At 46.2% G+C, this 144,179-nt stretch overlaps 1 protein-coding gene across 1 annotated transcript; it reads right to left on the reverse strand.

Moving 5' to 3' along the window:
- Positions 1–73,222: 73,222 nt before the first annotated feature.
- On the reverse strand, positions 73,223–114,818 carry ECM1 (extracellular matrix protein 1). The gene is made up of 7 exons (XM_086947464.1): positions 114,539–114,818; positions 95,706–95,897; positions 93,238–93,575; positions 90,600–91,100; positions 87,290–87,510; positions 79,919–80,006; positions 73,223–74,565 (listed from the first exon to the last, which is right to left on the reverse strand). The coding sequence occupies exons 1-7, from the start codon at positions 114,606–114,608 to the stop codon at positions 74,410–74,412; spliced, it is 1,566 nt and encodes a 521-aa protein (XP_086803590.1). The 5' UTR covers positions 114,609–114,818; the 3' UTR covers positions 73,223–74,409.
- Between the last annotated feature and the right edge of the window lie 29,361 nt (positions 114,819–144,179).

Consider the following 144,179-nt stretch of genomic DNA (forward strand, 5'->3'; position numbering starts at 1 on the left):
TGAATGCAGGGGTGTCTTTTGAGGTCAGATTGCACCTTACCGGGCCACTCGATGTTGGGGGGCTCTCCTTGCAGAGGCTGCAGGCGACGTCGGGGAGTCCTGGAGGGCTAAACCCACGGTGGACTTTGACTCTGGAGCACTGGGGGACCTCACTGGGACCGGTGGGCCACTCGAACTCGGGCCGTAGGCGACGGGTGCAGTGATGGTTCCAGGCGTGGGGTTTCTTTGTCCTCCGCAGGCTCCGAGTCTTACTTTGGCGATTCATTTGAACAGAGCTGTTGTTCACATGAGATCTAGTCTTTGATGAAGGTAGTCAGTCCTCCCAGGGTTCAGGAGATTGCTGACAGCAGGACAGGGAGACTTCTGACGCAGGATCGCTGCAGACGGGCCGGTAGGGCTGGGGCCAAGTCAGTTGTCCTCTGCAGTCTCCTCTGCTGGGTGTCTTCCTTTGTCCTTCTTCTTCGTAGGTTGCGGGAATCAGTTTTCTTGGTTCAGGGCTGCCCCTAAATACTGTAGTTAGGGGGCGTTTTAGGGGTCTCGAGGTCAGTAGCCAATGGGCCAATGGGCTACTGACCTTAGGGTGACTACACCCTTGGTGTGCTCACCCCACGTGGGGGAGTGGGCAAAATTCCTCATCCTGATTGGGGAGTGCCTGCCATCTGCAAGATGGCAGGCACTGAAAATTGGGCTTCACTTCGCCCCCCCCACCTGATGGGTGGGGTTGGCAAAGGTGGGCACACCTTCTAGGCTGGCTAATTTTTCCCACCTGTCTTTCCGCCAAAAAAGGGGGAAACAGGAAGGGGGCCTGCTCCTGATAGCACGAGAGGCTGGGGGTCGCATTACAAAGCCTGCAAGGCCTTTGAAGCTCCTCTGCCACAGATGGTTCTTCCTGGCCTGGGGGAGGTGTGAACACCTCTGCCCAGGAAGGGCTTTGTTTCTGGGCTCAGGGAGCGAAGGCTCCCACCCCAGGGGTACAGAAACATGTCTCATGGTGGTAGGCTGGTATGTTCCTGTCAGGGAACCCACCAGAGTCTGATCTTTTTTCAGGAGGCATCTCTAAGATGCCCTCTCAGTGCATTTTTCATTAAATCCAACACTGGCATCAGTGTGGGTTTAATGTGCTGAGAAGTTTGATACAAAACTTCCCAGTTTTCAGCAAAGCCATGTCTTCCCAGGACCGGAAACAAGCTTCCGAGGACCGTTTTCTGGCATTCCAACCGTCTTCAGCCCGGCTTGCTTGAATCCAGTGGCAAAGTGCTCATCCGGTCCAGGGAAGACATGGCTTGGTAGTTCGGGCTGGACTGTTCCCATGAGGCACAGGGTCAGACTGATTTGCATATAGCCATGTCTGAACTAGGGTGGCAGAGTGGGCTAAAGAACGGTGATGGATTAAGCCCAGATCTTTTGACTGGGTGTGAGTGTTTGATTGATTCAGAAGCTCCGTCCATCACCACCCCCTTTTGTACCGCTTTTGGCCGCCATAAGTGTGGCAGGGTATGCTCAGACGTGAGTCCCTTGCTCACTTTGCCACTAGATTCAAGCAAGCCGGGCTGAAGACGGCTGGAATGCCAGAAACCGGTCCTCGGAAGCTTGTTTCCGGTCCAGGGAAGACATGGCTTGGCAGTTCGGGCTGGACTGTTCCCATGAGGAACAGGGTCAGACTGATTTGCATATAGCCATGTCTGAACTGGGGTGGCGGAGTGAGCTAAAGAACGGTGATGGATTAAACCCAGATCTTTTGACTGGGTGTGAGTGTTTGATTGATTCAGATGCTCCGTCCATCACCACCCCCTTTTGTAAGGGCAGTGGGTTGTAGGCACGACACACAGGGTTTTGTGCCATGTCGACTCTTCACTTTGTTCTGCACCAAAACACACAGCCTGCAATGGCAGTGTGTGTGTGTATAGGTACAGGGCCTCTAAGGGTGGCACAATAAGTGTTTCAGCCCTTAGAGGCCTTCCCTGGCCACAGTGCCCTTGGTACCCATGGTACCTTTTACAAGGGATTGACGTGGCCAGAGAGGTGCCAATTGAGGGTACAAGGTACAGTTTTGGGAAGGAACACAGTCCCTGGGAAACTGATTGGCAGGGACCCAGGGCACATCAAGTCAAAGTGCATCAGGAATCTGGCAAAAGGTGGTGGTGGGGGGTTACTGCAACTGAAACCCAGCTTCCTAAAGAGTTGGAACAGGTTTTTGTGTAGGATATCAAGAATTTGTTGTAGTGAGATCATTTTAAACATCGTGGCCCATGATTGAGAGCGGACGCCATGAGGCCAACTTTCTCTGCAACTCGTCTAAGAGCAGAACAATGTTTAATTCTCAACTTCGCTGAAGATTCCCCGAAATTACCAAGTATTTGAAGTGAGAGCCTGCGATCCGGAGAGGTGTTGAGGCGAGGAGCGAGGAGTGAGATACGACTTGCACCAATGTGCTCATCAGCAGATTCCCCTCAATTTACATGGAACCCTTGCCATATATTTAGAGTACTTAAATGAGATGAGGAACACGAGGTGGGATATATTGTCCTCCCCTCGGCTCGCCCATGAGATTCCCTTTATCTGAGTGTCCACACGGATCAATGTCACAAGGGGTTTGACTACTAGCCTAAACAACAGAGGGGAGAAAGGGCACCCTTGTGGTGTGCCTCGCCCAACCCTGAAGAGGGTTGACATAGCTCCATTCACTCTGGCCTGTGCCCGTGGCTCCGTCTAAAGGACTTCAACAAACCTACCAAAGCGCCTTCCAAAGTTGGTGTGAAGACTTTGGCCCTAGTTTATTATACCGACGGCCATTTTGCAGCCTGCACTGTAGCGCTTAATTGACCAGAGCTGCAGCGGATGGTGGCAAAATCCCTGTGGGAAGGGAAGCGCGGCATGGGACTGCGGCACCCTCCAGTAAAAAGCAAAAAAACTGCAGGCACCGTGGGGCAAACACCACCGTCCAGAGGTGGGCAGGGTTTCTCCAATAGCTAAATATCCCTAAAATCTCCAAAGTACAAGTCTCATTGGGGCATATTACCAACAACTAGCGATAATTATCGCTAGGTTGGCTTAGCGGCAATATTTTTATCGCCGAGTTGCGGCGATTTGTATCGCTTAGGAGCCTTGATATTATCAAGGTTTATCTCCTAAGCGATAAAAATCGGCCGAAATGCATGAATATCGCTGAAAATTCAGCGATATTCATGCATTACCAAGCAAATGCTCTTAGCCATGTTATCCACCTCCCATTGGATAACATGGCTAAGAACTGCTCAGGGCAGGTGTTAGCTTTTGGAGATAGCGATGTTAGCGACTGTTTCCAGTCGCTAACATCTTGGCACGCCCACTTTGCATGTCATTAGTAATAAATATCACTGACATGCAAAGTGGGGCCCAAGATGGTCGCTATCTCCTACTAGCTGTCACTAACTGGTGTTAGCGACAGCTAGGTAATAGGGAGATAATTTTATCTCCGCTTTCTTGGCTTTTAAAGCCAAAAAAGCGGAGATAAACCCCCTTGATTATATGCCCCATTGTTCTTAACTATATACTTATGGACACTCTATGATTAGGACCCTTGCCGCTTGGGTGGAAACATCAACATAATAACACAAACCTGCCTTTAACTATGACATATAAATAGCAGAAATTGCAGTTTATGTTTTGCTGCTAAATTACTGGAGACTAGTGTTGTCACTTATTGGATTTATATTATTTGTATTTATCTTTTGCGTGTGTCACATGGCAATGTCCGCAGCACGATTTCCATAATTGTTCAGCGTCAAATAAATATTTTAATATGAATATCCAACAAGAGCCCATATAAGAAAATTGGGTCCCCACTAGATCATTTTCATGACGTTGAAGATACATTTATATTTATTTATTTAGAGTCTGAAGATGCATTCTCTTGATGCTTTTGCTCATGAACAAATCCTACTGAACCTTTGCATTTGTATTCAATTGCAACTACAGCGCTAATTTGCTACAACTCCAAGGGGCAGTTGTACGACCCTTCCGGTTTGCGAGTCGCAAATTGCATTGTTTTGTGACTCGCAATTTGCGACTCGCAAAATGGAATTTACAACAGTGTCTCAGACACTGTTTGTGATTCACAGTGGAGTCGCAAATGACCTGCCTCATTAATATTCTTGAGGCGGGTAGCAATATGCGACCCCATTAGGAATGGCCAGCACTCACAGGGATGGTGTCCTACTGGGGTCTGCATACCACAATGCCAGTAACTGCTTTTTAAATAAAGACTTTTTTTTTTTAAATGCAGCCCGTTTTCTTTAAAGAAAAACAGGATGCTTTTAAAAAAGAAAAGTTAAATGTTTCCCTTTCAATTTTTGAACCACTGCCTGCACTTAAAAAATATTTTTGCTACCAGTCACAAAGGGGAAGGGGTCCCCTGGGGACACCTTCCAATTTGCGAGTGGCTTACCACCTTTTTTAAATGGGTGGTAAACTGAGTTTTTATTTTGTGACCGCAATTGCCGCAGCCAAACAATTGTACATTGTTGTGCGACTCGCTATTAGGAAGGGACGCCCTTGGCACACGCCTTCCTCATAACGAGTCTCAAACCCTATTCTGCGAGTTGTTAATAGGTTACCAACTCCCAAAATAGGTTTTGTACATAGGGCAGACCTATTTTTGCGGTCGCAAACGGGCCAGTTTCCTGTTTGCGACCCCAAACAACGGTCATACACCTGGCCCCAAGATATTCACTGGCCTCTTAGAAGAACAGCAGCTTTGGCTTTTAAAACCTTGTCTGGTTCTCCTGTTCCCATCTGAAGTGCCCACTGTCAGATGGAATTGCATGCAAGCTTCTGACCTTTTATTAGATGGGGTTTCAACGAATACTTTATAGGTCTGATTCACAGTGCACTTCTCGACAACTCCTAGTACCCATTTTTTCAAAACTACACACAATGTATTTTGGCCAACCTATAGGATACACTTTTCTATTACCTCTTTCTACTGGCTGGTTGGTGTATCATTCCCCCTCATAAAGAGTGCCTGTTTTGCAATTCAAGAGCGATCATTTTACGTCTCAAACGTACACCGAATCCCCCCACATTACATTGAAAAACTCTCACATGTATTGTTTGTTTTGTTTTTCGCTTAAAATTGTTTTTTGTGCTTTTACGGGACTGCCAATGCTGCTTCATCGTGAAAGCACCGCAGCCCTGAGTCTTGTCAAATATATCAAAACAACACTAATAGGAAACAGAAGGATGAAAACAAACCACTTATGAGATGCTAATAAAAAGAAGCTGTTTATTTAGCACTCGATACTGCACTGCTGTAAGTAAAAGAGGTTACTTTGACCTTATTTAGTTTTAAGCATACAACCTTGAAAGTCTATTTTTTTAAAATAAATTAGTAAATTCCGAGAGTGTGATCCAGGTTTCAGAACCTAGGTTATGCCAAGTCTTGCCACCACAACCCCAACGCTGAAGTCCAATCCCTCTATAGGTCTGCTTCCATCCCAGCTTTTCCTCCCTGGTGGTCCTTGAGTGAAGATTGTCTGAGTGATCTGCCCTCTTGGACAGAAATACTGTTCCCACCAGCTCAAGAGAGATAGGGCCAGTTGTCTTTGTTGTGTCCTCGTTGGGGTGAGGGGAAGGCATCATGGGAAAGTGCTCTCCGCACAGCTGTCCATTCCTGCCTTTCCTTTGTGTTGATTGGCTGGGGAACAGAACATCTGCTGTGACAATGTTACTTTACAACATGCCACAGTGTATTGTGTCAAGCCTCATCTGTGTCTGCATCTGTTTCTGGCACTCTGGAGTCATGCCCCAAGAGGCAGAAGATGCACCAGTGAGATAGGAACGTAAGGAGGAGAGAGGGGCCAAGAGAAACAAGCAGTGGCAAAGCAAACATTCTGGAGTTGGCTGCCAGCCTTTCCACTTAGTTGTTTTCATTTGTCATGTTTTTGTAAGGCTTTAATGCTGAAGTGCTGCCAGGGCCTAGCCACTATAATTTCTTTTTACAAATAATGTCTAGAAGCACTTTTTGTTTAGGTCTCAAAAGAGTGCACATTGCCTTTGCAGTCCCTGCCACTGAAAGGCACTACTTTGTTTGCGGAAGTGCTCTTGGTGAAAGAGTCGAAGGCCAACACTCACAGCGAGCCTAGCCAATGGCTGAAGTGGGCATCAGAATCATAGAGTTAGGTAAGTAGAGAAGTTGCCCACACAGGGAGGATGGTCAAAAGAGGTGTTCAGAACAGGCCCTGGTCAGTTTCAAGTCCGGAACTCCCAGCAGGTTGAACAGAAACACAGCATCCAGGGTCCCCTCAGGAGAAACCTTGGCTTGAGGCCAGCACTGCTTCTTTAGGCTGGTATCAACATGTCCACCAGGCATGAAGAGTTAGGACAGAGAAGCTCTGGTTACTGTGGTGTATCTGTTTGTTAGCATAAAAATAATCTTGAGAGATGATAGCAGAGGGCAGGCCTCAGTGGGACTGATGGACTAACTCTCTTCAGCTGGTGCAGCTCGTGTGTACAGAAAAAGGAGGCACCTGGCCCACCTTTGCGCGATCCCTGCTAAGGTCCAATGTTTGTGCCCCTGACTATCCCTACCGTAAAGGAGTATGGTATCGTAGAAAGCAAGCATCGTGTTTTGGATTGGTTAAGACAGTTTTAAAGTACTTACTCTATTTAGAGGCTCGCCCACACGAAAGATACCTTCAAAAACTCAAATGTAAAAGTATCTGCAAACATGGTGACGGAACCAAGAGAGTCCACCAACATGTTTGCTGACCAATGGTGCAGCTGTCGAAATGTATACAATAGTTCTTGGTGTCAAATGCTTCAGACAGATCCAACAGCCCCCCTAAGGCACTTCCTACTTGGCCCAGAAGTGATGAAAGGCTATTCTCCAGGATGATGAGGGGACACGCCGGAGCCACCATACGTTTATTGCATATTTCGGACTCTGCTTCACAGGGATGCGTTACATTAATGGACAACACCAACGCTTCTCAAGATGGCTGCCGTCAGTGGCGTAGCAAGGTCAGGTGGTACCCGGTTAGAAACATTTCTTGTCACCGCCCTGCGTCGACTTCAGCCGCGTTTCGTTGCGTTTGTTGACTGAACTTAAAAGTTTCAATACGTACATACTTTCGCCATTTTGTCACCCCCTCAGTGATGGCACGCACCGCACTGCAACCCCCTTCCTACGCCGCTGGCTGCCATACTTTTAATAGAGCATCAAAGTGCTTTTTAGCAGAACAAAAATACCCATAGAGGCTTTCAGTCACCTTGAATTCGATATCAAACCATTCCAGCAATTATAGCTGAAATCACTTTGAATGTTGATATCTATAATCCTCCATGGATATTGCCGCAAAAGCTTTACATTACCAGTATGTGAATTGATGTGAATGAAAAAGCCTGGATTTGCTCAACGCCTCGAACAGGACAAAGGAACATTAAAGAGCCCAAGAAAAGCAACAATATCTCAGGCGTGGTACTGTACCTTAAACAGTCTGACAAGGGTGTTTATAAGGGAAGGGTGCTATTCTTTACATGTTAGCCATTTGGCTGGTATCTTAGTTGACACCTGTTGTAAATAGAGTTAAGTAGGCAGCAAGACACATCTTCAGGTATTAAGATACATTTATTAAGTTACAAGATAAGATAAGACAGCAGAGCAGTAAAACCCCACAGCTGACCAGACCAACTGCCAGGGCTGGAATCCTCAACACCACAGATAGAACACACATAGGTAACATGGGAGATAGAGAAGGTAGGAACACTAAGAAAGGACTAGAGACACCAGGTAGTCATTTTGATGTAAGTATAAATATACAACAACACCATACATTAGTTCAGATGCAAACCGGACATGTGCAATCCTTTCTCCCTCCTACACCTTTATCCCACCCCCTTTCCCTTCCAAGCTCCATTTATTTTGTCTTCGGACGCTCTTGAAATGTTTTCTTGTAACTGATGTAGCTTGTAACTGATGTAATTTTGTGTAACCTTATGTAAAGCGCTCTGATACCTCCGGGTCTAACCAGCACTATATAAAACTCAAATGAATAAATGAATGAAATTACACAGTACTGGCAGGGATCTTCTATTATAAATGTGATAGTCTGTCCATATCAATTTAATTCTGTCTTAGTTAATTTATGCTGATCAAATGTGTTTTTATTCCTTTCATCCTTAATGTACAGTCATCTTTTTTCGACATGCTGCTTTTATTCTTTGTACTGCTTTTATGATATATGCATATCGAAATAAAGCAATCAACCAACCAAATGTGATAGTATAAGTCCTTACTTAGTAGGGCTTCTGTACATTGAATGACCCAGTGTTTCTATTACTTACATGATTGCTATACATTCACATTGAAAGTACTGGAAATGTTCAGCAGGTCTGCAATTTAGTTTAAAAGGCAATGACTCGTTTTAGGTGGAATCAAGGTAGTGTAGGAGTGAATAACTGTCTTTATATTGCCATTTGGAGCACTGGCTGACGTCACTCATCATTTGCAAATATAGCAAACATTCAAATGTTTAACTGGGATGGCACGTTGACAGAACACTGCAAGTACACACAGGTGCCAAATTCTTGACAAGACCATGCTGTGTGTATGTCTGAATCACTCACGCCACTCCCTAAACCTTGTAAATGATATTAAAAAAAACATATTATGCAGTGACTCACACCACGTCATTCCTCCATCAACCAGGCCTCTAAATGGCACCTCAGCGGGGACGGTTCCATGTTACAGCTTAAGAAGGGGGGGTTCTTTACTCTGCCTGGTGCTTTGTGGCAGGCTCACACCACAGACATGCACTGCTGGACTCAACCACCAGCATGAAGCACACCGAGGGGGGGCGGAGCCGGGAGGTCATTGAAATAATTGGAAATGGTTGGGTCCTCCTGTAGAATGTGATGAGGGGCCCCTGAGTCTCCCATATCTCACAGATATTGATTAGCAGTGGGCTGAAAGGGGGTGGCTGAAGTATTGGGGGTGGTTTGAGGCCTGTGTTATTTCCCTGCATGGGATTATAGACATACACCAGACCAGACCACCCGACCACTGAGCACGGATGGGGACCGCCCTCTCACATAGCCTCACCCCAGGGAACCAACATAGTCCGCCCGCTCTGGGAATCCGCGTCTGGTGCTCCTCTGGCCGTCCATCAATTCTCTAAACAACTCTGGGCTCTCAGGATAGATGTATAGGTTAGTGAGGAGGCAGGAAGGCGTGCCTGTACCTGCAGGTAAATGTATCCAATAGGGTAAAGGAGCTGCAAGGCGCTAGGGCAACCTACGTTCCTAGGTACTGCCGTACAGTGTCCAATTAGTGCTTAATTTGTATAATAATAAGTGCTGGTGCCCAAAATGTTCCCAGACGCCATCACTCAATGCAGCGGAATGCTGGGGTTGCCAATACCAAGGCTGTGTAGTCTTGATTCCATCTCATGTCTCTTTCCTCCAACACCATAGACTCCCTGGCCCTTTTTTCTCCCTTGCTAGTGTTTCTCCATCCCTGCATTCTCCCTTTTTCATTGTTTTTCATTGTTCAGTTTGCTCTCCCAAATTCCTGTTTTTCTAGGTCAAAGTAAGTGCCGGCAGGGCCAGACTGGCCGTAGTAGGCACCAGGCATTTCCCCGGTGGGCCGCCAGGGTGCAGGCCTGTTTTGGGCCCCTGGGGGGCCCTTTTTGATACCAGGGGCCTGCAAATATCGGCCCCTGGTAATAAAATCGGCCAAAAACGGCCCTGTCAAACAGCTTGTGCGCACCCCCATTAATTGGCATCCTAGGCCTAGAGAGGTTCTGCAACTTATGGCAGCCTAAAAGCCTATGGTAGTCCTTTCCTAGACAGGTTCACCATCCAAGGGCGCAGTACCCTAAGTAGGTTTGCATCCTGAAGCAGGTACTGATCCTCTGACAGGCCCCAGTTCTAGGGAACCCTAGCAGGGAAAAGGTTCTGTATCCTAAGGCAGCCTAGACACGGAGAAAGTCTGCATCTAAGGGCACCCTACCCTAGAGAGGGTCTGCATCCCTTGGCACCCTACTCCTGGAGAGGGTCTGCATCCAGGGGAGCCCTACCCCTAGTGTGGGGCGGCGTTCCTTGGCACCCTACCCTAGAGAGGGTCTGTATCCCTTGGCACCCTACCCTAGAGAGGGTCTGCGTCCCTTGGCTCCCTACCCCTATAGAGGGTCTGCATCCGTTGGCACCCTACCCTAGAGAGGGTCTGCATCCAAGGGCACCCTCCCCTAGAGAGGGTCTGCATCCAAGGGCACCCTACCCTAGAGAAGGTCTGCATCCCTCGGCACCTTACCCTAGAGAGGATCTGCGTCCCCTGGCTCCCTACCCCTATAGAGGGTCTGCATCCCTTGGCAGCCTACCCTAGAGAGGGTCTCCGTCCCTCGGCACCCTCCCCTAGAGAGGGTCTGCGTCCCTTGGCTCCCTACCCTAGAGAGGGTCTGCATCTGCATCCCTTGGCACCCTACCCTAGAGAGGGTCTGCGTCCCTTGGCACCCTCACCTAGAGAGGGTCTGCATCCCTTGGCACCCTCCCCTAGAGAGGGTCTGCGTCCCTTGGCACCCTCCCCTAGAGAGAGGGTCTGCATCCCTCGGCACCCTCCCCTAGAGAGGGTCTGCGTCCCTTGGCTCCCTACCCTAGAGAGGGTCTGCATCTGCATCCCTTGGCACCCTCCCCTAGAGAGGGTCTGCGTCCCTTGGCACCCTCCCCTAGAGAGGGTCTGCATCCCTCGGCACCCTCCCCTAGAGAGGGTCTGCGTCCCTTGGCACCCTCCCCTAGAGAGGGTCTGCATCCCTCTGCACCCTCCCCTAGAGAGGGTCTGCGTCCCTTGGCACCCTACCTTATAGAGGGTCTCCGTCCCTTGGCACCCTCCCCTAGAGAGGGTCTCCGTCCCTTGGTTCCCTCCCCTAGAGAGGGTCTGCATCCCTCGGGACCCTCCCCTAGAGAGGGTCTCCGTCCCTTGGCTCCCTCCCCTAGAGAGGGTCTGCATCCCTCGGCACCCTACCCTAGAGAGGGTCTGCGTCCCTTGGCTCCCTACCCCTATAGAGGGTCTGCATCCCTCGGCACCCTACCCTGGAGAGGGTCTGCATCCCTTGGCTCCCTCCCCTAGAGAGGGTCTGCATCCCTTGGTATCCTACCCCAGAGAGGGTCTGCGTCCAGGTGAGCCCTACCCCTCGTGTGGGGCGGTGTTCCTTGGCACCCTACCCTAGAGAGGGTCTGCATCCAAGGGCACCCTACCCTACAGAGGGTCTGCATCCCTTGGCACCCTACCCTAGAGAGGGTCTGCATCCAAGGGCACCCTACCCTACAGAGGGTCTGCATCCCTTGGCACCCTACCCTAGAGAGGGTCTGCATCCCTCGGTACCCTACCCTGGAGAGGGTCTGCATCCCTCGGCACCCTACCCTAGAGAGGGTCTGCATCCAGAGACACCCTACCCTGGAGAGAGTCTGCATCCCTCTGCACCCTCCCCTAGAGAGGGTCTGCATCCCTCGGCACCCTCCCCTAGAGAGGGTCTGCGTCCCTTGGCACTCTACCCTAAAGAGGGTCTCCGTCCCTTGGCTCCCTCCCCTAGGGAGGGTCTGCATCCCTCGGCACCCTCCCCTAGAGAGGGTCTCCGTCCCTTGGCACCCTACCCTAGAGAGGGTCTGCATCCCTCGGCACCCTACCCTAGAGAGGGTCTGCATCCCTCGGCACCCTCCCCTAGAGAGGGTCTGCATCCCTCGGCACCCTCCCCTAGAGAGGGTCTCCGTCCCTTGGCTCCCTCCCCTAGAGAGGGTCTGCATCCCTCGGCACCCTACCCCTAGAGAGGGTCTGCGTCCCTTGGCTCCCTACCCCTATAGAGGGTCTGCATCCCTCGGCACCCTACCCTAGAGGGGGTCTGCATCCCTTGGCTCCCTACCCCTATAGAGGGTCTGCATCCCTCGGCACCCTACCCTAGAGAGGGTCTGCATCCCTTGGCACCCTACCCTATAGAGGGTCTGCATCCCATGGCATCCTACCCCAGAGAGGGTCTGTGTCCCTTGGCACCCTACTCCTGGAGAGGGTCTGCATCCCTTGGAACCCTACTCCTAGAGAGGGTCTGCATCCCTTGGCACCCTACTCCTAGAGAAGGTCTGCATCCCTCGGCACCCTCCCCTAGAGAGGGTCTGCGTCCCTCGGCACCCTACCCTTGAGAGGGTCTGCATCCCTTGGCTCCCTACCCCTATAGAGGGTCTGCATCCCTCGGCACCCTACCCTAGAGAGGGTCTCCGTCCCTTGGCTCCCTCCCCTAGAGAGGGTCAGCATCCCTCGGCACCCTCCCCTAGAGAGGGTCTCCGTCCCTTGGCTCCCTCCCCTATAGAGGGTCTGCGTCCCTTGGCTCCCTCCCCTAGAGAGGGTCTGCATCCCTCGGCACCCTACCCTAGAGAGGGTCTACGTCCCTTGGCTCCCTCCCCTAGAGAGGGTCTGCATCCCTCGGCACCCTCCCCTAGAGAGGGTCTCCGTCCCTTGGCTCCCTCCCCTAGAGAGGGTCTGCGTCCCTTGGCACCCTACCCTAAAGAAGGTCTGCATCCCTTGGCACCCTACCCTAGAGAGGGTCTGCATCCCTCGGCACCCTCTCCTAGAGAGGGTCTCCGTCCCTTGGCTCCCTCCCCTAGAGAGAGTCTGCATCCCTTGGCACCCTACCCTATAGAGGGTCTGCATCCCTTGGCACCCTACTCCTGGAGAGGGTCTGCATCCCTCGGCACCCTCCCCTAGAGAGGGTCTACGTCCCTCGGCACCCTACCCTAGAGTGGGTCTCCGTCCCTTGGCTCCCTCCCCTAGAGAGGGTCTGCATCCCTCGGCACCCTCCCCTAGAGAGGGTCTCCGTCCCTTGGCTCCCTTCCCTAGAGAGGGTCTGCATCCCTCGGCACCCTCCCCTAGAGAGGGTCTCCGTCCCTTGGCTCCCTCCCCTAGAGAGGGTCTGCATCCCTCGGCACCCTCCCCTAGAGAGGGTCTCCGTCCCTTGGCTCCCTCCCCTAGAGAGGGTCTGCATCCCTCGGCACCCTACCCTAGAGAGGGTCTGCGTCCCTTGGCACCCTACTCCTGGAGAGGGTCTGCATCCTTTGGCACCCTACCGTAGAGAGGGTCTGCATCCCTCGGCACCCTCCCCTAGAGAGGGTCTGCGTCCCTTGGCTCCCTACCCCTAGAGAGGGTCTGCATCCCTCGGCACCCTCCCCTAGAGAGGGTCTCCGTTCCTTGGCTCCCTCCCCTAGAGAGGGTCTGCATCCCTCGGCACCCTACCCTAGAGAGGGTCTGCATCCCTTGGCACCCTACCCCTGGAGAGGGTCTGCATCCCTCGGCATCCTACCCTAGAGAGGGTCTCCGTCCCTTGGCTCCCTCCCCTAGAGAGGGTCTGCGTCCCTTGGCACCCTACCCTAGAGAGGGTCTGCATCCCTTGGCACCCTACCCTAGAGAGGGTCTGCGTCCCTTGGCTCCCTACCCTAGAGAGGGTCTGCGTCCCTTGGCACCCTACCCCTATAGAGGGTCTGCATCCCTCGGCACCCTACCCTAGAGAGGGTCTGCATCCCTTGGCACCCTACCCTATAGAGGGTCTGCATCCCTTGGCATCCTACCCCAGAGAGGGTCTGCATCCAGGGGCACCCTTCCCCTAGTGTGGGGCGGTGTTCCTTGGCACCCTACCCTAGAGAGGGTCTGCATCCCTTGGCACCCTACCCCTATAGAGGGTCTGCATCCCTCGGCACCCTACCCTAGAGAGGGTCTGCATCCCTTGGCACCCTACCCTATAGAGGGTCTGCATCCCTTGGCATCCTACCCCAGAGAGGGTCTGCGTCCCTTGGCTCCCTACCCTATAGAGGGTCTGCGTCCCTTGGCTCCCTCCCCTATAGAGGGTCTGCATCCCTTGCCACCCTACCCTAGAGAGGGTCTGCGTCCCTTGGCACCCTACCCTAGAGAGGGTCTGCGTCCCTTGGCACCCTACCCCTATAGAGGGTCTGCATCCCTTGGCACCCTACCCTAGAGAGGGTCTCCGTCCCTTGGCTCCCTCCCCTAGAGAGGGTCTGCGTCCCTTGGCACCCTACCCTAGAGAGGGTCTGCATCCCTTGGCACCCTACCCTAGAGATGGTCTGCGTCCCTTGGCACCCTACCCTAGAGAGGGTCTGCGTCCCTTGGCACCCTACCCTAGAGAAGGTCTGCATCCCTTGGCACCCTACCCTAGAGAGAGTCTGCATCCCTTGGCACCCTACCCTAGAGAGGGTCTGCATCCCTTGGCACCCTACCCTAGAGATGGTCTGCATCCCTTGGCACCCTACCCTAGAGAGGGTCTGGATCCCTCTGCACCCTACCCTAGGGAGGGTCTGCATCCCTCGGCACCCTACCCTAGAGAGGGTTTGCATCCCTTGGCACCCTACCCCAGAGAGGGTCTGCGTCCCTTGGCTCCCTACCCTAGAGAGGGTCTGCATCCCTTGGCACCCTACCCTAGAGAGGGTCTACATCCCTTGGCACCCTACCCTAGAGAGGGTCTGCATCCCTTGGCACCCTACCCTAGAGAACGTCTGCGTCCCTTGGCACCCTACCCTAGAGAGGGTCTGCATCCCTTGGCACCCTACCCTAGAGAGGGTCTGCGTCCCTTGGCACCCTACCCTAGAGAGGGTCTGCGTCCCTTGGCACCCTACCCTAGAGAGGGTCTGCGTCCCTTGGCACCCTACCCTAGATAGGGACTGCCTCCCTTGGCACCCTACCCTAGAGAGGGTCTGCATCCCTTGGCACCCTCCCCTAGAGAGGGTCTGCGTCCCTTGGCACCCCACCCTAGAGAGGGTCTGCATCCCTTGGCACCCTCCCCTAGAGAGGGTCTGCGTCCCTTGGCACCCCACCCTAGAGAGGGTCTGCGTCCCTTGGCTCCCTACCCCTATAGAGGGTCTGCATCCCTCGGCACCCTACCCTAGAGAGGGTCTGCATCCCTTGGCACCCTCCCCTAGAGAGGGTCTGCGTCCCTTGGCACCCCACCCTAGAGAGGGTCTGCGTCCCTTGGCTCCCTACCCCTATAGAGGGTCTGCATCCCTCGGCACCCTACCCTAGAGAGGGTCTGCGTCCCTTGGCACCCCACCCTAGAGAGGGTCTGCGTCCCTTGGCTCCCTACCCCTATAGAGGGTCTGCATCCCTTGGCACCCTACCCTAGAGAGGGTCTCCGTCCCTTGGCTCCCTCCCCTAGAGAGGGTCTGCGTCCCTTGGCACCCCACCCTTGAGAGGGTCTGCGTCCCTTGGCTCCCTACCCCTATAGAGGGTCTGCATCCCTCGGCACCCTACCCTAGAGAGGGTCTCCGTCCCTTGGCTCCCTCCCCTAGAGAGGGTCTGCATCCCTTGGCACCCTACCCTAGAGAGGGTCTGCATCCCTCGGCACCCTACCCTAGAGAGGGTCTCCGTCCCTTGGCTCCCTACCCTAGAGAGGGTCTGCATCCCTTGGCACCCTCCCCTAGAGAGGGTCTGCGTCACTTGGCACCCCGCCCTAGAGAGGGTCTGCATCCCTCGGCACCCTACTCCTGGAGAGGGTCTGCATCCCTCTGCACCCTACCCTAGAGAGGGTCTGCATCCCTCTGCACCCTACCCTAGAGAGGGTCTACTCTGCATCGCTTGGCACCCTCCCCTAGAGAGGGTCTGCATCCCTCGGCACCCTACCCTAGAGAGGGTCTCCGTCCCTTGGCTCCCTACCCTAGAGAGGGTCTGCGTCCCTTGGCTCCCTACCCCTATAGAGGGTCTGCATCCCTCGGCACCCTACCCTAGAGAGGGTCTCCGTCCCTTGGCTCCCTCCCCTAGAGAGGGTCTGCATCCCTTGGCACCCTACCCTAGAGAGGGTCTGCATCCCTCGGCACCCTACCCTAGAGAGGGTCTCCGTCCCTTGGCTCCCTACCCTAGAGAGGGTCTGCATCCCTTGGCACCCTCCCCTAGAGAGGGTCTGCGTCACTTGGCACCCCGCCCTAGAGAGGGTCTGCATCCCTCGGCACCCTACTCCTGGAGAGGGTCTGCATCCCTCTGCACCCTACCCTAGAGAGGGTCTGCATCCCTCTGCACCCTACCCTAGAGAGGGTCTACTCTGCATCGCTTGGCACCCTCCCCTAGAGAGGGTCTGCATCCCTCGGCACCCTACCCTAGAGAGGGTCTCCGTCCCTTGGCTCCCTACCCTAGAGAGGGTCTGCATCCCTTGGCACCCTCCCCTAGAGAGGGTCTGCGTCCCTTGGCTCCCTACCCTAGAGAGGGTCTGCATCCCTCGGCACCCTCCCCTAGAGAGGGTCTGCGTCCCTTGGCACCCCACCCTAGAGAGGATCTGCATCCCTCGGCACCCTACTCCTGGAGAGGGTCTGCATCCAGGGGAACCCTACCCTGGAGAGGGTCTGCATCCCTCTGCACCCCACCCTAGAGAGGATCTGCATCCCTCGGCACCCTACTCCTGGAGAGGGTCTGCATCCAGGGGAACCCTACCCTGGAGAGGGTCTGCATCCCTCTGCACCCTACCCTAGAGAGGGTCTGCATCCCTCTGCACCCTACCCTAGAGAGGGTCTACTCGGCATCCCTTGGCACCCTCCCCTAGAGAGGGTCTACTCTGCATCCAGGGACACCTACCCCTAGAGAGGTTCTTTGTCCCTTGGCATGTTACTCCTAGGACGGGTCTGTGTCCCTTAAGGCCGCCTTTCCTTGGTGGAGCTCTCATGGTGTGGCCTGGCTCTCCTAGGTTGTCTGCTTGTAGATACTCTGGTGCCCTTCCTGAGTGGACTCTTTGGGTGTTTACCTCGGCTCGAGGATTCTACCCGCCCACTGAATCCTGAGCACTGAGACAAATCCCTACAAGAAACACAACTCTGTTCAAAAGAAACCTCTCCCCTACCATCCGCTAAATGTTCTTCGGTACCTCATCGGTGCAGGAAGCGCCAGATAATGCCAACACAATGACACAGACACTCACCACAGGAACACTGGCATGCACCAAAGGATCACAGACATGCACTGCATGACACAACCACAGACAACCACACCAAGGGGTCACAAACCTATACCAGACCACAGTCACCTACTCACCACAGCACTGTCCATGCCCTCTCCAAAGACTCATAGACACACACCACAAGAGCTAATGGATACACCACCTCATCACCCAACCCTACAGCTGACACACACCTCATGGTCACAGTCATAGACCGCAAGTACCCGGCATACCTAAGAATTAAGGCAATCACCAGCACAATCACTCACATATACCACATGGCTACTCAAAAATAGCATACAATCACCAGCAGAGAACCACAAATAAAGCAAAAGGCCCCTTACAAACACACCAACACCAACATGTACACCACAGAATTCGAGGCACCCAGAAGGATCACAGTACTGCAACACAGAACACTAGAACAGACGCCACAGGGTTGCCAACACGTATACCACAGATTCATTTACACACCACAGGTTCATTGACATGTCGGACAGAGTCACAGGCACATATCTTAAATTCAATTTTCGAAATGGGCAGGTACTGTCAGGTATTCATTACCTGCACTTTTTTCAATTTGCAAGAAATAGTACTGGCACTTCTGAGCACTGCTGCAAAGGAGTTAATCGCAGAATACCATCACTTCTCAGCACTGGTGCAACCCATTTAATGGGAGAGCACCAGCACTTCTCAGCATTGCTGCAATACATTTAATGGGAGAGTACTGGCACTTCTCAGCATTGCTGCAATACATTTAATGGGAGAGTACCATCACTTCTCAGCACTGCTGCAACAAATTTAATGGCAGAGTACCATCACGTCTCAGCACTGGTGCAACACATTTAATGGGAGAGCACCAGCACTTCTCAGCATTGCTTCAATACATTTTTTTTTTTGTTTTTGTTTTTGGAAAACCTTTATTGTACAGTAGCAGAAAACAAATACGGGCCTACAACCTTCCGGCCGGCCTCGACATCATTTTAAAGCACAGTAGCAGACAATACAGCAACTCGGTAGCGCCCTAAAGTAAAATGCAAGCAAGTTAAGTTACACTGGAAATACGTGCACTACCGAGAAGAAGGAGAATTGAAGGTTTAATTTTACAGTTTTCATAAAGCGTAACAAAATATTAAACGTTAGAAAGGATCAGAGTTCAATCAATCCGTCTAAATACGGACATGGGTGACGTCCTGCAAAGAAAGAGCAAGCAATAATACAGAACCAAAATGGCGGCACCAGGACCTCATATAAGGAGCGATAGTCACAGAGCATGTTACGTGCCAGACGCCACCCATCCCAACTCGACACAGTACATTGACCCAGAGAGAAAGGAAAAGAAAAGGAATCGGAGAAAAAAGAGAAAAATTAAGGCCCATAGAAACTGAAACTGACAAAAAGAAAACCCCCCTACCCCCCACCCAACACGCATGCAGAGGCTACGGCCTACCCCCCCCCTAGCAGTGTGTCTGTCGCCCAAAAAAGAGTACCCGAAATAAAGAAGAAAAGAAAAGGAGGAAAAAGATGTACCTGTGACATGGGAGGAGGGCCAAACTAGTGTGTCCAAGAACAAGCAAACTGTGTATCTGCGGCCACCCCACCCCGACCCCAAGTGAAAACAGACCCAACGCCTGGCTCTCCCGTCTGCCTATCACAGTCCCGGCAAATCAGTCCACTAGAAGTAAACAAAAAAGAAGAAACATCCTCAGCCCTGTCCCTTTCGATCCATCGCGCCAATAAGATATAGGATCAAAGCAGCAGTCAGGCGCAGAGCAGGCATTCTCAAGAACCACCACGGGATAAGGCGCTTACCACCAATGTCCGACCAGACCAATGCCAGGCGATCCAAAAATGTACAGAGAGAAGCAGTGCAATGCAGCGAATCTCTAATGGCGACCCATCGAGGCGTCAGCAACATGCCCAAGCCACAATAGTTAGTGCCACCAGCAGTTCCCAAAGAGAGTCCAGGACATGGCGCCCAGTGGCAACTCTCCAGCCGATATGATATTACAGGAGCCCCATGCCGTTCCACAGTTAATGCAGACGGGGTCGTAGAGGTCCCTAGTTCCAGTACCAATGACACCCCCATGTACCTCCGACTAGGCAGCTCACCACCAACGAGCCCAAGGTGTGGCAAAGCGCCCCGCAGATGGACGCTAGCTCGATCAGCCGGGGGCAGCTCGGGCACAATGGCATCCAGTCGGTCCCCCAGGTCACAGGCTTGGGCACACATATCCGCTCGCAAGGCAGCCAGGGCGCCGAGAATATCTCCGATGCTCTGGGGCAGCTCAGGAGAAGAGAGCGTCACATCTCCATGTACATGGGGCCCACAGTCGTATGGCGATTCTCGAGCCCCTCTGCCGACATCCCTTTCCAGCGGCACATCAATCCTTCGGCGCCTCGACAAGCGCGGCCAGATCTCAGGGACAAGGGCATCACCGTCCATAATGGCCATACACACTGTTGCAGTGCAAGGGTAGCAGTCTCAAGCACCCTCGGCAGAAAGACGGGTCTTCAGCGGCAAGCACGGAGCGCTCGGCTCAAAATGGCCCCCAAGTAATCGGAAAGTGAAAGCTCACGAAAACATCAAGGGGAAGAGATACAAAAGTATCGCTGATGTCCGCGGTCTCAAGGTAACGCGGAGATGAAGGAGAGCAAATGCCACAATGTTGCAGGAAATTCGTTGCAGCAGCCGTTCGCCGCCAGCCAACTCCGACCTGCCGCCTATGGCCGCTGTTAACCCAGCCGGGGCCGGCCTCCCACGAGAACAAAGACCTGGTCGCCGTCCTGAATCGCCGGGAAGAAGACTGGGACGTTTCTCCACTACTGCCGCGTGGAACACGACGGGAAGCACACCGTCGGATGCAGCATCGCTTCCCGAGTCCGAAACCACTAGAGGAACTCAGGAGAGATTGCAGGATAGTTAGCGGCTCGGAAGGAAAGCGGACGGACCAGCGGAGCCGAGGTTTTAGGCGGCCATCATGGTCGCAGGCTAGGCTCCTCCCCGCTTCAATACATTTAATGGGAGAGTATCATCACTTCTCAGCACTGCTGCAACAAATTTAATGGGAGAGTACCATCACGTCTCAGCACTGGTGCAACACATTTAATGGGAGAGCACCAGCACTTCTCAGCATTGCTGCAATACATTTAATGGGAGAGTACCATCACTTCTCAGCACTGGTGCAACACATTTAATGGGAGAGTACCGGCACTTCTCAGCACTGGTGCAACACATTTAATGGGAGAGTACCAGCACTTCTCAGAAGTACTGCAATACATTTAATGAGAGAGTAGCGGCACGTCGCAGCACTGCTGCAATACATTTAATGGGAGAGTACCGGCACTTCTCAGCACTGCTGCAATACATTTAATTGGAGAGTACTGGCACTTCTAAGCACTGCTGCAACACATTTAACGGGAGAGTACTGACATTTCTCAGCACTGCTGCAATATATTTAATGGGAGACTACCAGCACTTCTCAGCACTGCTGCAATACATTTAATGGGAGAGTACCGGCACTGCTCAAAAGTGCTGCAATACATTTAATGAGAGAGTACCGGCACATCGCAGCACTGCTGCAATACATTTAATGGGAGAGTACCGGCACTTCTCAGCACTGCTGCAACACATTTAATTGGAGAGTACTGGCACTTCTCAGCACTGCTGCAACACATTTAATGGGAGAGTATCAGCACTTCTCAGAAGTTCTGCAATACATTTAATGAGAGAGTACCGGCACGTCGCAGCACTGCTGCAATACATTTAATGGGAGAGTACCGGCACTTCTCAGCACTGCTGCAACAAGTTTAATTGGAGAGTACTGGCACTTCTCAGCACTGCTGCAACTCATTTACTGGGAGAGTACCAGCACTTCTCAGAAGTTCTGCAATACATTTAAGGAGAGAGTACCGGCACGTCGCAGCACTGCTGCAATACATGTAACGGGAGAGTACTGGCATTTCTCAGTACTGCTGCAACACATTTAATGAGAGGATACCAGCACTTCTCAGCACTGCTGCAATACATGTAATGAGTGAGCACCGGCACTACTCAGCACTGCTGCAAAACATTTAATGAGAGAATACCGGCACTTCTCGGCAGTGCTGCAATACTTTTAATGGGAGAGTACCGGCCCTTCTCAGCCCTACTGCAAGGCATTTAATGGGATAGTACAAGCACTTCTCAGCACTGCTGCAATCGATTTAATGGGAGAGTACCGGCACTTCTCAGCACTGCTGCAAATGTTTAATGGGAGAGTACTGGCACTTCTCAGCACTGCTGCAATACATTTAATGGGAGAGCACCAGCACTTCTCAGCACTGCCGTCTTAAAGTTAATGGGAGAGTACCAGCACTTCTCAGCACTGCTGCAATACATTTAATAGGAGAGTACCAGCACTTCTCAGCACCACTGCAATACATTTAATGGGAGAGCATCAGCACATCTCAGCATTGCTGCAATACTTTATTGGGAGAGTACTGGCACTTCTCAGCACTTCTGCAATACATTTAATGGAAGAGCACCAGCGCTTCTCAGCATTGCTGCAATACAGTTAATGGGAGAGTACCAGCACTTCTCAGCACTGCTGCAATATATTTAATGGGAGAGTACTGGCACTTCTTGGCACTGCTGCAATACATTTAATGGGAGAGCATCAGCACGTCTCAGCATTGCTGCAACACTTTAATGGGAGAGTACTGGCACTTCTCAGCACTTCTGCAATACATTTAATGAGAGAGTACCAGTACCTCTCAGCCCTGCTACAATGCATTTAATGGGATAGTATATGCACTTCTCAGCACTGCTGCAATCGATTTAATGGGAGAGCACCAGTACTTCCCAGCACTGAGGCAACATATTTAATGGGAGAGTACTGGCACTTCTCCGCACTGCTGCATTACATTTCATGGGAGAGCACCAGCACTACTCAGCACTGCTGCATTACATTTAATGGGAGAGTACTGGCACTTCTCAGCATTGCTGCAATACATTTAATGGGAGAGTACTGGCACTTCTCAGCATTGCTGCAATACATTTAATGGGAGAGTACCATCACTTCTCAGCACTGCTGCAACAAATTTAATGGCAGAGTACCATCACGTCTCAGCACTGGTGCAACACATTTAATGGGAGAGCACCAGCACTTCTCAGCATTGCTTCAATACATTTTTTTTTTTGTTTTTGTTTTTGGAAAACCTTTATTGTACAGTAGCAGAAAACAAATACGGGCCTACAACCTTCCGGCCGGCCTCGACATCATTTTAAAGCACAGTAGCAGACAATACAGCAACTCGGTAGCGCCCTAAAGTAAAATGCAAGCAAGTTAAGTTACACTGGAAATACGTGCACTACCGAGAAGAAGGAGAATTGAAGGTTTAATTTTACAGTTTTCATAAAGCGTAACAAAATATTAAACGTTAGAAAGGATCAGAGTTCAATCAATCCGTCTAAATACGGACATGGGTGACGTCCTGCAAAGAAAGAGCAAGCAATAATACAGAACCAAAATGGCGGCACCAGGACCTCATATAAGGAGCGATAGTCACAGAGCATGTTACGTGCCAGACGCCACCCATCCCAACTCGACACAGTACATTGACCCAGAGAGAAAGGAAAAGAAAAGGAATCGGAGAAAAAAGAGAAAAATTAAGGCCCATAGAAACTGAAACTGACAAAAAGAAAACCCCCCTACCCCCCACCCAACACGCATGCAGAGGCTACGGCCTACCCCCCCCCTAGCAGTGTGTCTGTCGCCCAAAAAAGAGTACCCGAAATAAAGAAGAAAAGAAAAGGAGGAAAAAGATGTACCTGTGACATGGGAGGAGGGCCAAACTAGTGTGTCCAAGAACAAGCAAACTGTGTATCTGCGGCCACCCCACCCCGACCCCAAGTGAAAACAGACCCAACGCCTGGCTCTCCCGTCTGCCTATCACAGTCCCGGCAAATCAGTCCACTAGAAGTAAACAAAAAAGAAGAAACATCCTCAGCCCTGTCCCTTTCGATCCATCGCGCCAATAAGATATAGGATCAAAGCAGCAGTCAGGCGCAGAGCAGGCATTCTCAAGAACCACCACGGGATAAGGCGCTTACCACCAATGTCCGACCAGACCAATGCCAGGCGATCCAAAAATGTACAGAGAGAAGCAGTGCAATGCAGCGAATCTCTAATGGCGACCCATCGAGGCGTCAGCAACATGCCCAAGCCACAATAGTTAGTGCCACCAGCAGTTCCCAAAGAGAGTCCAGGACATGGCGCCCAGTGGCAACTCTCCAGCCGATATGATATTACAGGAGCCCCATGCCGTTCCACAGTTAATGCAGACGGGGTCGTAGAGGTCCCTAGTTCCAGTACCAATGACACCCCCATGTACCTCCGACTAGGCAGCTCACCACCAACGAGCCCAAGGTGTGGCAAAGCGCCCCGCAGATGGACGCTAGCTCGATCAGCCGGGGGCAGCTCGGGCACAATGGCATCCAGTCGGTCCCCCAGGTCACAGGCTTGGGCACACATATCCGCTCGCAAGGCAGCCAGGGCGCCGAGAATATCTCCGATGCTCTGGGGCAGCTCAGGAGAAGAGAGCGTCACATCTCCATGTACATGGGGCCCACAGTCGTATGGCGATTCTCGAGCCCCTCTGCCGACATCCCTTTCCAGCGGCACATCAATCCTTCGGCGCCTCGACAAGCGCGGCCAGATCTCAGGGACAAGGGCATCACCGTCCATAATGGCCATACACACTGTTGCAGTGCAAGGGTAGCAGTCTCAAGCACCCTCGGCAGAAAGACGGGTCTTCAGCGGCAAGCACGGAGCGCTCGGCTCAAAATGGCCCCCAAGTAATCGGAAAGTGAAAGCTCACGAAAACATCAAGGGGAAGAGATACAAAAGTATCGCTGATGTCCGCGGTCTCAAGGTAACGCGGAGATGAAGGAGAGCAAATGCCACAATGTTGCAGGAAATTCGTTGCAGCAGCCGTTCGCCGCCAGCCAACTCCGACCTGCCGCCTATGGCCGCTGTTAACCCAGCCGGGGCCGGCCTCCCACGAGAACAAAGACCTGGTCGCCGTCCTGAATCGCCGGGAAGAAGACTGGGACGTTTCTCCACTACTGCCGCGTGGAACACGACGGGAAGCACACCGTCGGATGCAGCATCGCTTCCCGAGTCCGAAACCACTAGAGGAACTCAGGAGAGATTGCAGGATAGTTAGCGGCTCGGAAGGAAAGCGGACGGACCAGCGGAGCCGAGGGTTTAGGCGGCCATCATGGTCGCAGGCTAGGCTCCTCCCCGCTTCAATACATTTAATGGGAGAGTATCATCACTTCTCAGCACTGCTGCAACAAATTTAATGGGAGAGTACCATCACGTCTCAGCACTGGTGCAACACATTTAATGGGAGAGCACCAGCACTTCTCAGCATTGCTGCAATACATTTAATGGGAGAGTACCATCACTTCTCAGCACTGGTGCAACACATTTAATGGGAGAGTACCGGCACTTCTCAGCACTGGTGCAACACATTTAATGGGAGAGTACCAGCACTTCTCAGAAGTACTGCAATACATTTAATGAGAGAGTAGCGGCACGTCGCAGCACTGCTGCAATACATTTAATGGGAGAGTACCGGCACTTCTCAGCACTGCTGCAATACATTTAATTGGAGAGTACTGGCACTTCTAAGCACTGCTGCAACACATTTAACGGGAGAGTACTGACATTTCTCAGCACTGCTGCAATATATTTAATGGGAGACTACCAGCACTTCTCAGCACTGCTGCAATACATTTAATGGGAGAGTACCGGCACTGCTCAAAAGTGCTGCAATACATTTAATGAGAGAGTACCGGCACATCGCAGCACTGCTGCAATACATTTAATGGGAGAGTACCGGCACTTCTCAGCACTGCTGCAACACATTTAATTGGAGAGTACTGGCACTTCTCAGCACTGCTGCAACACATTTAATGGGAGAGTATCAGCACTTCTCAGAAGTTCTGCAATACATTTAATGAGAGAGTACCGGCACGTCGCAGCACTGCTGCAATACATTTAATGGGAGAGTACCGGCACTTCTCAGCACTGCTGCAACAAGTTTAATTGGAGAGTACTGGCACTTCTCAGCACTGCTGCAACTCATTTACTGGGAGAGTACCAGCACTTCTCAGAAGTTCTGCAATACATTTAAGGAGAGAGTACCGGCACGTCGCAGCACTGCTGCAATACATGTAACGGGAGAGTACTGGCATTTCTCAGTACTGCTGCAACACATTTAATGAGAGGATACCAGCACTTCTCAGCACTGCTGCAATACATGTAATGAGTGAGCACCGGCACTACTCAGCACTGCTGCAAAACATTTAATGAGAGAATACCGGCACTTCTCGGCAGTGCTGCAATACTTTTAATGGGAGAGTACCGGCCCTTCTCAGCCCTACTGCAAGGCATTTAATGGGATAGTACAAGCACTTCTCAGCACTGCTGCAATCGATTTAATGGGAGAGTACCGGCACTTCTCAGCACTGCTGCAAATGTTTAATGGGAGAGTACTGGCACTTCTCAGCACTGCTGCAATACATTTAATGGGAGAGCACCAGCACTTCTCAGCACTGCCGTCTTAAAGTTAATGGGAGAGTACCAGCACTTCTCAGCACTGCTGCAATACATTTAATAGGAGAGTACCAGCACTTCTCAGCACCACTGCAATACATTTAATGGGAGAGCATCAGCACATCTCAGCATTGCTGCAATACTTTATTGGGAGAGTACTGGCACTTCTCAGCACTTCTGCAATACATTTAATGGAAGAGCACCAGCGCTTCTCAGCATTGCTGCAATACAGTTAATGGGAGAGTACCAGCACTTCTCAGCACTGCTGCAATATATTTAATGGGAGAGTACTGGCACTTCTTGGCACTGCTGCAATACATTTAATGGGAGAGCATCAGCACGTCTCAGCATTGCTGCAACACTTTAATGGGAGAGTACTGGCACTTCTCAGCACTTCTGCAATACATTTAATGAGAGAGTACCAGTACCTCTCAGCCCTGCTACAATGCATTTAATGGGATAGTATATGCACTTCTCAGCACTGCTGCAATCGATTTAATGGGAGAGCACCAGCACTTCCCAGCACTGAGGCAACATATTTAATGGGAGAGTACTGGCACTTCTCCGCACTGCTGCATTACATTTCATGGGAGAGCACCAGCACTACTCAGCACTGCTGCATTACATTTAATGGGAGAGCACCAGCACTTCTCAGCACTGCTGCAATACATTTAATGGGAGAGTACCAGCACTTCTCAGCACTGCTGCAATCCATTTAATGGAAGAGTACCAGCACTTCTCAGCACTGCTGCAAATGTTTAATGGGAGAGTACCGGCACTTCTCAGCACTGCTGCAATACATTTAATAGGAGAGCACCGGCACTTCTCAGCATTGCTGCAATACATTTAATGGGACAGTACCAGCACTTCTCAGCATTGCTGCAATACATTTAATGGGAGAGTACCGGCACTTCTCAGCACTGCTGCAATACATTTAATGGGAGAGTACCGGCACTTCTCAGCATTGCTGCAATACATTTAATGGGAAAGTACCTGCACTTCTCAGCACTCCTGCAATACATTTAATGGGAAAGCTTCAGCACTTCTCAGCATTGCTGCAATACATTTAATGGGAGAGTACCAGCACTTCTCAGCATGGCTGCAATACATTTAATGGGAGAGCACCAGCACTTCTCAGCATTGCTGCATTACATTTAATGGGAGAGTACCGGTACTTCTCAGCACTGCTGCAATACTTTTAATGGGAGAGCACCGGCACTTCTCAGCACGGCTGCAATACATTTAATGGGAGAGTAGCAGCGTTTCTCAGCATTGCTACAATACATTTAATGGGAGAGTACCGGCACTTCTCAGCACTGCTGCAATACTTTTAATGGGAGAGCACCGGCACTTCTCAGCACTGCTGCAATACTTTTAATGGGAGAGTACCAGCACTTCTCAGCTCGGCTGCAATACATTTAATGGGAGAGCACCAGCACTTCTCAGCATTGCTGCAATACATTTAATGGGAGAGTACCGGCACTTCTCAGCACTGCTGCAATACTTTTAATAGGAAAGCACCGGCACTTCTCAGCACGGCTGCAATACATTTAATGGGAGAGTAGCAGCGATTCTCAGCATTGCTGCAATACATTTAATGGGAGAGTACCGGCACTTGCGCTAGCAGCAGAGTACAAAGTTCCCCAGAGATGGTGTGAATGCGTGGAGAGAAGGGTAGGTATAGTTAATACCGTGACTGGAAGGGTTCCCTAGTCGTAACTTGGAGAGCCTCATACACCCAGAGTATTAGGTGTGGAACACACCCTTACTGGAGGGTATCCAGTGTCATCATCGACTCACTGCCCCTCGACAGACCGTCGCTGCAATGTCTGCCGGAGTACCCACAGGTACTCTTTTGGCGGGGTTCTTTAGTTCCTTGCCGATGGTGGGCGTGAGTGAGGAAATAGAGGAGTGTAGTCAGTGAAAACGTGAGTGAAAGTAAAAAGGGTAAAACAGTCCACACTGAATTTTATTAACGTGGCTGGTTCCCTGGTTAAAAGGGGTGAGAGGGGAACTAGAGACCGTAAAAGTGTACAGAACTCTAACTCAACTCCCTGGTGTGGTAAACATGTTTCTCGCCAAACGGCGATTCGTCAGGACCTAAGTAAAGTACTACACAGAAAAACACATATGAACTAAATGCTCATTCACTATGTAGAAGGTAAATACAACCTCTCTCTGTCGGAGAAAAAGAGGGCCACGGGGTCCTGCTCTATTTAGGCGACCCTAGAGGAATTGGACAAGGCCTCGCAGCGTACTCCCGTGAGGCCAGCGCTATTAGGTTACTGGAACCTTCATTAAAGCGCTGGAACGGCGGGACACCTACCCCTCACGCTCGCGGCACCTGGTCAGGGTGCCGGCACTTCTCAGCACTGCTGCAATACTTTTAATGGGAGAGCACCGGTACTTCTCAGACGCAAACAGGTATTCTGGGGCTGTGACTACCTGCCCTTCTAGTTTTTTCATTTCTAGCGCTGCTCAAAATCACAGTAATATGCCACTAGATTACAGGCACGCACGATAGGACCACAATTACACCGCAGACACACATTCCACAGGATAAAGAAAACACACACCACAGACTCAAATCACAGGATCGCAGAAAAGCACCACAGAACCATCTACTATAATACTCCACAGGACCACCGACAAGCATCGCCAGATCACTGTCACATGAGCAAGGCTATATCACAGTCTGAAGCAGCAGGGACACAGGAATGCACCACTGAAAACCCGAAGCAAACCACAGAAGCACTAACTGTCCTAGCGCATAATCATAAACACACATTATTAACATAAACCACAAAATCAAAGACACACACTACAAAATCACAAACAGACCGCACCCAATGCAGAAACTCGCCGCAGTACCATTACCTCACAAACACACACTCTCTCTCTCCCCCTCCTTCTCCCTTCCTCCCTCACATATCTCTGACGCACTAGACACCTATAGGCCATGAGAGGGGTAGCAGTGTGTGTTTATATATGTGTGGGCTTAATTTGTAAAATATGAAGTGCCAGGGCTCTGACCAGGAACACTGCAGCTTGCACCACCTTTTGCCCTTGTCATCACTGCCAAAACAACTACTAACCATCTCTCTCGCATGTAAATTCGACAGTTCAGATTATTCCAGGTCCCCAAAGATAAAGGAACGGCTGGGGAGGCAGGTATTAGCAATTTTAATTTATATTGTTTTCCTAAACAACCGTTGTTCTGTTCATCTCTAAATTAGTTGAGCAGCGCCACCTTGTGGTAGACTGTTCTAAGTACGGTGTTGACAATTTGATGCCGGTGTCGAGCACCGGAAGCCAATTAAGTGCCGGTGCTGAGTACCGGAAAGCACCAGCTCAAATTAAGCCCTGTTTGTCTGTGTGGTCTTACGCGGGTCTTGGAGCCTTTGTTCCTGTGGAGTTGTGTCTGTGACCACACGACACCTGAACACAGACGCACATAACAGTGTCCTTGTGTAAAGTAACTAGGGGCTTATGTACAAGCCCCTTGCACCGCTGTTGCGTCACTTTTTACCATGTTAAAAGTGACGTAGGAGTGGCGCAAGGGGCTTGTAAATAAGCCCCCTAGTGCTTATGTAAAGCGCTCCAACACCTCCGGGTCCAGTTTGCGCTGTATAAATCTGCATAAAAAAAAAACAGGACTACATTTACAAACACCACTAGGCCCACCCACATGCATATACAAATGCACACACAAACTGCTGCATATTTCCCACCATTTATCACACATTATATGAAAGCGCTTTCAACTCGCTGCTCTTCACGGTGTACAGTGAACAAGGAGTGAATGCAGGAGCTAACAGCCTGATTCATCATAGACCCGTTTTGCGAGTCTATAATAGCGATTCAATTCAATCTTTATTTCGTTGCATTGCAACATAAAAGATACAATAAAATATACAATACATTATAAGACATACAACTGTAAAATCTTCATCATAAGGGCACCCTAGTGTTACATTAATTCTACAATTCAACAATCTAACACATTGGCAAATATTTCATCAATAGAGCACATAATATATAACTCAGTTTGGCACAGTATCAATAAATATTAAAATAATTTAAAAAGAGTAGAAAAGTTAAAAAAACATTAAATTGAGTTTACACCAAAATTTAAAATGCTATACATTGGCATTATTCATGATTCCGGGGAGTCTAGTTTAAAATGGAAGAGATAGTTTCCTTCTAACAAAGTAGGTGGACAATAGGAATTTACTAATACCGAACACAATTACTTGGCTGGTGTCCATAGTTAGGATTCTGCCCGCTTCCCTATGGGAAGATGTACCAAGATTGCGGCACAGGGGGACTATCCATTTTTTCCTAGCTTTGTCATAACTAGGGCAAAAAAACAATATGTGGAAGATGTCCTCCCTTTGGTTATCGGTGCACAAAGTACAATGCTCTTTATCAGACTTCCCCCATCTTTTCTCAGGTACTTTTAACCTCAATGTTCCATACCTGAATTTTAGATATAGGGTTTTTGCCAATGGGGGTTGGATTTCATCTAGAAATTGTTCGAATAGAACCTCATTTTTTGCCAGTAGAAATTTATCAGTAAGGGGGCCATGGGTTCTCGAATACACAGAATTATAGTTCACATATGACCAGAAGCTTAGTTTAACAATTTTCTTGGAGTTTGGATTTAGCGTTTCCGGCTCGTTCCAAAAATGTGCTAATCCGAGCTTGGTAAGCCAGTTTTTCACGTGCTTAAACCAAAAGATCTTATTATCTCTATCCAACTCTAAAACTTCCTTCAGGCCATTTCTGTAGTCAGATAGTTCTACAGTTGTCCATAATCTGATCCACATCAGCAATGGTCTCAATATAGCATGCTGATCTGTGTGTTTGATGTCAAGATCTAGATATAGGGGTATCAGGGGGGTGTTAGTTGGAATTTTTAATAGTCCCCTGACGAATTTGTTTTCCAATACTTCAAAGGATTTTTTACATATTGGACCCCAGATTTCTGCCCCATACAGGGAGGCGGATTGTACCTTATATCTAAAAAGCTCTATCGCAGGAGTAACTGCTTTGTTTACACTTTTGTTATATCTCTGTGTGATTGGGAAGCAATTTTGTCTGAATACCAATTTAGATTTTTCCAGTTGTGGGCCCCAGCCCATTGCGGAGTCCATCAGTACCCCCAGGTAGGTAAAACTGTGCTCGTAGTCCAGTCTTTGCCCATTCAACATTAGATTCTTTTTAAAGGTTTTGTGCGGGTTCAAAGCCATATATTTTGTTTTTTTTATGTTAATTTCTAATCCTTTATTGATACAGTACTGTTGGAACCTGTCTAAAAGGGTCTGTAGGCCATGAGGCGTTTGCGATATTAGGATTGTATCGTCCGCGAAGAGGAGGGACGCGACGCGTTCCCCTCCCAGTCGAGGAGAATCATTATCGCAATCTTGCATATAGGTTGCAATGTCATTTACATAGAGGGAGAATAGAGTAGGCGCCAGGACGCAGCCCTGCCGCACTCCCCTTTTTATTGGAATTGGGTGTGTGAGCTCCCCATTTGGGCCCCATCTAACCTTAGCGTAATTCTCCCGGTGCAATCCTATTACTAGTTTTAATAAATCGCCAGGCAGCCCTTGCCTATTCAGGGTTTCCCAAAGTAGATCTCGTGGGATGAGATCAAATGCTGCTCGTAAGTCAACAAAGGTCACATACAAGTGACCTTTGCGCATGATGACATACTTCCAATACAAGCAGCATAGCCTGAATACTTGGTCTATAGTACTAGTTTTGCTTCGGAATCCCGCCTGATATTTAGATAAAATTGACTCCTCTTCCAACCATGAATTTATTCTATTAAGAATATGCCTAGCATATATTTTTTGCGTGATATTTAAAAGACTAATGGGGCGGTAATTTGCTGGATCACCACGATCCCCTTTTTTAAAAATGGTGATGATTTCTGCGCCATTCCAAGTATCTGGAATGTGCTCACTGGCTGTAATCATGTTAAATAAATGATTTAGATAGGGTGCCCAGACTTCGATGCTATACAGGTACAGGTCACCAGGGATTCTATCGAGCCCTGGCGCCTTCCCTTTCTTGATTGAAATAATTGCTGCCTCTGTTTCTTGTAAGGTGAACACTACCTGCTGAGTGTTAGCTGGTATTTTAGGGGGCGGTACATCGTTAGCTGCCTCGGTCGAGGTTTTGGCTGCATATAATGACGAAAAGTGCTTAACCCAAGTGTCTTCATCTAAGTAGACCTCCCTGGAACCTTTCTCTCGTTTATTTTCTTTAGCTGCCAATTCCCAAAATTGTTTCTGATCCTTTGTTTTAGCGGCTATTAACATATTGAGCCACACTTCCTCATCCCATGTGGATTTAGCTTTCAATATTATTTTGTTATAGACCTTTCTTTGCTCTCTAACTATTGATGGGCTTTCCCCTTTAACAGCATTAATCAGTGCAGTTTTGGCAAGGCGGCATTCCTTGTTGTACCAAGGTTTGCCTAAGGGTTTTGCACTGGTCCTACCTGCACCTCTTTTTGGTTTCTTGGTAAGCATTTCTAATAATTTGCTGAAAAGGGATTTGTGCAGATCAATAAATTCTTTAGGGGAGCAGCTAAAGGGGCAATATTGGTCCAGGGTATCTGCAAAAGCACTATAAATGTTAGTCAGTAGGTCCTCTTTTTCTAACACAAATGCCCATTTAACCGCCCTGCGATTGTTGCTAAGGACAATATTATCGGTAGTGGTTAAGGTTGCTATACTCTGATCTCCCTCCCTGTTATCAGGCTCCATAACCAAGCTTAGTAGAAAACTCATTTCTAAGGGGTAGTGATCACTTTCGTATCTTTCTTTGACTTTTAGATCCACTGTAAAAGGCCAGAGGTCAAAGGAGACAATAACATAGTCTATTTTACTCCCATAATTACCTCTCTTAAATGTAGGGGCTTTTGGGCTATCTGAAGGCATACGTCCATTACATGCTCTCAGACCGTGTGAGGTCAGGAAGCGTGTGATCTGTAAGGCCAATGCTGTACCAGCAACCATACAACTCTCGCTCAGGGCAGGTATTGCATTGGCAATGTCCTCCTCCTTAAACAGTGCGGCTATCCCTGTGATAGGTTCAAAGTTGCAGTTCAAGTCTCCACATAAAATAACACCAGACTCTGATTTTAGTAAATCCACAAGCGATTCCAACTTCCCTATGCATATGGATTCCTTGTGGGAAGATTGGGGACTGTTGTAAACATTAAATAAATGAAATGTCCTATTATCCGCTGTTCTTATTTCCAGACAGAGAATGTCTGGAGAGTCGGTGTTAATCATATTGATAGTTAGCTTTATGGAAACATTAACCCACACTAGGAGGCCTCCAGAAGCACGACCTCTCGGGGAAGGGACAGCCTCTAGTTGGTAGGTTTTATAGCCAACCCTGTGCAGTTGTGTTGTAGCCCACGTTTCCTGCAACACACAGATGTCGAAAGTATTTATGTATGCGTTCCAGTCGGGATTGTTCAGTTTTGCACGCACCCCCGCAATGTTCCATGAGACCAGTGAGAACAGGGGAATTCCCTTATTCGTGTCATGGAGCATTGCAGGAGCAACTGGTATTGAACTCCTATTCACTTTATCTGGGGCTGTAACAACAACAGAACATGTGTCCTCCATAGGACTACTATCACCTTCTATTCGGTGGTCATGACCCAAGGTACACAGTGCATTTACAACCCCTCCAGCGTCTCTTCTTTCTAAGCTCAAAGCAGACAGAAATGGGCCCTCATTTGTCTCTGGAGACACTATAGGTAATGCAACAGTCGATCTTTTTTTGTTTATATCATCACAAATACCAGTAATGTTTGGGCCAGGCTTCAAGCAACCTAATCCTTTTTCCACAGTACACCCCCGAGTACATAGGACATTTTCAGTACCACTATTATCTTCCTTGCTCTTTAAACATCAATCTCACTCTTCCAAACCACTGAATGCCTCAAACCTATTTGTCAATTCCAAGGGAGTAAATGGGATAAGATTGGACATATTACCATTTCCTCCTATGTTGTGATTAGTTGGTACAGTGTTCCACCCATGGAACACGGGGGTGGGACAAATTGTTGGAAGTGAACAGGGTTCCTAGGTGTTTCTGCATTCAAATATTGCGTGTTAAATGGAATGAGTCTAGATGTGTGTTGAGGAGGGAATACAGTTGCTCTAGGGTAGAAGTAGGTTAATGGGCGTGGCACTACACAGTTGTTTTCATTGCCATATGGCCAATTCAATATATATTGGACCGCCTTCCTGTCCCTAAAATTTACCACTACAATGTCGCCCCCAATATCCTTTGTTCTGCTACCCAGCCAGGACAAACGGCGTACATGAACAATTTCGCCATTTACATGGTTAGCTTTCGGTCTGTACAATGATAACCAATGCATGATCTTGTTTTTTAACTGAAAGTAACCTTCCCGCTTGCCACTTGTCAGCTCGGGAACCCCAGTAAGCACCACTACATATGGTAGTGCTTCCGGTGGGAGTTCCGTAGGTGGTATCCTTCCCTGACCCCCTCTTGCATGACCAACCTCTTTCTCTTCAACACTAGGTAACCAGTTTGAAAAACTGGTTGAATCCCTAGGTTGAGTATTGGCCAGGGTATCCGTAATACTTGGTATTGCGGTAGGTTTACTCTTAACAGATTGTTGAAATTTTAGGTCAGTTTTTTTAGGAGGTTGACTGACAGGGTGAGTACCTTTAGTTGGGTGGTTAGGGGCAGCTGCATTAACTACTACCATGTTGTTATCGTTTGTTGAGTTAGTAGCTTTTACAGCTTCTCTTACGGTAGAGGGGGTGCAGGGGGTGCAGACTGTATGTGTGGCTTTTTGGGGCTGTATTACATTCTGTGGTCTTAGTGGCCTTTCCAATTGCCCAAGAGCTGTCAGATCCAGCTCAATCCTCCCCAACCTTGTTTCCACTCCCTTTAATCTGTCCGATAGAGCTAGCATATAGGTCCGTACAATCATTTCAATATTGTCCAGTAGATCCTTCGGAAAGATTGTCTGGGGACCTTCTTCCATCGGGGTGGGAGTAGTATCAGGCAATATGGTTAATGGTGAGGGTGGTGTTATGGATTTTGACGGGGTTAAGGCAGTTGCCGTTGTTTGCTTGCCAACTGACTTCCCCACTGTCATAGTAGATGCAATGCTGGTCTTCTTGCCAAACTCGGAATGGCTTAGCTTGGACTTGCTTGTGTCAATTTTTGTTCGTCTCCTTTTAGGGGGTGGGGGCCCATTTACTTTATTAGCCAGTGACCTCTGTTGTTTCCCTCTTACTACTTTCCCCGGCCTAATAGTAGGGGAAATCAAAGTTGCTGCGGGGTTGGGTGTACTGGGGAGATCTTGGCCCTCAGTTTGTGAGACAATCCCAGTTTGCGTTGGTGAAATAGCAGGTGCCAAACATTCCTTGAGCAATAGGGGCACACTAGCAGTTGGGGATGGGTTGTCTGTCGAAGTGTTATATGTGTCATTATCCAGGGTTACAGAATAAATGGGCTCGGACAGAGTCCTATTTTTAATACGTTCAATTGAGCGACGTCTGTCTGCCCGCTTTTCTGCAAGTGATAATTCTTTGCTACCCTCTGGAGCAGCCTTGGAAAAATAGTCATCCAGTGTTCTGTTTAGTGCACTCCCGGATTTATCCAGCCCAGTATTGGCAGCGCTTACAGTGGCAGAAGCCATATAGCAAAATAATGAAAATCGTGGATATGTTTTTACTTACTCGGGATTTTGTCCAGGACCTCGGGCCCAGCCCAGCCTCCTCCAGCCTCTGAGGGCCTAAGAGGGCCCGCCCTTTGCCCGGGCTTCGCCCCGGGTGCTCCCGCGCGCGACTCGCGAGGCGAGAGGCACTCCTCCCTCTTAAGGGGCGCTCCGCTGATGATGTTGCGTTGGTCGCGCCACACCCGCCGGGACAGCTGGGAAATGTAGTCCCCGCGGCGGAAGTGGCCTGCTGCGACTTCGATGGCCGTTTCCCTCACGGCGGCGCTGGGACCCCTGGAGCGGCGCTCCCGACGTGGAACGAGTATTCAGTGAGCCGTTCTCCTCACGGCAGCTATTGCACCCTGCAGGTAATGTTGCAGCGTTCTCAGCGCTCGCTCGGCGCTCCTCCCTCTTAAGGGGCGCTCCGCTGATGATGTTGCGTTGGTCGCGCCACACCCGCCGGGACAGCTGGGAAATGTAGTCCCCGCGGCGGAAGTGGCCTGCTGCGACTTCGATGGCCGTTTCCCTCACGGCGGCGCTGGGACCCCTGGAGCGGCGCTCCCGACGTGGAACGAGTATTCAGTGAGCCGTTCTCCTCACGGCAGCTATTGCACCCTGCAGGTAATGTTGCAGCGTTCTCAGCGCTCGCTCGGCGCTCCTCCCTCTTAAGGGGCGCTCCGCTGATGATGTTGCGTTGGTCGCGCCACACCCGCCGGGACAGCTGGGAAATGTAGTCCCCGCGGCGGAAGTGGCCTGCTGCGACTTCGATGGCCGTTTCCCTCACGGCGGCGCTGGGACCCCTGGAGCGGCGCTCCCGACGTGGAACGAGTATTCAGTGAGCCGTTCTCCTCACGGCAGCTATTGCACCCTGCAGGTAATGTTGCAGCGTTCTCAGCGCTCGCTCGGCGCTCCTCCCTCTTAAGGGGCGCTCCGCTGATGATGTTGCGTTGGTCGCGCCACACCCGCCGGGACAGCTGGGAAATGTAGTCCCCGCGGCGGAAGTGGCCTGCTGCGACTTCGATGGCCGTTTCCCTCACGGCGGCGCTGGGACCCCTGGAGCGGCGCTCCCGACGTGGAACGAGTATTCAGTGAGCCGTTCTCCTCACGGCAGCTATTGCACCCTGCAGGTAATGTTGCAGCGTTCTCAGCGCTCGCTCGGCGCTCCTCCCTCTTAAGGGGCGCTCCGCTGATGATGTTGCGTTGGTCGCGCCACACCCGCCGGGACAGCTGGGAAATGTAGTCCCCGCGGCGGAAGTGGCCTGCTGCGACTTCGATGGCCGTTTCCCTCACGGCGGCGCTGGGACCCCTGGAGCGGCGCTCCCGACGTGGAACGAGTATTCAGTGAGCCGTTCTCCTCACGGCAGCTATTGCACCCTGCAGGTAATGTTGCAGCGTTCTCAGCGCTCGCTCGGCGCTCCTCCCTCTTAAGGGGCGCTCCGCTGATGATGTTGCGTTGGTCGCGCCACACCCGCCGGGACAGCTGGGAAATGTAGTCCCCGCGGCGGAAGTGGCCTGCTGCGACTTCGATGGCCGTTTCCCTCACGGCGGCGCTGGGACCCCTGGAGCGGCGCTCCCGACGTGGAACGAGTATTCAGTGAGCCGTTCTCCTCACGGCAGCTATTGCACCCTGCAGGTAATGTTGCAGCGTTCTCAGCGCTCGCTCGGCGCTCCTCCCTCTTAAGGGGCGCTCCGCTGATGATGTTGCGTTGGTCGCGCCACACCTGCCGGGACAGCTGGGAAATGTAGTCCCCGCGGCGGAAGTGGCCTGCTGCGACTTCGATGGCCGTTTCCCTCACGGCGGCGCTGGGACCCCTGGAGCGGCGCTCCCGACGTGGAACGAGTATTCAGTGAGCCGTTCTCCTCACGGCAGCTATTGCACCCTGCAGGTAATGTTGCAGCGTTCTCATAAGGAATCGCTATTACAGACTCGCAAAACGGGATTCATGTAGGATTCGCAAAAAGATTTGCGATTCCTACACAATCCTTATTTGTGATTAGCAAATTGCTAATCGCAAATAAGGAATAACTCCCCATGCATTCCTATGGGCCAAAAGGCCCATAGGAATGAATGGGGAGTATTCCTTATTTGCGATTAGCAATTAGCTAATCGCAAATAAGATAGCGACTTAAAGGGTGCCAGGGGTGTCCAAAGGACACCCTGTAGCACCCCTTAAATGCAAATTGAAACAGATGTTGCGCACACACATGTCCAAAGGACATGTGTGTGCAACATGCAACTTAGAAAAATGCTTTTAAAAGCATTTTTCTAAGTTTTCGCTATTTACCACGAGGTTTGACCTCGCGGTAAATAGCGGGCCGAAATTGCGAATTCGCAATTTTTTAATGAATGATGAATTGCATTTAAGGAATCTCAAATAGAGATTCCTTAAATGTAATTCCTCGCAAAATTGCGACATCGCTATTACCGATTTTTGCATTTGGGATGATGAATCCCAAATGCAAAAATAGAGCTCGCAAAGGGCCAGATTCTCAGAATCTGGCCCTTTGCGAGCCGATTTCGGCTTGATGAATCAGGCTGATAATCGCATAAACTGCTCAGCAAAGTCCCCGATGGAAGGACGGTAGGTCTGCACTGCCCCCTGGCGGAAACATTAGCGAAATGCAGGTCACTCTGGACCATATGGTGCAAAGACAGGCTCCCAGCAGTGAGCCGTGTTTAACTAAGAGTCCTCTGAGGCCAGTCTTCCAGTTCGAGGTCAGGCTCATCTGAACCAGATTGACCTTTCACCCTCAAACCAATATTGGTCCACACCCATCACAAACCTCCATTCCAGGGCCAGCGCTATTTGCAGTACGACATAAGCATCACAGGATGAGCCAACTGAACTACTTAATTGCCATTCCTATACACAGAGCCACTAGCATTATGCGGTAGAGGAGGACCAAATGATGCAGCAGGGTTGACTAAATTATGCAGCAACAAAAGGCAAATTATGTAGAATAATAAATCACCGTTTGTGATAGTTTTACTTTGTAATTTTTACACACGAATGTCTGAGAAAAGGGTTCACTTTAATTAGTACCAATTTAACACCCAAATACAGCAATAAGCAACTGAAAGATGACCAGCCAAGCTTTGCGAAAGGCCTTCGGTGTGCAAGAACCAGAGCCGCCATATGTTTTGTAACTTTTGAACCGTTTGAGCTAAAAACAATTCTTCTGTGCGAAAATCTGCAGATTATGGATTATCCGGCAAAAGTGACAAATCCATAATTATGTAAAAATCACCTCAGAATCGCATAATTCCATTGGCCCTGCCCAGCGGCTGCCACCACATAAATAAAGTGGTGGGGTAGGGGGAACCGGGGAGCGCTGGAGAGCAAGGGGGGGAGCAGTAGCGGCTGCTGCTGGACCCGGGTGGTAGGGCTGGGGCAGAAGAAAACTTTTTTTTTTAAAGCCACTTACCTGAGATGGCCGGCCGCCGCCTCTTCTCCGTCCTCTTTTTCTTGTCTCCGGTCTGCACAGGATGCAGGAAGCAGCAGGAAGCCCCCTCCCAGGCTCCCAATAGTCAGTCACAATGCAGAAATGCAGCGTTGTGATTGGTCTGAGCCGTGATGCTCAGCCAGGAGCTGGAAGGGTGGGCATGTTCTCCCCGCAGGCTTGTAATGCAGCCTGCATGGAGAACAGGGAAAGTGTGTATGTCTGTTTTGGGCGGCCAGAGAGGGCCGAACAAACAGCCATTGCGCACTTAGGAGGGGGCAAACCACTCCTCCCCTGCTTCTCTGTAGTAGATGCAGCCCCGCCCGCCCCGAAAGCTGATGCAGCAGAAGGAATCTTAAAATAATGATAACGCGATGTATTATCATTTTATGTTTCCTTTCCTTTACTGCTGTGAAGCAGTGGGGCGATGCTCCTCCGCCATAGCAGAGGTGCTGCCACTGGGAGGGAGTTTAAAAATTAATAAAAAGTGAAACTTACCCGCTGCCGGCCGCCTCCCGCGTCGCACTTCCATGCTGGTTCTTCCTGGTCCCAGCAGACACTGGGACCACATCACAGAATCCCTGTTCAATGCCTGCGTGCTCTCCAAGAGAGCAGCGACAATTGGCTTGGGATTGGCCTAAGCGGGCTGGAAAGATGCTCCGCTCAGGCAGTCTGTGGGGGTTTCTCTAACCCGGCTGTTCAAGAGAAACCTAAGTGAGCATATCTGTTTTGGTCGACCGGAGACGGCTGGCCAAATACATATGCGCACTTAGAGAGTGCACATAGCAGTCCTCCTCTCTCCTCTCATGCCCCACCCCTCCCCACAGTGCTGCCTGAGCCAGCTGCTTAAAAATGAAATATTGTATTATTTTTTAGCTGCTGGCTCTTACCAGTGGGGTGATGCTCCTCGGCCATTGCGGAAGAGCCACCCCTGACCCTGCCTACACCCAAAAAAAACCTGGCAGGTGCCTGTGTCCATTTTAATGTATAGGTGTGTTAGGCATCAGTCAGTGGCGTAGCAAGTATGTCGTATATCCTAGTACAAGAAAGGATATGATGAGGCCTAAAGGCCAGGGCGGTCGTCCTCAAAGCTTGGGAACATGGTTCAAGTCTCGTCAGGGACGCTCAACATCCTGTGTTTGTGGGCAAATCACTTAATCTCCCCGTGCCTAACACAAAGAATGTGTCTGTTTGTATCACAACGGGTGCTCATGTAAAGCGCTCTGATACCATCGGGTCATGTTTGCGCTATACAAAACTGCCCCCCTCCCCCCGAAAAAAAAAGAAGATGGACACCCTAGATGCTGTTTCAATTGTAAAATACAACAATAATCAGGGTTGAGTCAGGCCCTCAGGTCTCTGGGCTTCGGTGCTACTGCACTTGCTGCACCATTGAAAGCTATGCCTTTGCTGACAGACCTGTCGGAGATCTACAGTTTTTCTACGAACCATGTATCAGCTACTATAATAAGTATCCGCAAGTCTGTGTATTAAGCGATTTAGAGTGAATGAAAAATGTACACCAATCAATTTCTATCAAACATCCATGTACAGTTAGTCCAAGACATCCCCTAAGTAAGTAATCACGGACGGTAACTATCAAGCATTTATGTGGCAAAGACATGTATACCTTTGGCCATTAGGCCTGGAGTCGTCGAATAGCTTGTCAGCATCCCTACCCCAGCTAGTCCAGCTGCCTCGCAGCACACCCAAACACTATACATTCAAAAGTATATGGTTGTCTGTGCAGCAAGGAGCGGGTCCGTGTTCAACTGATGTACTCACTACACAGGTGAGTTAAACAACGCCTCCATTTTGGTTTTTGGAAACACATGGACCGGTACCAACAAACTATTGTATCTTCTTTGCTTTCATATCAGAGGAACCAACCAGGTCATATTATTGAAACACATCTCTTACCACCATGTGAGCTAAATACTGTAGAAAGTGAGAACATTCCTTCTCTGGGTTGCTACTAGGAAGGACCACCGGAAAAAACGAAGGGGCATATTATCAAGGACGGCGTTAAAAATTATCGCCGGTTTAGCGGCAGAAAACTGCAGCTAAAGCGGCGATAATGAGCTTGATAATATGCCCTTGAGAATTCCAATAGAAGTCCATGTTCTGGTGTGAACCTGGGCTTCTATTGGAATTCTCCAGGGCATATTATCAAGCCCATTATCGCCGCTTTAGCGGCAGTTTTCCGCTAAATTTACACCCATTCCATGCCAATGCACAAAACTAGAATATATTGACATTCAGCAAGGCCTGCCTCGAGCGTAACACTAACGATAAACAAAGGATGGTACGTCTCCCAGGCAAGGCCAGTCACCACCAATGAAGACCAGATACCCGGTGCAGTGGCGGCTGCTGCAGAACGGGACTGGTGAGGCGAGGATGAAAATTAAAGATCACTTACCTGTTCACGCCGCACGCTTCTCGTTCTCTGCTCTTCCTCGCTTCTGGAAGCAGAAATCCCCCAGGCTCCCCTAGGCCTATAACCATGCCGCTGTCCCCATATGCAAAAGACACAATTGATGGACGGAATGCTGGACAATGCAAACATTCACCCCCAGTCACAAGGATCTGGGTTTCATCCATCGTTCTTTTGCTCACCACACTACCCCAGTTTGAACCCAGCCATATGCAAATCAGTCTTGACCCTGTTCCTTATGGGAACAGTCCAGCCCGAACTGCCAGGCCAGGTACTCCCTGGACCGGACAGCAGCATCGTGATTGGTCTGAGCATCCTGGTTCAGCGCTGAGATGGGGACTGCAAGCCTATGCATGATCTCCACCCAGGCTGTGCATTTCAGCCTAGTGAAGAACATGCTAAGTGCGCATGACTGTTTTGGACGGCCAAACCATCATGTGCACTTAAGTTGAATATACCATTCCCCCTCCTCCTGCACTGTGACAGCATCCCAGCCCCACCACACCCAACCTGGCCCTGTATAGAAAAATAAAAAAATATTATAATTGTATTTTTCCTTTGTTGCACATCTCAGAAGCAGTGGGGTGAAGCTCCTCCTCCTTAGCGGCCCAGCCCTCTCACATCAAGGCCAGCTCATCTCTCAAAGCACTGAGTTCCTCTCCCTCTCCATCACACCAGAAAAGCATCAATACTAAGAGATGTGAAGCCTTCAAAGGCCCCAGTGATTGCCCAAGGTCAAAGCCCATCTCCAGCCTTGGTCCAGCCTCGTCCATGCCTACAGCCTCTTGTCCGGGTTCAGCTCCGCATCTAGCCCAGTTCCAAAGCCTAAAGTGAGACTCCGCCCTCTAATGATAGGTGCGGTCTCGAAGACCATATTCAACTGATTCCATCTGAGCAGCTTGGCTCTCAGCGCCTGGATACCCTCACGGGTGAATAGCAGCGCTTTTGAAATCCTAATTGATTGATGAGCTAGCCACCACCAACAAGTTTAGCACCCCATACAAGATCATTGCACCTTCAAGGTCAGGCCACCCTTTGAAGTTCACAACACGCCTAACCTGGCCATCCTCTCCCAGTCCAGATGCCTGAAAGGGGTCTGACGTGTTAAAATATGATCAAAAACATAAAAATATCACTTCTTTATTAATTAGAGTTCTTCCCACCTTTGTTCCTTTTTTAGTTGGTATCCCCAATTGTAGGCCTTTTCTGCTTTGTGCTGCACCCCTGCCTCCTAAGGCCTCCACTTTCCACAGTGACCTCTGCTGGTGACTGAACGCATTGCTACTTTTGTTCGCTTTATGTAACCCTCAAGCTTCCTTGACTCTCTTCTTTCTGTGGCCTCTTTTGCCCCTGCCTTTCGCTGGCCTCTTGCCCTTTCCTTTCTGTGATTTCCTGTGCCTCCCTTAGTCTCATGTGCTCTCAGTGGCTTTCTTCGTGGTTGAATGTAATGTGGTTTGTATTTATATATTTGTTCTTTTACATACATAGTTTTTAGGATTTGTAAATAATCAATTCAATACAGAAACTAATTTAAAAATGTAGCTGAGAAAGAGACAAAGCAACCTATTACTCAACATTTCAATTCCAGAAACTAGAGAATCACTATATTATGAAACCTTAAATATATGTTACCTCAGCAATCAACGTTTCTTTGTATTAATTTAAAAGTAAATCAATATGTTAAAGTATAATTAGAAGTAATATCATTAATCGCACAAACATATAAGGCAAGATGAAACAGTCGAGTAATATAAAGAACAAGCATTGGCAAAGCCAATTGGTCTTCCCTATACGAGAGCGAGTTGGTTTGTTAATGTTTTTTCAGCCATGTTGCAGAGAGGCGCAGTTGCAGTGCAGCATGCCCAAAAAAATTCTTTAAAAGTGCTATGATGCGATTGATGCTGTTAGCTTTATATTTTCGTGTCCCTTTTAACCATGCAGCACAGCATCCACATTGTTTAATTGTAAAATGGTATGCATTTAAAGAGATTTTTTTAAAACGCATGTTTATTATTTTGTGACATACAAAGTAGGATTATATTACATTTTGACAGTTTTCGATGATTTAATAATGCAAAAATGTTTAAGTAATATGTTACAGTAGTATTTATAGTTGCTTCCAATTTTGTAAAATCTCTGTAATGTATCTCTGAACCTGTTGCACAAATAGAAAGAGTGACATAGAAGTGTGTGTGTGCGCTAAAGGTGGGGACAGGAGAAGGCGACGCCCGCTAAAGTGTTAGGAAATATTACTGGTGAGGATTTTTTGTTGTTTCCAAAGAACCCATTGGCTTAGAATAGAGGTGATGACGCAAGTAAGGCAATTCTATTTTAATGCAAATGTGCTCCGCGGCAGAGGTAGTGCTTCCTGAGTTGTAGTGGTATTAATGAAATATGCAGCTATAGTTTATTGCCGAACAACAAATTATTATTGTATATTGATCTTATTTGTGCCATAAGGTGTTACTGCCCATAGTACATGTAAAGTAATTAAGGCGGGCTAAATAATGTTGTATAGGCTAGAACTGAAAAGTAAAAAAAAGTGTTGCTTATGTGATTTAGTCAGAGAAAGATGGGGCCTGAAAGAGCATATATTTGTATTTGCTGTCAATGCACGAAGGGCATGAAGGATGCAAAGTAGTCAATCAATCAATCAGAATACTTGTACAGCGCACTACTTACCCGCGAGGGTCTCAAGGCGCTGGGGGGTGCCGCTACTGCTTGTTGTTAAAGCCTCTGGTGAGGTGTAAGTAGGCAGTGTCGGGCAAAGTGTGAAAAGAGCCTAAAGGCAGATTGTGAAGCTTTGCAGTTGGAAAGGCAGAGGAGCTTAGGGGTGCCCGGACCTGTGGGTGGGCGGAGGAGGGATTCTCAGAGCGGCTCTACGAATGTGGTGTCTGTTTGTTTACAAGTACCCGGAAGATAAATGTTATAACTTGGACGTTTGTGCATGAAAGCACAAAGGTGTGAAATGACAATCCTGGAGCTGGTAGTCTTGCTGCCTGAGTAGAAGTTAGGACTTTGTAAAAGCAGGAGGGGTGGGGTTGTCTAGAGACAGAAGAGGAATATGTAGATGGGAGAAATGAAGCTGAGGTTCATGTTGTTTATGTCGTTTATGGTGTCACTGTACCTGCTGCACAAATGGGATGTCTGATCTGGGAAGTGTAGAATGACCAATAAAGAGAGAGATGTGTTGTTTGTGTGTGTGCCCCAAAGACGGGTGATAAGTAGTGGTGTTAGTAAACAATATCCATGAAAGATCATACTTTATATTTTAACATTATGCTAGAGTCAAAATGTATATTCTGTTGTAGGATCGCTGGTGCAAGTAAAGGGATTTTGTTTTTCTTGTCTGTTTAAACTGAAGCATTAGCATAGGTTTAATGTTTCCATGAGTACTTATTGTCCTGGGGTCACTGCTCTTGCTGTTTGAAGATAAAGTGAGCTCCTGTTCAAAGGATAGGGAAGAAAGAGGCGGTTTGAGGTGCTTAGAGGAGCAGTGATGTTGTTTTGTTGTTTGTGAAGTGACTTTGCCTATTTGCCTCTGTTGAACTTGTCCCGGTGTAATTTTCAGACAATGGGACACGTTTAGCGGCACCTACACTGTTGTCCTCTTTCATTCTGAGCAGCAAAATGCAGGAGGGGCGGCTTTTAAAAATATATTTATTTTCACCTTCAGTTGGGCCAAAGATAAAGCCGGAAGTTAAGGGGCCTCCAGACCTCTTTTTATTCAAATATGATCCGGCCGGGTGCGGTCTGGAGGCTCACACCTAGATGCAAATGGAACGAAGGGGAAAGAAATGCGCACAGCTTATCACTTCACAGGTGCTTAAGAGAGGCATGCTTTTGGCTTTCTTCAGTCCCTGTATTTCATAGAAATGCCTGCCCTGTAAGAAAGTCAGACGTGCTGGTATGTTCCAGTATTTGTATAAATAACAATGTAAACATCACTATTTTGTTTCTTTTATAGTGCTACTAATCCCAGTGTAGGGTGTCAGAGCGTTTTACATAACATATATAACATATAACTGTAAATTGTCAATACATCATGTAAATATATAAATCAATGTAAAAGATGTTTGTTGCATAAAACAGTGAGGATTAGAAGGTGTAGGAGGCAGATGTCCTTCATACCTTGCTGTGCTTTATTAGAAGGATTATAATTTATTAACTGCAAGTAACAAATGGATCTCTGTGTTGAAAGCAGTAACACACTTACTTATCTAGCTAAAATACAAATCTGTCATCCACAAGTTACAAGATGTGCTATTTAGGGTTATGTTACAGGCTCGTACACTGGAGCATAGGCTGGGCATGAGCCAGCTCCATGGGGAGAGTCATTTGCATTCCGCTTTCCTATAAACACTCTTATTTTGAAGTCAGCGAAAGCAAAGTAATTTTGAAGTCAGTGAAAGCAAAGCAAACACCAAGCTCCCTCCTAAGATACTGCATGACATAAGACCTCCGTCTTTGAATGCACAGCAAATGTGACAAAAGAGAAGAAGATTTAATGGCCTGTTTATGGCAAGAGAGTTCTTGGAAGAATACAGTAAACAAAGTTTGGGCAAATGTAGGGACACACTCAAGCTGGACAACCTAAAGCAAATAAAGCCAGCAAATAAAACGCCAGAAAAGGTGAGTTACAAACCACAAAGCCAATGGTAAGCAACAGACAGAATGCATTCCTAGGTCAGCTTGCTGAATGTCCCCCAATTGTATTTAACAGACCAGATAGCCCAGTTCTCTCAAAACGAATAACTAGCCACGTCTGACAGTTCCTAAATTTGCTTTTAAATGAAAAGTAGTGTAATAAGAGAAACAAGGGTGATCTAGCTAGCTATTATAGTTGTAGGCACATATCGAAATCTGTGTTTACAACTACTTAGGTGTATCAGTCCGAAGTGCAACAATCTGCCAACATTCCAAGAACATGTGCAACAAAGGGCCTGGAGCTGAATTACATTTCCTGCAATTCTCTGAAGCAGATAAACCCAACTTTTCCATCTTCCTTGGTGACCACTATAAGGAAAAGAGCATTGCAGTTCTCTTTATTATAATTGCATAGGGCCATAGTGTGCATGTAGCTTCCTGTCACTGCTCTAAGAAAGTTCAACACCAACCTGAAAACTCAGGGGTTTTACCATTTTGTGGTAAACCTAAAAACACACACCTTTCTCTGTTATCTCCATCATGAGAGGCAATTTCTTATTCTGCAAACTAAAAGTAAATGAGTCAGATTGCTACAGACAGCCTGGGAAGGTATTTCTCAATCCGTAACATGATACAGAAGTGATCCATCTAGCTACACAATTGCAGTGCATGTTAAAAGAGAACCAACAAAGTAATGGGATGTATATCTGAACTTTAAACACAATTGGCCCAATTCACAAAAGTACATTGATGGGTGAAAATTTGAAGACACACAAATGTACCCATGGACCTGGTGTAAATCTCCATCTAAATTCAACGTAGCAATTCCGGTGGAGTTTTACTTCTAGTTGTAGGAGCGTAGACTTAAATTAGCAGGTGGGGGCTTCAGCACGTACAACTTAAAATACGCCTGTAAAGTACTAATAGTAAATTTACATGCGTAATTCGGGAGTAAATTCACAATGCAGTTCCCCATAGGCAGGTGGACGTATCTGTCCACACTACGCAGAAATACAAATTGCTAAGCATAGGGAAATGGGGATCCCCTGAGGACAAACATTATTACTGGGGACACATCAATATAGCCCACACCCATGGTTCTGCTTTCTTCCCATTTATTCTTGAGTGTGTGCAAAGAAGTATTAGATGTACATTGAGTCATGTTTTCTTTATAATTCATTAACAGTTTATATACGTCTACTTTATGTCTGTGCATTTATTATGTTTACATTTTTAAGTGGTTTGTGTAAGTGGCTGCATTGGGAAAAGTCAAGTTTATGCATGTATTCAACAACTAAATTTATGACCATTTTTAAATAAATTAAATTTTTTATTATGTTTTGAGTATTTTACACGATGATTTGGAAAGGTGTGTTCAATGTCTAAGGTTATTTGACTTTTGTTTCATTTTTATTTTATATTGATAGTGTTATTCACGACCTCCACTTATTTATATGGGAATATTTGCAGTACCTATGAGTAGTTTGGACTGAAGTGCTACAAGAGTAGAGGGTGTACATGTGTGAATAGAAAATTAAATTACCTACATTTTTGTAGGTGTTATTTTTTGTTGTTGCTTTACTTATACCCTACTTTTATTTTCACTCTGCTACCCCCAGTTTGTAGCAGATACCCCAATTTTCCAACCTCCCCCAGTTTACACCAAAATGAGGATTACATTAAACGAGTTCCATTAACTCTAGGAGCTGCCCAACACTTTGTGAATTTAAGAATAAGTGCAGAGTACTACAGTTGTGCCACAACACATGCACGTAAACGCTATTGTTAGTTGGTTGCAGTGAGTTTATTTTACCCTAAAGTGCAACACACAAGTATTTAACTCAATCAACATCATTAACAAGCATTTGCAATGCAATAGGTCTCGCAGCATTAAAGTTTGAGTTATTGGCATTGTGTATGACAATGCCAATACCTATAGCATTTTTAATGCAATATGAGTTGTATTTACATGACTTAGATGTATTGATATTACAAATAACAATGGCTTTTCATCTTTTTAATACTTAAATAAAAGTTATTGTAATTGAGTTGGTGGAAGGGTGAAGTGGGTCTTGTCCCCGAGTGATGTGGTGGTGTCCCGAGTGATGTGGTGGTGTCCCAGAGTGATGTGGTGGTGTCCCCGAGTGATGTGGTGGTGTCCCCGAGTGATGTGGTGGTGTCCCCAAGTGATGCCCCCGAGTGATGTGGTGGTGTCCCCGAGTGACGAGTGGTGCCCCCGAGTGATGTGGTGGTGACTCAGAGTGGTGTGGTGGTGTCCCCGAGTGAAGTGGTGGTATCCCCGAGTAATTACCACACCCTATAAATACTGAAAACCTCCGTTGTGGTTTTTATTGTCTGCTATGACTGCTACATTCAAGGGTGGCAGACTCCAAACAAAGGTCCTCAGTATAAGAGGCCTCTTAATTCCTAAGGGGCTGGTACCGGCTTCATTTGAATCACGTTTATAGGTCACCCAGAGTTTTGAGTTGCTAAAAAGGAGCCAACAAGCCTGGTGAAAGTCCAACCAAAATGAGAATTTACCATGGAAAAGACAACCAGATTCACTGATTCCTGTGGGAATTCCTCATTTCTTAAGATCTCATTATGAGTGGTCTGCTAAATGGCCTAGATTTTCAACCCGACCCCCCTCCCCACCCCAGCTGAAGTTCTCCCTCAAGAGTTAGAAAAAAGCATGTATAGGCAGCTCTGTGGTGTTACCGATACCTGGGCTAGGCATACAGGCAGTGGTGGGGATAAACAAGCCCATTACAAGTTGGATCCTGAAAGTCCACCAAGAAATGAAGAATTACCAGGAAATGGGTAACTCTGGGTTTGATCTCTCTTGTAGTTCCTCATTTAGCAGAGGTGTTTGGGTCCTCCAGCGGAGGCGGTAACTTGAGGCAATTGCTTCTTATTCAAGCCTCAAAAGAATTTTGGGGACCTTCGTTTTTCTTTTAATTACCAATGAAGCACTGGAACAGTCCTACAACATCTTTAGTCACCACTTTTTGTTTGCATTTTTAAAAACGTGTTAAGTATGGGAAAATTAAAACCACACATGTCAAAATGCAATCAGATGCCAAGTGGTCCCATTTCATTTGTAGCCCCTTAAGATTAAGACAGCCCTGGCTTCTAGGCATTTGCATTTTTGCATTCTTCAGCTTGCAAGTCTAACTTTGCATACTATCGTGCAGCTTTACACATTTCAGCATGAAATGGCCGCTGGCCAAAAAGTCAGGGCTTCTTTGAGCCTGCCAGACATGAAATCCTGCGATATGACAACCAACTAAGAGGTTGCACAACATAAATTAGAAATACGTAGGAGAATGTGACATTGTGATAAATACACAGCTGGCACGGAGGACTTCACCCCCTGTTCCCCAGAAGGGAAATGCATTGGCTCCTTTCTGCATGTAGCAGCAAGTATTCTGCTTGGAAGACGCAGCACTGAACGTGATCCCACTTCCGCTTCCCACATTACGCTTTACGCGCGCACGCTGACAGCGGCTTCTAAGAAGTTACACAGGTGCAGCCACCCACCCACAGATTGCGAAGGCCGACATCACGGACATATCTTTAACCGGATGGAACGCACTCCTCCGGGAGCACGCACCAAGTGACATACGGGCCGCACCTACCTGACGGACCAGGCGGCCACGCCTTACACTTGAATCCGCTGATGATGAAATTTGTACTCTGACTGTTTTGTGCCGTCTTTTATGGTGTGCTCTGAGGTGACGCGCCCGGCTAGAAACAATCGGAAATATAATAATTCTAGTCTTGGCGCGTGGACTCTAAAACTGTAAACACACCTTTATTTACACGCAATAGAGGACACCTTGTCAGCAGAATAAATAAACACATTCAAGTCATAAGATTTTATTGCGCAAGCCATTGTTTTAGCGGGAGTTTCTCAATGTATAAAAGACTCGATGCTGCCTTATGTAGCGCTGGTGAGACAGACCCACCCTGCAGCCAAGCCTCGTTTTCTCCAATTACATTATCTCTGCTTCCTATCTGATTGTATTTTTAGATCTCTAGCGAGACCCACACACGCATGTCGCTACGAGACCTAAAAATACAATCAGATAGATACAAACACCTACCAAACAGAAAACCTCTCCGTACACCCCGGAATCCCGCTGAGGCCGCCCCGGAAGTCAGGCACAGTCGCCTGTGACGGGGGCGGGGCCACGTCCAGACCGGAAGAGGAGGCAGGCGGAGGCAGGCGAAGTCAATGTGTCTCGCGGCCCGGGGCTCCTGTGAGCGGTGTGGAGCCCCGGGGCCGCGCTAGCAGGAGGTTGGGCGCCGCGTGCTGAGAGAAGAGTCCCCGACATTGGCCAGGTAAGTTCCAAAAGGCTGGGGGGGCTTGGTGCACTTGTGTGTGTGTGTGTGCGTGTATGCTCGTGTGTGTATGTATGTGTGCGACGGTGACGGCGGGGGAGGGGGGGCCTCGGTGCACTTGTGTGTGTGCGCGCGTGTGTGTATGTGTCGGGGGGGGGGTGTCTCTGTATGTATGTATGTGCGTGCGTGCATGGGCGCTTGTGTGTATGTATGCGCATGCGTGTGTGGTGCTTGAGCTTCCCAGGAGACAGCGCCTGGCCACAGCGCGCGTTCCAGTTTCAAATCGGCTCCAAGGCGATGCGCGCGGCCGGGACTGTCTCCTGGGAAGCACAGTCGCTAACAATAGATCTCTAGCGAGATACAGCGCTGACGCGCTGTGTTTTCGCTACGAGACCTAAAAACAGTGGATAAAAGGGATATTTGAATGTCTCCATGCTGAAACTGGGGAAGGAGAAGGAACACGGGAGTGGAGAGGACATGGAGCAGCATCCATGGCTGCTGACTCGCGAGCTGGTGATCCCGGTTCGAGTCTCTGCGGCGCTGCGCAACATTCTGTGATTCCATGCAAATCACCTAATCTCCCTGGGTGATAAATGGTTATATAAATATGCTGCAAGATTAAAAGGCAAAACTTTATGAAAATATAGTTCCACCAAAGCAGATTTTAACAGTATTTTGGCGGCAGGAAACTGATAAGAGAAGGGGACGAGGAACAAGCATGGGTAAATGCAGGAACATCTGCTACAGCCAATAGAAATGGAGGAAAGGTAAGTGGCACGCACAGGAAAGAGAGGAGGTGGGATGTAAGTTTATATTAGAAACAATAGATTTCTCAAGAACAGCGTAAGAGCTATGCAGGTGAAGTCTAAAAATGGTAGTGCACCTCCATGTTTTGTGTCTACACTCCATTGAACTGTGGGGCATGTAGAGCCAGCTCAGATTTTTAAGAACACACAGAAAATGTAAAAGGGAAGAAGAAAAATATCCTTTGCGTTTTTACAGGCCTAGATTATACATGTCTGATGTGACGTTTGTTGTTAGTTTGTTATTTAGTGTTGAACACTCCTAATTCATTAAAACGTTATTTACAATAATTTACAAGCTAATTATTCACTTTAAATCGCAGGCCTTTTTCAATTAATTAGCACCCAAAGACCATAGCCTCTGGTAAGTAAGAACATTTATACATAAGGAAATTCGTGAACTTAAATAGCCTTGACATTTATCAAATCTTTTACTTTTAATATGTTCATGATGAATTCTAATGCTCAAATAAGGGCTTCATCTTTACAACAGACTGTAGAAAGTATCAAGAAGGACTGCCCCGACTCCAGCATTACACACATAATGCGGTTGTAGTTAGCAAAGTCCACACATGTTGGCACATATCTGTAAAACTATATTAGCACAACCGAAAATATCACTAAAAATAAAATGAATGAGTCTTTTTTTTTGTAGCACGCCCAAAATGTGTTAAATTATCCCACATGTTAGTCCTATTATGAAACAGTTTTGAGAAAGTCAAAAGTTCGGAAAAACTTGTATTTTGTCAATTAAATTGAGACTCGGGATAGCTCTTTCTTACAAACACAAATGTTCCCCCAGCATTAGGAATACAGTAGTACTTTGCCCTTAAAGATTAACGCCGCCATCGCTTGGACTAACTATCAAAAACATTGACTACGTACAGGTGCTCAGCAAAAGGATGCACTTAGGACCCCCACCCCCTCAAGTCTCCCATTTCCCATAAGAGTGTATTCCTCAGGGCTGAAACAAATTGAAAACAGGTGAAAAAACAAAAAAATCAAATCAGTCTGTGTCCAAATCAGCAAACAGGCCGCCCCTCCCACCATGTACCTGTTTCGTCCGGCATTCTGGCAATCTGATTCAGCTCCTATCCACTAGAAAGTCTGTCACGCACATCACTGCTCCGGCAGCTGGGAGATTTTGCTCAGCAAGCGTAGCTGAAGGAGTCCATTGAAGAAGTTAGGTTGGAGATCGCAGGTTACTTCGTATGGGCAGCTTTGCCACTGGACCAAGCCTGCAAGCAAGGTGCCTCGTGTCAGATGGAGATGGGCCGGCCTGCTGCCAAGTTATTACTGACGTCTCTTAAAAAAAGACCGCTTCAAACACTTCTCACGTTCTCGGGGAATCCATTGGGAGCGGCCACCGAAATACATCCATGCGTGACTGGCCTCGGCGGTATGCTTAGCATGTCCTCTTAGACCAGGCCTCACCTCAATGACAGCTCTGTGCGACACCCCGCGAGCAGACAGGAAGGCGGGATATGCGGCTCTCGCAGAGGCCTTCAGAATCAAATGTCCCATTGTGTGTCCCTCGCACGCTTCCTCGGGCCAGGCCATGCCAATTGCACCACTGTCTGGCAATTATGCGCGGGTGCTGCACACTATTGTTCCAGTTACCAAGAAACATTTGCACCAACCGACATTACACAGTGTTGCACTAGTAATCCACGGGGCTTAATTTGTAAAATAATAAGTGCCGGGGCTAGACGGTTTGCTCAGAAACACGCGGCACACGCTATCGAATGTTGAGTTGCCAAATACCAGTGGAGCGTGGTCTCGACACCACCTCATGTCTCATTCATCCATTACCAGACACCACCCGCCTCTCTGTCTCAATCTTACATATGCCTGCTCTCGCTCCAGTTCACTTTTACCGTCGTTCTCCCCGCCCCACCCCCTTCTTTCCTTCTTGTGTGTTTTACTCCCTATTGCTCTGGGTCAAAAGCTGTGGAGGAAAAGTAAGCGCTGGTCCATAACAAGCATTGGCGGCCGCACAAGCATTTGCGGCCGCTAAATGAAATAAATACAAGCGAAGGATAAGACGTGAGCATGCACCTCAGCTGTACGTGAGCAAGTCACGCCGTGAGCATGCACATCGGACGTCTAGGGAGCTCGTCATCACCTTCTGCGTCGCCTGCTGTTGCCGAGCCTGAGCCGCTAACCCTGCACACCTGAGGAGGAAAGACCGGCCTCGAGAGCAGCGGGGGACTCCTGAGTCAGCCCGGTGAGTGGGGGGGGGGGGTGAGGGTGTGTGTATGCAGTGTGTGTGTATACAGTGTGTGTGTATACAGTGTGTGTGTGCCTGCGTGTGTGTATGCAGAGTGTGTGTGTGTGTGTGCGCGCAACTGAGAACTGAGAGAGGCATGGCTGACTGAGATCGGAGATGTGCACGGCTCCGGGGGCTGGGCGTGCGCGTTCACGCTGGGATATCGGCGCTCGTCCACCTGTGAAGGTCGCTTCAGAGGCAATTTGGCAGCAATAGGTCTACGAGACCTAAAAACCATGTTTACCCATATCTCCAATCAATGTCGATTCTTCCATCTACTGCCAGGCATTGGGGAAATCAGTAATACCAAAAATAGCCACTAGATGGCAGCAGAAGCACAAAGACCATCTGTGATCAGTTACAGATTCAATGTCCTTACTTCAATATTAGAATGTTAACTGATGGGCTGGAACAGTGGTTCCCAAACTTTTGACTCCTGAGGACCCCTATTGAGTCACTATTGGAAGCCAAGGACCCCCACACAATTTGTACGATTTAAATTTCAAACATTAAAACAGTAGTTTGAAAAAAGTAAACACACACTTGTGCACACCAAACAAATACTCGAATCACTAAAGATTTTAATATTTTATATAAAAAGAATTAGCAAAATTGAAATCTTTTAATGGGATGGTTAGTGCTGCATCTCAGCAACAAACTTTTAAGTATTTGGTTCTATTTCGCAGTATGAGGCTCCTGCCAGGGCCAGACTGGAAACCCAAAGCCAGCCTGGCAAATGTTGTCAGACCAGTCCCAGTACTAAGTGCAGTGAGTGAGCCTGGCCACTGCAAAGCAAACTTTGGGGGGCTCTCCCACCAAGGAAATTTGGGAAAAAATGGTGCATTCTGCAACACATTTTTCATTATATATTGAATTTGCTTTTAAAGCATAGTAAATGATGACCTTACTATGCACCAATAGAACAATCTTTTTGGGGCTCTTTTATGAATCCCTCACTATCCCTCTCCAACAGCGCCTCTCCTCTGTCACATGTATTTCATTTGTTTTATAGCATCTCTCATACAAGTGCAGGGTGTCTGAGCACTTTACATCACACACGTACAGAGACAATGAATCGTATGTGTGTAAATCAGTGTATAGAAAATGTTATGTTATATAAGGCAAAGGGGACTCCAAGGTGTAGGATTCACATGTCATCTATACTGGTGAGCATTTTTTAAGAGTGATTGGTCTCGAGAAGCACAAAATCTCGACACAGAATGTAACTTAGGGATTAGCTTTGACTTTAATTATAACAGTTTAATTCTACCCAGATAAACCTTTTTGGCAAAATGAGGACTATGAAACACTGGGAAAAAAAGAAGTTTGCATGCAGCTGTTTGATGGCAGGTCATAGCTTCAGGTGCTAGATTATGATTGTAACTCATAAACTTCACAATAACAAAAGAAACTCTGTGACAAAAGCAATAACCCACTGAGCTATGCACATAAACTACTGTCTTTTTTTAAATGCATGGTATACATTCTTTACAGCAGGCATTTTAACCCTCTGTGCTACCTTAGATGAGTCAAACCTGATACTGCATCCCTCTCCAGCAGGTCCATTAATCACTGGATGTTATCTTGACACTTTCATAGTTGCCCGAAAACTACAGATTATTCAAGGATCTTTGAAGTGCTTTTAAAACTGTTGCTTGCGGACCCCCTGGGAATGTGTCACGGACCCCTGGGGGTCCGCGGACCACAGTTTGGGAAACACTGGGCTGGAAGATTGACATAACAGAAGAACAATGTTCAGTTTTTAACTCCGGTCTTAGCATATTTAAGGAGAAGAGCAGAGATTACTGACAAGTATCACGCTTCATATGTGATTCATTCATTTATTTTACTATTTAAGGGGCATATTTGCAACAGGCAGCTATAATTATCGCTGACCTTGCATACCGCAGCATTTTCTATCGCTGGAATATTTCGCCAGGCTAGCGTTATATTAACAACGGTTAGCGCCATGGCGATGAATATTCCAGCGATAGCGCCCTTTTCCATGGAATATCGCTGGTTTTTCAGCGATGTTCCAAAATGGCGATATGCTTGATAATACGACCCTGAGGTCGTATTAAATGAATCCACCCCCCTTGTTAAGTATGCCTTAGTCAGGAATTTAACAGATGTTAAATTCCTGCTTTAAGGCATACTTAGCGCGATTAAAATAATCGCTTCCCCGCGTTGTAAATATCGCAAAGCTGCCTTTGCGATATTTACCCATGTTGTTTCCACAGACATGCCTACTTTGCATCTCATTAGCGAGGCCAGGGCCGTTTCTGCCATTAGGCAGGACTAGGCGGCCGCCTAGGGCGGCAAAATGGTGAGGGCGGCATTGTGTTGTGGCAAATGGCAATGTGGCAACGGGAAATCATGCAGTGGACTGCACTGTACAAGCGCACCTGCTGTTTGCTAATTATTGCTTGTGACCTCATGTTGCACAGTTTAGAGCAGAGCGCAGCACACCCTAGAATGGGGGCGGATGCGGCGTGCACCCTAGCGTAGTGGCTTGTGGAGCGGGTCAGGACACACACACTAGTGTAAGTGTGGGTCCCCAGGGCCGTCAATCTTGTAGCTCTGGATAGCGCTACCAATGACGGCCCTGGGAAACATTTGTGGCCAATCCGTGAGCAGTGCTTCAGCCAGGGAGGGCAGCCCAGTGACGGTGACGCGTCTCTCGGCGTGCGCGGGGGACAGACTGTTTCCGCTGGCATGGCACGCTGCTCTGGTGCCCTGTGATGGCCGTGAATTAATTACCAATGCCACACAGTTTAGTGTCCAGTCCCGACTCCGTCTCCCGGCCCTCTTTTTTTTACTGTCTCCACTCCCGACTCCAGCACCACGACGAGCCTGCAATCAGCACAGCCCGTCCGTGGTGGTCGTGGGGATGCACGTGACTGACTTGAGCAGTGCACCAGCGGTGAGTCAGCACAGTCAGTGAAGGCCGCTGTCTGTGAAAATAAATATAAATATATATTTTGGATGATGGATCGGATGCATTGCATGCAATACATGTATTCGAAAAACTGAAGAGGGATGGTTTGAGCGCTGGAAGAGAAATAACATAACACGGGTATTTGTAGAGTGCACGTTCGGCCAAAAGGGTATTTGGGCACTGAATAACGGATACTTTTTGTTAATCGTTAATCAGTCCATATTACAGTAAACCATATTACAGTAAACGTTTGGCAGCCCCTAGCTACTGCCTGGTTAGGGTGCTGATGTGGGTTCGAAAAACGGAAGAGGGATGCTTTTATATATTTTCAGCTTTAGCGCCTTAAATATTTGGCATATTTGCTCCAGAGTAGAAAATGTTTTCTAAAGCTGGTTTGAGCGCTGGAATCGAAATAATATAACATGGGTATTTGTAAATTGCACGTTCGGCCAAAGAGTATTTGGGCGCTGAATAACGGAGGCTTATTGTTGATCGTTAATCAGCACTGCTAGAGGTTATGTAGAGGTGATAAAGCACACAGAAGTTAAATTGCTGTATTTTACTCATCCTTTTTATGTCGGCGGCGCATCACGTGAACATGGCGACAAGTTGTAATAATGTTGTTCACTCAGACCTGCTATTTGCGAATGTTGAAATAATGAGGCGGCGGCCTGTGAGTGAAAAACATTATCTCCGACTCCGAGCTCGTCCTCACGGTCACGTTGACGGCCGGACTGGCGCAACGCGCAAAACACTGAAAGCTGGGTAGCAGCACTGTGAGGGTGAGGGTGAGGTGACGGTGACGGGTGTCTGAGTGAGGTTTGGATAGTGGCGCGGGCGGGCAGTTCTGTTTAGGCAGGCCCAGGCCTGGGCAGGCTATCACGAGGGTTTAGTAACTTGGCGAAAAGCATGTGCCCTGAATGGGCGAAAGAGGCGCCCATGAAAGGGGAATAAGAGTGCTGATGATTCAGTGACCTGAGGAAAAGCAGTGACTTGATAAATCAAAGTGACAGGACATTCAGCGAGTTGATAAATCACAGTGACAGGACATTAAGTGAATTCATGACAGAAAAATGGTCTTCTGCGGCTTAAGGAGTGCAAGGGACAGAGCTTTCAGGACATGCTTCACACACACAGCACATTCAGTGACTTTCGAAGTCACCATCATAACACCTAGTGACATAAAGAATGATGGAGTTCGGATGTTCAGGGAGATAATCACACTAAACATCATAAGATGACAGTCCAGGCCTCCGGCCTGTGACTGAGGTGAGGTGAGGTGATGGAATCTCTATCTCCCTGCATGCGAGCGAGGCTGGAGGAGTTGTAGGACACGGGACGGGAGAGGGTGGGGTCAAGGATTAAGCGCAAAGAGAGCGTGCCTTAAACAAGAGCAGAGGACCCCTTACCTTGAGCTGCCTGGTGCAGTACTGTTTGCAGTGCGTGGACGGTGGAACTGGGCCTGGTGTCAAGAGCGCCACAACATTTCACCACAGCCAGCCCTCGTACGTTGAGAAGAAGAGGCCCTGGGCCCTTCTTTTCCCCAAGCAGGCAGGGAAAGCATAAGTTTGCACTACCCCAGGCATGTTAAGGGGAAGAGATGTTAAGGTGGGTGATTCGCAATCGCAGTGGCGTTGCTGGAGCTAGAAGGTGACCAAATGTGGCCTGTGCCAGTGCCCCAACCGCCTTTGTCCTGGCCATCCCTGAATGCCACCTGCTGTCTGTGCGCCATTATACGTTTGCGTCCATGACATAGGGCGCATGCTGTGCTTTATTTGCTTTTATGGTTCCAGTCAAAAGCTTTTGAGGCCCAGCCATTTAGCAGCAGGCTTCATCTTTGCTTATTAGTGATGGGGGTTTTCTGGCTGTCCTTCAGTTTAGCGCGAAGAAACGCTCTGGCTCAGTTGCCCTTCTCAAGCCTGGATGACGGGGGAGAGAGTGATGGTAGAAAAAGGGAGGGGGCGGCATTTTTCAATTCTCGCCTAGGGCGGCAAAATACCTAGAAACGGCCCTGAGCGAGGCAAAGTTAGGCGTGCTGGAAACGGGAGAAAAATCAGCAAAACACGCAATAGCGTGTCTTTGCTGATAAGGCAATAAAATTATTGCCGCTTTTTGGCCAAAAACGGCTGCAGAAGTGGCGATAATTTCATAGCACCGCCTTGTTAATATGCCCCTAAGTGTTTAGTGCTGTATATCAATTTGTGAGAAGAGCGAAAACCATGGAATATAGAATACTGATGAGAACAATAACAAGTACACACATAATAATATGTAACAACTGTTACAGTCCCCAAACTAGAATGCTGTGTTTGCGTCACAAAAGTGACGCAAAATGAGGCAAAATCTTTTTTACATATTTACTTTCCAACCTGTTTTACACTGGAACATCACGTGAAAGTAACGCAAAGCAGCGCATAGCGCTACATTACATTATTTAGCGACAAGGGGGCGTACCATGAGTGGTGCATGGGCGATCCCATGCAACTAACCGAGGTTTCTGTCGCTAAGCCCTTTTTACTTAAAAAAAGTAGACAACGTTTACCGTCAGAAAATAGCGCCCATTTCAGATAGGTGCTATGAAGGAGAAATTATTACCTGACTTTGCATGTGTGTTGTACTGCACAGCACACAGTGAGAACATGTTTAAAGTCAGTCTGTGCATAGTATTTTGTACCAGAAGGGTATCCTTCCAGTTCATAACCTATGCTAGACTCACGGAGACCCACTTGCACTATGGTGCAAAGGTGTGTCCATGGCGCACGGCTGCATATTTCCGCGCCAGCACTAGGGAGAGGGGAGGAGAGTGCCATATTTCTGTAAATATGGTGCTCTGCTACTCTCTCCTCACGCAGCACAGCGTTGTGGCTGCTCCGCTGCGTTCCGTGACAAACTAGTAAATCTGGCCCTAGTTCTGACCAATCAAAGGCTAAGAAGTCCGCATCAAATGTATGAAAAAGTGGCGAGCGCAAGAAGCCCCCTTGATGCACTGTACTGCGTCACTGGGAAGAGCAGGAATGTGACGGAATTAAGGCATTCCCGACTTTTCCCCCTGCACTGGTGAACAACGGACTGTCTAACGCCAAAGCAGGTGCCCGAGCACCACTGTCCAAGGGTGTCTGTGTTGTATGCAGGATTGTTTTTGTGCAGGAAGGTGTACCTTCCTGCATAAAAACAATCTTGATCGGCTTTTTCCTCTTTCTAGGTGAATGAAAGAGAAAAAACACAGATACATAAAGATGGTTCTCCTTCTTCCACTTCACCTGGGGAGGCATATCTTTTTGGCACATTCCCAGGATTGCAAAGTCTTGTAAATGTGTGCATGCGGAAAAAACCAAGGGAGTTGCACGGGAAGACTCACGCAATGCCCATTGAACACCTCCCTAGCGCAGAGTAATGCAACATAGTGATTTGCGCTGCGTTGTGTTATTACAGATTTTTGTTGCCACTCAAAGCTATGCAAAATGGCTTTATGTGGCTAAAGAAAATTGGATTTCGAGGTTTGAGTTGCGCATGCACCACATTGCGTGGTGCAAACGTGACATAACTCTCTCATCAGGGGCGGCTCGCAGAGGTAATGCTGTGGAGCGGTGAGGCAGAGCGGGGCGGTCTGGGTGGGGGTGTAGTGGAGTCCAGCATACGATGGCAAATATTTATTTATTTATTTACGTTCACCTTTGCTGTCGTATGTTAGACTTCACTACCCCCCCACCCAGCCCCACCCCCACTTCGCCTCACTGCCCCACAGTGTTACCTCTGCGAGCCGCCACTACCTTTCATAAATATGCCCCTCAATCTTTAGGTGAAACAACTCACAAACAGTTTAGTTTCAAGGAGTTTCCTGAAATGTAAACACTTTCCATGCTCTAAAGTGAGGGCCGAAATTGTTCAGGCTAAGATCAGAGTCTTTTTGCCCTGCTCTCCCACGTGGTCGCCATGTTTCCGACAACTGTATGCGTGTGAGGGAAATAGGTCCAAAGATTCTGAACATAAATTCCTAGCAGGGGGTCCTGGAGGACAACGTTAGTCTTTGATCCAAGAGACATGGAACAGTCAGAAATTGGGATTCAATGGAAGCCAGTGGGAATGCTTTTAGTGCAAGGGTAGGAGTGGGTGTAGCCTAACGGCTAGAGTGGTTGACATCGAAACTGTGGAATCGAGTTTGAGTCTCGCAAGGGACAATCAACATCTTGCTAGTCTGGGCAAATCATAAACTCCCTGTGCCTAACAAAAATGAATGTGTCGGTCTGTAACGCAACTGGTGCTCTTTTAAAGCGCTCGGATACCTTTGGGTCAAGTTTGCGCTATATTAAACTCGGGGAAAAAAAGGTAACTTTGCAATACCATAGCCTCAGCCACATCCTTCCACAGGGGAGGGGTTGAGGTACACATATTGCAATTACCTAAGCACCCAATAAAAAGGTGTCTTGGAAGATCCATTCAGCTGATCTTAGATACGTTTGTAAGGGAGGAACCCTTTTTTCAAGCACAGTTAGTTAGCTGTTGTCACCATTGGCCGCAGCCTTGAATCTAGGGGTAAAAGATAGATATGAGGTGAATATGATATCCCTAGACTCAATGGCCAGACAAAAGGAGGCGAGGGAGCATCAGACACACCTAGAAGTAAGATTGCCACTTTGTTCTCTGATGAGCCAGAAGAAGCTCATTAAAAATAATACACCCAGGCACGCAACCTAGATTTACAACGTGATGAGACCCAGACTGATGAAATGACGTGGAACTGCAAGATGGTATCTTTAAAAAAAATTCTTCATGTTTTAATAATTATCATGTACATATGAATAAAAGTTTTACATTCAAAATATATATACATAATAAAAATACATTGCATTGACAACAATTTATATAAGAAACAATAAAAAATAATACAAATGAGGTAATGACGAATTCTTCTCATCACGTTGTAAATCTAGGTTGCGTGACTGGGTGTGTTATTTTTAATGGTCTATTTACCCTGACCCAGGAGCTTGATCCAATTTTCAGGGGGTCCTTGTTACTTAGAGCCAGAAGAAGCTTCCAGTGGTGGATGTGGCCCAGGAAGCTGGTGATACTAGTTTGGTTCTTGGAGTCTTTTTCTTGGTGGCGGTAGATCTACAGGTTTTCGGCATCGGTCAGAAAGCGCATTGCACAACGCCCTCCCATACTTTTGTAATGCAGGTCAGGCATCTTTATAAAGAACCAGATTTGCTTTAAACGGATGAGTTTAAGGAATGTATTTCCAGATGCTCCAGTAAAGAGGCGGTCATGAAGACTGAAACTTTTACCTTGTTCAGGAAATGCTCATTTATAGGTGTAGTTAGAAGTGTGTAATCAGGCTCAACACTCCCCCTGCTCTATCTTTGTGTGGCTTAGATAACTAAAGATTGTATGAACAATAGAGTGTTAAGCTTCTTAATGTATATAATTAATTGAGTATAACTTTTGTGGTACTTTTAGCAGGTAAGGGACTGATTTAGATTCGTGGTAACAGATAATCGTCCAGTATCTGAAGCAGGCAATGAATATAGTTGATCTATATCCACCCAAAGGCTAGTATACGGGGGAAACGGCCACTACAACGCGGCCGTTTCCACGAAAACCTTAACCACGCATGCATTACAACGCATGCGTGGTTACAACGAAACCCTTTACCACGCATACGTTTACTACGAGGTACGTAGTAAAGGCATGTGTGGTAAAGGGTACAATTAAAAAAAGGGGGGTTGGGGGGGCTTCCCCCCCCCCCCAAAAAAAACTAATCTGAAGTCGAGATGTGCAGGCGATCGGCGTCGTATAAGAGGAAACGGAAAGAAACTTCTGCTTCCTCTTTACGATGTATGACGTCACCACGGAAAAATATGTGGAGAACGATAAGCGTGGAAATACCATTCCGTTGTAACGCATGCGTGGTAAAGGCATGCGTTACAACGGAGTTCGTTGTAAGAACATACAATCCACTGATGGGTCCTCCTCCAGCTGTATCTGAGACAGTATTACGAATTGAGCGCACTGTCGCTGTTTGCATCCTTAGTGCACCTGATTACAAGTAATGAGCCGCCCAGATAGAACAATTTTGGATTGAATCAAGTTCAATGCACTTTTAATAATCCTGGTGTAGTACTCACAGTTGAAGAACTATTAACCACAATCAAATTGAAGAGGCTTGACACCACGCGTGTTTATGCCCCATAAGGATCACCTCAAAGTGCGAAATGGGACATGGAGAAAAAATACCAGAAGACTAAATAGTAGGGTGACAGAGGCGAAGAGGTAAAATGATTGTAGGTGGAGAATTTTTCCCCAAGATTCCAGTATGTCAGTGCACACAAAAGTTTGCACCATGCATAGTCAGTCGACTTAGTGGATCTAAAAGTAACGTATCAATGGATGAAGCAGGAGAGATAAGTGGCGTGGTCCCTAAGAATTTAATAGGGCCTCTGTATTAGATGTGCCTTGTGGGGCCACCAACAATGTAGCATCAGATGAAATCCTTAAACTAAAGCATTTTCAAAAAGTATAAAAGACAGAGTCCAATTCGATGTTCAACAGATTATGGAATTTGTCAATTTCCACGACAATCCATTGCATGTCCAAAAATGATTGTGTACGCTTCCTAACAGCGTCACAATCATCGAGACTTCCAAACAAATTTTCTCATTAGGGGATTCCTCTGATTGAGTTCATCACTCAAACACAGGTTTCCTCTTTCAAACATTTGATGTGAAACAAACAAAAATCATAAAAGAACAGGCAGAAGGTATTTTTTGCGCCTGTATTCTAAGCTATCCCAGTACTACATGGCAACAAAGTATTGTGACAGTAAAGAACGGTGAGGTGCCTGGCATCAGCATACAGGGAGGATTACCAACAAGTCTGCCGCTGAATTAGTTTGTGTGCAGGGCGCGGCCTTCTAATGCCTTTTTCCATGCATGAATCATTTGGCCATGCCCAGGGATTTTCCAGCGCCTACAGGGATCATCAGAAGCAGGGCATGAATTTCTTGCATAATTCCCCTACAGGAAGTGATGGGTATTTGTGCATTTTGGGTTGGGTTTTATTAGGATCACCAGGAAAAAAAACACAACCTGGAGGTATGGTTTGCGTAACTAAGACAGATCAGGATTTTTTTAAACAAAAATATTTATTTATTTTGACATTGTTTTCTTCCAAATCTGTTGGTCTCAGGGTGAGTAGCTTGCCAACACAACCTCAGCAATTCCCATATCATCGCACTTCAGCCCTATTACCGGACGGCGAGGTGGTGAATGGCGAGCATTGTCTCTGCAACAAACTCAAGTATGTTTTCCCAAAAGGATCATGTAACAAGGGCTAAGAGCGGCTGTGGGATTTTTTTTCTTCAGTTTTATATAGCGTGAACTCAACCCAAAGGTATCAGAGGGCTTTAGATGAGCACCAGTTGCGTTACAGACGGACACATTCATTTTTAGGCACGGGGAGATTAAGTGATTTGCCCAAACTCGCAGAATGTGGAGCGTCCTGCCCGACTCGAACCATGTTCCCTAGCTTCAAAGTCGGCCGCTCTAGCCGTTAAGTCATGTCCACTTGAGCTATAGCAAATGGCTCCGAGCACAAGGATGCTGTCTTTTAGATACCTGCTCATTAATATCTGCACAAATACCTGTGCTTTGAGTGAGATGGAATGGTCAGCGCACCTTTGTGCTCCCATCCATCAAACACGCATTGGTATAGTCAATAGGTCTCGCCTTTGGGACCTTATAAATCAGAACGATTGGCTTTGTCAATGTCTTTAAGATATGTTGTAGAGCATTGTGTCTACAGTGCAGCATTTTGACAAGTTATGATAAAGTGTTATAAGCATTTTTGTTGCCTTATATATAACCAAGAAGTCAACAGGAGAGTGGAAGTTGGGAAATTGTATCTGATTTACAACACAAGCAGCAGACGGACACTAGGGGACAATCAACAGATGCCGGATTCCGAGGGCAGACTGAAGTGGTGCTGAGTGATGCTGAAGTGATCGTGTGCTGGTGCGCAGGTGATGCTAAGGTGACACTGAACGATACTCAGGTGGTGCAGAGTGATGCTGAGATGGTGGTGTGCTTGTGCAGAGGTGATGCTCAGGTGAAATAAATGGATGATAGAAAAGTGAAATAAGAATTAAAGTACAATGTCTGTTAAATATGTAGTTGAAGGTAATCACAGTAATCCCCGGAAGACATCAAACTTCTGTACTCCACACTAAGAAACACCCAATCATGGTTGGCCGACAATCACCTCAAACTAAATGCTCTAAAAACTGAGTTCCTTCTGATCTCACCTCCTGCGAAAATCGCCACCACCCAAACCTGGCTCAATCACCTAACTGCACTCAATGTCCAACCCACCATCGTGGACTCCGCGAGATCCTTAGGCATCACACTTGACTCCAATCTCAACATGCAGCAGCACATTAGCAAAGCAACTAAAGGAGCTAATTTCCAAATCAACGCCTTGAGGAAACTTAAACCCTTCCTCCCAGCTAAGGACTTCCAAACTGCAGTACAAGCCCTAGTCATCCCACGCATAGACTACGGAATTGTGGCTCTCAGCGGACACCCCCTATCAACAACCGCACCCCTAAGAGCCTCCTTGAACGCTGCCGCGAGACTTATCACTGGCTCAAGAAAACATTCGCATATATCCCCTGACTTAAAATCCCTGAACTGGCTGCCTTTTGAAGCCAGAATACAGATGAAAATTGCCTGTATGACACACCTGGCCGTTCACCACAAGTCACCCAACTACCTCACTCAAAAGCTGACTATATCAGGAGGCTCGAGATCCAATAGAAGCACAAAAAATCTCCTCCTGAAACCTCGAAGATTCCGGAAGGAAAAAACATACAAACGCTCCTTCTCAGGAATGGCACCCAGGATCTGGAATGCACTCCCTCCTGAAACCAGGCTTATCTCCTCCACTGCATTTTTTAAGAAAGAGGTAAAAGCCATCCTTATGGCTAAGTTCACCTGAACTCTACTGTTGCTGGATCAAAGACATTGCACTGCTTTTGTACTATTTGTTACCTGATTGTTTATTAGTATTATATTTTTTACATGATTGCCATTCTATTTTGCTCCTCACTTACTACCGACTATGATATTGCTTCCAATAGTTTGTTTAATCACCCTCTTGTTGCCCCTACCCTTTGTTTCTGTAAAGCGCTTTGATATCTGCAAAGATCTTGTTCGCGCTATATAAAACTTTGAATAAATAAATAAATAAATGTATGTGTGTGAGAAGCTCCTAGTGGCGAAGGTGTGTTGGAAGACCGGGAAAGGGGAGTGGCAGAGAAATAGAAGAGGTGTGGCAGGGAAAATGGAAATGGTGCGGCTATGGGGGGAACATGGAATATGCAAGAGAAACTGTCTAAGCAATAGTAATTGGACGGAGAAGCCTTGGGGATGAAAAAAGTGGTTCAAAATGGGGAGCGAGGGGGATTCCTGGGGAAGGAATGGGCGACTAGGAAAAGAAAAGAGCTGCAGTGGTCTTCAAACATGGATTTAAAATAAACAAGATCATTGCTGACTTGGTGGTCCGTATCCCTTTTGTTGTTGACGTGGAGGCTGTGGCTACGAACGCAGATCTAAAAGAGGGGGAATTTTGTGGTCTTCAAACGTGTTAACGTTGCGCCCTCCCCAGTAAAAGAAAATAATAATAGATAAGTGACCTCCCAGAATTTTTCACAATTATTCTTTTCAATTTCCAATGTTTAAATATGTCTAGACTTTTTTAAGCATTACAGTTATGTTAAACCTTTTAAAAATGCAATCAAATACGATTGCCAAACATACTATTCTGGTCAACTCACAAACGTGTAAAAGCGTGATTATCCGAAGTAGGGCAGAGAGGTTTGAAGAATATTTAGAGTCCCTTCGCTATTGACACATATAAATGACAAAAGATGTTAGTAATGGCCCATTACAACGTGGCTTACTGCTGATAATTTGTTTTCAGCTTAAAACAAAGCACTGCTATCAGCATGATGCTTCTTTTAACCAGAGCCTGGCGCCCCCTGGGGTCAGTTAAGCCCCCCCCCAGTTTGAAGAACCCTGCTATAGCGTGTGGGTGAAGTATACGATAGGAAGGTTTATCATACCTGGGTGCCAGGCAGTGAAGCAGTGGCTGGGGAATGCATGGCAGGAATAGCACGTGGGTGCTGGAAAGTGTGTATGTTTTTGGGTGGTGCGGAAACAAGAGTGGGGAGTGTATGTGTTGTGATGTTGGACTGACTCGGGCCATGATGGGAGGAAAAGAACAGGCGCGGATGTGAATGGGACTGATTTAGGAATTTGGGAAGGGAAACCCGTAGCTGCCTCCCTGTTTTGGGGTTTGGATAGGGTTGTGCATACGTAGGTAAGTTATGTGAAGAACAAGAGTGGTTGCAGAAGCACTTTTCTTGGTAGCGGCATAATAAGGGGTAAAGTAGATGTGAGTTGGGACAGTGGAGGCATATGGGAGTGAAGAAGTGCCTGGGAGATGGGACTGACTGGGTGCTATGGGAGGGTGGGGTCGAGTGCCTGTCAAGTAGCTGTGAATTGTCACTTGAATTGTCTCTTGGATGGGGAAGGAGTGCCTGGAAGAACAGCAGTGATCTGGGTATCACGCGTGGAAGAAGTGAATGGGAGAGGTGTGGGATGGACTGATTGGGGCTATAGAAGGGTCAGGAGTGACTGTGGGGGGGGCTGAGTGAAGTGCTCTCTCTCACCTCAAGCACTGGACTCACGGGTGGGAGGAAGAGCACAGTACTATGCAACCCATCTGGTTCCAGTTCGCTGTGTCTGTCCCTTTAAGAGATCTTCAGGGCAAGCTCCTTAATGCCCTCACGGCCAGTGGGCACAGGCTTAGCTTAGTGTAGAGTGGCATCCTCTGAAGGTAGAAGGCGTCAGAGCTGCTGCATGGCAAAAAGAAACTGGGCTGAACAAAAACCCAGGCTAATGGTAGTCACCGTGGCGGCCATCTTTAGAAGGAGCCTGTTCCATCAAACGTCAATGTTTGACACCTAATTAAGAATGGCATGAACTACAGAAGCTTTTTTTTTTTCAAACATTTTTTTTTTAATTTTAGCTGAATAAACGATGTACTAGTATCCCTTCGAGTGTAATAATCAACTCAAGGTTTTTGTATAAAATAATTGAGTAGATGCCAATTTAGACTAGACAGTGCAGGGTCCTTTTTGACTACATTTTTATTCTATATGGACCAGAAATTGAATACTTGTTTTGCCCAATAGCATTAAGCTTCTGGAATGTAGAAGCACAATGAAGACTGTATCACTACTAATGCAATTATACCTCACCTTATTCGTGAGAGAGTGGCAGTCTCCATTGAAGCAGTGCCATAAAAGTGGGAACATATGTGGAACCACGCGGCATAACATAAGACTAGCAATGGAGGTAACTATAAAGACTCCCCTGTGATTTATTTTAGCATTTTGCAATTGAATTGAGTGAAATTTAAGCTATTACTCCGTGAACTTAATCTCGGCGAAGACTTTGAAACGCTCTTGTCCTGAACTCTAGACATAATAGAAGGAATGGCAAGCTGCATACACACTATACATTGTGATCGCTGACCAGGAGGAACCATGAGTGTGTTGGATGGTCAACTAGAAACAATGAGTGAAATCCGATGGGAGGGAACAAGCCCCCAAAAGAGGGACATTTACAACAAACGCACCAATCAAAAGCCAACATTTGACAATGGCACAACAAAGAACAAATGGAAATCGATGGGCGTGCTTGAAGCCCAAAGAGGAGATACAACCTTTCCTGCAGACAGAGCATGCGCGTTGCCTAGGCTCGACCTAAAAAGTGGAGTAACCCACTGTGCTTGCCAAGGAAGAAGGAAATATTGTGACCCTTCTACCTGGTTGGAGTGGTGGCAACTGGGAGGTGAGCTAGAATGTTTGTTGTGCCCACTCATGTGCTCATACACACATTCAAGGCACTACACATCTTAGGCCCCACCTACCTGAACAGTTGTTTTTCCATTTATTTATTTATTTTGCGGGTTTATAGAGCGCTAGAATAAAATCCAAAGGGAGTATCTCCGCGCTATCTGACTGCTAAACCTGCAGGAGAACGAATTCCATGGCTCCACTCTGGTTCTCAAACTGTGTGGTTAGATCTGGAACAAGAACGTCTTCAGCTTTTTCCTGAAGGCCAGATGATTTTCTAGCTGCCTAAGCTGGAGAGGGAGACCATTCCATATCCTTGGTCCCCTCACAGACAGAGCCTTACCCCCTTGCCTTACCCGCTTGATCCTAGGAATAGTGAGAAGCATTTGGTCACTGGACCGTAAAGCACGAGAAGGAACATACGGCACAAACTTGTCTGCCAGATAGGAGGGACCCAGACCATGAAGTCCTTTGTGGACCGTACAACAGATCTTAAAAGTAACTCTCTGGCGGATGGACAGCCAATGAAGCCTGGCAAGAAGAGGTTTTGAAGATGTTCTGGGAGGGGCATTTAAAACCAGCCTGGCTGCGGTGTTCTGCACAACCTGTAACCTATCCAGATCCTCCTCATTAGCTGACAGCAAGAGACCATTACAATAGTCAAGACGACTGATAACCAACGCCTGGACCAGGGTCTTTCTGATGGTATCTGGAAGCAATGGAAAAACTCTGCGCAGCAATCCAATGGTCCGAAAACAAGATCCAACAATGTTGGTAACATGCTGCTTCAAGCTGAGTTCTTGTTCCAGACGGACCCCTAGGTTCTTGACTATCTGCTTAGGCTCGGGGACTGGGCCTAGATCTAAAGGCCACCAGTCAGGAGCCCAGCAGATCTTAGCCTCCCCGAAAAGCATAACCTCTGTCTTTGAAACATTGCACTGCATCATATTCAAAGACATCCACTTGGAAACTGCTCTCATCTCCTCAGAGAAAGAATGTAATACCTCTGGAGTAAGATGGTCAAAGGGAAAGAGCAGCTGGGTATCGTCAGCATAAGATACTGGGCAAAAACCAAAGGCTCTCAGGATATTAGCCAGGGGGCCACATAGATGTTGAATAATGTAGGGCTCAGACAGGAGCCCTGTGGCACCCCCTTAGTAATCCTGGTCTCCTCGGATCGGAAATCGCCCATGGTGACACATTGGGTCCGATCCGAAAGAAAGCTCTTTAGCCAAGCCAGTGCCATGCCCCCTAGTCCACTCCCAGTCAGACGCTCGACCAAAATTTCATGTGAGATGGTATCAAAAGCTGCCGATAGATCTAGCAGCACCAGGACAGCTGATTTTCCTTTGTCCTGGAGCATGCGTAGATCATCGGTGATCGACAGCAAAGCTGTTTCCGTGCTGTATTTTGGTCTGAAGCCCGACTGGGAAGGATCTAGGGCACCAGTGTGTTCCAGGTGATTGGACAAGTGCTTATTGACGTGCTTTTCTATGAGCTTTCCCATGAATGGTAAAAGGGAAATGGGTCTCAAATTGGTCATGTCAGCCCATGTAGTGGCGGTGTTCTTGCGGATGGGTCGCAATTGGGCTCTCTTCCACTCCAATGGGACACAACCTGTGACCAAAGAGAGGTTGACCAGACTTTGTATTTCTGGTGCTAATATGCTCCTCACTGAAACCATCACTCTTGGTGGAAGCTGGTCCATAGGACTCCCACTCTTTATAGTTGTAATAAGTCCCTCCACTTCAGTCAAGGTGATATTAGGGAAGATCGACAGAGTGGAAGCGATGATCTTTTTACTCGCTGGGACAACAGTGGGAAAAGTGACATGTCCAATGAAAGCAATGGAGGCATGAATCTTCTCATAGATGGTTTCAATTTTGTTCGTAAAGAAGCAAGAAATATCATTACAAAGTTGTTGAGATGAAGTGTCAACACTCTCACAAGCTGCCGGCTTCAAAAAGGAGTTCAGTATTTGATAAAGCATCCTCGGCGCATTTCCTACCGCCTCTAACTGTGAGGTAATATGATGTTTACGAGCTGTTCGACTAGCTTTGTGATATGATTTTAGCGCCCTCTGATACTCCAATTTATCTGACTCCAAATGAGATGTACGCCAGGTTTTCTCAAATTTTCTTGTTCTACGCTTCATGGATCTCAGGTCCTCTGAAAACCACACCTCCTGATTTTTCGTCGGGCGGGTCTTAAAGGTTTTCATAGGAGCTATGTGCTCAATGGCAATGGTTACTGCCTTTTCATATCTCTCTAGCGCCACATCAATGTTATTGGGTGTGGAATAGTCTTGGATAGAGAAGGCATCCCTAAAAGATTCATTGGTAATCTTGTGCCATTGTCTCCGTTTCATGGGGATCTGAATAGATCTCTTGGGAGTTGGTCCTATCTCAGGAATATAAAATTCTATAGTAAAATGGTCTGTCCATAGATTTGCAATAGGGGCAGAACACTCAACTCCAAGGAACCTGGACAAAATGAGGTCCAGAGTATGTCCGGCCCTATGGGTGGGTCCTTTATTACGTAGCAGAAATCCTAATGAAAAGAGATCTTTTAGTAAATCCTGGGTCTCTTTTTCCTCCTTAAGCTCTGCATGTATATTAAAATCACCCAACAATAAAAAATCTTTCTTGACATTAACATAGGGGGCCAATAATTCCATCAAAGTGTTGGAGAAATTGTTCATAGGTCCAGGAGGCCGATAGACCAAAGCACCGTTCATAAAACATTTAGACGAGGTACTGATTTTACAAACCAACATCTCCATCTCCGCAGAGCAATATTTCTCAAGAGTGGAGACCATGATATTGCCTTTATGCATGATGGCAAGGCCGCCTCCCTTTTTAATCCACAAACTACCCAGGCACCAACGCTCCACAGGACTCCTACTCGCACACATCACACGCACGCACAGACCCAGATCAGGAGGATGGTCATTCTCTTACAATGCTCCTAAAGCGTAGCACGACCTTTTAGTCCATATAAGAGCCTCATTCTCTCTTCTTGAATTCCATAAGAGGCAGAACACCTGGCTTTTCACTTAACTACCATAGACAGGTCTAGGCGCGCATACACACCTGCTCAGGGCCAGAATACCCTTGCATGTGTGCTTTGCAAATGCATATAACAAATCCATGCATTAAAGTACCTCATGTGAGCCCAGCCATGAGTGAGACCAAATTCTGAGGATTCGATCATCCTTGTTCTGCAGTCATGAGCAACAGCACCCATCTTGTGGCAGGGGTGGCAGTTGAAGCTTACAAGATGGCTGCCACTGCTGACTGTGCGGATGACAGAACATTGAAGCGGGGCAATAGTGGAAGGAAACTTTTACCCACATGGCTAGTGGAGAATGACAAGCAGTGAAGAGACACACATTTACTCCTAGGACATCTGTATCGGTCAGCCTAAAGCAGAGTGCTCTCTAGTGAGATACTTCCACTGGCTCCTCCGTTTGCTCTCAGGTGGTTTGTTCAAGGCGGTTATTAACGCTCGCAGACATCAGGCGAAACCCAGGAATGGGTCTGTTCATTTCTTGACAACAAGAGTCAACAGAAGAGGATCGGTGCCACTAAGCCCTGAATAAAAAGTAAGTCTGGGTTCGCCAGGGTTTTTTGCTTTCACTGCTGCATTTTAAGGTTTTTGGGCAGACATTCACCCATGTGACGGCACAATGCATGGCCCATTTTCAAATGTATGCTGGCGACACTCTGGGAGTGGAAGATCACAAGGAGGTCTGCAAAATACCAGAATGCCTGGGATACATTTACTTAGGAGTAGAGGAGAGCTACCTATGATTTCTGAGGCCAAGGTAGAGGCATGGCAGATTTGATTAGAAACACTTTACCCTTTAAATTGCTTTCAGTCCTGTGAACATCAACTCCACAGGCTGTCAGTCATGAACCAGGGCATTCTGCGCAAGTCTGAACTCAAATGTTCTCAAGAAAAGGAACAGCTTCCCTATGAGGCTCTGGAAGGTTCCCAGTACTGCTCCAGGCAAACCTTTCATGATGGAACTTGAGAACATGAGTTGAATCCCTCATAGACCTACCACAAGGAAGCTCACAAAAAGGACTTGTGACAACTCAACAAATCCAAGCTCGACTGCTATGGAGACCTGTGGCCTGAATTGTTGTGCATGGTTCAAAACCAGGTAAAACATTGCTACCCAGGAGCATGGAGGCCCACTCAAATTTAGAAAGGATCTGTTTGTTATTTGGGTAGTGTGTTTTTGTAGTACGACAGTGGATCCTTCCCTTCCCTTTCTTTTTTTCCTTTCCCCCCTTGTATTTTCTTTCCTTCTTCTCTTCCTTTCTTCTTCTTGCTGTCTTCCTTCCTATTTTCCTTCTTCTTTCCTATTTTCCCTTTTCTCTCTTTTTGCTTCTTTCATTCATAATAGTGATGCCGTTTACGGATATTGTGGTTCACTGACATTCCCCTTATAGATTTCTTCTATTTCACCCTTGTATTACTTGCGGGAATTATTTGTAATTGATTCAAGCATAACTAATGTTCCAATGGATTTCGATTGTATCACTTTATATTGTATTTAACTATTTTTTTATACTTCTTAAAATTTAATAAACTTATTGAACAGAAAAAAAATGTAGAAAGGATCATTATGAATGTTTGACCTGGTCCTAGGAGCCACTGACATAGGGAGCTATAAAGAGCAGGAAAAGTGAAATAAAGGGAGAAAGTTTAATACAGGCATGTATAGCACATGAATACAGTTTCCCGTGAGGTCCGATGCCCAGTAGACCATAATGCAGAAGGTAGGAGCCTAGAAGCATAATATGATCTGTGAGAAATTGGTAGCATAAAATATAAAGTAAACCTATATATTGATGGGAACACTCTTTGTGGGTCTCGTTTTATCGGTGAAGGGACCCGTCGGGTCTTGCAGTGTAGTGTGCATGGTAATGTCATGTATACCACCAAAGACTTCCATTTACTTTTTTCATAAAACAGTATGTTTTCTTCCATGTGTTTTTTTAAGAGTGATAATTGCATTCTACTTCACCCCATGTATCTCTTCCGCTTTAGCCAACATTTTCTTAAGGTGCTGCTACATCACTCAGTCCTGCTGAAGAGAGGGCCAGAAAAGCACTCCAAGAACCACACGCGTTTCAACATGGTCTTTTTTAGTCATTTTATTAGGAAGATTTCATTCAACGCTTACACAGTTTGTACAAAATAACACACTATGCTCCAAATAGTGAAAGTGGTGCAAACATCATTTGAAATGCACGTCGGCAATATTCATCAGGGCGTGAGGTACAGCCGGCTATGATAATACTGTACGCTGTGAGCGAGACTATACTGGAGTTGAGCGAAGCTCCGCCAACACTAGGCGTTGAGGATATTACAGCTTCATGTGTGGTGCAGGACTCCGTACACACACACAGATAATGCGTATGTGGTCCCTAGGTGCATGGTGCTATTGCATGGTCTAACAGTTCAATTAGTAGATTATACACCCTTGTTTTCCATGCCGATACATACACACACACAAACAGTGGCAGGACACGTTGGTGGTTACAACAAAGAATGCAATGTCCCTATATAAACCACAGGATAAATGCACCATATATAGACTGAGGAATGCCTTGATGGTGGAGACAATATATTGTGAAATTCACTACATCATCGTAAAATAACTTTCGCATGCAAGCACCGCAGCATGCAATGCTTACAGGTAAACCAGAGCATGCTTGTCCCTTATATACATAATGTAACTTTGCCATATATGTACTACAGTGTGCCTTGGGTGTGTAGAAAGGATACAGTGTGATCTGTGCCTTATGGCACATGTGGAGCTTGCCAGTGGAAGCATCAAGTCCAAAGCTATGGATAACACCATTCGTTACACTTCTACAACTTCTCGTGGGCGCCCTCGGATGTGCTACGTGTACTTGTCTGGGGTGCAGAAAGCTAAGAGGGCATAAGGAGACCCTGGCCATGGCAGAGGGGCTATATAAAAATATACTGATGTTAAGTAGCCTAGGTCCACCACTTTGCCAATTTCCCAACACAAAAGGTCAATATGCCAAAACAATCTTTTCTAACAACCCAGGTTAACCAGAGAAACAACATGCGGCGTATGGGGAAGACCAGCCTCCTGACCATCCGCAGCTGTTTTCCACTTTTCCTCCATTCCAGTGACTTTGGGAAGAGACCTTCGGTAATATTTAGGAGATCTATTCCTAGGTCAGGGTATGGATCTACCTGGTTTCCAGCCACCCGGCAGAGCTGTCTTTACAACAAATGCTTGAATATAAAGTTTGAAAGTCTATGGAGAGGAGAAACGATGGCGATTCGGCCCTTAATATTCGCTGCTTGAAGTAGCGACCACGATGTTCCGCAGGTAGTTGATATTGAAGCACTTGGCTCTTTCAGACTCTGACTTACTGCAACACTTCTCTGTGTCTTTCCAGGAGTCTTTCTTGGTGGAGCAGAGCATCTCAACAAAGGCGGCCTTCTGCAGGAAAACAAAGAAAGAGCGGACAGGTCAGAGCCACAGAAACCGGCCACGGCAGAGCTCTTCGTAGATACATGAGCAGTTCAGTGCTAATCACAGTATTATCTAATGCAAGCTGGAGATCAATAAGGAAGCTGTATAGACGAAATAGGACAGGGAACCCTCCTACCCCCCATCCACCCCCCCACCAAGACAAAATCCCTTTATAGGCATGGGAGCGGTGGGAGAACAACATAAAAAAAAAAAAACAAAGGGGTTATGATTTTCAAGAATAATCAATGACCTTTTTCGATGGATGGACATTTTTGATAAATGTGTCATTTGTGTCAGTCATTGTAACACAGTTGTATTAAAATATAACCTTTATTAAAATTGTAAAAAAATTAAAATTAAAAGTATGATTTTGGGAAAATGATAGAGTGTAAATGTGGTCCTTCCACTTTTGGATTTACTCCTTCTGTAAATGCTAAGCCAGGCTAAGGGGACAACTTGTTCCGGAACCCGTATAAGACATTGCGCAGAAATGTCAAAAAATTTAACAAAGCACATTGGCTACAGTTGCTCTCACTTTTATCTCGTTAATAGTCATAACAGGTGACCTGGATAGCCAGCATTGCTCCGAATACTCAGTGACACCCGCTATCAAATCAGAAAATACTGCAGCCAGCCACGACAAGGACCATGTACTAGCCGGCATGATGCTGTGGCAGATATTTGAGAAACCAGGATTGCTTAACATATTGATTTCATCCTTGGGTCAAGCTCTCTGTGCAATGCATCTCCTTAAATCATCTTATAGCTTCAAAGCAAAGAATGGCAAAGATAATTTAAAAGGATATTTACCTGTAACAATAGTTTTATACTGCGGTATCTGTCAGCGAGTCCTGTGCTTTACATTCCTGTACTTCGCAGCTCCTCAGTCCAGACTGAATAAAAATATTTGTTTAGCGCGCTATCATATCATAATAGGGCATCCTGGTGATAGGAAATCCAGAGGAGGGGAAGCATGTGCTACCAAAGGAAAAGCCAGATATATTTAGTTCCCGAAACGACATCAGATTGGAATTGTCCTAGAGCTCTGGGTTGTGGGAAGAGAAGTGTTCCAAGTTTTTGCACCCAAATAAGGAAACAGGCACCTCACATACATGTCCTCATGCTTTTATTGCAGTTCTAGAGATTGGTGGTCATAGAGCACAGGTTCCGAGGGAGCACAAGAAGTGATCCGGCCAGGAGCGGCCAGTGCAGGTAAGAGCAGTGGAGCGTATTCGACAGAAAATTATTTATTTCATTTTCTCTCGTCTTCCTCTGTCCAATCCCCCCCATTCTGCCCCTCCGCTCTTACCTGGACTGGTTGCTCCTGGATTCGATGCTGAAAACAGAGAAGATTTGTTTTATGGAACGCACTGTCACAGACACATTGCCTTAAAGACGGTTTACATGGCCAGTGAGAGTCTACAAAGAACAAAAAGGTGTTCGGAGAGAACAGAGCAATGAGGCACCCTGGGGTAAGAAACACATCCGTGTTCTACGTGAGTTGAAGGCAGCGTGTATGATCTGTTAGAGTATTTCAGTTGTCTCGTGGAAGAGTCTTACTGCAATGAGGAGGCAGAGGAATGACATTTAACGAGTCCACGTATGTATTAACAACACACAGATGACTGATCCGTTGGGAGAAGGAAAGGCAGGGGTCCAAGATGAATCCAAAATATCCTTTCAAGTCCACCAGATGGTCAAAGGCACAGATACCCCAGCCACTTCCATTCCACAGACACCAGAAACCCGCCCTAGACTAGTCCAGGATCAAACTGCTTTCAATAAAAGGAGGGGATCTGTCAGTGTTCTTATTCTTCAAGCATTTTAGAGGGGAAAGAGTAACAAAGAGATAGGCCAGAAGTTGTTGAGAAGCTTTGGATCTGCCTGTGTAAGATGTTTTTCAACAAATCAAACAAATATGCCCCCTCGCTTGGACCCAACGAAGAGACAAGATGAGATCAGGAGCTGTAGTCACGCATAGGCAGGTCATGGGTCTTCTGGATATCCAGATGTTATGGAGAAAGCAAGAAGAGTTATTGAATAGTAAAAGAGAAGGTTGACCTTCTATACAAGGGTAAGAGTGCTGAAGCCATCTCCTTGTGTGAGAGAATGTGCTCTGATGTCAAAAGTGAGAGGGAGATTTGCGATTTGCGTCATCGTAGAAATTAGACAACTAATTGCAGTTTGCAATAAGGCCTTTTGGACTTCTCAGCAAACACCGGCTCAAAGAGATCTCAAACTCCGATGTAAACCAACCTCCATTTTCACTGAAAGCTTTGCCCGCTTCCTATATGTTCACTCTGCCAAGAATTAAGGAGTCCCCAGTTACACGATACGCATTTGTTGGCCAAACACAGTGTATGGCTCTTACCTTTTCATATTCAGAGGCTCAGGTACGTCACTCCCATTCTTCCACACGTGTGTTGAAAAACTTGTTTAATCCTTGATTTTATCTAGGATTGACTACAGTAAATCTCTTTATCTGGGATTAACCAAGTAATTGGTTTTTAAAAACCTGCATCCAGACTCTTGTTCAGTTTACCAGCACAGCCTATTTCTCCTCACTTAATCTGCCACATTACCTCGTCGTAGCCAAGCCAATTGTCTTTAACAAGGGGACTGTTTTTAGGTCTCGTCTCCGCAGTGCGCATGCGCTGCAGAGGAAAAAGACCTTTAGAAATCGCTTCAGTTTTGCAGTCAAAAACGTGCACGCATTGCATTGTTCAATGGCAATGTGTGCACGTTTGGCAAATCCCTTGTGTGAGTGAGCTTTCAAACCATCTGTTTCTAAGTAACAGTCCTGCTTGCTCCCGCAAGGGAAACCGGCGCAGGCCCCCTCCTCTCTCCCCCCTCTCCCTGCTGCCTTCTTTCAGTGCGAGGCGTGCGCGCTTGTTATTCAGAGACGTTTAATTCATTACACGCCTACTAGCTCTGTGAGCTCCATCTCAACTGACCTTCTTGCAGCTCCTTCATTCTCTAAATCTAGCATTGGTGATCATTCCTTTTTTTCACTTACCGTAGTTTCCAAGTATTACACCAATGTTCCTCTCATTATGTGCCCTGAAACCATCCACTTAGCTTTACATAAGAAGATTATAACTTGGGTCTTTCCGCTGACCATGTAGAAAGGCATCTGCCGATCCCTCAGAATGAGGAGACCCTAGTAGGGCAGCAGTGCGCTTTTATGAAACACTCATTCATTCATTCATTGTTCAGCAGGATGTGGTATGTTGAGTAAAAGGATGCAAGAGAAAGTTTGGGTTTAATGCAACCTTCTCTTCCCTATTCTAGACCTCGAGGCACTTCTAGCTTCGAGCATGGGTAAATAATGCTCTATTGTACCATGGAAAAAGTGAGAAAACAGGCAGCACACTGAACTAATTGATGTAGAAATTATATATAACCACTGTCGAAAAGTATGGATTTGGTCTAAACTAGGCCTGAGCAAAATGTTTGTTACGCTGGTGAACTTTTGTTAATTTTGCCTTACTCTTGTTCAGCAAAATGACACATTGTGCAAATATAGGCTATTTGCGGAAAAAGGTATTGGGAGTGTGACATTCGCTGTAAAAGATGTATTGTATACACATGGGAACAAATCAAATAACAGAACCCGGGGAGCTGTTATTCGCAGTGCTTTTGTTTTTGTGTAAAGTGTTGTTGCAATGTAATGCGTCCTGAGGCTAAAAGTGGGTGTAAGGATGAATTTCGTGTTAATAAAACAGCCCCAAATGGCAGTTTAGCATTTCGCATTATTATGCACAATATTTTCAAAATACGAGAGTTTCACGCACTCTTAGATTAAGCACTGATTTATTTATACCCTTATGAACAACAGGAAGTGGACAGCAATTCACACTCTGCATAAGAAAAACTGACTAGAATTGCCAAGATCTGCCCGGGTTCCTTAACTTGCAAGGAATATATTCTTTTAAGACCCGGGCTTCGTAACCACTTCTGGCATTACAGCCGGTAGGTAGATCTCCGTCTGTCTGACTGCCACAGACTTTGAGGTGTTTGCTGGTCACAGCAACAACAAAGTCTTCCAAACTGGTCTTGCATCAGCAGTATCTGAAACTCTCTTGATATTTGGAAGAGCTGTGTACCTCTGATCATCCCTCTGCTTATGAACTTTACACAATGAGAGTAGTGAGTACTCCACAGATTAGCATAGAGCATTTTGCCCAGGTGTAGTGAGTGCAGAACCAAACATGTGGCATTAGTTGTAGATGTGAACCATGTGCAGTGAGTGCAAAGCTGAATGCCCCCTATGCGAAACGCCTTCAACCCATTCATAGTAATACTACAGAGTTACCATCTTGATCAATGCAGGGCATTTTTACCTCTGCATTAAGAACATAGACCTAATCCAGGGTCAAACTGTATGCATTGACAGGGGACCCTGATAACCAAAGTGCCTCAGAGCTATGGGCAGTGAGCATGTAAAGTGTCCAGGTGCTATGGTTCATTCAGTGGCACACTGCGTTAGCTGCCTCGCGACGGCCGCAGATAAGAGCGAGGGGGGTGTGCTGACGATTCCTGCGTTTACCCCTGCCTCATGACGCCCCCTCACCATGTCACTGGATACATTTGATTCCATGCAGCGAGTACATAGTTACTCAAGTATCGCACCGGAATTCTTTCAATACAGCTTTTCTTCTCACAGTAGACTTTTGCAGCACACAGCAAGCGGGTGCCCCAGGGATACATTCTGTTGATGTGGGTCTGGAATATTGAAGGGTCACAATAGCGTGCCCAGAATATTGAGGACCAAATATTGAAAGGTATGCTTGTATAGATTTTCATTGCCGAACTGAATATACACACCTTGGCGACAAATTTATGTCTTCATGGTATGTAGATGCGGACTTGAAAATCATAAATCCATGCCTTCCACTGTGCCCTTGCCTCTTCAGTATTTTGTCTCTCAATATTCTGGTCAACATGTTGTGAGCCTTCGATGGTCAGCTTTGATATTCCCTTCAGGGCCAGACTGGCCATAGCGGGCACCGGGCAATCCCCCGGTGCGCCGCACGGATGGGAGCCGGTTTTGGGCCCCCGGGGCCGTTTTTGTTACAGTGCCTTTTTTGTAGCATAGCTGCAAAATTGCCCCAGTACCAAAATCGGCCGAAAACCGGCCCCGGCAAAGAGCTCGGCGGCACCTCCAACCCCACCGAGTGGGAAGGTGGGCCGGCCGAGCACTTTGCCAGGGCCGGTTGTGGTTCCCAGTCCGGCCCTGATTCCCTTCCAAAATCATTCTTTGTTAGGATAATCCGATAAATCTGTCCCAACTCGGCAACCAGTGCGTGCTGCCACGTACCTTTTGTTCCGCACATTGTACTCCTTCCTCCATCGTCTGCTGGCAGCAGTCGTCTGTCAGGCTTTTGACTAGTAAAGGAATTTGTTTCCTAATAAAGACAAAAAAACAAACTCTTTTTCACTCTTAAAAAATGGTGATGTTTTACCATCATTCATATGCCCAAAATCATTTACTACGTGAAAATCTGCCATTTTGAATGGTCATTTACAGAATGACGGCACTTTACATGTGGCCTAACGGCTAGGGCGCTCGACCTCGGATCTGGGTTTGAGACTCGGTAACGGCGCCAAACATCCTGTGATTCTGGGCAAATCACTTAATCTCACTGTGCCTAGCAAAAATGAATGTGTGTCCTCATGTAACGTAACTGGTGCTAAGTAAAGCGCACTGATACCCTATTCGGGTCAAGTTCGCGCTATATAAAACTCTGAAAAAAATAAAAAAATAAATGCATTTTTCGGCCCAAGAAAATTGTGGAAAAAAAAGAAAGCCAAATAAAAAAATGTTTTAAAAGACCAAACCATCAGAAAATAACAAGGAAGTAATGAAGGGATACATTTAAAATAAATATACTTATTAGGAAAGGAAACTTTAAAAAATAGGGGACACCGCGGTTCTTCCCCAAATATAAGAAGTCTATACAAAAAAACAGCAATTCAGTAGATGGTGAGCCATATGCTGAAAAAACTAAACTGTCAGTTAAAATCAATTTTTAAATGGAAAATAATGTAAAAAAAAACTAAGAAGATAGGATCCACAAATTAATAATTCCGACATTAATCTTCCAAGATTAATTTCAAAGTAATTCGTGGATCTGAAAATTAATCTAAGGCAAGCACCGGAAATGGGGTTGAGTGATGAATAAAACAAAGAGAATTTCTAAAATCAGAATATCAAAGATAACCGAGATCTCAAAGATCTGGTTCATTTTGGATCAAAAACAGAAGAGACTAAGTAAACTACTGCCTTCTTATGGCCAGTGGGTGAAATGCCCGGTCATTGTTACAACCAATGTTTTGTCCACAACATAATTTACCCAGAAAAGTTCAGAAGGTGACTACCTCTGTAGACTGCAATTTCACACATTCCATTGTGTTAGGACAAAGAAAGTGTGAGAGCATAGAAAGGCAGACAACGCATCAATTCTGCATTGGAGGGGATTATAGCCGTGAGCAGTCACAAAACAATGTTTTTTATACCAGGGCGCCATATTCTGTATTTAATATCCAAGTAACATAATGATCTACCCTCTAATCTATTACTCTTTGCTCACACAGGTTGAGGATCAATAAATATATTTTATTAATATATATTATATATATATATATACACACATACATATATATACACATATTTATTTTATCTGAAAAAACTTTGGGTAAAGTTTAGCTTAGGTTGGCGAGCGATCAATACTGGTTACAAACTAAGATCTCAAAAGACAGGAAATGGAACAGTTCATGTAGAAACTTAGCCTTAACTCCCACCCCACAATGCCTTCTTCATAACCCCACAAATGATCTCACACCTCTGATACTTGTCATCTATAATATCAGTAAGAAGGTATGAGTAACTTTTAGTAAGGCACAGAATGACAACTAGAAATTGATAAAAGAAGGAACAAGGGCACACAAAGCACAAACTGCAAATGTATGGTTTTATAGAAGGAGAAATTAATAACAAAGGATGACATCATCAGGGTACCAACCTATGCATCACCTTGGTACAGCCTTTAAATAAGCAACAGTGCCTACCAAGATCAAAAACACATTTGCCCGATAAGTTTGTTCCTTTCCACTCCATCAGCTTACTATCCTAAACACTTTACGTCTGACATACTCCATTGCTATTTACTAACCAACTTTAACACAAGATGGGCTGTGGGCATTAAGGGTAAGTTATTACCTTTTCTGGTTTATATCCTATAGCTTTGTTCTTCGCTTTCTAAACAGTATCCACTCACATCCACCTCAACTAAAGTGTTTTTTTAAAATTTCGATTTTGTTTGTGCGATACAAAATCCAATGCGTAGTGAGAGTGCGCCCACCCCTAATGTTAGGATTGAGACTTTACTGCTTGATAATTACTCAATTTAAACTCTCTAGGCAATAAGAACCATCACTGTGCAAAGCCTTTAATGAGCCTCGATGGCACTATGCATTAACAAGCATTAATGGCCCCCCCATAACATGGTTTTACCAAGGGCACGAACTCCCCATAGAAGTTTTTTTAGAGGACACTCTGCATTAAAGCATTGCTATGCGGGCTCCCTACAGAGCATCAGTAATTGATAACATAAGCAGAAACATGTCTTTTTAGATCTCTCTTGTTGCCATTGAATACCAGGGGAAACATGCTGAGCGACACTACAATTACAGAATTGGTGAAGTTCAGAGTTTACCACAAGGCATCTTTTCGAATTTCTCAAGTTACTGCAGGACACAGGGAGAGATTAAAATACAGAGCTTTGTTTTTGCCTTTTGTTTGTAATTTACTAAAGCTCAGTGAAGAACCGTGAATTTTTGTAGATACTCAGGGATGTCATGGTCCATGGACCAAGCTGCCAGCATCTTCCCAGCATTTCCCAAAAGGCCTTGAGAATTTGTGGTTAGCTGGGGACCACTTCCAGTGGTTCTCCAACTGACAGCATGCCTTGGTCCTCTTTCACTCTCAAAAAGGGAGTATAAAAAAGGACGCGAGCGCCTACGCCGTCAAAAAACGAGTGCAGGTGGATCATCAATTTAAGGAACGTTGAGGTCGACAGAGTGCTGTAGTGTAGGATAGGGATTACTTCAACACTACAGTGTTAGGGTCCCTGTATCATTGTGACCAATTTGTGCTGTAGTGTAGGGAATGCACACTGCTATTCTTGAGCCTCTGGACTGTAGTGTCTCATCTCAGTAGTGCAGCAGAAACCATTGCTAGAGCACATCCACTGTGTTTTAGGGATAGGCGTAAACATCTGCTAACGTCTAGTATTCAGGGATGAATCTCAAAAGCACATATCCCCCCTTATTTTTCATAGACAAATCCATTGTCCTCCCACTCCCAGGCAAACCCTCACCATGCCACCTGTCCTAGAAGTATTGTTCTCTCTTCTCCTCCCATTCCCAACTAATAACTATCTTGTCTTTCTTTTACAGCAAGCTCCCGTCATCCCATTCCTCGAGAAGCTCTCTTCACCCATCCCTACACAGCCTCCTTTCTTTTACTATTGATAGACCCCGCCTCACTCTTACCATTCTAAGACAAGCTCCAATATCATGTTCCTGAACGCGCTTCTACCCCCTCTCCTCTTGGACAAGGCACATCTCTACCCATTCGCGGGCACGCTTCCTTCCCTTCTCCATACTCTTCAGTTCCCAGACAAGATCCCTTCTTATTCCATCTTAGATTGCTCCTTTTTTCCCTTTCCATGTCAAGCTTCCTAGTCATACTATCCTAATACATTCTCCCTCCTCTTCATTCCCACACACACTTCTCTCTCGTCCCATTCTTAAACCCATCCTCCTTCCTCCCACCCCTAGACTAGCCTCCATATCATGCAGCCCCCATCGTAGCACACTGGCTAGAAAAAGAACACAAAGAATTGGAACTACGTTGGTTCATTCTGGAAAAAATAAAAGCGAACCCTGGAACTGATCCCGTGTGTTTACGAAAAAAACGGAAAGTTTTTTGGATCTTTTTCTTGAATGCTGTGGATAAAGGACTCAATGAGGAATGTCCTTGGCACCAGGCATTTCTATAAAAATGAGTTCCGTGATAACGATGCCTGACTACTTTATTCAAGAAATGTACAACAAATTGGGAGAAAAAAATTCTTTATATTTGGCAATATTCGTAAATTGGAAGTACTTTGAAACATCCTAAGGGGGGACATCTTAACAGTCATGTAAATATTTAATTCCCCTAAGATATACCAACTGGTTAAATGAATTCAAAAATGACCCTTTTCTAGATGGTGGCTATTAAGTAGTTAAAGGAACTAGGTCCTTTCTCCATCTTTACAGCTTTAGAGTAGCCGTTCTAAGATGGCCGCCATCGTTCTAACAGAGAAATCAAGTCTGTCGTCTATGTCTACTACTCTACTCAGCTGATGCATCTTTACAGCTTTAGAGTAGCCGTTCTAAGATGGCCGCCATCCTTCCAACAGAGAAATCAAGTCTGTCGTCTATGTCTACTACTCTACACAGCTGATGCCTCTCTACTATGGCGCGAAGAGTGGGCTATTTAAATGCCAACATATTCTGAATCGGCGAGAGTCCTGTCTCCCGTCTCAGTGGGTCGATGCGGCGAATCGACGGAATCCCTATTACAGCCCGATCTTCTATCCTCTAAGGTATGTGCTACTGGCCGATACCCTACCACCTAGACCTAACGTCCAAACGTGTTAAGCTATATACTTAAAACTGTCTCCCTTCTACCCTCTATCTTCTATCAGGTAGTACCGTTCACAGCTACGCACCGTCCTCATAGCGGAAAACACTGTGGCACCTTGCCTCATCTTTTACGGTGTGTATATGTTACAGACATTTTTCTACCTGATTCCGTATTATCCAGAAGATATTTGTAATTGTGTTCTCTTACAACTGGCCCTTTATCTTCCATTAGGGACCTTTTACTGATAGCAACCGGCCCACTCGAATAACTGCTAACACGGCGGATCTAGACCATTATCACCCGTGGACCTTACTTCATTTCTTTACGGTGTGTATATATGACAGACACCCCTCTACCTGACGTTGTATTAACTAGAGGATATCGGGAGTAGTGTATACTCACTATTGGTCCTTTTATCTTCTATTAAGGACCCTGTTCTGATAGTTACCTGCTTACCCGAATAGCTGGAAGTACGGCGGATCTACACCTCCACTAACTGATTACTCTTGGATCTAGTTTCCCTGTATTTCGCACCGTGATAGCCATCAGATTTAGGTAATGGAACATCTGCTTTATTTAATCTTTGGGGGTCAATCCAATAATGCGAGCCCATCTATAATTAATGTTCCCCTTTGTTTACTAAGGACCATATAGCTCTAGTACTTGGGGACAAACCAATTTCTTATTACCACTGAAGAACCATTCAAAGACCATTCAAAATCTTTGCCTGAACATAGGATCGAGTGCGGTTAATTCCTTAGTTGAAACGGATATCAAATTATGCCCCAAACCAAAAAATGGTACTTTAGTTTTGATAAATCAAATGTTTATCTAAAGCCTCATTTGACTTATAGGTCCTCTATCACAGTATCCGGTGTGAGCGGAAATAGAAACCACCACCTACTGCACATAGGACAACGGGTTTCGAGCATCTGTGTCAATATGACTAGAACTTTATAATAGGTAAAGTCTTAACTAATAGCTTGTCTTTTCTGGTGTAAACAATGGTTCGAAAAGTAAAATGGAAACTGTCAAATACCATTAGAATTTGACCTGAAAATATTGCGCATATTTACTGTTGTGTTCAAACCCCAATAATGATCAAAAAGTCATCCACATATTATGCCAACTATCCTTCGGCTAATTTTGAGATGAAATGACTTCACCATAAGGGTGGGCTTTCGATTTCTTGGTCCTCTACCAGGTTTAGTAATTGTAAAAACTTTTTCTTTCACTTGGTCAAATGTGCTATAAAATGAGTGTATGCAATATTAGGAAATATGAGAGTTGTGATAATATGTACTCGATGGGTTGCTTAGACAAGGTTATCTTTATGCCTTTCACAGATCTCACCTAACCGGGAGTCTGTCTTAGGGAGTGTTACTAGGCAGTTAGGCATTGCACAGCCACAAAAAGTCAACCATAGAGTCATTATACGAATTCCAATAATCATTGTTTATCTTTGTTAAAATGTATCAAATAGTGATAAAAGTACATGTTTGAACATGTTATGACTGTATATTTTTATGGAACTAAAAAATTAAGACATTGTTTTTTATTTCCAGATCTTCTTTCCCTCCCCTCCCAGTCAACAACCCCCAGCCCTGACGAAGGTGTGGCCCATCTGGCCTGTCACAGAAACGCGCGTCGGCTTGTGTTTCCAGAAATACGGCACACTGTTTTATATTTATTAAGAGCCGTATTAATGTCATCTGTCTGGAACAACATTCTGATTTATGCAACAGACTTATCATCTCTGTGTTGCATACGCCAGGTCGATAGGAATGCTTGTAAGAATGAAAGTTGAATGATAGAATATTAGATAGATTAATTTGGAAACTTGTGAGTATGAGAGTATGATTGAAGTATGAATTGTTACTGGGTAGGTCCCCAAGTAGGATGAATTTCTCTTATTTTTTTTATCCCTTTTTGCACCAATGTATGTTGTTTGATGCCCTTGAAAATATGCTGTGGATTTAATATGTTTTCTATTTTTGTACGATCTTTTTTACATCAAATCAAAGAGTATACAAAAAAATAAAAATATATATATACTTGCTAAATACTTGCTTTTGAGTATAATTGGATTGACTAATTTTTGTTATGTGCATTGCTAAACTCCTAGTCTAATCACCCCATATATAGCGGGATCCTATTGTTAGGACCATCACATCATTAGGCGGGGTTACGTTCTTTGTTCTATTTTCAGTTTAGCCTCCTTATCATCCCCATGGCTAAACTCACTCCTTTCATTTTTAGACAAACTTCCTTCTCAACCACTGCTTAAACATTCTCACTCCTTGCTCCATCCTAGATCAGCTTTCTTCTCATCCCATCCCTAAACTCACCTTCTCTCATCTCTTCCTTGCACGCCCCCCCCCATCTCCTCACATTCGAAGCAAGATTGCTTCTGACCCCATCCTTGGGCAGACTCTCTACTTCTCTCATGTATAGACAAGCTTTCTTATAATCTCATCCTTAAACATGTTCTCTTCTCCTCTCATTTTCGCGGTGGCGTAACAATAGCCCCCGCGGCTCTCGCGTTGCAAGGGAGCTCCAGGGAACCCCCTCTGGCACTGTGCATGGGCAGCCTGAGAGCTCCTGACTGGGTCCGGAGAGTGGGGGGGCCCCCCTCAAGTTTCGTTATTCCGCTGCATGTTCTCACTCCATTCCTAAACATACTGCCTACTGCACGTATATATGACCGCATTCTTCTAATCACATACTTACATACACCCCTTTCTCCTTTCATTCCTACACAAGCTTCCTTCTCATCCCTCCCTCAACCCTTCTTCCTACATCTGCTACTCCTACGCAAGCTTCCTTTTCACTCCTTCCTTAACCCATCTTCCTACAGCTGTTCCTCCACAAGCTTCCTTTTCACTCCTTCCTTAAACACAAGGCGTTCTCTCAATTGTAGACAAGCTTTCTTCTAATTGGATTCTTAATCACAACCACTATTGGCGTTCCTAGAAACAGGGCTCAGACACTCACTGTTTGGTCTGCAGTTTTGCGCTTCCACAGATTATGGCCAGGGCTGTAGCGTTGATAAACCCCAGGTCAATAGTCTCAAGTTGCTTGTCGTAGCCAGGATGAGGGGCCCTACTGGCGAAGCAGGCCAACTGGGCAGAGGGCTCCAATTCTTCGCAGCATTCGTAGTGCCTCGTTTTCACCTGCAGTTCTTGTCGACAGAAGTCTAGAAGCACATCTTCCCACTGGAGAGGAGAGAAAGAAAGAAATCATGTAAGCTATGTGAAAGGAAATGGGGCTTGGACTGGCTGTCGCGGTTGACCGCCTTCTGGTCATTCCAAGATGGCAGCTGCAGCATCAGGATGCAAAGTCATAGGTTTTGTATGCTCTATGATGCTATTCTCATGTAGCATATGTGAAAAGTTATATTGGAAACACAATCAACAGTGGACTGTAACTCAGTAACTAGCCAAAAGATTAAGCAATGATTTTTTTTGGTTTTTAACTTTATTCATCTTTTAGTGAAAAAGTTTTTCCTTCTTGTTTTTTCACATATTTGATGGAAAACATGAATCACATAAATATTAAAACAATTCTGTGCATTTTCGACCTGCTTTTCCTATAGCATTACTCTGTCTAATGATACTCTTTTCTTTACAATGGTAAAAATTGATCACAACGTATAATATCACCGTTGCCTTTAGGTCAACAGAATGAGTGTAGTATACTCAATCCTCTATATACGTGGTATCACTTTAGTTAGACAACATTATTCTTTTTTGGTAATTTTGAAAATGCATAAACACTAATAAGGACATTCATATATCTCATGGATAAGAATGTCCTGATTTGTGTTTATGCATTTTCACAGAATTGTTTTAATATTTATGAAAAAACAAGAAGGAAAAACACTTTTTTACTAGAAGATTAATAAAGTTTAAAAACAATAAAAGTCCTTGCTTAATTTTTTGGCTAGTTACTGAGTTGCAGTCCACTGTTGATTGTGTTTCCTATATAACTTTTCACATATGCTATGTACTCCCTGATATAGGAAAGGACATTAGGGGTACCCCTTTTTTGCACAAACAGCTATTCTCGTGTAGTACATATGCACCTGGTAGCCAGCCTTATTCTCAGGTTATCAGCAGCCGGTTAAACACATTGTCATCCCCTAGAACAGCATCCAGCTTGGAGGCAGTGTTTTATTAGAACTAGGAAAGTTAAGGTATATCAGCTTGTTACCTAGTTGCACCAATGCATATTTATAGGGTGGTAGTTACCTACGTTAAACTTAAAATAAGGCTTAGGACTCTTATTCATCAGTCGAGGAGTGATGGCTGTCCACCATACCTGGACAGCCAAACCAAAACCAGGGATGGGGCTTTAAGTAGCATTAGAACATTGGAATGTTGGGAGCTCCATTGAAAACAATGGAGTGCTCCGGGCTTATAATGGCTGGTAGAAGCCCGGAGCTCCAACATTCCAATGTTTCTTTGTTCACAGCTCTGGCTGTGAACAAAGGGTTCAGGGAGCCTGGGGGGGATGCCAATCCCCTCACGCTCCCAAACGGCTTTGTTTTCTTTCTTAGAACATTCTGTCCTCTAGTGACAGAATGTTCTAATAGCCTTATAGCCCTTCGTAGATGGGCTATGCCGCTATTAAAGTCCCTCTCCCTTGTTAAAGGCCCTCGCCTTCGGCTCGGGCCTTTAACTCTGGAGAGGACCTTTAATAGCCGGTATAGATCTCTATGTTGGCTATAAGGCTATATTAATTGAAGGCTGATAACACCCTCTTCCTTCAGGGAGCGATTGTTAGACCCGCTTTCTTAAACAGTAATCCCTGTTGTGTCAGTTAAAGATCGCTGTCCGGTCTGTGAAAATTTCACAAGTATATATTAATATCTGGTTGGTGTCCAATATTCTTGGCTTCGCTAACAAAACAAAAAAACTGGAGAAAAAAAATTGTGCTAAGTATAAAAACTATTTCAGATGTTTAACTCTATTCTATGAGCAATTCCTAATTGTGCATAGGTTGGCACATTATAGGGAAGGCATGCACTTTCTGGTTGAGTGTGGGCTTTTGAGAGTGTATTGCTGTTCGCCCCGCCCCAGTACAATATGTGGTTCCCCAGAAGAGGAATGTGTGCTTATTGGAGACAGAACACACATTAATAAATTCTACTCAATGTTAAAGTTATCTTTCAAAGTCGGAACTAAGAATTCAGCCTAAATGGTAATGTTGGCTGGCATGCTTTGCAGACCCTGAAAATATTAGGTGGTCTAGCTGGCATTAATGCCTTATGGCTTTGAAGGTTATCTACATTGATGGCCAGTGGTATTCACTATTTACAACTTCCTCCAATCGCTTTTTGTGATAAATGCAGTGCTTAATTTGTACAAGTGTTTGCAGGTGCTCAGCAGTATCACCTAATTCTTCAAACCAGAACTTTTTTATGGCGGTCTACCACATGGTGTCGCTGTCTGTTTATTTCAGCAGAGCACATTAGTTTAGTAATTCAATATGCACTAAAACATAATGGCATAGGCACTGAAATGTTGCAGCATTGGCAGGGGCAGTGGATAGTACACGCTGCAGTTGCATCCTAGGCGATACCTTTAGCGCGGGCACTTATTGTTTTAGAAATGTAGGCACTAGTTTGATGTTATGCTATAAGTGACCAGGGGCGTGCCCGGATGTGGGTCCCTTGCTTCCTGTGCCACATAATCCAAGCTATACCTCGTAACCAAAACCAGTCCTTCTGTTCACTTCCGGAGTGGGCCTTGTCTGGAAGTTCAGGTTTTTATGTATGATGAACACGTCATCATACATCTTTAAATGCTCCTTACATTACTTATTATGGTCGTATTGTGTAGCAGTGTGCCACTTCTTTTCCATTTTAAAGCATGATTCCATCAATATGTCAACATTAGTGATATCATACATGAAGTGCAGTGGTAATGTGTGTGTGAAATAACTTATGACATCATGAATCATCCATGGCGGCGGTGGGAGCTACGGTTATGTTGCCCCCGTAACGTGTTAATATTTGGTCTATTTAGGTTTTATTTGTACACACTATAGTTCCCATGTCAAAATCAACTAATCCTTGAAAAAACTTTTCTGAGAGGGAGTGAAAGATAGAGAAGGCAAATAGAAAAACTGAAATTATACATCCACGTTTTCAGTACCATTGAAGTATATATTTGTGTCTTATTTTAAATGCTGTGATTTTATGGATGTTAATTTCCTTCCTGCTTGCTGCTTAATTTTGACTGGTGTCAATTGCTCAGGATAATGTTATAGTAAGCACTCCAACCACCACGCCCACACTTACCACTGCATGGGCACAGGTGATGTTGTCATTTTGGCAGCAATTCTTGAGCTCGTTCTCCATGCGGTTGATCGTTTTGATTTGCCGCTGCAGCCATCCGTACCCAGTCTGGGGGTAGTCCTTGGTGGTGTACTGGGGTCGGAACTTCCTGAGCCGGCAGATGTTCTGGATGCAGCTATCCGAGGGTTCTCCTGGAGGGAAGGACAGCTTGGGCACCTTCACCCTACGGCCCCTTCCAGGTTTTGCTTTGCGGCACTGGCCGGATGCAGAGGCCTGGTCTTCAGAGCAAGGGCTGAGGGATCGGGGGTTGGCTTGCTCCGGGACATCGACACTCTCCCCTTCCAAAGGTTCAGGTGGACTGGCAATCGTAGACTCATAGCCAGAGTCAGGAGCCTCTTTCGCAAAGCAGGCCTCTCTCGCCGACCCTCTCCGTTTACAGCACTGGTGGTGCCTGGTCTTCACAGAAAACTCATCTTCACAGTACTGGTCCAGGCCATTCTTCCACTAAACATCATATAAGGGAGACACAAAGATAGAAAAATCTATTAATAATGCAAGCCAAACAGGGAACAGCAGCAAGAGAGGGAAAGGTGGTAGGTGAGATCAGAATCAATAGGCAAGTGCCACTAAAAGACAGCTGGGACCTGCTGGGGGCCAGTCACATGTTAGGCACACCTCTGAAAGGTCAATAGGCCTGAGGTAGAGTCTGTCACATGACATGGACACCTGCCATGTGATCAACCAGGCCCCAGTCCTACTTATTGGTTCCCATGCAAGTGCCATGCAACACTCTAGACCTTCTTTAGTTCCAGAGGTTGGTCTGGCACAACAGAAAGGATGAATCTAGTCCATGAAATAATTGTGCAACGTGTGCATGGCTGAGGAAGCTTCAGAATTCACACCCAATCATAATTGATGACAATTCCTCTGTTCTCACAAGGAGCCAATGAGCATCCGCCACTTACTGAACAAAGCAGATGAGTTCTCACCAGCTTCAGGAGACAGATGGGAAGGGTCCATGTCCTGCAGACTTTCAATAATCATTGGGCAACCCCCAAAAAAGAAAACCCAAATAAACCCACCATCCCTCAAAATCCTGCTATAGAAGGGTAAAGCAATTAAAGTCCAATCACCACAGATCAGTACTCTGTAGCTATGGTAAGGCTTGGTCTAGATCTTTCAGAGTTTGCTCATTTCCTAACAATCATTTGGGGAGTACTAGTAATGGAACAGATTCCCTTGGGGGCATACGAGAGCTTTATAACAACATTTAACATAACATTCACTGCTCTCTACCGTCTTTGGCAGGTAATCTGTTGTGTATCCTGGGAAAATGAATATAAAAGTGGCTCCAATGTGGATTTAAATGAAATATGCGTATCTGAAAAAGCAGTCGCTTCATGGCCCAGATATTTCATAAACAAAGACACCACAATGAGATCGGTTGGGGCTCTGGATTTTTACACGTCACTAGAGTAGCCTTGGCCGCTCACAATGACACATGGACCACTCCTTGTGTCTGGTGTTGCAGGCTGCATGACGGTGGACCTCGCCCATATCTTCTCGAGTACGCCTCCCCTCCTGGACTCTGCCGCTCCCGGAGAGTCAAGTTCCCCAAGGTAGTAACTTGGTTACCCAATTTACAATAATATCAGTTATCCAAGGTTATCTCATAGGTAAACAGTAGTACCCACAAAGGACTGTTGTTTAGAATGTCTGGACTGCCATGCAACTCAGAAATGGCTTAATACTACTTCCTGCGCAAAGCCTCTGATCTTTACCACAACCCCAATGGTAAGACTATGACATACTGTCCTACTCTGCACCATGACACACTCAAGTCAGAGAGAAGAGTCTACATTGTGCTCTATCACAGCAAGTGTGCGGCTCCAAGTGTAGGCACAAATCTGTGCCTTAACTGGGGACAACGCACTAATAAAAGACAGACCCGCTGTCTGAAGCCGGCGGACGCACCTGGTCGGCATTTCTAAAACTGAAACAGAGTTCCCCCTGAAGGCGGCTGCAGTAAGTGCTTACACACACCTTCAGTGTGATGCCTTGGAGGTCCCTGGGACATTATTTTCTCCTTTACATAGGGCATCCTTGGGGTCATCTGGTATACACACGGATTGCGAACCACATAGAGATGGCAGAGAATCAGTGCACCCCCTGACAGCCACTTTGCCTCTGTGCCCACGTCTGTAATATAACATTGTGCAGAGACAAAGTGTTCCATCATTTGGAAGGGGCTATACCCCCTTCAATGGAGGAAGAGCTCTTGTGATGGCTTGGTACAAAATGTGACCTACATCTGCAGCCCCTTCAATTATACCAAAGTGTCTCAGGGGCACACAAAGTGAGCACAAATACCCGTTGTTGAGGGCATTTTTTATAATTTGGCCCGTGGTGGGCAATCACTAATAACCAACTAGCCACATCCGAGTCTGGCTGCATAAATATTCTCTGCGTACACAGCGGACAAGAACTCGCCACTCTGCAGATGGATCTCATTACCAGAGTAGGACATGTCTACTCATCACTTCCTTCCTACAACAGAATCTGAGGACATAAACACTTACAACTCCCTGGACGAAGCTAACAAACTCTACCCACTTCCCAAACATAGCTGACATCCACTCACCACTTTCTGAGCACAGCTGAGCCGATCCTCCTGGTAGCAGCATTGGCTGAAGCCCTCCTCGATATTGGTGATCGCATCGCCCTGGCGGCTAAGATGGCTGAACCCCGTCTGCGGCAGGTTGTGAGGACCATAGTCGGGCCGCACCCTCGCTTCCAGGCAGATATTCGCAATGTTGTCCTTGCTGGGCTTGCCCGGAGGGAAATCTGGTAGGTTGCCTCTCATCGGGGGAAATATGTCGGCCGTCGGGCAGGAGTCCTGATCCTCACATTTCGGGGTGGGTTTACGGCCTCTTGGAGAAAACACAGGCTCGCCCATCATAAGGAGGGGAGGGGGTTCAACTAAATAGGAACAAAACACAGGTAATAATGTAGGTTAGTAAATTATCTACTATATGCGCAGATAACAATAAATAGCACAGTCTAGAAATTTGTGTATTAAAGGCTAACCACTCAAATCGACAACATTAAATACCTATCGAAATCACCAAAGCCGTACATCGATATCAAGTTGTAAACTCAAACCTTGCCTACTAAAACATGTGAACCGTCATGTACGACAGGTGTGGTAATGACTCTCTCACTACCTTAAAGCAGAAAAGTCAACGGGCAGTGGTCAGCAAGCAATATAAATTCACCCAACCTCAAACCTAGCTTTAATCCGAAACATAAAACCAACCATACCTTAATGCACAATACTAATCATAGCTATATCCTTTACGCTAGCCCTGATCATTACCACAAGTTGAACTCTACTGCTGTGACCAAATCATAGATCTAATTTTAATCAGTGACACACCCAAAAGGCCATGAATCTCTCCTATTATTGGTGTCTGGCCTGCACACTTCTATTGCATTAAAATAAAAAGACATTTCCTTTAAGGCTGAAACATATTCTCCTTTTGAAAGTAATGATCTTTGACAAGGCTAGCTCATCCTTAATGATCAGTTCTAGTTGTCCGGGTCAAGAAGCCACATTTGTGGGGGAAATCGTTCATAACACCAAACTACTTCTATACCATTACAGAGAGTAAACATTATTCTTAATTCTATCCTTAATCCATTAACTTGGCATTACTAGCAATAATAGCTCATGGTTGGGCAGTCATGCTATTTTCTTAATGTCAACAGTTAGCCTAAGACCTAGTGACAGTCCTTCTTAATCCTAAAACTAACACTAACTGTTTTCACAGGAGCTAATTAGTAACATCTTCCAAGTTTCTAAGATACTCTAAAACAGACCTCAAGGCTTGGACACACAAACGTGATTAACCAGGCTAGATTGAACCACAAACCCCATGGTGGCAGGACCATCCGGGTACTGGGATCCAGCGCAGGAAGACCCATTGCTCAGATATGAGAAATGAATCAAATATGGCAATTATTTCATGGAAAGCTGAAAGTGAATCCCTTCAAGAAGCTTTCACAGCTCATCTCTAAACCTTTGGGATAGCAAACTCCACCCCTCAAAAAAGACACAATGGCTCTTTAAAATTCCAACACAACTGGTAAAACCTTGCCTGGGATCCAGGAGTCCACAAGGCTTCGGGTCCCAGGCCCCAGGAAGAGACTGGTTTAGTCATAAACTGCCTTCAACAGAGACACCTGCACCAAGAAGAGGCTGTTTGTCACAAGCCGCCACATTACAACACAAATAAATACCTTTTACTTTAAACCATAACTCTGTAACCCTAAGTTAGCTAGCAGCAATCACTTTCACCTCAAGGTATGGCACCATAATATCGAAGCCTAAGTATTGCCCAAAAAAAAAGTGTCTTTAATATTATTAATAAAAAGATTTCCCATTTTGCATTTAATAGGAACTCTATACTTAATGGAGAGATACTTTTGTAAACAATATTTAAGTGGCAATAGTTATGTCAGATGAAGTGTTTGTTATCGATATTGTGGCATGCAACCCAAGGTCAACTTTTCTCTCTGAGCACAACTAGTAACCTCTGTTCTTAATTCTAAAACATGACCCAGGAGATACCCAACAGGGCCTCTTCCCAACCCTGCCCCATCCGCAGAATCTGTCTGAGTTGGATGAGCAGAGAGGATCCACCAACAACAAGACCGTCAGGCATAGACTTCAATTTACCTGAAGGCCAAGAGGTAGCAGAAGTCTCATCAAGCATCTTCTGACCACCAGTGACATCACAGGGTTGACCTCATGTGCCACCCTCAGCATCTTAGCGGAGTTCTATTGGTGCTATGATGCTGGATGAAGGACAGCTAAGATCTTTCTTTGGGAATTTAGGGCACTGCATTTTTCTATAGCTGCCCTTCTCGCCATGGTCGGTAGAACATGGGTAGAGAACGTGCCGAAAGTACCAACGTTTTGGGGGAGTGGTAGAAGCTACTCCCGGCTACCCTTTTCGCCCATGCCCCTAGTGAGTATATCGTGAAACAAAGAAGTGATCTCATCTCAATATTCCCTGGTCCCAAGAAGCAAGGAGAAACGATACATACCTTCTTTCTGAAGAATGTCGTACGGAAGGTCTGGGACCTCCTCCTGCTGGTGCATGATCTCCTCCTGAGCCACGAACGTCTGCTCGTGCGCCGTATCCTCATGGTGCACCAGCTCCTGCTGGTATGTGATCTCCTGCTGAGGTACAAATCCCCTTCTTAACTCAGTTACATCGAGGTCAGGGTACCGGATACCTGGAAAGAAGAAATTAGATTGGGGTTGGCATAAAGAACTAGATTTGGCAAAAATGTGAAAGTATTGGTGGTTAATTATTTCTAACAGAAAAGTGCAGGACTATAATTATAGTGCCCCCCCAAGAATGGGTTAGGTGGCATCCCAGCAACGGGTGAAGGAGCTATCGTTGTGCAGGTAGGGCTTCCAGCCACTTGTCCCCATGTCACAAGGAACACACATTCCTTTCCAGGGCTTTCACTTAACTTAGTGCGTCCTGGAAGCTGTAGTCTTGGTTCATCACAACTGGACGGACAAGCCCAAAAGAAATGAAAGTAAAACCCAGGTTGGGATATGTAGTCCCAATCTATATTGAGTAAGTGAAAGCACAAAGACTACAAATTATTTATAGATTTGAGTGTCAAGTTGTTCTGTGTCATTAATCTGATTTTTTTTAATTTCAAAATTGTCTTACTTCCTCAGTATTATCTTCCATTGTATTACTTCAATTTCTCTTTGTCCCAAATATTTTTCTCTGCCCGTGTTGTTTTTTCGATTCCCCGTATTCATTGTTTCCTCTTACCACTTTTCCTTTTTTTTTAATTTCTCTAACTGTTCACTGGCATTTTTTTGTTTGCTTTTTTATGTTTTCCCTTTGTTTATTTTCTCCTCCTTAAGAGAGAGTTGGATGTCCTCATGCCACTGCTTTCGCTCACCCATCCTCTTGCCTTCGTCCTATTCTGCACAGTCTGCCCCTAACAGAGTGTTCTTTTCGAAAGGTTAAAGTAATAAGACTTTTCGATTCGTAATTTTATTTTTATTAAAGTTTGAAAACTGCTGCATTCGAAGTGCTATATTTCAAAGTGAAGAAGACGTAGTGTTAACATAATACCGACGTTGGCGGTGATCTCATAGCGGAAGTGTGCCCAGTGCAAAATGATGGGCAAAACAGGGTGGACACTTGCACTGGTCAAGTGATAATACTACAGATGTCCCAGCACTGCAGAGAGCCCTCATAGGTCAGTTTGGGTACCCTTGGTTGGGGAGCTTTTTGTGAGTCAGGGTAGAATGATGCTACATGCCGGTAAAAAAAAAGAAAAAGGACATTGAACTTTACTACCAAAGACTGGATAACTCATGTAAGACCAGCAACGTGTAAATGAGAGGCTAGGGCCCACCTGCCTGGGACTGGAGTTGGAATAGTAAATTAAACTATTCACTATCCAGCACCCATCAACACTATGCGTTGTAACAGCATGCGTTGTAAAACTTGCGATGTAAAGGCATGCGTAGTAAAAGCATGCGATGTAATGTCATACAACCCACCCAGCAGACAGGCCCCTTTTATCGGTTTCTAGATCCGGCAGCCGATCAAACAGAAGAGTTTGGACTTCTGACCACAACACTCAAGAAAAAACAACTCTAAAAACAAATGTTTATGTCAATGTTCACTATGGGGACGGTGTTTCTTGGGACCCCCCCCCCCCTTTAATATTTTCAAATGGGTTACCACCTTCTTGGAGTTGTGTGTGAAATATTAATATATAGTGACCGGATTCCAGTCACAAAACATGAATAAATCCCATTAAGATTAACTATTTGGAAGGGGTGCCACATACATGCCCCTTCAAAATAGCGATTTGGTATGTACTAGCACCCCAAATTGAGATTTGAAAACATATCTAATCGCAATTTGGGTTTTGTACACACCAAAAGGTCATTTTATAGTTCTTTTTGAGACTGGGAACCCTTGCAACAGCAAAATCCCTTCATACATCTGGCCCCTCGTGCAGTGTTCACTGGTGCAGGGTAGAATGACGCAGTGACAGTTCACTGCAGTAGCCAATGCAACCGACAAAGGCAGCAGTGGGCGATCGAACTGAAGACTGCAGTGAGGTGCCCACTTAGTTGGGCCAGACAGTCAAAAACTGCAGTGGTCCATCCTGCCAACAATGGCTTTGCAGCGGAAGACTGCGGCCAAAAGCAGGACCGGACAGGCCGCAGCGGGATTCTGGTGTTTCCCCAGGAGGCTGGAAGGGTAGGGGGTGATTTTTGCAGCGGTGGGGGCTGTTTTTGTTACTGGAGTCGGTTTTGCAGCGGTGCTGCTATATCGGGTCCAAGTAACAAAAGCAGCAGGGTGGCTGGTCCATCAACATTGCCAGGGCTGCTTTGGGTTCCCAGTCCGGCCCTGGCAAGAGTTGGTGGTTCACCGGACCAGGGGCGGCTCTAGGCTCATGGCGGCCCTGGGCAGGGAACGTAGGTGGGGGGCCCCGGAAGAGGGGATCCAGTTGGGGCGGAGCCCCCCGGAGCTCAGGAAGGGAGTCAGGGTGTTTGGAAGTGGAACAGAGCCGGAGGCCGCCAAATCCCTGCCACTGGGGCCGCCACGCAAATATGTATCCATCCTCAGAGGATTATTATATTAAGGATATATATTGGCGTGGCGGCCCCTGGGGTTTGGCGGCCCTGTTCAGGTGCACAACTTGCACATGCCTAAGACCGGCCCTGACCGGACCATGCCACCATACACTGTATTCCAAACCGCAGAGCCTGCAGTGCAAAGGACTGATCCACAGAAAAACTGGGGGGAAAAAAGTAGTGCAGGGAATTTGGGGTGCATTTGAACACTGTCGTGCATATAGATGTAAGTTGAAGAGTGTAGTGTGTGGAAAGCTAAGCAGGAAGCCTGCGGTGCAGTGAATTCTCCCACAAAACACTGCACCGTGCAGCACAGTCAAAAACACCGTGGAAACCTACAGTGCAGTGCACGCAGTGTAAGTCTGCAGTGCAGGGCTCTGATGGGCTGCTATCCCCCCTGCTTGTGTGCAGATTTTCTTGAGTGCACACACTGGGCTGAGCCCTGCATATTTTTTTCCCATGGACAAGTTCAAACGCACCCAGGCGGGGTGAGTCACCACCACAAGACAAGCTTTTAACAAAACAAACAGGGTTCAGATAAAGAGGCAGTGTGTACCTAACGGTGGACACAGCAGTGTGTGTCTAGCTGTCAGGCGTACACTTCACAGTGTTTAAGTCATGATGAAACATATCAAAAACTATTGTACGTTATTTCATCTAAGTATGCACGCCTCTGTGTAAACAGGCATCTCGTATGAGGCATCAAACTTTGTATCGATACCTCACAAGGCAATCGTCAAAGGGCAATATTATCATGAGACGACGTTAAAATGATCGCCGCTTTAGCGGCAGGAAACTGCAGCTGAAGCGGTGATAATGGGCTTGATAATATGCCCTTGTGAATTCCCATAGAAGCCCATGTTCTGGTGTGAACATGGGCTTCTATTGGAATTCTCCAGGGCATATTATCAAGCCCATTATCGCTGCTTTAGCGGCAGTTTCCTGGCGCTAAAGCGGCGATCATTTTAACGCCTTTCTTGATAATATGCCCCAAAGTGCGCTCCACAGCTCGGCCACACAGCTCCCGGCAAATATTACCTGTGGGCAGGGCCGTCTTAACGCACGAGCACGCTGAGCAGTTGCCCGGGGGCCCAACGAGCATAGTGGCCCCATGCAGACCAGAATTTAACACTAATTTTCCGTTAAACATTTTTATTCCTGTGAGTGGTTGTGCAGGCAGAACCCAATTCACTGCTTTTCCCGGGGGCCTATAATGCCTGTGGGCAGGGCTGGAAACAGTGGGAGACAGGCATTTCTTGGAGCTGAACCAAACATTGGAAATCATTACACCAGATCAGACCTGCAGAGAGCAGTTTTGACTCTTTCCAGGAGGGGTTGTGGCGATCGCACACACCCAGATTTTAGGTCTGTCGGACACAGCTGCTGTCTCTTGACCTGTTGTTACCAATGCTACAAAATATACACAGAGTGGTCTTTATGGCCCCCACCCAGAGGCGCATTCACTCTCACGCGGCTGGACAGGTCTTTTGGGGCACCAGGCATTTTCCTGGTGGGTTGGTGACTTTGCAGACCGGCTCTGAAAGCCCTGGGCCACTCCTGGTGCCTCTGTCACTTTCCCCAGATTTCCGAGGTTAATTGCAGCAGCCATGGGGGATACTTTGAGGGAGAAAAAGAGGGAGGGAAGAGGAGCGAAAGCATTCAGCGAGGGAGGAGAGAAGGAGACAGAGAGAATAGATGGAAAGAGAGAGATAGCACGAGAAGACGAAGGGCGTGGCTGGTTTGAGCATTTTTGCATTTGACTACCCATTTTTAAGGTGACTTCCTGCTTGGAAGAGTTAAACCAGACAAGGGAATGACCAGAAGGTTTGATTGCTGAAATGTTACGGTCCGCGTACCGAAATGCTAGGTTGAATTCTTTTGTGCCACCATCAGTAGGTACCACAGTGCCCCAAAATGTATTAGATCGACCCTCACTGCCAGGGGACTGGATAATACATTTTCCATTTGCCTGGATAACAAATATCCATTCACAAGTCCTGCTGAAAGCTTTCATACTTAAAGTGTGACCGGAACATAGCGGCCATTTTGCTTAGCGTAGCCACGTCCATTTTGTTACTGGTAAGTGTAAGAAAAACATATTTTGGACAACACTCTTTTTTTAGGTCTTGAACACACGTCAAATTCAGTTGAGGTGCAAATCTTTAAGGCGTCCTGGGGACGAGCTCTGTGTACATACTTATCAGCTGCTTCCAGAGACAGTGACTTCCTCTTCGGTTTTAAGTGACTTTAATAGCAACTTGCCTATATTTGTAACCCTGTGGTCTGCCAGTGTCATCCTGTTTACACCACACAGCATCACTACTGTGTCACCATAACAGACCTCCAGAAAGATTACATGGAACTCTTCTTAGCGTGGTCTCCTTGCGATCCAGTTTGAGGTGTATCCAAAACCCCTTCTATGCCCAATGCTGCCTGGGAAATGCTTGAGTCGGTGGAGATTATAATAATAATAATTTTTATTTGTAAAGCGTAAACATATCACCCCTTATTGTTTCAAGGCGCTGGCGGCTGTCCGGAAGATTGAGTGAGCTGTTACCCAGAGTCACATGATGCTGAGCTGGTGCAAGGGATCGAACCATGAGCCCCGCACCTTGCGGAGTCAGCCGCTCTGGTCGCTGTGCCACACCTCTCCCTCTAAAGAGATTGGTTGTAGTCACAGATCACCCGAGGCGTGTAAGGCAAGCTGCGAAGTAAATGGTGTGCGGAGATACTATAGAGTGTCCTTAGTGGGTGAAAAAAGCTTGTGAACTAAACTAGAATAAGAAAGGCTCCTGATCTATATAATTGATGTGTATTCGACAGCGCGACAATATAGCCACTGACGTACATGGACTTGTAGTTGTGTGTCACTGGCAAGTGTGTAAAGTTTGCGCACAATGGTGTCACTTTGGCACGGAGAAGGGAATCCATTTCTTCTCCGTGTTGTCCAAGTTTCAGATGTACAGAAGAATCTCTCCTTTCTGTGAGAGCCTGTATTGTCAGGGATCCAGCTCTATCCAACGGCCTAAGGAGAGGTGGCTACATGTCCTTGGTACATAAGCTAATTTCTTGGAATTATTTCTAGTGTGATACGGGTCACTTAATCTATCCGCAAAACATATGCAAACAAAACAGACTACCCTGTCTACCAAAACTATTGGTCCACCTTCCTAATGTAAGTAGCGCAAACCATCAGCTTTCCACCGGAAGTGCCCCGCTGGCTTTATGGATGGAAATCTGACTACCCTGACAGCCTGCGGAAGTCCTAGCCGTCAGAGTAAAGGCATCTCACCACCCCCTATTTAGGCTGACAATATGATGGGAACTTTTTTTGTGTCCATCACAGTCGGAGAAAACCTGTCGGAGATGAATGGAAACATTAGCATAATGTCCACCACACCCAGTGGGGAAATAAAACGCTGGGTGTAAGGGTCATTAATAAATACATACCTATTCAGTGGAAAAAACAAAGGTTACAGGGGCGTTCTAGTTAGGTTTACATTTTACCCACACAAAACCATAGAAATTCAGCTGTTATAGTTATGTTAAGAAACTCAAACTCATGGCCTAAAGTTACTCAACAGCACAAGTTATGGTTTTTTCAGATAAGTAGAACTATGAATGCTAAATTTCTATGGTTTTTTTGTGGTTAAAATGTGAACCTAACTAAAAACGTCCCCGTAACCTTTGTTTTTTTTCAGTGAATTGGTTTGGTTTTTTAACGTAAAGTAATATATAATTGGATTTGTGTATACCCGCGGGTCCACAGAGGATCTGTGTCCCTAGATATACCAAGGTTTACTTCTTTAATAACCCCAAACTACTTAACAGATTTACACTAAATTACAAAAAGGGTTCTTTCTGGACCAAGAGCTAGCCTTCTGCCAAATTTGGTGTAAATCTGTTCAGCCTGTAGCCACGTCCAAAAACTTGCAAAATCCCAATATACATTGAATGGGGAAACATCGTTTTGGCACCTCATGTTTCTTTGCCCCCGCTTGGCAAATCATCCCAAAACTTTCAATGCAGAACTAGGCAAAGAAAGCCACTTTTTTTTGGAACATTTCTGGAAGATTTGTTAAAGGGAGCTAAAGTTAATAGCAAAACAAAAAACGCTTGTCTATGGGAAAAGTTGATCCTAACTATAACTACCTACTGGTGGCTAGTAGGTAACATAATACACATATATATTATTTTTAATTTTATTTTTTTAGAAACTCCTTCTTTGAGTGTTTCTTTTTGAAAAACAAAAAAGTTGGTGGATAGCCGTCAAAATCGATGACCGCCATCCACCAAACGTTTGGTAACTTCAAAGGAAACGCAGTGACAGCGATTCCTCTAAAGGTACAGAGCTGACTGCTGGCCTAGCAGTGATCTCTAAATATGGTGATCCTCCGTCTCTAAAAATGACGGGCATAATGTCCCTACCACCCTTACGGACAGAGTAATTGCCACTATATTCTAAATGAGGCCCAACTCCGCTGCACGCTGAGTTCGTAAAATATATGTAGCCGCTGACAGTCATGTAATTGGGTAATTGGAAAGTAGACAAGTGTAATGGGAGAGGGAATTTAAGTACAAAGTGAGCAGTGCTAGCTGAGTTGAAACAGCTCATTTAGATGCAGGTACAGTTGCAACATGGGTTTTTTCCACCAGCCTAGCATGTATTTTTATCTCCTGGTCAGTAAAAATAAATAAATGAAAAAGCTGTGAAAACCTTTTTTTAAAGTAAACCTAAAATAGCACACACGTGAAGAACTCACTTAAATATTTGAGAGCCATCTAAATAATATCTAAATGAGTATTAAAAACAAATAGGGTCACAAACTGTACGATACAAAATAATTTTATGGATTTCACTCCATTTTTCACCTATGAGCACTGGGATCTTCCAGTAAAGCGGAGTCCAAACAGCTCTTATTTTTTCTGAGAAAAGTGGCAACCCTAGATGCAAGCTGGGAAGAAACCAGAACCGAGCTTTGCTCTGGCTGCCACCACACTCAATGTCCTCATGACACAACAGGCCTAGTTTGACGGGGGTCGAATGGTGGCAAAGTATTTTCAAAACACTGTAAATACCATTACGAAGGGGAGCGGTCCCTACTGGATATGGTAAATACTTCCTATTACGTATTTTTCTCTTGCAAATTGATTACAACATGCAGGATCGTTATATTGTTTTCTGACCCACATAATTTTGCATGTTTTGCCTTTTTTGAGCTGTTACCTGGTTTGACCAGCTGCAAGCTGTCAGGGAGGAACAGTGAATGCATTAACTGCAGCATAGCTCTGAATACCTGTGCAAATGTGGATGTGCAAAGGGATGGAAATTTGAACCCTAGATTCTAATAGTGGCCAGTGTTTCTAGTCCTGGGTTTTTACTTGACAAAATAGTGTGTTCTCACAGTTGCATGCTTCATGTGGTTCTATTGATGTAGTTGGACTATGCAACTATGATTTGTAACACAAAGAACCAGGACAATGACAACTGACTGACCAGCACATAAATGCGGGCTAAAAGTATGTAATGGGTCAGTTTCTTCACCTAGCAAGGTGACACACCCCGGCCAAACCCTTGGAAAATTAGATAGGTTCACAAAGGGTAATGTGTTACCTTTGCTCACCATGAAAAATCTTTATCATACAATGTTTATACAAATATATGAACTAGAGTAGGAGAGACAAACCCTCCAAAGTTGGTAAGGAGATATAAACTCTTCGATCGATGGGTCTTCCTGGTGATTTTTCCACTTTGCCAGCCCAAATATGCCTCTCCAAATCTTAAGAGCAACTGCTGGTGAAGGTTAAAATATGCTGTTCTAAAAGTTGATCTGTGCTAACAAACTTTTCTTCTACTCACTGGCCAAGGTGCCTGCTTCCGGCCAGAGAATAAACAGTATTAATTGGCCATGATTCGTATCACAATCAAGCAAGCCAACCACTAACTTGAAACCGTTGTTCAGCAATATGACGTGTGATCCTCCAAGCACTACACCTCAAGGCCGTGCGTAGAGAAGGCCGAAGAAGAATTATCTTCAAGGAGATTCATTCTTTTGTATCCTTGATTCTTGCATCATCCAAGGTGCATCTCGGGGACTACTTCCTTGTTGTTGGACGTTGACGTCTCCATGTAGTTTTTGGCCATTTAGCAAGTTGGTCGTCATGTATTTGTGTTGGCGTGGAGATATGGTGTATTGTGGTCTGCCAGGTGAGTTAGCTGGAAAACATGAACCTCTCATGGAGTGTCCGTTTGTAGATGGTTTGGTTGCTGTAATGGTAATGCCATCGAAAAGTTTCACATATATTGTCCATGAAATTCATAGTATATGTTCAATTTGCCCAGGTGCCAAATACCCATGCACTAGTCTTGCTGAAAGTTTCTTACTCAAACCTGTTAAAGGAACGCTGCGGCCATTTTGCTTAGTAGAAGCACCTTTCGTTAGTAATAACTGTTTGACATACAAGCTTTCAAACAACAATTTTCGTATGGTCTTGTACACATGTCAAATTCTGCTTCGTTGCATGACTCCAAAGAGCTTAATGATGCTTATCAGCGTCTTCCAGAGACACCAACGTCCTCTTTGATAACACGTAACTTCAAGAGCAGCTTGCCCTAAAACTGTATTTATAACCCTGTGGTCAGCCAATGTCATCCTTTTCAAACCTCTCAGTTTCACTTCCTTGACACCATAACAGACTTGCTTGTGAGATTAGGGAAAACTTTTCTTAGCATGGCCTCTTCAAAATCCAAATAGTACTGTATCTTAAACCTCTCCTCTGCCCAAGGCAGCCTGTGAGATGCTTGAGTCAGGAGGAGATATGTTGTTCCCCAAGATCCCGCTACGTATGTGAGGGACAATTTCTTGACCTATCAAGAAAATAGTTTTACACACAAGGCAAAACCGTTGCCAAACGAGGTACGTCCGTATAGCATTATGCATCACCTCACCATGAAAATTTTTTGGCACACATGGATTATACACATGTAACCCTTCACTCGAGGGAACTTGGATTGTACTAAATGTCTTCCTGGTGATTCCTCGTCTTTCCCAACCCAAAGATGCCTCTCCAAATCAACCTCCTGTGAAGTTCAAGATAAGCTGTTCCTGAAGGGGTTCAGTGCTTATTAACCTTTCGTCCTGTGATTGGCTACAGTGTCTAGTTCATAGTTACAGAGTAAAAGTATTTCTTGACCAAAATAATACTTAACAAAGTCAGGCAAAACAACCATAAGTATGAAATTCTCTTTCAGTGGTTTGATGGGTGATCCGCCAACGTCTGTGTATCAAGGTGGTGCGCGGAGGAGGACTGTGAAAGATTGTTTAGAGGGAGAAGCGTTGTGTGGAATCCCTCTCTCTCTCAATGTCTAACGTGCAGGTCGAGGAGTATTTCCTTTTCTTTGAGGTTGGTGGCTGCAGGTCGCTGTTGGCCTCTTGCCGAGTTGATAGTCATGTATTTGTGTTGACGAGGAGAGAGGGCATGTTGTTGTCTTTCTGGTCAGTTACCTGGGAACGATGACTGTTCCATGGAATGTACATTTTCAGAAATATAGATTGCCATCGGCTTGCAGAATGGAATATTTACGAACATACGGAATATATCCGTGCATTATGGAGTTACGTTTTCAATTTCATGAGCTAAATACGTGGCGGAGCCTGTTCCTAAAACCAGAGGGCCATACTCAGGTTCTCATGGGCAACAAGGTCACTGAAGCCTATACTCAAGGTCAGGAAGCCTTCCATGGGTTTGATGGACGCGGCCAATCAAATCACCAGAACTTGATATAAGGATATAGAAAGAGAGTCCAATAAGATCTCTAATGGGACGTGAGCATTGTGACCACCGGAGGCAGTACCAGGGGTAGGAAGAGTTTACAATCACAGCATCCTCTACTCTGGGCAGTGGGGATTCCATCTGGACACTCCTGAGAAGGCAGAATCATGGCCAACTCTGTCTGGAACCTTGGGAATCAAGATTGATCAACCCGGGCTCAGAAGGCAGTGAGGCTTGGGGCAAATAATTGTGTTCCCAGAGCAAAGCAGTGACGAGGAAGGAACAATATAGTAAGTGAATTACATTTGAGGATCTTGTGCCTTTGTTGCGCGTCTCCTGCCTGTACCCATTGGTCCATGGTTCGCTACCAATGAAAAATAAGCACGCTGCTTTTAGAAAACAATCTAGCTGAGGACTATTCTTGGTACTTTCCAAACATTCAAATTATTAGAGCACTTATTTGTTCATATTCAAGAGCGTATTTACTTTCACATGAACGCATGTGAATAAAAGTTTGAGTTGCCACTTGCATATATAAAAATGTAAACAAGAAAACTCTAGACAAACCAAATGAATATTTCACATGAAATTAAATACATCTTTTTTTAGTGTAAGTACAGAATGACTGTAGTATCTGAATTTTTGAAAGTTACCACGAGCAGTCACCAGACAGGTTTACTAAAAGCAACATACTTATTCTTCGATGGAGAAATGAATGCGATCAAATGTGTTCCAAAGGCAAAAAGGTGGGAGACCCGAAGGCCGGAGTACTGCAATTTGGTGCCTGCACCTGGAGCAGTAGATGGTCGCGACCACGGGATCCTGTATCCAAGACATGCAGCACCCTGTCTGATGGGGGAGAGAAGACCAGAGCAAGCAGCAGGTGGTGGAGATCCACAGAGGATGTGATGGGAAGTGGAACCACGGAGACCAGATCCAGTATCCAGACTAGAAGGGCATCCTACAGAAGACCGAATGGAGACACATAGCCAGAGGACCACGGTCATCAGGTACTCATCTCGGAGGATGCCCAGTCTCAGATCTACACGGATACATCTTCACTGGGGCAGACTACAGGTTCTTGGCTCCGCCCAGTGGTCAAACCTCCTCAGACTTTGGAGATGCTCACATGCTGGCTGCAAGGCTCGGGGGCCTTTCCATGATTGTGGCACATCCTCAACTCAGGGCGATGATGTGCTGGAGGGAAGGCGCTGGACGTCACAGGGTGTCAACATTCAAAGCAGCAGAGATCTCTACACATCAATGCATGGAGGGTTTGGGAAAACAATAACCAGCCTCCGGAGCCCCTGCTGCCCGCGGGCACACGCTGCAAACTGCACATGGATCCCCGTCCTCAAGGCGACACTGAAACGGACCATGGCAAAGCTAAAGATCAAGCTTAAGTTTGTTCTAGAAGTTTCTCAACACTCATAACCAGTCTTGGGTTGGGCGGGACAGCGGTATTGGGTCTTATGATGGTGGCACTTGTCAAACCAGACTTCTGATGACAGCACTTGGAGCAGCCGGACCTGATGCAAGCTCTCTACACACCAGGCATTGCCTCATCTTTGCTTTCAGTTTGAAGAACGATAAGTCTTTTTTCTGAGTCCAGGGGTACATTCCCTACTCGTTCCTGGGAGGCAGCGTTGGTCTATTATCTGTGGTCCTTCCAGTCTTTGCACCAGTGTGCAGACCCTCTTTAAGTCATAGGATGACTGTTGAGTTGGACAAACAGGCGAGCTTACATTAAGAAAGAGTGCTTGGTGGACCAAGTCAACTGGCCACTCAGATTAAAGATGTTCCCAATCTTTTAGAATCAACCAATACTTGCAAAATACATTTTCCTTATACAGTTCATTTCCTGGCGACAGGCTCCAGAAGACGCAGAGTCACTCTGATTTCCTTGGAGCCTTTAGGCATCCCACAATCTACCACAAAGTGTGGGGGGGGACAGGGGCGCTTGTAGGACCAGCATACGTGCTCCAAGATAAATCTTAACAATAAAGGGTATGCAGTGCCAGAGGGGGGGGGGGGGGGGGGGATGCCAAACAACCAATGGCCAATCAAGTCTGTTGCCACGCTCTTGTCGCCAGCAGCTCAGTGCCCAGGGAGTGGGTGATGGACGGGCAGGCCATATCCCTTGTGAAGGTGTACAGCAGTGCCCATCTCTTGGCCACGGTGTATTGTTCGGGTGTTGCCCCTCTCCGGCTGAACTGCTGCAACCATCTTCATGCAGGAAAGGTGAACACAAAGGCACCATGTCTTCTTTCAATGAATCCAACCCAGACACATAGGGGTCAATTCACAAAAGAATTTAAGAGTACTCGAAGTAGTACTACAGGAGTACGCTTACATACGCCGGCATGAGTTTGTGAATCAGCCGAATAAGTACAACTCCCTGTAAGTTAGTGCAAAAGAGGGCCCAATCGAGTCTATTTGTACTCATATCAATATTAGCCCAGTATTCTCATTGTAGATGTTTTAGGCACTTCACAAGGACTCTCTCTCGTCCCTTTGTGAATCAGCCCCATGAACAGGACTTTAAAGTGGCTTCTACAGAGGGGGGGGGGGGCAGGGGCAGCTGAGCAGGAGGCAGTCCGGCAAGAGCCCCCTTTCTGGCTACTGCTCTGCCATATGGAGAGCAATGAACCTTAGAGGCTGAATATGCTGGGTGGGTGGGGCCGATCTCTGGCTACCACTAAACCCGCTAAAAAAACCCTAGTGCCTTACCATGTGGCTAACACTTTCTCCCAGAGGGTGGCCCTCTGTTGGTGGGGAGCCTGCAAACCACCCACCGCAAATGTTAGAGGAATTAAAATAGCAAATGTGAGAGGAATCATAATAAGAGAGGTTTTTATGGAACTTATTGAGTTGGCCAGAATGAGAAAATTCGGAGCAGATGGTACATTTCTTCTGTGACAGGGACACACCCCCGGATGTGATAAGGCAGAAGGGAATGTAAATCAGAATAAGGAGAGGTGATGAATAAAATAGAGGGGAAGAGACGGAGGAGGAGAGGGAGAGAGGAAAGTGTAACGGTGAAACGGGGACGGGGAGGGAGCGAGAGAGAGAGGGTGTTTACTTGTTACAACGCATTTTTTACAACGCACTACTGTTACAACGCATCCATTACAACGCGGATACTGTTACAACTCATGTTTTTACAACGCATTTTTTTACAACGCAGGTACCTTTACAACGCATACCATTACAACGTAAGTATTGGTAAGTATATAGTTATATTTTAAATGTTATATGTTTGGGGTTAAGGGGTATTTTTAGGGGTTAGGGTCAGTTTTGGGTTTTAGGGTTAAGGGGTATTTTTAGGGTTCAGGGTCAGTTTTGGGTTTTAGGGTAAAGGGGTATTTTTAGGGTTCAGGGTCAGTTTTGGGTTTTAGGGTAAAGGGGTATTTTTAGGGTTCAGGGTCAGTTTTGGGTTTTAGGGTAAAGGGGTATTTTTAGGGTTCAGGGTCAGTTTTGGGTTTTAGGGTAAAGGGGTATTTTTAGGGTTCAGGGTCAGTTTTGGGTTTTAGGGTAAAGGGGTATTTTTAGGGTTCAGGGTCAGTTTTGGGTTTTAGGGTAAAGGGGTATTTTTAGGGTTCAGGGTCAGTTTTGGGTTTTAGGGTAAAGGGGTATTTTTAGGGTTCAGGGTCAGTTTTGGGTTTTAGGGTAAAGGGGTATTTTTAGGGTTCAGGGTCAGTTTTGGGTTTTAGGGTAAAGGGGTATTTTTAGGGTTCAGGGTCAGTTTTGGGTTTTAGGGTAAAGGGGTATTTTTAGGGTTCAGGGTCAGTTTTGGGTTTTTGGGTAAAGGGGTATTTTTAGGGTTCAGGGTCAGTTTTGGGTTTTAGGGTAAAGGGGTATTTTTAGGGTTCAGGGTCAGTTTTTAGTTTTTGGGTAAAGGGGTATTTTTAGGGTTCAGGGTCAGTTTTTAGTTTTTGGGGTACAGGGTAAAAATAAATTAAATTTAATTTTAATTTAAATTATTTAATAGCAAATCAATTAAATTAAATTACTTTGCATTATTTTTGGGGTTGAGGGTCAGTTTTGAGTTTTTGGGGTACAGGGGTACAGGGTAAAAATAAAGTAACATTAATTTAAATTTAAATTAATTTACGGAAATTAAATTATTTAAAATTACATTAAATTATACTTTTAAAATTAAGTTAATATTATATTATTCTTATTAATATATACTTACCAATACTTACGTTGTAATGGTCTGCGTTGTAAAGGTACCTGCGTTGTAAAAAAATGCGTTGTAAATACATGCGTTGTTACATGACCCGCGTTGTAAAAACCGCGTTGTAACAGTATGCGGAGTAAAAGTCCGCGTTGTAACATCATATATCCGAGAGAGAGACCACCAACAGTTTAAGCACGGATAACGGCAGGTGTGAGCAGACAGCAGTGACTGTCTCTGTCTACAGATGAGTCATGACTGTGACATCTGTAGACTGACAGAAGAGACATCTGTGGACAGACAGCAGTGCTGTCTCTGTCAGCAGATGGGTGTGACATCTGTAGACAGACAGCAGAGACACCTGGGGACAGACAGCAGTGCTGTCTCTGTCAGCAGATGGGTGTGACATCTGTAGACAGACAGCAGAGACACCTGGGGACAGACAGCAGTGGCTTCCTCTGTCTGCAGGTGGCTGTGACGTCTGTGGACAGACAGAACAGACACCTGTGGACAGACAGCAGTGACTGCCTGTCTACAGATGCCTGTGACATCTGTAGACTGACGGAAGAGACACCTCTGGACAGACAGCAGTGACTGCCTCGGTCTGCAGGTGGCTGTGACATCTGTAGACAGACAGCAGAGACACCTGTGGACAGACAGCAGTGACTGCCTGTCTACAGATGCCTGTGACATCTGTAGACTGACGGAAGAGACACCTCTGGACAGACAGCAGTGACTGCCTCGGTCTGCAGGTGGCTGTGACATCTGTAGACAGACAGCAGAGACACCTGCGGACAGCCAGCAGTGACAGTCTCTGTCTGCAGGTGGCTGTGACATCTGTAGACAGACAGCAGAGACACCTGGGGACAGCCAGCAGTGACTGCCTCTGTCTGCAGGTGGCCGTGACATCTGTGGATTGACCAAAGAGACACCCCCGGACAGACAGCAGTGACTGGCTCTGTCTGCAGGTGACTGTGACATATGTGGACTGACAGAAGTGACACCTGAGGACAGATGGTAGTGACAGGCCCTGATTTGCAATAAATCGCAGTGATTGGCCGGTGCAACAGGAGTCACTCAGCGCCTCCGTGACAAGGCCCGGCCAGGCCGAAGCATGACTGCTATTTCTGATGTTTCCATTCAGAGAGGGCGTGGCCTCACTTCTTGACCTCTGACTGTTTCATCAGGGTGGGGTCGAGTTTCATTTGTATGCCAGTCGTCATCGTCTGAAGTGGAAACGTGAGCAAAAATTTGATGGATTTGAATGCAGCCCAGAGTAATTAACAGCGTCTGAAATGAATGTAACCATTGCATTCCACTGCCGTGTTTATCCTAAGGGAGTCACACAAACTGGCGGGAGTACAAACAGTGGGTGAGAGTAGACAGCGGGCTTCACTTCGTAGACTAAGAAGACAGCAATGCCAGCGCCTCGATGTGAGCAGATAGCTAGCGCTAACCATAGAACTGCCTCTCGGAATCTCATGTCTCAGTCAGTCAGTCAAAATTAACTTTGGGACATATTATCAAGGGGGTTTATCTCCGCTTTTTTGGCTTTAAAAGCCAAGAAAGCGGAGACAAAATTATCTCCCTATTACCTAGCTGTCGCTAACACCAGTCAGCGACAGCTAGTAGGAGATAACGACCATCTTGGGCCCCGCTTTGCATGTCAGTGATATTAATCGCTAATGACATGCAAAGTGGGCGTGCCAAGATGTTAGCGACTGGAAACAGTCGCTAACATCGCTATCTCCTATTACCTACTTTTGGAGATATTTGCGCTAAGCGCGAATATCTCGAAAAGCTAACACCTGCCCTGAGCAGTTCTTAGCCATGTTATCCAATGGGAGGTGGATAACATGGCTAAGAGCATTAGCTCGGTAATGCATGAATATCGCTGACTTTTCAGCGATATTCATGCATTGCAGCCGATTGTTATCGCATTTGCGATAAACCTTGGTAATACTAAGGTTTATCTGCGATAAAAATCGCTATTGCTTGGTAATATGCCCCTTTATTCGGCTGATTATAGCCATCAAAGTGCAACTAACAAAACAAGGCAGATCAAATCTACGATCATAAAATACATAGATATAAAATCATTTAAGATCCCCCGTCTTGTAACCATGTAACAGACAGACATAGAAAGTAAAAAAAATATAAGACAATTATTAAGCTTCGTGTAGAGTCCCGCTCCTCTCAGAATTCATTATCTACAATAGAATAAAATACACTCCTTCGAGTAATACAGTAATTCATACGAAAATGAGCACACCACTAGGGTCCAGAACAAGGAAAAGAACAACAAAAATTAGAATACAGCCTGCGTGCCTCATCTTCCAACACACTGCTAGGCGCTGCATTCCATAACACGTTTTTTTGAGGGGGCCGTTTAATATAGCACGAACTCTATTGGAGCGCTTTACACGAGCACCAGTTCTGTTACACAAGGACACATTCATTTTGCTAGCCACAGGGAGAATAAGTGATTTGCCCAGAATCACAGGATGTTCAGCCAACGCTGAGACTCGAACCTGGTTCCCCAGCTCCGAAGTCAGCAGCTCTGGCTGTTACGCCACATCCTCTCCCACGCTAACTGCAGCTCGGTGGTCTCCATACACAACATGGAAACACTAACCACAGAGGATCAAAACTGTTGTAAAGCAGCCTCTGGAATTCTAAATAAAGTAAAGCAATCTTCATTATTTCAGGTCGAAGCATCTCAGGAACACATTGCTCAGAAGTGCCCCACAGGGAAGGTCTCACATCCCCAACGGTCGTCATTCTGGAACATTCTACTCTAGTCCGGAGGGCCGAACCATGGGACGGGCAAAAAGGAGAGGGGGTCAATGAAGGAAGGAAAAGAGAAAATAAGCAGGGGCAAAGTTATGACAGACAAAATCCTTCCAACCACACAACCTGCGCCGTGTAGCATGCAACCTATGAGGGAAGCGTTTCAGCGCCCCATATAAGCGCTATATAAATGCTGCAAAACAATACGAGTCAATGACCTGAGTGTGAAACACAGCAGCCACTGCCCACGTGTGAACGGACACCAGTGACAACTCCGAGATAACAAAAGCAGTCTCAACGACACGAAGGAGACCGGCAGAACCCGCAGTGACCAGAGTGCAGTGACTGAACTTAACAGTGAGTGCAAGCGGAAAACACACGCAGCTTTGGGTGTGAACGAACAGCAGTGACAACCCTGAGTGTGAGGGGACCGTAGAGGCAGCCGGTGACAGCCCTGGGGTGGAAAGGAAGTAAAAAGAGGCCATGGGTGCAAGTAAAAAGAAGGCAATTTCCATTGTGTGGGCAGAACAGTGACTGTGGTGAGAGCCGAGTCAGAGTAGACACCCCTGAAAGAACTGAGACGGCACCAAGCAGTGACGGCACCTGTGGGCAGACAGACAGCAGTGACAGCCCACGGGTGCGCACGTAAAGTACCAAGATTTAGCATAGAGAAAAACACACACGCTCTAGTGACAGCAGAGACTGGTGACAGCTCAAGCAGTGACGTCCCTGATTGACAGAGTTGTGACGACCCCTGTGATATGACAGTCAGGGAGACCACCTCACTCTACGTCATCACGGACACGGTTTCCAGTCCTGAACTTTTCACCCTCAAATACAAGGCATCCGTTTTAAACATCTCATTTCTTCAATTGAAGCAAATCCGGACTGTAACTCCCAGAATGTATTACGATGTCATGACAGCAGAGAAATGTAAACAGTGACTGCCATGACGTGGAATGAGGCGGACACCCTATGACAGCAACACCTACAGTGACTGAGCAGAGGAGCGACTGCCTCGGAGCTGGATAGACAGAGGCGTCGATATTGATGGTGCAGCAGGTGCAGTGCCACAAGGGCCAGAGTCGCGAGGGGCCACTGAACCCCGATTATTAATATTTTACTACCCAAACAGCAGGGTCTGCTGTTCCTTCCGGTGGCATCCGGGTAGCAGAGACTTATTTACAAGCCCCTTGCGCCACTTTTGCGTCACTTTTAACATGGGAAAAATGAAGCAAAAGTGGCGAAAGGGTCTTGTAAATAAGCCCATAAGTGAGCAGGGTGTCTCTAAACTGACGTTGCTATCACTGAGAGCAGCAGGTGCAGTGACACCGGGGCCCATGGGCGTGACTGCCCCACTTAATCTCCATGATTAAAGTGTTTTTTTAACTACCGAACAAGAGGACGGGACCCCATCCCCCTTACTTGTTTTCGGGCCCCTGGCACCCTAGGTGCGCCCCTGAATGAGTGCCCCCAGGAGTGAGAGCACACAGTAGACCAACTCACGCTGTTGTTGAGCCAGGCACACGCAGAGGACCAGGTGGAAGGCCAGGGCGCGCCCCAGGATGCACTTCATGGTGAGAGGTTCAAGTGCCGACACTTCTTTCGTTTCTTCCCTCTTCTCGCCGCTGTGTTACGGGCCGCTTCTCTTCCTCTGACGTCCCTGCTGTCCAGCTCCCTCCTCTACCCTCTGCTCGCCTCTGTCAGTCAGTCTGTTTGTCTGTCTGCCCCCTCCTGAGGGCGCTTTAATAGCAGCAGCGCAGGGCTCCCCTGCCAGCAGCTGGACACGCCCCTCGGTGACTCACGGCTGAGCTCACCACTCCGCGCTCAGACATGCAACTACTCTGTAACTCTCCTCTAGCGGTGATTACTCCACGCCTGCCCCGGCTCGGTATTACAATCGACGCTTTTCATTACCACGTCGGCCTGTCGTCCAGCACCCGCAGTAATCCTGGCAGACAATGAGAGGAAAGTTACCCGAGAATCCCCAAGGCTTCCCCACAGCCTGGATCAGGAAAACCACAAAGATGCACTGACACTTTAATTCACTGCTGAATTACACAACGTTAAGCCAGGGCACAAAACATCTCTCAGAAGAACATCCTCTCCCCTCTGCTTACGTCTGAGTAGAGGTTTTAGACAATAAGTTTCAGGTCTCTTGCTCACTTCCCTGGAACCCACACGTCTCCATTCCACAGCATGGCAAAGTATTGTATTGTAATTGCATTTATACAGCGTTTACTACTCCTGATGAGGCGTCGAGGTGCTTTTTTCGGCGCGTAGCACGCTACTCCGGAACCCAAAAGGATTAGAAGTGAATTAGTATAGTGAAATATGAAATAAATTTGAGCGGTGGATATGTTATTCTGTTATTTGGATTGAGGAGGATAGTGGAGGAATGGAAGAGGGAAAGGTTTGCATTTATATAGCGCTTGTTACCCCTGATGAGGTGTTGAAGCACTTTTTGGTGAGTAGCATGCTACTTCGGAACCAAAAAAGGATTAGTGGTGAATTAGTCTAGGAAATTATTAAATTAATTTGAGCAAGTACACAAAACATGGCTGTGTGTTGTCCATGCCAAGTAAGCTGCCTCAAGCCACTCCAGTTTTTATTATCCAACAACACAATTTTGCCTTTTGGAAAGCACACTGTTTTAATGGACACAAGCACTGGAAAAGCCCAAAGTCTCTCCTTTAAGATTGGTGAGCGACCTATTGGTTTTGTAAACAATTGTTTGGTTTGGCATAATACATGGCCAGAAGTATTCCAAGATGGAGTCTGACCGCGTATTCGTGTGGACGAATGGGTGGGCTTCCTGAAATTCTTTCAAAGACTAGCAAGATGCAGACATGAATGCACATAAATCAGATAACATTTGGAAAAAACATTTCTTAGTTTGATTGATAAAAAAATAAATAAATAACAGGCCCAAGGTGACCACCATGTCCTTGTGCATGCACGTGTTTAAACTCTCTTGCATGCATCTTGGAATGGTTTGGGTCAAATTATTACATAACTCATTGCAAGATGGTTGCCAATGAGTCGGCATTTGTGCACAAATTTGCTCATGCACGGAGGCCATCTTGGAAGCTTTGTTAGTTATATTTTGCTATTAAATTCCTGTTCCAAGATGGAACATAACCATTTTCGAACTATACATTTAGATTAAATTGTAGGGTGCCTAGCAAGTGGAGAGAAGTGATCTGGCAGCAATGTGAAACTGCGGATCCTTCGCAAAAAAAACAAAAGCAGGGGAAGGAACGGTGGATGAGTAGGTTCAAGGGCAGTGAGAAGCAGCAACATTTTCCTAGGACTCAGAATAGAGTAGTGCCTGTTAACCTTGGAATTCTTGCAGCACAGACAGCTATGGCCAAGTACCCTTTGCTGCATGTGTGAGATCAGAGGTTCCAGTGCTCAGTAATGCTTTGCAAAGATGACCATGTAGCTGCCTGGCAGATGTTGGTAACTGGGGCACCTCAGGAGAAGCCCCTGGTGCAGACTTTGGCGGCCCTACTGAATTAGCACAAATGCTCTCTGGAGGGTCTTGTTGGGACAGGGGCAAGACAGAGCAGACAACAGGTTAACCCAGCAAGAAATGGTGCGTTTGGTCGCCGCATTGGCTTTCTAAGATTTAGCAAAGTACACAAACATCTGCCCGTCCATACTGTCCTGAACAAATGTCTATTTGGAAAGACACCACATGACTGGGGTCCAGCCAATGAAGCGGTTCCTCCTACTTGGTAGGGAATAGTTGAGGAAACGCATTAATAGACTGAGCCACATGAAATGCAGAGGCAACTTCCGCAAGAATCATGGGCAGGTGCGACAAAACCATTTATAAGGCTAACAAGCATTTGCAATGCAATAGGTCTCGCAATTACGCAAGTTTGAGCTATTGGCATTGCAAATGGCAATGCCTTTTATCTATGTTTTGGTTTTTAAAACATAAATAAAAGGCATTGTCATTTACAATGTTAATAGCTGAAACCCTCATAAATGCGAGACCTATTGCATTCCAAATGCTTGAAGGCATCGCTGAGTTGCCTCCTTCTGTCTCACATGGCCCCCCGAAGAGCTCTCCATTTGCTACGAGTTAAATAAACAAGCCGGTGGTCACAACTGGGCACAAAAGACCCTCCTGCATTAAAAAAAAAATTGCTTACAGACTAAAGAAGACACACCGTGTACCAACAGAAGTAAAAGGGCCAATCCTCATGGGGGGTTACGAATGAACACAAGACAGTACTAAGGAGGGACTAACAAGCCTACTAAAGAATCAGAAGCCAGCATTTAGGAAGGACAATGACACAAGCCAATTATAAACATGGGCAGAGAGTGGGTGGGTCTTCAAGTACATACTTAAATACAGCATGCCTCGCAGACCAGCGCATGCGCTGACCAGGCTCACCTAAAAAACTGTAAAGGGTGAATAAAACACACAAGGCCAGAAATTGTCTGACCCTACTCCCACCAACCACAGAACAGTTTTCTGAACAATCCGCGAAACTAGGCCTGGACTCTAACAGTGACTGACACCATCAAGAAAGTCACAAAACGTTCAAATCACAGGGTCACTTACATTCCATTAGTATGCAGTAGTACTGTTTTTTTCGAGGCCCTGTACTATTCCCCTCATTCAATTTTTATTATTGTTATCATTTTTTATTAATCACGTTATTTTTTGATAATTTTTTAATTACACGTGGACTCGTGGAGTGAGATTCGCCGTACTTCCCTTGCCCTCATTCTTCCCTCTTCTTTGTTATCATTAACCTACGTCATTCTCAATCGTCAACTTAATACGTTGCCATAACAGTTTAACGTTCTTATCTACTCCCGTTTTTTTAACGCCACTGCATTTGTTTTCCTGGTATAATATCCCGAGGTCACAGTACGGCGAAAGCCACGTCACCCTGCAGCAGACACCTTGATCGGTGAGCACCCGCCATGCTATGCGTTCCAAGCCCTGGACGGAAGAAACAGAGCGCCGTTGCTTAGGAGCAACGGTGACGCAATACGTGATGACGTCACGTGTCCTTGTACGCCTGAAGGCAGTTGCTGCTGTCTACTAGTTGTTTTAAAAATGTACCTGCATCCTTTTATTTTATTGAAGCATCTCTGTTTTTATTGCATTTGAAAACTACGCACCGGCAATGCACGTGGATGTAGGGCACCTTTCCTGACAGCCAGTATCAGCACATGGCTTACATTATTTGTCATAAATTATAGTATCTTGTTCCTAGTAATGCAAATCAGTTCTTTGTGAGTGATGATCTAATACATTTATTTCTGATTAGCTGCTAGGTTGTGCAACAATACAACTCTTTAACATGTTTAACTTGTACTGATGCGTAGAATAGAATCAGATTCCACCATCACCAACTTGATAAAATTGCTGTCACCATAAAAGAATTCGAAGAATTCAACTCTCAGAAAAAGACAGACAAGTTACAAAAAGATATAGGAGGTATAGCAAAGAGAAAACATACCCGTACCTACAAAAAGATTTCTACTTGTCTGAAACACCTAATCAACCGCATCGCAATAAAAAAATCACCGTCTCTGAGACCAACTCAGACACTGATAGTGACCAGGGAGTGGAAAATACAAAAATACACTATTACGACCAACAACCCTCCACTTCCTGACAGTCTTTTTTAGCACAGGACAGGAGGGGCCAGGGCCAACCTCAGAGACCGCGGAGCTCCAGGAGAGGATGGTACAGAAACCAATACACCCCAGGACAGAGACAGACCAGAAACCAGTATTACGAATGGTAACAGATTCACAAACCATTCCCATTTTTAATCTTTCTAATCACACCCTATCTGAAACAGAAATAACAGTATTATCAGCAGGGTTGTCATTTGCACCAACTCATAAGAATTTCCTTTTTGACACAAAACTAGAACTTTATACATTTTTCAGATCAGTGAGACTCAAAATTTTTTTTGCCAATAGACCGGCAAACTTTACAAATGACACAACAGGATTACATCATAGGTCGAATTTCTTTCCAGCTAATTCTTTGGTAGCCAAAGAATTGATTACATTTGAAAATGCAGTAATCACAGAAATAGATCATCTCTTCAAGAAAAGACAACATTGAGACACAACTTGACCAAACAGGAACAGCTTTCTCTAAACACTTTACAGACCCTGCCGGGAACAATAATAAAACCAGTAAATAAAGGAGGTGGAATTGTCCTTTGGGACAAAGAAGCCTACCGAACTGAGGTTCTAAAACAGTTATCAAGTGCTACACACTACAAGAAATTAACTGGAGATCCATCTAAAACACTCTCTGAATTGATAGCTTTACTGAGTAAGGAAGGATTTGATGGTGGCTGGCTGAGTGCTAAGGAGGCTTCTTTCTTAATAAATAAAACACCTACAGTTCCAGCACTGTACATCCTTCCGAAGGTGCCCAAAAATGCTAGCACCCCGCCAGGCAGACCGATCGTCTCTGGCTGCAATTCAATTTTAAAGCCACTGGCCCAGTATGCTGATTTTTTTATTCGACCTTACGCAACTGGGGCAGTGGACTTCATCAGAGACTCAACAGCGGTAATCAATGTACTGGAAAACCTAGAGTTTGACCCCATCACAGATTTATTAGTAACGATGGATATAGAAAGTCTGTATTCCAATATTCCCCAACAAGATGTACTAAAAATCATTGAAAATTTACTAGAAGAAAGGGAGAGACCTCATGGAGTACCAACACCTTTCATAATTGAGTGCATAAAAACTTCAATGTGCAACAATTTCTTTCTATTCGAAACTAGCTTTTACCAACAGCTGAAAGGTGTAGCTATGGGGGCGGTGTACGCCCCCGATATAGAAAATATTTATGTGGCAGATTTTGAAAAGAAATTTGTGTTGAATATTCTCAATCACAAAAGATGTGGGATGGTTTGAGCACTGCTAATTTAAAGGTGTAAGTTACACTTTGTTTACTGTGCTCCACGGTTCACTCCCCACTCTGGAGTGGATAGTAGTAAATAGAAATAAAGCAAGTCTTTGGTCGGCTTGTCTCCCTGGGCACAAGTATAGGCTGGTATCCCCAGCGTAAGTTAGTGAGACGACTGTTCAATGTTTCATTTGGATAGTTCCATTTTATTTATAATTATAATCCATGCTTTACAACAAAATCCATAATGTTGATTCACATCAATCAAAATATGACTTGAAATTTTCATCAATATAGCTTTCCTTTCATTGTTGGCATTTAAATAGCCTCCCAATGCATTTCGGCGCGACCAGCACCTTTATCAAGGGATCTGTGGGTCAAATTGCGAGTAATTAGTACTACTTTACTACCGCCAACCAAATAATGCTATAAATAGCTACAAACATAACGTAATGGTTACTAACATAAGATAAACTAAACCAGATTAGAGTTAGCTGTATACATGGCATACTGTTGTTACACAAGTCCTTACATGACTTCTCAATAATGGTGGTAAAATTACATGTACGATAATTTTTAAAAAGAAAAAGTCGTTCTATTTCCCCTGTAACACTGTTGGTACAAATCTTACTGGTAGAGCATAAAACCGTGTAATAGACGATTGAGCTTTAAAACTCTGCATACACTGTTGCCTGGGTGTGTTTAATACGAGTGGAAACCGCTAATAGTTTAAAAGAGTGCGGTGTAATGAAGTGTCTAACTTGCCCGCCAAAACCTTACACTGTAGCATATGAGAATTAAATGGTTAATGTCGGAATGTTGACATGCTGCAGTTTACGCAAATGCCGCTTAACGCTTACCGATAAACAAAGGTTTACTGCATCCCGCTCTATCTGCTATGCCGCTATACTCCGTTTGGTATCTACAGAGTGGCGGGAAAGGAATCTCGGGGAAATGAGTAGGCGGTGTCTGTAACTACGCCTAAGCACTAAGGTTGCTGGAACTTGTATTTTTAAAGCCAAAGTAGGGAAAATAGCTAACCAGTTGCTCCATGTCAAGAAACCTGTAACATAAAGGTTAGATTCAATTACAGATAACAAGAAAATTCCACTCTTTCATTAAGGCCCCCCGGTCGGTTCATAGTGTCGCACGTTCCATTTACTTTGAGGATAATTTTTTCTTTAAATTCACCTCCTGAATTTAAAGAAAAAATTCTCCTCAAAGTAAATGGAACGTGCGACACTATGAACGTCATATGTCTACTCAGTTGTCCGTGTAAATTGTACTACATGGGACACACAGAGCGCAAATTGAAAATCAGGCTCAATGAGCATAAAAGCAATATTAGAACGAAAATGCTCAAATCAACAGTGGCCACGCATTTCATGGAAGCCAAACATGATATAACACAATTAAAGGCACGCATTTTAGAAATCGTGGACAAACATGAAGGCACCAATAACAAAACACAGCTCCTCAAGAGAGAAAATTACTGGATTTATCGTTTAAAAACTTTGAGACCGGGGGGGCCCTTAATGAAAGAGTGGAATTTTCTTGTTATCTGTAATAAAAGACAAACATTAAAGATCGTTTGGTCCATGCGTATGAGATACAGGACAAACATACTGTGGACAACATGAGACAACTTGTTCCAATTGTGGGGCACTACCGGTGCACAAATTGTGCAGCGTGCAGTACCACAAAAAATTTAAAAACTTTTGAACTCAATGGTAAACAGATGAAAATCTTGAATTTTTCAAACTGTAACACGATGAATGTAGTGTGCTGTATCCAGTGCTCCTGTGAATTTCACTACATAGGGAAAACAACTCATGATTAAGAAAAGAATCCTCCAACATCAATCGAGGATTCGCTGTAAAGTAGAAACGGCCCCTTTAGTGAGCCCACTACCTACAATTCAAACACACAGACAAGGAAATGTTCTGGTTGGTCATAGCAGTGGTAAAACCTACAATCAGACAACTAAACGTAGACAGACTACTAACTCTAAAAGAAAATCAGTGGATCAGTAGAACTGACAGTGTGAACAGAGTCTTAATTCAGCTACAGAGTGGCACAATTTAGCCTGTCTCTAAACTGACATTAGTGTCACACATTGTCATGAGTCTCCTGTATACAAAGCAAAACATTTTTTTGCTAGCTAGACGATAACATTCTCTGCTGTTGGTTATAAATACTACAGTATTGTATACGATGACTAAACATTAGTTCTACCAATGGTTGACATGTCTTAGTAACAAACTGGTGAACATTGCTAGATATACCGGTTGTTCTACAAACTATTGTAGCTATACAATGGGCTGATAAATACGTCCTCTGAAGCCGATCATTATTAAAGAATTTTGATTCTGGGTCGTAATCGGCAACAAACTGAAAAGTATTCGAAAAGCTGCAACACCGGTATATTGATTATGAGATTTGCTAACAATTTTTTTGTTTCGTTTTTTTATGAATTATGTAAAATATCCAGATGCAGAAATATAAAAAGCAGATGTGTATTTATTATATGCTCAAAATGTTCTAGGACATCGACTACTGTCTAATAACCATTATCTGAGGGTGGAATCAACAACAAATGAAATGTACACCATATGTTGAAACACCTCTTTATTATGAAACTTGTAACTAATCCAGGTTGAAGTTTTTCTGTTGATTATCAACAATGTCCAGGTATCTAACAAAAATACATAGATGTCAAATAAAAGATGTGCGAATTGTTTTTCATACAAGATAATATGTATTATTCTCAATGCACTGTGCCTTTCACTTTCTTGATTATTCTTATTTTGTATGGTTGAAAACGGAACTCGAACATCGTGTCATTTGAGACGTTACAATTTCAAAATATAGAAGTGAATTGTTTAATTCTAACATTCAGAAATAGTTTTCGATAAACTATTATAGAAGAAAAGATATCGCCTCTTAGGATTAGCCATTATAAGATGGCGCTGATTCCCAATAGAGATCTTGTCCGTTGTCATTGTCTAAATATAAACAGTCACGTGACCGGACCTCAATCCAAACGGCTTTCCGCGTTTGATTCCGGAGACTCCGTTATTCTAAAGTACAGGCGTTTTGAGGATCCCAAACTGACCGTAAAACTAAGTGCCAGCGGCCTATAGATAAGAGCAGTCCGCGGCAACAGAAGAGCAGCCTTTAATTGATCTATTGTGGTTTTCCCCGCTTTAGTTGATTGCTGCCATTTTTCGTCGTGGTTACAACGCTGCCATTCCCAATGTGGTCACAGCGTTCTTCATCTATCGGTGAGCATTCTACAACAATTGCCATACCGTACTTAGTTATCGAGGTAGTTGGGTATATTGTGCATATTAGTGCTGTATATATGCCCAGTTTCACATGAAAGTAATGCATAACTATCACATCAGTGTGCTCAGATAGCCTGGGCTTTCACATAAATTACTACCTAGTATCTGAAACACAACAGGAGCCCAAGATGTATAGCTTGGTTACACGATTTATCTCTGACAATACCAAAACATGGTTTGACTCGTTTATAAATAGGTAGATGGTTATCTTTTTGGCCATGAGTGGCTACAAATTATGGGAGTGCCATATGTCAGGCCATTATCGTTCATGTGTTGATGCCACAGACATGGATATACAAAGTAGATCTGGGCAATTAAATATTTAGGCACCCACTTTTCAGCCAGAAACGAGCACCAAATGTTTAGATATCACATAAGAGGTGATGATGTCCATTAGATTCCGATTGTTGATACCATTCTAATGGCGAAAACAATATGTGACTGTGATTATCTTACAGCGTCACCAGATCTGAATTATCTCTACCCAATCAAGATCAAAAGATTGGTTTTAAAAGTAAGCATACCTGATTACATATGACTTGTTTACCAACTCCTGGCTATATCTAATACATCTAAGCCCTAGATCTTTTTTCATTACAGTCGTTTTTAGGGCTCGGCCTACGTCACCACTTCGTCAGAAGTGGGGCGGAGCTCCGAGCCGTCTTGTTACGGGGCTCAGAATAGTAAAGTAAAAATTCCTCACTGCGCAAGATTTTTCCGTAGTTTATTTTGGCATCTGCATGCAAATTGGTCCTCCCAGTGCTGTGTTTCTAGTAGCCTTCACGCAATAGGCCATATGGATTTCAGTTTGTGCACTTCCTGCATATTTTGTGCGGTTATGCGCAGGGGAGTGCAATAAATTGTCAATTACGAGCTGTCAGTGTGCGGCGGTAATTTAACCCAGATGTTTGGGGCGCGTTCACCAGTCTGCAGTGAGTTTGGTGGGCGCGCGTTCGTCTGCATCCTTTCATGTGTAAGTGTTGGCCTTTGAAGAGCTGGCTTGGTCGTGCGGCGACAATGAGACACACAGTCTTCATTACCCCACAAAGTATGTAAGTGCGTTTGTATTGGAGACAGTAACGTCCAGGTACGAAACGGAATTCTTTTCACTGGCTTACGAACAGTCCCACATTTTGCCACATTCTCCTCATCTCATCAAAGGGGCTCATGTCTTGTTCAGCAACAAAACAAAACCTCCGAGAGCAGGAATGTGTTTCTGCATGGAGGGTCCGAGCAGCCGGGTTGCAACAGTTGTGCTTGTGTGTCTAGCCTTGGGCCTCATGACAAGTAGGTTGATTTTAGGTGCAGGGATACACAGGCACTGCTCACACACACACAGACACTGTTGACACACACGGACACTGCTCACACACACAGGCACTTCTCACACACACAGGCACTTCTCACACACACAGGCACTTCTCACACACACAGGCACTTCTCACACACACAGGCACTTCTCACACACAGGCACTGTTCGCACACAGGCACTGCTCACACACACAGACACTGTTCACACACACAGACACCGGCACTGCGCGCACACATAGGCACTGTTCACACACACACACAGGCAGTACATACACACATAGGCTGCTCACACACACCGGCACTGCGCGCACACATAGGCACTGTTCACACACACAGGCACTACACACGCACACCGGCACTGCGCACATACACAGGCGCACTGATCACACACAGGCACTGTTCACTCGCAGGCACTGTCCACACACAGGCACTGTTCACACACAGGCACTGTTCACACACAGGCACTGTTCACGCACAGGTACTGTTCACGCACACAGACACTGCTCACAAACACATACACTGCTCACACACACAGGTACTTTTCACACACACACAGGCACTTCTCACACACACAGGCACTTCTCACACACACAGGCACTACTCATACACAGGCACTGTTCACACACAGGCATTGTTCACACACAGGCACTGTTCACACACACAGGCGGCTCACAGACACCGGCACTGCGCGCACACATAGGCACTGTTCACACACACAGGCACTACATACACACACCGGCACTACATACACACACCGGCACTGCGCACACACACCGGCACTGCTCACACACACAGACACTGCTCACACACACAAACACTGCTCACACACACAGACACTGCTCACACACACAGACACTGTTCACACACACAGGCACTACATACACACACAGGCTGCTCACACACACTGGCACTGCACGCACACATAGGCACTGGTCACAGTGATTGCAGTGTGTGAGTGTGCAGGGTAAACAGTGTGAGTGTGCAGGGTGAACAGTGTGTAGTGAGTGCAGAGTGAGTGCGAGAGTGACTGTGAGTGCAGAGTGAGTGCGAGAGTGACAGTGAGTGCAGAGTGAGTGCAGAGTGATAGTGAGTGCAGAGTGAGTGCGAGAGGAGAGTGAGTGCGAGAGGATAGTGAGTGCAGAGTGAGTACGAGAGTGACAGTGAGTGCAGTGTGAGTGCGAGAGTGACAGTGAGTGCAGAGTGACAGTGAGTGCAGAGTGAGTGCAGAGACAGTGAGTGCAGAGTGACAGTGAGTGCAGAGTGACAGTGAGTGCAGAGTGAGTGTGAGAGTGACAGTGAGTGCAAAGTGAGTGTAGAGTGACAGTGAGTGCAAAGTGAGTGCAAAGTGAGTGCACATTGACAGTGAGTGCAGAGTGAGTGCAGAGTGACAGTGAGTGCAGAGTGAGTGCGAGAGTGACAGTGAGTGCAGAGTGAGTGCGAGAGTGACAGTGAGTGCAGAGTGAGTGTAGAGTGACAGTGAGTGCAGAGTGAGTGTAAAGTGACAGTGAGTGCAGAGACAGTGTGTAAGGGTGCAGGGTGCACATTGTGTGAGTGTGCAGAATGAGTGTGCAGGATAAACAGTGTGTGACTATGCAGGGTGACATTGGGAGTGTGCGGGTGAGCAGTGTGTGAATGTGTATATTGCTCATTGCTACCAACTATTAATTGTGCCTGATTGTACCATTACTTATAAATAGCAATATTGCTCGCATTGCTTGTTAAAGTATTTGTGCCTGATTTTACCATTACTTATATCATAGCGATATTGCTCGCATTGCTTGTTAAAGTATTTGTGCCTGATTGTGCCGGTGCCACTGCCCATATCGTAGCGATATTGCTTTCCTTCAATTTAAAGACCACTCTTGCCTGATTGTGCCCCAATCTTGTCCGGTTTCGCTTTTGTTTTTGCTGCCATTTTGTTGTTGTTGTGCCCCCTAGCCCGTCTCTCCACCCCGCTCCCGCCTCCCAGCTGCTCCGCCCTCGCTCCGCCCCCCTCCACTATCCACTTATGTCAGAGCAACATACGCGCAGTGGTCACGCGCAGCGGACGCGCCCTATGCGCGCCGAAGGTGCGCCAAAGGTAAGCCCGTCTACGCCCGTCCACGACCGGCCCGCGCCCAGCACCAGACCCCCTGTTCCCCGCAAAATCCACTCCACCCGCATAACTTACGACGCCGCAACCCTCTCTGCACTCAACACAGGACGTCTCCCAGACTGCCATAAAGCCGCCCCAGGACACACCCATGGACCCTTCACCTGCCACTCCTGAAAGTTCGACTGCATCAGGACCCACACTAAACCCACAAACCCCAAACTGAGCTCCAACACTAACCACCTGAAGTGCATCCTGCTCAACACCCGCTCGGTCCACAAACACTCCACTGAACTATGGAACCTACTAAACACCACATCGCCGGACGTCGCCTTTCTTACAGAAACATGGATGAACGCATCATCAGCGCCCGACATCGCCATAGTCATCCCGGACGGCTACAAGATCATCCGCAAGGACCACATCAACCAAACAGGAGGAGGCATCGCCATCGTCCATAAGAACACCATCCGCATCACGACCAGTTCGGATGACAACCTCACAACCGCCAAACACCTTCACTTCCAGATTCACACCGACCCTAAGACCACACTGACCCTAAGACCACACTCAGAAGCACCCTCATCTATAGGCCACCCGGACCCCGCAAACAATTCAGCGAAGACATCACAGACTTCATCAGCCCACACGCCCTTCCCTCCGAGGACTACATTCTACTAGGAGACCTCAACTTCCACCTGGAGAAGAACAACGACCGCAACACCATCTCCCTTCTGGACAACCTTGCCAATCTCGGACTCAAACAAGTAGTAAACACCCCCACCCACTACGCCGGACACACGCTCGACCCAATCTTCTCCTCCAGCAAGCACATCTCCTTCAATCACACCACAGGACTCCATTGGACGGACCACAGCTGCGTCCACTTCAACTACCGAAAGACCACGACCCACCACCAGCCACAACAAATGCCCCGTAGAAACTGGAACAAAATTACCACCAACCGGCTCACCACTTCGCTATACCAAAACCCTCCTACCAAATCATCAGACCCAAATCAAGCAGCCATCCACCTCACACAATGGATCACCCACAGCGCTGACGAATTAGCACCCTTGAAAAACCATCAAAACAAGCCAGGTAGCAAAAAAGCCCCATGGTTCAATGACGACCTTAAGAACTCCAAATAGAACTGCTGCACCCTCGAGAAGGCCTGGCGAAAAAACCCAACCACAGACAACATGACCGCCCTCAAGAACGCCACCCGCAAACACCACCAGCTGATCAGATCCACCAAGAAATCAACTTTTAAGGATCGGCTCGACAACAACGCCCACAACAGCAAGGAACTCTTCAACATCGTCAAAGAGTTTACCAATCCCAGCGCCGGCACCAACGACATCACTCCCTCTCAAGACCTCTGCGACTCTCTAGCCTTGTTCTTCCACAGCAAAATCGCTGACATACATAACAGCTTCGGTGACCAGTCCACCCCCTTACCTGCGAACCCAAACCCCCCACCACCATCCTTTGCGCCTGGAACCCAATCAGCACTGAAGACACAATCCGCTTGATGAACTCCATCCACTCCGTATCACCAACTGACCCATGTCCCCACCACATCTTCAACAAAGCTGACTTCATCATCGCACTCCACCTCCGGGATATCATCAACTGCTCCCTCAACACCGCTACCTTCCCGGAAAGCTGGAAACATGCCGAACTCAGCGCCCCCCTGAAGAAACCCACAGCAGACCCCACCGAACTTAAGAACTACCGCCCCATTTCGCTCCTCCCATTCCCTGCCAAAGTCATCGAGAAAACCGTCAACAGTCAGCTCGCCGCCTCCCTCGAGTCCAACGGCTCCCTCGACCCTTCACAGTCCGGCTTCAGAGCCAAACACAGCACCGAGACCGCCCTCATCGCAGCCACAGACGACATTCGAACACTACTTGACAATGGAGAAACAGCTGCCCTCATCCTACTGGACCTCTCTGCAGCGTTCGACGAAGTCTGTCATAGCACCCTTATACAACGCCTCAGCAACGTCGGTATACAAGAAAAAGCATTGGACTGGATCATCTCATTCCTCGCCGGAAGAACCGAGAGGGTCCGCCTCCCCCCTTTCAGATCAGAGGCCACCGAAGTAATCTGTGGCGTACCACAAGGATCATCGCTCAGCCCAACGTCTACATGAGCCCCCTCGCATCCATCACGCGCCAACACAACCTCAACATCATTTCCTACGCAGACGACACCCAGCTGATCCTCTCACTCACCAAAGACCCAAACACCGCCAAAACCAACCTACACGAAGGAATGAAAGACGTAGCCGAGTGGATGAAGAACAGTCGTCTAAAACTGAACTCAGACAAGACGGAAGTCCTCATCCTAGGAACATCCCCCTCCGCTTGCGACGACTCATGGTGGCCTTCGGCCTTGGGCAGGGCACCCAAACCAACGGACCACGCACGAAACCTGGGCTTCATCCTGGACTCCTCCCTCTCGATGACCAGACAAGTCAATGCCATCTCATCATCATGCTTTAACATCCTACGTATGCTCAACAAGATCTTCCCCTAGATCCCCACCGAAACAAGAAAGACGGTCACCCAAGCACTTGTCACTAGCCGACTGGACTACGGAAACACCCTCTACGCCGGAACCACTGCCAAATTACAGAAAAAACTCCAACGCATTCAGAACGCCTCCGCCAGACTCATTCTAGACATCCCCCGCCGCAATCACATATCCAGTCACCTGAGAAACCTCCACTGGCTCCCCGTCAACAAGAGAATATTGTCCCTTCTCCTCACCCACGCACACAAAGCCCTCTACGACCTAGGACCTAAATACCTCAACACGCGCCTGACCTTTTACACTCCCACACGGCAACTACGATCATCCAATCAAGCCCTCGCCGCAATTCCACGCATCCAAAGATCCACCGTGGGAGGAAGATCTTTCTCCTACTTAGCAGCCAAAACCTGGAATTCTCTCCTCACCCACCTCCGCCTCACACAGAACCACCTCTCCTTCAGAAAACAAATCAAAACATGGTTATTTGATGAGTAACGAACACCCCCTCCCCCAAGCGCCTTGAGACCCTCTGGGTGAGTAGCGCGCTATATAAATTTTGACTTGACTTGACTTGATACCACACACACACACACACCATACACACACCACACACACATACACCACACACACATAACACACACACAAACCACACACACCTCACTCTCTCAACACCACACACTCGTCACCAATCACCACAACACACTCACCACCACACACTCACCCCCACAGACTCATCACCACACACTCACCACTACACACAAAACAACACACACAACACACCCCCAGCCGTCAATGAATGCTTTCACCAGGCACAAACACCAACAACCATCAATCTACGCTTTCACGAAAAACAAACAACCATGCATCAGTGCCGCTAAACACCCACGCACACAACAAACAATGTCAGTGCAACTTTCACCAAACACACACACACACCAACAGCTGACAGTGCAAAAGCCACTCTTTCAATTGGCACAATCATCAACAGCTGTCGGTGCACCCTTTCACCAACCACACGCATTACCATCCAGCTCTGTACGCTTGACAGCCACACTCAGTAACAGCTCTTACTGCACGCTACCACCAGTCATACACACCTCAAGCCACCACTACACGCTTCCACCAAACGCACACACCAACAGCCATCACTGCACAATTCCTACAGGCACACACATCCACCACCCATCAATGCACACACCAATTGATAACGCATCCACCAATTAATATTGTACCTATCGCACTATGCTGCACTTTACCTTTTAAAGATAATGCGTTAAAGTGCAGCATGCCACCATTGATAACTTTCCAATCCAACACACCTATCTCCAACAAACACCACATGCTTCCACTCCAAAACACATGCCTAAAACACATTGCCATTTACAATGCCATTATCTCTAACTCAAACAAACCAGAGCCCTAATGCATTCCTAATGCTTGTTTGAATAGAGATAGGATACATCTCTGGATTAATATAAAGGTGTTTCCAAATCTTAAGTGAGTAACAGTTTCTTGCAACTTACAATAAGACAGTGCATGATACTAAAAAACGGCCTAACTGCTCAATTAAATATGCAACAGTATGGTCTGATGTTAAAATTTAGATTAATTCGATCTGCTCAATACAACATGAATGAGCAGATGCTCTTAATAAATAAAGGAAGGAATCCCTTTGGTGATGGTTCATTGGCACAATCTCACTGACTTTTCTAATTTCCTTTTCTACACGGGTGCATTCATTTATAATTTTGTATTATACAGTGTTGTAACAATATTTACATTGTACTACACAGGGGATTAAAGTCAACTCTTTGTCCTGAAAACAGTCTGACGGCTTTATATCCTACACAGACCAAAACGTAGACTAAAGCATCTTACTCTCCAGAACATTGATTGTTTTAAATTGCTGTGAGAAGATGTTACTCATAGTTTTGTAAATAGGTGAAATTTGATGAAACTTTGCAAACTATGTGATGTTGCTTTTTTTAAAAAAAAAAAATGTATCCCTGAAAACGGTTTTACAAACAAAACATTCTGTGAATACCATACGTGCCCCGTGTATGATATTGTTTGAACTGTCACATTTACTGTTGTGATTGATTCAGTTATCCACTACTAGAAGAGTGTGATTTTGAAAACTTTATTGTCCAAACAATTGCAACAAAGTACTTTGAAACAAATCCCTTGTAGGCCTATTGTTTGATATAATTACTGTCGCCGAAGCACATTTTTTAAGGTTTTACCTTGTCCGTTGTCAAAGACCTACTATTTACTTAACACTATCTAGAGTAGTAGTTGGGTCAGCCTCTTGTCCATGAGTGGCAGGATTTCTTATCTATCTCGTTTCCATACTCTTAATTCAGTGGGTTTCTCCCTTATTCTTATTTTTTTACCCCTCCTGGAGCATAGCTTCTTTATCATCCTTTTAGGTTGTTGAATTATTATATCTTTCTTTGACTGACATTATGGAACAATTGTTTCATTTCTGTTTTAAAACTCAATGACAGTGCTCAGCTTTCCTCACTCTCTCCCTGTCTGCTCACTTCGTGCGACCCCATAGCCCCCTCATCTGTTTCACTCCCACCCCTCCTTGTTTAGTCCCCAGCTTCATAATTCTTTTGACTTAACATTACTTCTCTGAGAGCCCGTCACATGAACACTGCTGCCTGAGACCTCTTTACCGCTCATCTTTTGATATCCAAAACCATCCCTTCACACCAAAATTTAAAAATAATCTTTTTGTGATGAACTGGCAGCTGCAAATTGCTAGTGAGACTTTTACGTCTGTCTTTTAGAGTTGCATATTTCTTTATATTTTGTTTTCTTGATAGATCTTTCCCGCATACTGTGTACGCCATCTTGGAAGTAATGCATCGAAAATCTTCCGAAGATGGTGGCGGTGTGTATACACAAATATGCACACATGGGCGGTTGTACTGAAACGATTTTTGTTAAAATTCCAAAATGTCCCCGATGGATGTGCAAGGACGGGCTTCTTGATAGGAGTTTTGCTATCCACAATGGTGATACAAACAAGCATTGGCAAAGGCAGTTACCATCACCCACATTTAAGGCCTGCTGGATTTCAGTGCTTTTTAATTTTACACTGGAAAGTTGAAGTATTGTACTAGCAGACTAGAAGTACTGCAGCAACAAATAATGGATGGAATGCTGAATCCACGTCACCGCCAGTCAAGAGATCGGAGTTAAATCCATTGTTCTTTTGCTCACCACTCCACACCAGTTGGGAGCCAGCCATATGCAAATCAGTTTTGACCCTTCTCCTCATGGGAACAGTCTATCCCAAACTGTCAAGCCAGGTCCTCCCTGGATCGGAAACAAGCATCCTGGGACCGGTTTTGGGGTTTACCCCCTCATCAGCCAGGCTAGCTTTAATCCAGTGGCAGAGCGAGCAAGGGACCCACGTCTGGGCATACCCATCCCACTTAGGGCAAAAAGTGCTGCAGCAACAAATGATAGATGGAACTCTGAATCAGTCAAACAGTCACCCCTTGTCAAGAGATCTGGATTAAATCCAAAGGGCCTCATTTATGAGGTTTTCCCATAGGGAAGCGCAGCAGGCCTTCCTGCTGTGGTTCCCTACAGCAAAAGAAAAGGGCAGGAATGCGTTGTATCTATCGGATACGGCGAATTCCTGTCCTTTTTCCCTGCGCCGGCGCACAATGGGCAGCCAGCGCCAACGCAGGCACCTTTGCACCATGGTGCAAGGGTGGCTGCATTGCGGAGATGATTATTTTTGTACAGGAAGGGAAACCTTTCTGTACAAAAATAATCACAAGAGGCCTTTCCTCTTTCCATGTGTGCTGCAGAATGCTGAATGCTAGAAAGCACATGTATGTGAATTATTTCTCATTATTTGGCAAAAGAAAAGTTCTTTTACCAAAAAAAAAGAGAAATCAAATTTCTCTGACTTTTAGGTATAGACACCTCTGTACTCAAGAGTGAGATAGAACGTGCTCATCGCATAGCAACACTCAGCCATGAAGAACCCAAGATAAAAGGCACGTCCAACTTGTGTGATATGCTGTGGGTGGGAAGCGGCTCAGATTGTAGTAGAATCTTCTTCCCATGACCGAAGAGTGGACAAGGAATCACTATAAAAGCAATGTGTAAAGTTCCCTGAACAATCCATTGGAACGCCCCACTTCCTTCAACAAAACTCCTCCTTTATGGTCAAACAAGATCTCTACATCCATTATCGACTTATGAACTTGAAGAAAGTCTCAAAGTAGCGAAGCAACCTCTGGACAGTTGTCCAAACTCTGGAATTCAATGCTTGCTCGAACACGGACAATAGACAACACCCCCAATTATGAAAAGCATTAAAGCATGAAGGTCTTGACTATTCTCTCATATAGATGATGCTCCATCCAACAGCCTTCCAACCACACACCTCTGAAAGGGCAACTTGGAGCCAAAGAGATTCAAAGGCCCAGATTTACCAAAAAGTAAGGCAACTCTGCGTTCTACGTAAGGAAAGCAGACAGCGCCATATCTGCTACGATGTGGCTGTGGGTTCCTCTCCCCCGGAGGTAACGCACTTTAGGTTGCCATGCACCAAAGCAAACTCCCATGCACCATTGTGCACAGGTGTGTGCGTTCTGTAAGAAATAGTTTTTGTACTGGAAGCGGAAAATCCTTCCCACTTTTCACACTTTGTATGTGTGCTGTAGAATGCATTACTGGTGCAGAAGCACTTTTTTAGGTCTTGCCTGTCTGTTGTCCAAGATCTACTATCTATAAACCCATACATAGAGTGGAGATTGGGTCAGCCCCTTATTCATGAAGGGCTGGCTTTCTTGTCTATCACATTTGTATATCCCTGATACAATGATTTTCTCCTTTATTCTTGTTTTGACCCATCCCTCGAGCTTACCTTCTTCTACCATAGTTTTAATTTGATGATTTGTATCCATCCACTGCTGACATCAGGGAACTATTTTTTAATTTCATTTGAAGTTGGTGCATATCCCTGTCTACACCGTAGGTAAGGATTTGTGCAAATACTTGGTGGTTGCATGGTAACGTTCCCTTGACGCAGTGTAATGCAAAGAAGTGCATTGCGCACCTTTGCGTAACTTTGTGAACTAGCCAACGCAAATCCAAATTTCCACTGGATAGCAAACCCCAACATAGCACTTTGCACTGGATGTGCGTTACAAAAGTAATGTAAAAACTTGGGTAGCCGGTTGGAGGACTTTTGGTGTTTGAAGGTGTTCCACCCTTGTCTTTGTTAAAAGCGGAATAGTCACTGATTTGGGCTCAGGATGGACTGAGAATATGATGGTACTTCAAGCTCAGGCAGCTGTGGATAAATAAACAAAATCACAGCTGGTGGAGGGCAAGCACTTTTTTTGTGGAAACACACAACTTCTGCCCAATCAAAACATGTACTCCTGTCTCATTAAATGAGGGTGGAGCCAATGCCCCTCTTTACGATGCCCACACAATTGCCTGGCAACAGCTGTGCTGTCAAACCAGACCATAATTACAGTCCCATACTGTAACAGGATTTTGGGCACGAAATTGCCCACATCACAAAATCATAGAAACATTCGACTTTGACATCTGAAAGTTAACACTTGCAGCTCAGCTGCCATCTTTTCTCATCCCTTGTTATTCTACGATACATTTAAAGTAGGAAAGGGATAGACTACTTTGTTACTCTGTGGGGACTATTCATTGCGACATGTAGAAGTAGATAAAAGAGTACCCCTGTAGAACTCTTCTTACATGCCTTTGTGAGTTGGCCCCAAATACATCTGAAATGGGAATACAATGTGAACATTCAGGCAATAGTTCATATAATGTTAGTACAGATACAAAGGACTGTGCCAGCTTTGCACTTTTACTAATTGGCGTTTGGACTTTTTACAAAGGCGTGCCAAAGTATGTAAGAGTAATCCGGTGGTACTACTTCCTGAACTCATGAATGATTTTGTGAATGTGCCCCAAAGCATCTAAAATTATTCTATGGCTGAAAATTCTGCCTTTACTATTTTATTTATTTTTTTGAATTTGTATATCAGCGTGCAGCTACCCAAAAGGGTTTCCCGGCGCTGTACAAGAACAGCAAAGAGAGAGAACAGCCTATTGGCTGAAAAAACATGTTTTCAGGGATCTACGGAACGAAAGGAAATAAGGTTGCATGCGGGGAGGCAGCGGCAAGCTACTCCAAAGGATAGGGGCCAGATACGAGAAAGAGCGCCCCCCCCCCCCCAGATGTGGGTGAGAGTTTGGGGGCGCGGCAGAGTAATCTAGCCGCGGAGTTTTGAACTCACTGTAATTTCCGTGTAACCTCTTTGTTTACACCCAAGTAAAGCACGTTCCTGTAGTCCAGCCGAGAGGTGACAAGGGCTTGGACTATGGTGCGCTGGGCATGTGATGGGAGCATCCACACAATCTTTCTCAACCATTTCAGAATGGTAAAACCGGTGGCAGCAACCTTAGTTGCCTGCTGACGCATGGAGAGAGAATCATCCACGATGAAGCCAAGGTTACGTACGTGTGTTGAGGGTTGAGGAAGAGGACCCATCTCAGGCGGCCAGTGTTGCGGGCCCCAGAGGTTACGATCTTTACCCAAGACCAGGATCTCCGTCTTATCACCATTAAGCTTTAAAGAGTTGGCGTTCATCCAGGTCACCACTTTAGAGAGACCAGATCTAAGAGCAGAGGGCTGGGTGGTATTATCTGCTGAAAGAGAGAATAAGATCTGGGTATCATCGGCATAGGAGAACAGCGATAGACCGGATTCCTCAACCATTTCCGCCAGTGGCTTAACATAAATGTTGAACAGCAAGGGGCTGAGAATAGACCCCTGGGGAACTCCAAGAGGAGAAGCATGAGGCTTTGATTTTGATGTATTAGAAAAAACCTGGAAGGTGCGACCAGTGAGAAAGGAACTTAGCCAGTTAAGGGCCGCCCCGTGAGACCCGATAGTTGAAGGGCCTTAATGAGTACGGTGTGGGAGACCGTATCAAAGTCCGAACTAAGGTCAAGTAATATCAGGGCCATAGTTTCGCCAGTGTCAATCTTTTGACGCAGCATTTCGGTCACCCCAAGGAGAGTTGACTCCGTACAGTATCTGGGCCGAAAACCGGACTGAGAAGGGTGCAGAAGCCCATTAGCTTCAATGTACTTAGACAGATGCCCATTGATATGTCTTTCCAGGATCTTAGAGAGGGAAGGCAAGAGTGAAATAGGATGAAAGTTGGAGAGAAGAGAAGGATCAGCATTAGTCTTTTTTAGCAATGGAACAACCATTGCATGTTTCCAGTCAGAGGGAACGGTCGAATTTGTGAGAGATGAATTGAGCAATTGAAGGATGTAATCAAGAGAAGGCGGTTCAATTTGTCGCAGAACTGAAATAGGTAATATGTCCCAGGGAGATCCGGATTTAATTTTACTGAGGTGATGAGTAAGTGATTCCATGTCCAGAGGTGGCCATGAATCAAGAATGGTCGTTGTTTGTGTTTGGACACAGCAGTTATCAGGCGTTGAGGTGGAGTGGGTGGGAAGCTCTGCAGGGGGAGTGGAGGGAGGGTTGGCGGAACTAGCCAGATTGGAATAAATGGTTTCAACCTTATTAAAAAAGAATTGAGCCAGATCTTCACATTGTGTAGCGTTGAGGATAGGAGGTGGTATCGAGGTGGCAGCACCGGATAAATCCTTAACCAGATTGAATAGAGTTTTTGCACACTTGTTCGCCTGGGTGATGGATAAAGAGACATAGTTAGCGCGCGCAGCCCTACAATGGGAATGATAGGACCGCTTAATGGTCAGATAAATAGATTTAGCTTCTGGTGAATAAATTTTTCGCCATCGACGCTCTGCGTTTTTACATTTAGTTTTCTCCCCTTTTAGTTCATCATTGAACCAGGGAGCAGGGGGGCGGTGGTTGTTAAGCTTCTTGGTTGAAGGAGGAAGACAAATGTCGAGGGTGGATTGGATCTAGTTATAGAATGCTGGCAGATCCAAGGTGATGTCATTACGAAACTTAGGGACATTATTAGACAGCACTGCATTAAACTTGGTGATGTCAAGGTTTTTCCAGTTCCTAAAGGGTATAGCCGTAGAGATACTACTGGCAGGTGAAGGATGGGGGGACGACTAAATTAAAACCTACTAAGAAGTGATCAGTCCAGATAAGTGGGATGGCTGCTGGGCAATGTAAAGAGGTCAGATTGGAAAAAATGGAATCGAGAAGGTGGCCGGGTTTGTGCGTGGGCCCCCGATTGTGTAGTATAATATTCATCGTCGCCAAATCATTAACCAGAGTGCTATCAATAGTGCAATTAGGATCATCTAAGTGAAGGTTAAGATCACCAATGATAATAAGGTTGGCTGAATGTAGTAAAAGTGGAGCGACAAAGTCGGGGAAGTTAAGAGCCCATGAACCAGCAGGGCTTGGAGGGCGATACACCAATAGCCCAGTTAGGGTGAACTGGGGGGACAGAGTGAGTTTAAAAGTAGCTGCTTCGCAGTCGGAGATTAGTAGTTCATCAAATTTACAACGCAAGTTTTAAAAAAAAATAATAATGATTCCTCCACCCACCCTGTCTTCTCTGTCTTTTCTTACAATCACATAGTTAGGGGGCAGGGCTCTAGCCACATCAGGTCCCGAGCAGTTGTTAAGCCATGCTTCCATTAAAAAGATAGCATCGGGTTGTAGATCTACTAAGAGATCAAAAATGTCTGCCTGATGTTTGGGGAGGGAGCGGCAGTTAATACTAAAAAATAAGAAACTGTTCGTGGAAGCAGGCTTACATTTCTTAGCGAATTGGATAGGTGAATGGGTGGAAATGTTAGATGTTGTAATGTGGCTAAGTTCGGTAAGGCCTGTTTTAAATGAATATTTGCAATCTGGGCATGCAGCGATGTTAGTCTCAACATCAGTATCAGCATCCCAGCTGACGCACAAAGGGCTAGGAAACGTGCAGAGATTAAGCAGTTGGGTCGAAGAAAATTTAATTTTGGTGTTATTTTGAGGGGCAGGGGTTTGGCCCCGGGTCCCGGCGCGGCACGGACTGGTGCAGACGGGCCTGCCTTTGGCGAGCCTTCGGCGCGCCCCCGGCACGCCCGCTGCGCGCAAATTCCACTAGCTGATTATAAAGGGCCCGTCTGGGCAGGGAACGCAAAGACTAGAGCGTCCCTTGCCAAAAGATGGCGGCAGCAAATGGCACAACCCAGAAATGGGTAAAAATTAGCGAGCAAAGTTTCCCCTTGGACTCCCTCCACTCAAACAGTCCGCTCTTGACTGCGGTGGACCGGGGGGGCCAGAGGAAAAGATGCGCGATTCCACACCAGCGTGAAGATAAAGTCTCACAGGCACACTCAGGTGAGATTTAAAAAAATTAAAAAGGCAGGTTTCCCAGCAGTTTAAAAAATATTTGCAAATCACCAGCCTAGACAAATGTTAAAAATTATGGAAAGAGCAACGTGCAAGATAGTAGTCAGCGGCAGGAGCAGCTCGCACTTCTTAGCTGTTCGAGTAATTGTGAACACGCGACTTACGCAGCCTATCTTTAAAGGGCCCGCCTGGGCAGGGAACGCAAAGACTAGAGCGCCCCTTGCCAAAAGATGGCGGCAGCTAATGGCACAACCCGGAAGTGGGTAAAAATTAGCGAGCAAAGTTTCCCCTTGGTCTCCCTCCACTCAAACAGTCCGCTCTTGACTGCGGTGGACCGGGGGGGGGGCCAGAGGAAAAGATGCGCGATCCCACACCAGCGTGAAGATAAAGTCCCACAGGCACACTCAGGTGAGATTTAAACAAGCATTTACAATGCAATGGTCTCGGCATTATTAAAGGTAGAGCTATTGGCATTGCTCATGACTTTTTTTTAAAAAAACATAAATGTTATTGTAATTTACAATGGCAATAGTTGAGCATTATAGAGTAGTAGAGTGTATTCGCAGCCACACACACCCAGAGCCACACCCACACAGACAGAGCCACACACACCCAGAGCCACACCCACACACCCAGAGCCACACCCAGAGCCACACCCACAGCCACGCCACACACACCCAGAGCCCCGCCACACACACCCAGAGCCACGCCACACACACCCAGAGCCACGCCACACCCACAGCAATGCCTAGCAACCAATATTAACATGCAAGTTAATCAACTATTACAGTTTTAACCACCAAAAGGGCTACTGGGGCAAAAAAAGAATTTAATCTGGAGAAAAAATTAAAGAGTCCTTGTGTTCTGGACAAACAGGATTATGATCAAGGTCTTAGATTGTGGATTTTGCCTCTAAACCGCATCCAATGAAAGTATTAGATAATGTAATAGCCTGCTGCTGTGTTAGGTCACTTATGGCTACAATCCACCTTTAAAAAGTACGATACAGACTGCCTCTTCAAAGCTGTACTTACAAAATGCAGCCAAGAGACCAGATGTCCACCTCAAAACTGTGACCCACTTCGCCGAAGACTTCAGGAGCGATGTAATTTGGAGTCCCACACGTCTCGCGTTCACCATCAAACTCTATTCTTGTCGCCAAACCAAAGTCACCTAATTAAAGCAAGCACATTTCAGATGCCAGTCAGACTTACACCTAAAACTTTAACCCAGTTAAGTCACTTAGATTGCTTCACTGAACAAAGCTTTACCTATTTTCACCTCCATGTCATCATTGAGGAAGATGTTCCCAAGCTGGAGATCACGATGGATGACCCGCTTCCGGTGTAAATACTGGCACCCCGTGATGATCTGTCGCATGTAGTATCGGGCCTCTGCTTCAGTCACCGCTTTCCTCCTCTGGTGCAACTCCAGTAGAGACTGCAAGGATAATCAGAGCATGAGAAATGGCATCTCAGATAAGCAACCATTCTTGCTGCAAACTCAAGTGAAGATTTCACTCTGTTCGGTCCATCCATACAAATATACTTTTGTAATGAGCCGCGCAGCAGGGGCAGTCACATGTCTCCATGTTAAGTGCCTACAGACCATGCACCATTTAAGACCTGGTATTAACCCCACCCCCATTAAAGGGGTTCCAGGCTAGCATGTATTACTAATACCACAAACTGCCGTCTTAATTCTCCACAAAGTAGAGACTATGGGATCCCACGGTCACACATTGGTCGTGTTCCAGTGTTAAACCATTACACATTCAGAACCAAATCAGTGGTGATCGGGTATGTACATGGGTCACGTTTCACTAATGTAAGGAAGTGTCATGTAAACTGTCCATGCAGGCGTTGTGCATCGCTAGAAGGCATAACTATATAATTAAAGACCTAGGTAGAACTGGTGTACTATAAGCATTTCACAGATATATACTCCCATCATTACTCACAGCAGAGCATATATTTCCCCAGTGCCAATCAAGGGTGTTAATTTAATAGATATGTTTGTGTCGTATATGGCTGAGGTGGGCCCACTGGAATGCTGCAGCTGTGAACGCCAGTTTAAGTGGCAGTGTTAAAAGTTATAGAAAGGGTCGACAAAGCTTAACACAAACAACGCAGCAGATTATGCAGCATCATCCGACTGTATTTAGGTTTTTGGAGGTCTTTTAAGTAAAAGAGAATGTTGCACCCATTGTCAACTATAATGGAACCCACCATTACACCAGCACAGGCACTTTCAGAGCGATAAAGACGTTGAATCTGCAAATTATGGATTAGATGGTGAATTGTGGCAAATCCATAAGTATGAGGAAACAATATCATTTCAGTGGAGGCTTCAGGGCTGGAACAAGGGGGTGGAATTTACAGCTTGACTCCCAGGACATGCTTGGGTCAAGGGCAACATATGTCCACATTCATTTTGTCCACCGGACAAGTAGGACATATCCTGTTAGTTTACAACACAATATGGATCTGAGAGAGTACTGCATGCAAGGAAAGGCTTGTATCCATATGCATATATTGATCAAACCCATGGATTATTAATGTAGTGATCTGTGAGTTGATCTTGCATTTCCAACATTAGTTCTGAGAAAACCCTGCTGCCGAATCCATGCAAAGCCATTACTGCAACATGAAAATGAAGGGATAGATTCTTAAGTCAAACTTGCACCTGCAAATGCGTCTGCATTGGTGCAGATGTTAAACTATTGGTTTTGCGGCTATTGGTAAAGTGCGTGTACGCCAGTGTCGTGGCGCCAATAACCAATGTGGAGGGTTGGGAACAAAAATAAAGCAACGAATTAGATTAAAAATGAATGTTCAGGTGCCCGCGGACGCTCATAGTATTTAATTTGATAGTGTCTTTGTTGTGCTCGGAGTGCAGAGACGAGAATGCGTTTGAAAGTAAACGTGTATTTCAGAATTCAAACAAAGTACTTTGTGAAGCCATGAAATCCTGAATGAAAAAAAAACTAATCGTGGCACATCTTGCACACTAAGAGAACTGCATGATTTAATTCCATGCATCCATTGTACCCTATATGCGAAGAAAACTCTGCGTGCAGTTTAGTACTCATTTTGTTCTATGCGCGTGGCCCGCGCCATCTCCCGCCTGCGGGTTTCCCGGGATACCGAGTGGGAGCGTCAGGCGGTCCCTATGGATGCGGAGCTCTCACCCTGGAGCGGAGGTTCCCAGGCAGCCTTACAGACGCTGTATATTAAATACAGCCACCTCGTATCCTAGCACCCCCGCCCTTCGGTCATCTGACAGCCACAGCCCCATCACCACCTCTGCCCAGTGTAGGATTGGGGTTTCATCCTTGCGTTTGCTTGCAATTCCTGGTTAGAACTGTTCGGATTCTTTTTTCCTAAGTATCAGAACAAGTGCACCCCATAGACAACTATAACGCTCCTTTTCTTTGACCCCCCACAACTCAATCCAACAACAACTAAGCAAATCTACACAACACCGCTGACAAAGTGATCCTGTCTACATTAAACTTAAGTAGTCTGTAAAGTGTACATAGTGCCTATATATGCACTCCGAATTTCTCACACATCGTCCTAAACCTAATGCACCCATACCTATAGGAGGCCTATAGGGCATGCATAGCAGTCCTATAGGCCTCCCACTAATGTTACCAGCCACAGCTCCCCCATAAACTCCCACAGCAGCAGCCCTGCAGCCTGGAGTGTCTCTGCTTACCCTGTGCCGGCACAGCTCCAGCAGCACGTAGACGAAGTGCTGGTCCTCGAAGGAGCCGCAGAAGCGCAGCACGTGCGGGTGGTCCAGGCTGGGGTGGATGGCGATCTCCGTGCTCATCTTCAGCTTCTGCTCCTGGTCCCGCAGCCGGCTCTTGGGCACGATCTTGCAGGCCAGCAGCTCCTCCTTCTCCATGTCCGAGACCTCGAAGCACTGGCAGAAGCTGCCCCTGCCCAGGAAGCGGCCGCGCTTGTAGCGCCGTCGGGTGGTCCGCCAGGATCTCGGGGATCTCCTTGGGCACCTCCTCGGGCACGGCGGCGGGGGGCTCCTCGGGCACTGCGGCAGGGGGCTGCTCCGCCTCGGCCTGCCTCACCTCGGCGGGGGGCTGCTCCTCCTCGGGCACTGCGGCGGGGGGCTGCTCCTCCTCGGGCACCGCGGTGGCAGGGGCAGCTGCCCTCCCGGGGATGACGGGCATGGCAGGCAGGGTCGGATTGGGATCACAATTCGGCCTGGGCACCGGAGGTGCGCTGCAGCTGTGGGAGGGAGCCAGCATGCGCACGGGCAAAAATGGCGGACACAAGCGGGTTAATACATTTTCCAGGCCCTGGAAACGGCTATCAGTGGAGAGGGAGTGGGGTGGGGTGGGGATGGAGCCAGCATAGGAGGGCAGGACATGGAAAGCGGGGCAAAAGGACGGAAAGCAGACCTTGTGAGACGTCCGATGTCGAGAAGCGAGCTTCAAAATGGCCGAAAAAAGCCCCGAGATTTTTTCGGATTTGGGGGCGTGGTTTTGTGGTTCTGAGTGACGGACAACGTCACTGTCTAAAGAACGCAAAAAATCACGCCCCCAAATCCGAAAAGGACGGGGCAACATCGGAGTGACTGATCTCTCCTCCAATGGCTGGCCTCCGTTTAGGAAGCCAGCCAATGAAGGAGAGACAGGGCAGGGAGGCGGGACCTTCTGCGCTACTGAGAGTCATTAAATCTCAGACCTAAGTCTGCGCAAGCGCAGCCTTTTAGGCCTTCAACCTAAAAAGTTACAAAGACAGTTTTCCCAGCAGTTTAAAAAATATTTGCAAATCACGAGCCTAGACAAATGTTAAAAATTATGGAAAGTGCAAGATAGTAGTCAGCGGCAGGGGCAGCTCGCACCTCTTAGCTGTTCTTGTAATTGACAACTAGTCAATTACAACTAGAAAGGGCTCTGCACTTTTACGAATAGGGAGTCTTATGTTTTGGAGTTGATTCCCAAAGGTTTCTAAGACTATATAAAATGGACTACTGTAGAACGCAGAAATGTTTTTGTGAACCAGCTCCTTTATGTGTTGTTGTGTTTGGGGTGTGTATCTTCAAGCCAGATAAGTTTCATTGTGCTCCATTTTGGTTGTGCTCAAGCTGGCTCTAAGTAAAGCTTATGTAATGTAAAAATCCAAGTAAAGCTGTCTCTGGGCTGTCCCATCCTAACAGGATGGCTGGCCACATTAAATGGGAATAAGGGTGGTAGGTCTGGCCTATTCCGCAACATAACAGACAATAAGCACTTACTGTTAACTCTCCCCTACCTTACAGTTTCTGAGGCGTCAGCCTGCTGAGAAGTCCTCATTTCCCATGCAAGGAAACTTTTCTTTCAGATGAGATCTGGTCTAATGACTAGGTTGGTGATTCTCCTAGTCTGGGATCTAATCTCGGTCGATGGAATGACCTCATTGTGTGATCCTCAGCACATTATTCACCTTGCAGCACCTCAGTTGCCTTATCTACCCACGCAGTGAGCACTTTCTGGAGCTCCCTGGTATTAGGTGCAGTATTAAAGGACTGTGGGCCATATTATCAAGCACAATATCGCCGCTTTAGCG

The sequence above is a fragment of the Lissotriton vulgaris genome, chromosome 12 (assembly GCF_964263255.1).
Source record: "Lissotriton vulgaris chromosome 12, aLisVul1.2, whole genome shotgun sequence".
NCBI classification, from domain to species: Eukaryota; Metazoa; Chordata; class Amphibia; order Caudata; family Salamandridae; genus Lissotriton; species Lissotriton vulgaris.

What these genes read in the sequence shown, in the direction of transcription:
- ECM1 (XM_086947464.1), bottom strand. Translation starts at nt 114,608, where the DNA reads ATGAAGTGCATCCTGGGGCGCGCCCTGGCCTTCCACCTGGTCCTCTGC. An exon ending in CGACATTCTTCAGAAAGAAG is followed by an intron (nt 93,576 to 95,705) that starts GTATGTATCGTT and finishes GTTCCTATTTAG; the next exon opens with TTGAACCCCCTCCCCTCCTT. An exon ending in TACAATGTGCGGAACAAAAG is followed by an intron (nt 74,566 to 79,918) that starts GTACGTGGCAGC and finishes GTTTTCCTGCAG; the next exon opens with AAGGCCGCCTTTGTTGAGAT.